Source organism: Salmo salar, chromosome ssa01, assembly GCF_905237065.1.
Source record: "Salmo salar chromosome ssa01, Ssal_v3.1, whole genome shotgun sequence".
Taxonomy (NCBI): Eukaryota; Metazoa; Chordata; class Actinopteri; order Salmoniformes; family Salmonidae; genus Salmo; species Salmo salar.
The window spans coordinates 59,502,333-59,646,511 of record NC_059442.1 but is presented as its reverse complement, the minus strand read 5'-3'; the positions used below and the strand labels follow the sequence as shown (position 1 = coordinate 59,646,511).

Genomic DNA, 144,179 nt, shown 5'->3' with positions numbered 1-144,179 from the left:
AGATCCTGGGGGTCTCCTTGCCCCCCAGCAGCCAAATCGAACGCTCTGCACCGTATTTTGATGTTTTATTGATGACGACCTATAATAACATTTCTAAATATGATTTGTACAGTATATAATGCATATAAATTATTATAAATAATGAAATACTTATAAACGTATTATTACAAATCATTTATAAATGCTTAAGGTTATTATACAATTATAAAATAGAACAAATAAAAAAATTGGCCTTGGGTATCAGGCATAGGTATACTTTTTTGCAGACTGCCTGGCCTATATGCATTTCCATGATAACATTATTTAAACATAGTGAGAAAGTGTGATTGAAGTAATATGTAGTTCACAATTCTTGCTAGGCAAGAAGAATGATTGATTTTCTACTTTTCTCACTCGATTACTGTGTTATATTGAGTAGGGCCTTGGTAGCTTTATGTTGAAGTAGTTGACTTAATAATTCAAATTCCATGAAGACAGGACCACTTGTCTTTTAAATCAAAAGCAGCATGTCAAACATAAAACTGTGCATTTTCATTGTGAAACTAGAGTATTGTTGTCTATTAACTGATGACTATCATAAGAATCTTAACACAAGCATTCCTTCACTTGGGCACAAAGCAAAATACCTCTGCTCTCCCAGATGCCTGGCGTGCTTGAGTCTCAGTTTACCCCACAGATTGCACAATGTACAATGAGTGACCTGACCTCCTGAAGACTGAGGATGGGTATGACAAGTGACACATTTATTTCCTGTTCAGCAACAAATATTCACAGTCCAACTAAGGGCCCTATTCAATCAAAACCGATAACCAGGTTTCTAGGGTAAGACGAAAACAACACTCTTGCACTTCAAGATGGCAGGTTTTCCATTCATGAATAAATGAAACACTGTTTATGTGATGACATTGTTGCATACCTGAACAACTACAGGTAAATACCAAAATATAGGAAACACCAACATAGAGTGTCTTGATAATGATTGATGGAAAACAATGATCTCTTATCGAGTCTCAAATCACAACCCTCTTTTAACAAAAACAGTTTTATCATTGTTCATATTACATGCACAACGCATAGTATGGGAACTTCGTATATGTAGTGGGTATACTTTCGATGTTACAGTATTTCCTTTATAACATTTTTAATGACATCACTAAATAACAACCAAAATGACTTTAGTATTCTATAGATCTCCTCTGATCATTCCCTACATTCTATGTTAGAAATATTGTTCAGGAATTCGCTTTTGAACGTGTTACAGTTTCAGCGGGAAAAGGTCTGTTGAAACAAAGAACATTCCTTTGGTGAATGTTGAGAGCACAAGCCTGGATCTTCTCCCTTGATTTACAACAGGACGTGAGTTGATAACCCCCGCTAGTTCTCCCCCCTCCCTTCTCTAGGGTGAGAGGGGGTCTGACTGAAGTTATTCATTGCAAACACGATCTGACCTATTTGGATTCTCGTGGACAGTCATGACAATTGATTGTATAAGTAGAAGTCATGTCCACTTACCCATCAGGCAGGAAGTAGCAGTGCCAACACTGCAAAGTGGTTGGGATTTCCTCCACTGAGTACACCATCCTCTTCCCCCGAACCACTTCCACCGTCCGCTGTCTACACCACAGCTCCCTCTGACCACAGTTTGATTCATTGATGCAGTTTGATGCAACCAGACTCTTTGTACATTTGGGAGGAAATTAGATTAAATCAAACAACTGAGAACACGCATCAACTTCATAGAATAATGAACACACATCTCTCACAAAAAACACAGACTTTTATGAGTATTATGAGTAGGGCAGACTAAACTGACACACACACACACACACACACACAAATAAACATAAATAAATCTCATAAGATTCTCAGTGCAGACTTGAAGCCTTTCTATGTGGAAATGATGACCATGTGTCTGTCTGTGTGTGCTCATCCATTCCTTTGTGTGCGTGTTACCTGTAGGACGTGGTCTAGTGGCTGCATCAGCTCCATGTCTATGGATGTTCTTCTCTACCGAATGTGAGGGATGGTAAGGAACTGTATTTCTGCATCTAGCGTCTCTATGGAGAATGAAGATTGTACACACAGAGTCAAATACAAAGTACATTTAGTTAATCACATATTACACACTGTCCCTGACCCTCTCTAGAAAAACAGAGGGAAGTGTGTCATTGTACTCTAGTACAGGGGTATTCAACTCTTACCCTACGAGGTTCACAGCCTGCTGGTTTTCTGTTCTACCTGACAATGAATTGCACCCACCTGGTGTCCCAGGTCTAAATCAGTCCCTGATTAGAGGGGAACAATGAAAAAAGGCAGTGGAACTGGCTTTGAGGTCCAGAGTGTAGTTTGAGGGTTCTAGAATATACAAAGCCATAGCATTCAAGCAGGGAATGGCAGAAGTGTTGTGACAGTCTATATGTGTAGTGTCACTGTCAACACTACCAGGTTCAATATCACCCATACTGTAGATGCAGAGGTGGCCATACACAGGAATACGCAGTATGCCCACCCATTTCTCTACAGCTATACTCACCTATACTCACTAATTACCATTGAGAATAATTTAATGATTGAACAATCTATCTTAATTCCTTTCATCTCTGCCATTATTAGGTGGCGGGAACAACCACCTGTAGCTAGCTACCTACACCATATAGACAATTGTTTAGAATTAATTCATACCCACCTGATGGTAGAGAGAGAGGGTGATGGTCAAAACTTGGTATGTCAAGCCATGTTAGCTGGGGCTGGATAGTCTTGAATGATCCTTGTACAGTGTACAGACAAACAGACACACACACACCTGTTTGGTGTGATAGCGAGCTAGCTTTAGTTGGTCTGTCAGTAAAGCCACCAAGCATTGAAGTAACTAACGTTACTTGTTGGTGTCCCTTATTTATAACTAACCTGGTGAAAGCTAGCTAGCTGGAGCGATGATCAGGTAACGTCAGATCGTCACACAGCTTTTACTTTGAAAAGAGCTAGCACATGTATCCTGTTGCAGCACTTCCTCTATGCCCACACCGTCTCTGTTCATTAATTCAATCTTGTGGATGACGTAAGAAAAATAAATTCATGTAGTTGAAATGATTAATTAAACTAAGTTGGATATGGATTAAATGAACCGTATACAGATCCTGGGGGTCTCCTTGCCCCCCAGCAGCCAAATCGAACGCTCTGCACCGTATTTTGATGTTTTATTGATGACGACCTATAATAACATTTCTAAATATGATTTGTACAGTATATAATGCATATAAATTATTATAAATAATGAAATGCTTAAACTTATTATTACAAATCATTTATAAATGCTTAAGGTTATTATACAATTATAAAATAGAACAAATAAAAAAATTGGCCTTGGGTATCAGGCATAGGTATACTTTTTTGCAGACTGCCTGGCCTATATGCATTTCCATGATAACATTATTTAAACATAGTGAGAAAGTGTGATTGAAGTAATATGTAGTTCACAATTCTTGCTAGGCAAGAAGAATGATTGATTTTCTACTTTTCTCACTCGATTACTGTGTTATATTGAGTAGGGCCTTGGTAGCTTTATGTTGAAGTAGTTGACTTAATAATTCAAATTCCATGAAGACAGGACCACTTGTCTTTTAAATCAAAAGCAGCATGTCGAACATAAAACTGGGCATTTTCATTGTGAAACTAGAGTATTGTTGTCTATTAACTGATGAATATCATAAGAATCTTAACACAAGCATTCCTTCACTTGGGCACAAAGCAAAATACCTCTGCTCTCCCAGATGCCTGGCGTGCTTGAGTCTCAGTTTACCCCACAGATTGCACAATGAACAGTGAGTGACCTGACCTCCTGAAGACTGAGGATGGGTAAGACAAGTGACAAATGTATTTCCTGTTCTGCAACAGATATTCACAGTCCAACTAAGGGCACTATTCAATCAAAACCGATAACCAGGTTTCTAGGATAAGACAAAAACAACACTCTTGCATTGCAAGATGGCAGGTTTTCCATTCATGAATAAATGAAACACTGTTTATATGATGACATTGTTGCATACCTGAACAACTCAATCAAATGTATTTATAAAGCCCTTTTTACATAAGCCGATGTCAGAAAGTGCTATAAAGAAACCCAGCCTAAAACCCCAAACAGCAAGCAATACAGATGTAAAAGCATGGTGGCTAGGAAAAACTCCATAGAAAGGCAGGAACCTAGGAAGAAACCTAGAGAGGAACCAGGCTCTGAGGGGTGGCCAGTCCTCTTCTGGCTGTGCCGGGCTGAGATTAGAACAGTACATGGCCAAGACGTTCAAACGTTCCTAGATGACCAACAGGGTCAAATAATAATAATAATAATCACAGTGGTTGTAGAGGGTGCAACAGGTTAGCACCTCGGGAGTAAATGTCAGTTGGCTTTTCATAGCCAAGCATTCAGAGTTAGAGACAGCAGGTGCTGTAGAGAGAGAGAGTCGAAAACAGCAGGTCCAGGACAAGGTAGCACGTCCGGTGAATAGGTCAGGGTTCCATAGCCGCAGGCAGAACAGTTAAAACTGGAGCAGCAGCACGACCAGGTGGACTGGGGACAGCAAGGAGTCATCAGGCCAGGTAGTCCCAGGGCTCAGGTCTTCCGGGAGGGGAGGGAGAGAGAGAGAATTAGAGGGAGCATACTTAAATTCATACAGGACACCGGATAAGACAGGAGAAATACTCCAGATATAACAGACTGGTCCTAGCCCCCCGACACATAAACTATTGCAGCATAAATACTGGAGGCTGAGACAGGAAGGGTCGGGAGACACTGTACCCCCGGACAGGGCCGACCAGGCAGGATATAACCCCACCCACTTTGCCAAAGCACAGCTCCCACACCACTAGAGGGATATCTTCAAACCACCAACTTACTACCCTGGGACATTGCTGAGTAAAGCCCACGAAGAGCTCCCCCACGGCACGAACAAGAGGGGGGGGGGGCAACAACCTGGACAGGAAGATCACGTCAGTGACTCAACAACTACAGGTACTACCAAAATAAAGGAAACACCAACATAAAGTGTCTAAATAAGGCGTTGGGTCACCACGACCCAGAACTTCTATGCACCTTGGCATAGATTCTACAAGTGTCTGAAACTCTATTGGAGGGATGCGACACCATTCTTTCACGATAAATTCCATAAGTTGGTGTTTTGTTGATGGTAATGGAAAGCTCTGTCTCAGGCGCCGCTCCAGAATCTCCCATAAGTGTTCAATTGGGTTGAGATCTGCTGAATGAGATGGCCATAGCATATGGTTTACATCATTTTCATGTTCATCAAACCATCCAGTCATCACTTGTTCCCTGTGGATGGGTGCATGGTCATCATATGGCGGCATAGCCGTGGTAGCCAAAATTATGTCCTGCCCAGAATGTTTATACATGACCCAAAGCACGATGGGATGTTAACTGCTTAATTAACTCAGGAACCACACCTGTGTGGAAACAACTGCTTTCAATATACTTTGTATCCCTCATTTACTCAAGCGTTTACATTATTTTGGCAGTTACGTGTATATCTTTAAATACCCTGGAACTCTTGTTATCAGGTTTGATTGAAGTGTAACACGCTGAAGCACAACATACATTTTTTAAATGGTTTGTTATTCGTAGTGATGGTGTTGCTACAATTTCTTCACACCTTACCAAGCTTTATTTCATGCCATAAACAGAGCAGATGAAATGTAACCATACTTTAAAAGTCAAATCAAATTGACTTATTCTTTAACTGCTTCAAATGTTGATATTTGTGTTGACAACCAAACACAATTCAGTATCTGTAATGTCGTGTGTGTGTGTGTAGGTGGCAGGGAAGTCAGGCGCAGGAGAATCGAACTTGGTATAAATGGAGTAGTTTAATAACGTTTAACAAAACTCCAAAACCAAAGTACATAATAAATAAAAGTGGGTACAAGAACCCGTTGCGCACCAATCCATAATACATGAGCATACAAACAAAACAATCTCTGACAAGGACACGGGGGGGAAACAGAGGGTTAAATACACAACATGTAATGAATGGGATTGGAACCAGGTGTGTAGGAAGAGAAGACAAACCAATGGAAAATGAAAAATGGATCAATGATGGCTAGAAGACCGGTGACGTCGACCGCCGAGCACCGCCCGAACAAGGAGAGGCATCGACTTCGGTAGAAGTCTTGACAGTATCACTTTTGCAATACAGTAAATAGCCTATTAACTTGTTGACAAGTTCAGAAATTATATGTTGGATTCACATCTCCAACTAAACCCCCCCAAAAAAGTTAAAGAATAGGATTAAGCCAGTAGCGCAGATGAAACTATCCAATCATTAGATATCCTTTAAATGTTGATATTTGGTTGTATTGTCAACCAAAGACAATTTAATATTACCTTTACATAGCCTAAAGTAAAGGCACATTTTTTTTTGTACGATTGTATGTATCTTATGTATCTTACGAACTAATGTAGCAGTATTCATTCATCCTTAAAATCAGTGACACATCCATGGCCAAATGTTGAGGTTAGCCTACAGTAATTATACATGTCTTCTTATGTAATCTTAGAAAGCTTGCATGTTCAAGATAGCAAAGTCGCAGGTCTATGAAGATCTTCAAAATTGCTATATTAATCTGTGCAGAATCTCGAACAGCATTGATTACTTGCACAATGTACTTTTAATGTAATCTCAACTGCAATCCAGGCCATTTGGTTGTGCTATTAGATTAAGTTTTTGTATAAACACAAAATATGTCATTATATTCCCATTTCAACATTGTTGTGCTTTTAAATGGTTGAAAGCACGGTGATGACACATTTAGATGACAACTAAACAAAAAAATATGAAATTTTATTCCATTGGAATTTGGTTGTGCTTTTAGATGGTTGAAAGCAAAGTGATACATTGGAAATTCAACAGACTTTTGGATGAATTTTTGAATGGGTGAATAAAGGTTGAAATCTCTTAGATTCACTGGGCACACCACATAATTTCAACATGGGAATAAGGGTAATATTTGGTTGAGACGTTATTCTCAACCATGTTGAAATTACGTGGTGTGCCCAGTGGGATGAATCTAAGTGTGACTGAAAGGATCGTTCACCAAATTTGGCCTAGCTGTCAAGTAGAGTTTTGTAGTTGAGCATTGCAAAAGTTTTAATGCAAAATAGTCAGGAAAACAAGTACACCACAGACTTTTCATTGTGCTAAACTCATTACAGATGATTGCCTTTGATTCCTAACTGAAGGTGTGTAACCTTTCGATACAATGTTGCGTTGATTGGACATCACTGTTAATACAAATGGAGTAGGCAGGCTAGAAAAAGCTGACTGTCGAATACTCAGAATTCCTTCCTTTACTATGGGTACCACTTACCAGATTATGTGGAGTTGCAATAACCGGATTGACAGCGTCTTACTATTCACCTGTCATCAGAGCCATTCACATCTGAATGAAAAAAATACCCCCTCCTCTTGACATTCCACAATGACGAGCTGCTGCATACGAGGACTTACAAATGCAAGAGGTGGTTTGATCAGCATTACACAAATTGTTAAATAAAGAATCTCGCTTTGAAGCATGTGAGGAATGTTGTTGTGTCGAAGAATGTTAGTGGTATGACACAAACCCTTCTTGTAACATTTTCAACATGGTTTATTTTTCTGATTTAGTGTTTGAAGCACATACTGTATGATTGAATGATGTGCACAGTGTGGTGTTTGGGCCTGTGCGAACAGAGGGGGAGACTTTCATTGTTTTACAGAGCTCCTCATCTGACATTTTAGAGACTTTCATTAAAGAGAAGTCTAGCTATGAGAGTACATCATGTTCAGACCTGAAGCTGAGACAGTAAGTGAAACATGAATCAAGAAGCCATCCTTATTTCTCTTCTGATTCCAGAATCCTCCCTTCAGGCGAAACCATTTGACTTGGTTGCAGACATGTAGGAACAAATTCACAACAAATTCATTATAATGAGAACATCTGGTATTTTCCTTGCAGTGCATGTCTTTGTCCATTCTACAAGTGTAAAACCTGCTTTTTTCACTGTTCATTCCCCTGCCTACATGGTCATTTCACCCCCACCACCTCCTTTGGAAGGCCAAAGACAGATATTGACTGTGTTTTCAGAGTTTAAGTCACTTTATTAGTCCTTTGTACACAAGGTCCAACAGGGGTGGGGGGGTTTGCCACATTAGGCGCCCGTGGAGCAGTTGGGTTAAGTGTCTTGCTCAAGGGCACAATGGCAGGCAAAAATAAAAAATGTGATACCATATGTTTCCTATCAGACCTGGGATTCAAACTGCTTCTAACCGCTAGGCTACCTGCCACCCTCCAAATACCTTACAACTCAGTTACTGTGCATGTTTTCTGAAGAGAACAAGTGATTATTGTGTTCCAGTATCTTAAACTTGGGGAATTCAACATAAAATGTCATCATTGCCTGATACCTCTCTGCTCTGAGGACAGTGCATGAATGCATGATAAGTATGATATTTTGCAACTTCATTACAACAACTGTAAATCAGTAAAGAAATTCTCAATGGTGGTGGTACTGAGATGGATTCCAGACACCTAGTGAGAGCTATCTGTCTGTTGGACTGTGAGGACAGAAACTAGACATTTAATATATCTGCTGAATCAATTTGCTTATCAAAAGATATCTGGCCATAGACATGCGGTGACAGTCTTTCAAAGCCCCTGGCCCACAACCTAAAGGCGTCCGCATACTAGGTTCGGTTTGCTCCTAGCAGAACTAAGCTAGGCGAAGCAAAAGTCTGTGCCTCTCTTAAAAGACCTTCATTTGAAAAACGAGAAAAAAGCAGCAATATTACTGTTTGTCCCTCTTGAGACGCCGTAGCAGCAAGAGTCAATATATTAATCCCAAAATAATCAGATTAAAATTATATATATTTAACCTTTATTGAACTAGGCAAGTCAGTTAAGAACAAATTCTTATTTACAATGACAGGCTACCGGGGAACCATGGGTAAACTGCCTTGTTCAGGGGCAGAACAACAGATTTTTACCTTGTCAGCTCAGGATTCGATCCAGCAATCTTTCGGTTACTGACCCAACGCTCTGACCACTAAGTTAAGATAAATCAAGAAACCTGTAATCAATTATCAGCAAACATCACTCCTGTGTTCCAATGGCACGTTGTGTTAGCTAATCCAAGTTTATAATTTTAAAAGGCTAATTGATCATTAGAAAACCCTTTTGCAACTATGTTAGCACAGCTGAACACTGTTGTTCTGTTTAAAGAAGCAATAAAACTACTTTTTAACACTAGTTCAGTATCTGGAGCATCAGCATTTGTGGGTTCAATTACAGGCTCAAAATGGCCAGAAACAAATAACTTTCTTCTGAAACTCGTCAGTCTATTCTTGTTCTGAGAAATGAAGGCTGTTCCATATGAGAAATTGCCAAGAAACTGAAGATCTCGTATAACGCTGTGTACTACTCCCTTCACAGAACAGTGCAAACTGGCTTTAACCAGAATAGAAAGAGGAGTGGGAGGCCCCGGTTCACAACTGAGCAAGAGGACAAGTACATTAGAGTGTCTAGTTTGAAAAACAGACGCCTCACAAGTCCTCAACTGGCAGCTTCATTAAATAGTACCCGCAAAACACCAGTCTCAAAGTCAACAGTGAAGAGGCGACTCCGGGATGCTGGCCTTCTAGGCAGAGTTCCTCTGTCCAGTGTCAGTGTTCTTTTGCCCATCTTAATATTTAATTTTTATTGACCAGTCTGAAATATGGCTTTTTCTTCTCAACTCTGCCTAGAAGACCAGCATCCCGGAGTCGCCTCACTGTTGGCGTTGATACGTTGTTGTTACTGAGTCTTTCTCCCCTGACCCATCTGTCTATCTCCTCATTTGAATTCCATGCTGTCACAGTTACCAGCCCTTTCAAGCTTAACATCCTTATCATTTATCGCCCTCCAGGTTCCCTTGGAGAGTTCATCAATGAGCTTGACGCCTTGATAAGTTCCTTTCCTGAGGATGGCTCACCTCTCACAGTTCTGGGTGACTTTAACCTCCCCACGTCTACCTTTGACTCATTCCTCTCTGCCTCCTTCTTTCCACTCCTCTCCTCTTTTGACCTCACCCTCTCACCTTCCCCCCCTACTCACAAGGCAGGCAATACGCTTGACCTCATCTTTACTAGATGCTATTCTTCCACTAATCTAATTGCAACTCCCCTCCAAATCTCCGACCACTACCTTGTATCCTTTTCCCTCTTGCTCTCATCCAACACTTCTCACTCTGCCCCTACTCGGATGGTATTGCGCCGTCCCAACCTTCGCTCTCTCTCTCCCGCTACTCTCTCCTCTTCCATCCTATCATCTCTTCCCTCTGCTCAAACCTTCTCCAACCTATCTCCTGATTCTGCCTCCTCAACCCTCCTCTCCTCCCTTTCTGCATCCTTTGATTTTCTCTGTCCCCTATCCTCCAGGCCGGCTCGGTCCTCCCCTCCTGCTCCGTGGCTCGACGACTCACTACGAGCTCACAGAACAGGGCTCCGGGCAGCCGAGCGGAAATGGAGGAAAACTCGCCTCCCCTGCGGACCTGGCATCCTTTCACTCACTCCTCTCTACATTCTCCTCTTCTGTCTCTGCTGCTAAAGCCACTTTCTACCACTCTAAATTCCAAGCATCTGCCTCTAACCCTAGGAAGCTCTTTGCTACCTTCTCCTCCCTCCTGAATCCTCCTCCCCCCCCCCCTCCTCCCTCTCTGCGGATGACTTCGTCAACCATTTTGAAAAGAAGGTTGACGATATCCGATCCTCGTTTGCTAAGTCAAACGACACCGCTGGTCCTGCTCACACTGCCCTACCCTGTGCTTTGACCTCTTTCTCCCCTCTCTCTCCAGATGAAATCTCGCGTCTTGTGACGGCCGGCCGCCCAACAACCTGCCCACTTGACCCTATCCCCTCCTCTCTTCTCCAGACCATTTCCGGAGACCTTCTCCCCTTCCTCACCTCGCTCATCAACTCATCCTTGACCGCTGGCTACGTCCCTTCCGTCTTCAAGAGAGCGAGAGTTGCACCCCTTCTGAAAAAACCTACACTCGATCCCTCCGATGTCAACAACTACAGACCAGTATCCCTTCTTTCTTTTCTCTCCAAAACTCTTGAACGTGCCGTCCTTGGCCAGCTCTCCTGCTATCTCTCTCAGAATGACCTTCTTGATCCTAATCAGTCAGGTTTCAAGACTGGGCATTCAACTGAGACTGCTCTTCTCTGTGTCACGGAGGCTCTCCGCACTGCTAAAGCTAACTCTCTCTCCTCTGCTCTCATCCTTCTAGACCTATCTGCTGCCTTTGATACTGTGAACCATCAGATCCTCCTCTCCACCCTCTCCGAGTTGGGCATCTCCGGCGCGGCCCAGGCTTGGATTGCGTCCTACCTGACAGGTCGCTCCTACCAGGTGGCGTGGCGAGAATCTGTCTCCGCACCATGCGCTCTCACCACTGGTGTCCCCCAGGGCTCTGTTCTAGGCCCTCTCCTATTCTCGCTATACACCAAGTCACTTGGCTCTGTCATATCCTCACATGGTCTCTCCTATCATTGCTATGCAGACGACACACAATTAATCTTCTCCTTTCCCCCTTCTGATAACCAGGCGGCGAATCGCATCTCTGCATGTCTGTCAGACATATCAGTGTGGATGACGGATCACCAGCTCAAGCTGAACCTCGGCAAGACGGAGCTGCTCTTCCTCCCGGGGAAGGACTGCCCGTTCCATGATCTCGCCATCACGGTTGACAACTCCCTTGTGTCCTCCTCCCAGAGTGCTAAGAACCTTGGCGTGATCCTGGACAACACCCTGTCGTTCTCCACTAACATCAAGGCGGTGACCCGATCCTGTAGGTTCATGCTCTACAACATTCGCAGAGTACGACCCTGCCTCACACAGGAAGCGGCGCAGGTCCTAATCCAGGCACTTGTCATCTCCCGTCTGGATTACTGCAACTCGCTGTTGGCTGGGCTCCCTGCCTGTGCCATTAAACCCCTACAACTCATCCAGAACGCCGCAGCCCGTCTGGTGTTCAACCTTCCCAAGTTCTCTCACGTCACCCCGCTCCTCCGCTCTCTCCACTGGCTTCCAGTTGAAGCTCGCATCCGCTACAAGACCATGGTGATTGCCTACGGAGCTGTGAAGGGAACGGCACCTCCATACCTTCAGGCTCTGATCAGGCCCTACACCCAAACAAGGGCACTGCGTTCATCCACCACTGGCCTGCTGGCCCCCTACCTCTGAGGAAGCACAGTTCCCGCTCAGCCCAGTCAAAACTGTTCGCTGCTCTGGCACCCCAATGGTGGAACAAGCTCCCTCACGACGCCAGGACAGCGGAGTCAATCACCACCTTCCGGAGACACCTGAAACCCCACCTCTTTAAGGAATACCTAGGATAGGATAAAGTAATCCTTCTAACCCCCCCCTTAAAATATTTAGATGCACTATTGTAAAGTGGTTGTTCCACTGGATATCATAAGGTGAATGCACCATTTTGTAAGTCGCTCTGGATAAGAGCGTCTGCTAAATGACTTAAATGTAAATGTAAATGAGTGGGGATGCCCAGCTCGGACACCAGGGTAGCGTCCAAAAAACTCTCATCGGTCCCATAGTCTTTTTTGACAGGAAGGTTTGTAAAGGGGTGTGAGTAATGGGAGAGGAAAAGTACCAGTACCAGAGTACTCACCCCTTCTTGATGAGCCTGGTTTCTTAATGGGCAGGTAGCTACGAAATGTCCCGTAGCTCCACAATATAGACAGCTCAGTGTGTATTTGATTAGGATCCCCATTAGCTGTCGCAAAAGCAGCAGCTACTCTTCCTGGGGTTCACACAAAACATAATACAGAATGACATAATACAGAACATCAATAGACAAGGACAGCTCAAGAACAGAACTACATACATTTTTTAAAAAGGCACATGTAACCTACATATCAATGCATACACACAAACTATCTAGGTCAAATAGGGGAGAGGCGTTGTGCCACGAGGTGTTGCTTTATCTGTTTTTTTAAACCAGGTTTGCTGTTTATTTGAGCAATATGAGATGGAAGGAAGTTCCATGCAATAAGGGCTCTATATAATACTGTACACTTTCTTGAACTTATTCTGGATTTGGGGACTGTGAAAAGACCCCTGGTGGCATGTCTGGTGGGATAAGTATGTGTGTCAGAGCTGTGTGTAAGTTGACTATGCAAACAATTTGGGATTTTCAACACGTTTCTTATAAAAAGAAGACGTGATGCAGTCAGTCTCTCAACTCTTAGCCAAGAGAGACTGGCATGCATAGTATTTATATCAGTCCTCTGATTACAATGAAGAGCAAAACGTGCCGCTCTGTTCTGGGCCAGCTGCAGCTTAACTAGGTCTTTCCTTGCAGCACTGGACTGGACAATAATCAAGATTAGACAAAACTAAAACCTGCAGAACTTGCTTTTTGGAGTGTGGTGTCAAAAAAGCATAGCATCTCTTTATTATGGCTAGACCTCTCCCCATCTTTACTACCATTGAATCTATATGTTTGACCATGACAGTTTACAATCTGAGGTAACGCCAAGTAAATTAGTCTCCTCAACTTGTTCAACAGCCACACCATTCATTATCAGATTCAACTGAGGTCTAGCAATTATTAAGGAATGATTTGTACCAAATACAATGCTCTTAGTTTTAGAGATGTTCAGGACCAGTTTATTACTGGCCACCCATTTCAAAACAAACTGCAACTCTTTGTTAAGGTTTTCAGTGACTTCATTAGCTGTGATTGCTGAATCATCAGCATACATGGACACACATGCTTTGTTTAATGCCAGTGACAGGTCATTGGTAAAAATAGAAAAGAGTACAGGGCCTAGATAGCTGCCCTGCGATACACCAAACTTTACATGTTTAACATCAGAGACGCTTCCATTAAAGAAAACCCTTTGAGTTCTATTAGATAGATAGCTCTGAATCCACATTATGGCAGAGGTTGAAAAGACATAGCACGTACGTTTTTTCAACAACATGTTGTGGTCAATAATATCAAAGGCTGCACTGAAATCTAACAGTACAGCTCCCACAATCTTCTTATTATCAATTTCTTTCAACCATTCATCAGTCATTTGTGTCAGTGCAGTACATGTTGAGTGCCCTTCTCTATAATCATGCTGAAAGTCTGTTGTTAATTTATTTACAGAGAAATAGCATTGTATTTGGTCGAACATAATTTTTTCCAACAGTTTGCTAAGAGCTGGCAGGAAGCTTTTAGGTCTGCTGTTAGAACCAGTAAAAGCCGCTTTACCACTCTTGGGTAGCGGAATACTTTGGCTTCCCTCCAGGCCTGTGGACAAAGACTTTCCTCTAGGCTCAGATTAAAGATATGACAGATAGGAGTGGCTATAGAGTCAGCTACCATCCTCAGGAGCTTTCCATCTAACTTATCAATTCCAGGAGGTTTGTAATTATTGATCGATAATAATAATTTCTTCCACCTCTCCCACACTAACTTTACAAAATTCAAACTTGCAATGCTTTTCTTTCATTATTAGTTTTTTTAATGTGTGTGTGAATACAATTGCTCACTGTTCGTTGTTGGTATTTCCTGCCTAAGTTTGGCCACTTTGCCATTAAAATAATTGGCAGCATCAAATGGTTTTGTGATGAATAAGCCATCTGATTCGAAGAAAGATGGAGTTGAATTTGTCTTTCTGCCCATAATTTCATTTAAAGTACTCCAACGTTTTTTATATCATTGATCTTGGCTTCATAATAAAGTTTATTCTTCTTTTTGCTGAGTTTAGTCACATAATTTCTCAATTTGCAGTAAGTAAGCCAGTCAGATGTGCAGCCAGACTTATTAGCCACTCATTTTGCCCCATCTCTTTCAACCATACCGTTTTTCAATTCCTCATCAATCCATGGAGCCTTAACAGTTCTAACAGTCAGTTTCTTAACAGGTGCTTGTTTATCAATAATTGGAAGAAGCAATTTCATAAATTCATCAAGTGCAGCGTCTGGATGCTCCTCATTAATCACATCAGACAAACAAATATTTTTAACATCATCCACAAAAGAGTCACAGCAAAATGTTTTGTATGATCTCTTATACATTATTTTAGGCCCATCTGTTGTAACTTGGCTTTCCTGGATATAGCCACTATATTGTGATCATTGCATCCAATGGGTACTTATACAGCTTTAGAACAAAGTCCTACAGCATTAGTAAAAATGTGATCGATACATGTGGATGATCTTGTTCCTGTAGTGTTTGTAAACACCCTGGTAGGTTGATTAATAGCCTGAACCAGATTACAGACACTGGTTACAGTGAGAAGCTTCCTCTTGAGCGGACAGCTTGATGGAAACCAGTCAATATTCAGGTCCACAAGAAAGTAGACCTCTCTGTTTACATCACATACACTATCAAGCATTTCACACATATTATTTAGATACTGACTGTTAGCACTTGGTGGCCTATAGCAACACCCCCCCAAAAAAAGGCTTTAGATGTGCCAAGTGAACCTGCAACCACAACACTTCAATATCACTTGACATAAGATCTTCTCTAAGCATTACAGAGATATGGCTCTGAATATATACAGCAACACCTCCCCCATAAGCATTCCTGTCTCTTCTATAGATGTTATATCCTTGTACTGCTACTGATGTATCATCAAATTAATTATCTAAGTGAGTCCTAGAAATGGCTAATATATGAAGGATATCTGATGTTAGCAAGTTACTGATTTCATGAACCTTATTTCTAAGGCTACATATATTAATATGGATTATTTTCAGCCCTTTCCATGGTAGCTTATCAGAGATAGACATATTATTGAAAAGAGCAGACAAAGCAAGAGAAAACTATATGCATTCAGCAGTCCATTAATCAATTGGTGTGTGTGTGTGTGTGTGTGTGTGTGTGTGTGTGTGTGTGTGTGTGTGTGTGTGTGTGTTGCAGTGGGGTTGAAGCTACGAACCCATAGGCTTGGCTCTCTCATCCCTTCCAGGCTTCTGGGAGGGAGGGTGGACAATGAGCCTGTCATAGTGGATGTAAGCAATGTCCCCACGCGCTCTGGCAGCTTTCATGGCTGGGATCAGTTCTTTCCTCTTCTGGCGCACAGCTTCAGGATAGTCCTCGTTGAGGAAGATATACATTCCTCTCAAGTTCTTGGCTCTTTCCAGAACAGCTACCTTGTCCTTGAACGTCAGGAACTTGACCACTATCGGGCCTATCACCAGGGATGGTGGTGGGTTTTCCAGTCCTGTGGGTGTGCTCCACCTCAATCTTCCTGTGGTCCATCTTCAATTTCTCAGAGATTATTTCCCTCACTTTGTCCTCAGACTCAGTCCAGGTCTCATGGTGAGATTCTGCAATTCCATCCACAACCATGTTGTTCCTCCTTGATTGTCCCTCAAGATAGTCTAATTTATCTGTCATTGTTATCATGGATTCACACACAGAATTGATGTCCTCTCTCAATGACTTACAGATTGCTGTCATCTTGCCGTTCACCTGTTTCAACTCATCGAGCTGACCCTGGGAGAACTGCAAACTGTTCTTCAAGTCCTGGACCTCTCTGGTCTGTTTGTCCAATCTTTTATTAGTGGAATCCACGAGTATTTGGACAAAACACTTGAAGCTATTTTCTTGTTGTAACTACTTCTTGTAGGTCTCTTTTTGTTTGTTTAAAAGATCCTTCACGTGTGATGGTGAGGCACCACTGACCTCAACGGTACTCCCGCCGGCTTTGGTTTTTGTCATAATAGCTAGCAATGTAGGTTACGCAGTTACTCCTCGCAGTTCCAGACAGGGCAGGTCATGGGAAAAATTGAAAACAAACAGCAGGGAACTAGACAGCCATAAACCAGGGACAATACGCGGTCCCAGCCATAATTGCTAACCGCGTCGTGGGCTGTGTTCAAGAAAACCCCGCTAGCTTGATATGCAGCTAGCTAGTAGCTACGCTAGCTGCAACACCAAATAGCTGCATCGCGGGATCCAAACTAAGAAGTTAGCTAGCTACCAAGAACTTTCCAATGGAGTCGGCGTAAGTGCCCAGCCGGAGTCAATCTAGCCCTGCCCAGGTGCCTGGGCAGGGCGTCGGGTTCACTCGGACATGTAGACTTCAGCGGTCTCGGGGATTCTACGGAGGCAATGTGGCAATCGAGGGTGAACGAGGGCGACAGGGCACAGATTCCCTCTCCCTCCTACATTCTCGATGCCGTCCATCGATCTGGATGGTCAATGAGGGAGTCAAGGTCCACGGGCAGCTCCCGGGCTGCAATCTCATCTTTGACCACCTCCGATAATCCGTGAAGGAACATGTCGAACAATGCATCTGGGTTCAAGGCACTCTCAACCGCCAACGAGGTTGAGAGTGCTCAACTTTGACCACCGCGTAGTCTGCCACACTTTGGGAGTCTTGACGTAGCTGGAACAGCTTATGAGCAGCCTCTCTCCCGGACAACAGAGAATCAAACACCTTCCGAACTTCCCCCACAAACTCCTCTAGACTGAGGCAGACGGCAGACTGTTGCTCTCACACCTTGCCAAAGTCCAGGCGAGTGCCCTGCTCCCAGTGTTTCCTAATTTTCAAGCTGTAGCCTTCTTCATTCCCCTCAGACCGCTCGAGGATAGCGTACATCATAACTCTGATGTCCGGGAGTGCACTCGCCTGGGCTTTGGCAAGGTGTGAGAGCAACCTTGCCAGGTTGGGGCAATAACTCACTATATTATGCCTGGTTTTGGTTTGGTACATAGTAAGCATAATACTGAATAAACCCAGTTATTGTTACCACTTTGACACACTGATTGTCAGCACTGTGACCTCATCTCTACGGCCTTATGTCCTACTGTACCTGGGACGAAGTGAAATCAGTAAGTAAAGTACGAGTCTACAGTATAATGATGCTGTAGTGTAGGGGCTGCCATGTATCTGTGTGTATACATATTAACCTCCAAAAGAAGTTGAAATTACAAAAATACAATACTTTATCAGGATATTGAAGATAATGAGCAGTTTTTTGAGAGATCACAATCAAGTTCAACTCACTCAAAATAACATCAGCCTCCCTTCACTATACAGGTCAGTCAGATACAGTAGAAGATGGCAAAAACACTGATAAATGGCTTATGACAGAATCTTTGGATTCCGTTCATCTCTCCAGAGCTGTGGGCAGTGTGTGCGTATGAGAGACAGAGAATTCATATGCATATGCATATGCATTCATATGTTGATGGATGTAGATGCATGTTTTGCAATTATTGCAGGGCTCTGTTTCTTAAACCTTGGTTAAGGACGGGTGGTGTGTACCTCTTTCTCTCTCTTTCTAAATCTCAATTTCTCTCTCTCACTCTCTTGGCAGGTTTCGGCTGTCACCAGCCCTGTAAATGTGCATGACATCCCTCTCCCTGTGAAAAAGTTCATAGTGGGGGTTGGGGTGGCATTGGGGAGGCGGTCTAGGTGCTGCCTAACCTGTTATACAGCTCAGGTTGCGGTCAGAGAAAGCATTTAACACAATGTATTTAACACAGATCCTCTTAGGTTGACAGAACAGCTAAGGTACAGAGGAGACAACATTGCCTGGGCTTTCAGAGGACGCATCTACGAGCATCACAAGGTGAGTCCTTCCCATCCTATACCCAAATCTGAGCCCAGTACAGGCCCAGCATATATGTATATGAGCTACGCGGCCACATTATAAGGTTTTTGGTGCCATTAGAATAAGATATTTAACAAATTGATGTCATTCGTGCTGATGGTACAATGGAAATTTTAATCATAATTTAGTGCTCTTGTTTCTGCTGTGTCAACTGGTAATAGAATGAACCTTATAAGTCCTGAGACCCCAGCCCTAAACAGTTACATTCATGAGTTTTATTGACAAAGGTGAATATCCAACTAGTCAGTGACAACTGTGTGGAGTTTGGCATTTGTGACAGCAAACATGTGAGCTTATTACAGTATTATAGACACAATGTCCTTGGATTTCCTATTATCTTCTATGTAGAAGAACCCCTTACCTTCTAATGACTCTTGTGTAGCATGTGAGCATTATATAGTTTGTGAGAGTCTCAGCTTTTCATAGAAAGCTTTTAATAGTTTGTAGCTCAAACCATACAGACGTTTTTATAAAAAGAACCGGGCCCCTCGTCTCACTAACATCACTCTACTCAGCCCCCGTTAAACACAGACTAATGGTTGGTACCAATGAATGCAGAATAAATAGAAAAATCTAATGGTACAACCCAAAAGTCTGTAGCTCATTGGGTTAACAATTCATTCTTTGTAACGCTAATACTAAAAATCCTCTTCTCCTGATAAATTATGTCCGATTCACTTCAGATTTTGTATTTCAACTCATAATTGCACATAAAAGAATATGCATACATTATAGAGTGCTTGCTTTGTTTTCCAACTGATCTTGTGTCCTTTCTGTCATCCTGTGAACCCCGTTCATTGCTGTTCGCAGCAATACTATTCCATTTTAAATGTCTTGCTATTCAGATTAAATAGTCCCTCATTTCATTTCCTTGAAATAAATATACATGAGAAAACATGTAGATATCTGAAAAGTAAATATCGACCTGTGTAACCTTACAGCTTCATTTGAAGATGTGGCAAGAAAGGATGGTTGTTTTATTTGTTGTGCTTTTAGTGTAGTTGTTTCGATCCATTTAGTTTCCTGAAGATACACCCATAATTGCTGTCTGGTTGTGGGTTTGTGAGTCATCGTCTGAGCAAATTTGTTGTGTTATCTGAACATTGTGAAATTATGGGGATTATATCGATGTGTAGGTGTAGGTAGTGGTAGTGGCATATTTCAGTAATGTATTTCAGCACATGGGTTATTGCTGTTGGATGGTTTCTAATGAACTTGGCATCACCCTTGCAAGGCATTTTGAAAAATAAACTTTAATGCCCAGAACTGTAAATAAATCAATGAAGTGGATTTTGCTTGTGGGTTACTATTCATCAAACATATAAGGCTGGTTTCCCAGATCCAGATTAAGCCTAGTCCTGGAATGAAATTCTCCATTGAGCAAGCTTTTTAGTCCATGACTATACTTAATCTGTCCGGGAAACCGGCCCATAGTGTCTTTTATAGTACCATTGTTACTTGATATCTGTTTGAGGTGTTGCTGTTGTATTACATTCTCCATAGTGGTCAGATGAGAATGAAGCCACCATACAATTATTATCAAATATGCAATATTATTTCCATCATTGTCTCATAGACCTCCCTTACATATGGAATGTGTTGCTTGTTGTGATATAAATCTACAATATGAATTACATACCAAGCCATTCATGTAGGATTCTTTCTGGCCTTTAAACGAAGCCACAATAATAAAGCCACAACTACCTACTTTCTTCAACTGTCTTACTTCTTCTTTTACCTCTAGTATTAGTCAGAGATTGAAAACCTTTTTCCTTTTCATGAAACAAAAAGAGACCAGTAAAAAGTTATAACTGAATTTTTGTGTCCTCAGGTTTTACATTTTCACAGAATGCATTTGTGCTGGTGGACAGGGGCAGATTAGTTATTTGGCAATTCTGGCAAATGCCCGAAGGGCTGGTACATTTTTTGGTTGGGTGAGCAGGTCGAAACTGACACACACAAAAATATTTGTTTTATATAAAAATAAAAACTGAAAAAGGTGAATGGCTGGCAGCTTGCGGACCTGTTAAGATTTTGTATTTTGCATTTATTTTTGTGCAATTTCTTGGTTATACTAGACTTGCTTCGACTCTGTCATCAGTTAGACAGCCAAGATCATGCATCATAAAAAAAGTAAAGGGTGCCTATAAAATAAAAAGAGCACATTCTACATTGAACAAAAATATAAACGTAACTTGGAAACTGTTGGTTTCATGTTTCATGAGATGAAATAAAAGAATCCCAGAAATGTTCCATATGCACATACATTTTGTGCATACATACATTTGTTTACATCCCTGTCAGTGAGCATTTCTCCTTTGCCAAGATAATCCATCGACCGGACAGGTGTGGCATATCAAGAGCTGATTAACTTCTATGGGCTACGTGGGACGCTAGCGTCCCACCTGCGGGACACAGCCAGTGAAATATCAGGGTGGCAAATTCAAAACAACAAAATGTCATAATTCAACTTTCTCAAACATACAACTATTTTATACCATTTTAAAGATACACTTCTCCTTGATGTAAGCACATTGTCTGATTTCAAAAAGGCTTTACAGCGAAAGCAAAACATTAGATTATGTTAGGAGAGTACATAGACAAAAATTATCACACAGCCATTTTCCAAGCAAGGACATGTGTCAATAAAACCCAGAACACAGCTAAATGAAGCACTAACCTTTGACGATCTTCATCAGATGACACTCCTAGGACATTATGTTACACAATACATGTATGTTTTGTTTGATAAAGTTCATATTTATATCCAAAAACAGCATTTTACATTGGCGCGTGATGTTCAGAAAATGTATTCCCACCAAAACTTCCGGTGAATGTGCACATCAATTTACAAAAATACTCATCATAAACGTTGACAAAATATATAACAATTATTTAAAGAATTATAGATAGACTACTCCTAGATGCAACCGCTGTGTCAGATTTTAAAATAGCTTTACGGAGAAAGCACATTTTCAATATTCTGAGTACATAGCTCGCCATCACAGCAAGCTATACAGACACCCGCCAAGTTTGGGGTCCCCTAAACTCAGAATTAGTATTATAAATATGCTCTTACCTTTGCTGATCTTCGTCAGGACTGCTACTTCCACAAGAAATGTTGTTTTTGTTCGAAGTAATCCATATTTATGTCCAAATACCTCCGTTTTGTTCATGCGTACAGATCACTTATCCAAAGGCATAACGCGCGAGCGCGGTACCAGAGACAAAAAGTCAACATGTTCCATTACCGTACTTAGAAGCATGTCAAATGCTGTTTAAAATCAATCTTTATGGTATTTTTAATGTAAAATTGCGATAATATTCCAACCGGACAATAGCATATTCATTCAAGAAGAAAAAGAAGGAACGGCGCACTCACGGGACCGCGCATATCCAATCCCTTTGTCCCCAGGCAGTCCACTGATTGACTGAGCTCCTATTATCTGCCCAGTGACAGGAGAATGCTGAAAGAACTTTCTGAAGACTGTTGACAGCCAATGGAAGCCTTAGGAAGTGCAACGTGACCCCACAGAAACTGTAGTTTCGATAGAGAATCAAAAGAAGAACTACAATTCTGACTTTCCACTTCCTGGTTGGATTTTTCTCAGGTTTTTGCCTGCCATATGAGTTCTGTTATACTCACAGACACCATTCAAACAGTTTTAGAAACTTCAGAGTGTTTTCTATCCAAATCTACTAATAATATGAATATTCTAGTTTCTGGGCAAGAGTAGTAACCAGTTTAATTTGGGTACGTTTTTTCATCCGGCCGTGAAAATACTGCCCCCTACACCCCAACAGGTTAAACAGCACAATCATTACACAGGTGCACCTTGTGCTGTGGACAATAACAGGCCACTCTAAAATGTGCAGTTGTATCACACAACACAATGCCACAGATGTCACAAATTTTGACAGAGCATGCAATTGGCATGCTGACTGCAGGAATGTCCACTAGAGCTTTTGCCAGAGAATTGAATGTTAATTTTTGTACCATAAGCTGCCTCCAATGTCATTTTAGCGAATTTGGCAGTACGTCCAACCAGTCTCACAACCGCAGACCATGTGAATGACCATCATGTGGGCGAGTGGGTTGTTGATGTCAAAGTTGTGAACAGAATGCCCCATGGTGGCTGTGGGGTTATGGTATGGACAGGGATAAGCTACAGACAAAGAACACAATTGCATTTTATCGATGGCAATTCGAATGCACAGAGATAGCGTGAACAGATCCTGAGGCCCATTTTCGTGCCATTCATCCGCTGCCATCACCTCATTTTTCAGCATGATAATGCATGGCCCCATGTCACAAGGATCTGTACACAATTCCTGGAAGCTGAAAATGTCCCAGTTCTTCCATGGCCTGCATACTCACCAGACATATCACCCATTGAGGATGTTTGGATGCTCTGGATCGACGTGTATGACAGCGTGTTCCAGTTCCCGCCAATATCCAGCAACTTCACACAGCCATTGAAGAGGAGTGGAACAACATTCCACAGGCCACAATCAACAGCCTGATCAACGCTATGTGGAGGAGATGTGCTGTGCTGCATGAGGCAAATGGTGGTCACACCAGATACTGACTGGTTTTCTGATCCACGCCTCTACCTTTTTTTAAAGGTATCTGTGACCAACAGATGCATAATCTGTATTCCCAGTCATGTGAAATCCATAGACTACGGCCTAATGAATTTATTTAAATTGACTGATTTCCTCATATGAACATTTTGCATTTTCATTTTGTTCAGTATACATTGTCACCTCACTCAAAACAAGGGGTTGGAACCGATTCATGGAACAGAACCAAAAACCAGAAAAGAAAGGAATTTTTCAAGGAACAGAATCAGAACCGCAAACGAAAGTAATTTATACTGTTCTGGACCAGAACCATTATTTTAAAAGTGTGGGAACCGGTTAATAACGTTCTTTTACATTCCGGGCATTTGTTTCCAGTCCCACAAAAAACACAACAAAGCTCCTATGCGAAGCCCTCACTCTGAAACTTATTCCAGTGACTGCCTGCCAGCCAGCTGAAAATCTTTGCCAGTGTGTGCGCGTGTAGGCAACCTGCCCCTCCCCCTCCAAAGCATAGTTTAGTAACCTGCTGATGTTGCAAGCGTGATTCAGAAATTTAGGGAGAGAGATTTTTCATTAGAGAATGGATTAACCTTTTCAAAGCTGGTTAAGGATACTATAGTTATCACGTTTCACATTGGATTTATTAACAACAAAAAGGTAAGACATGTTTTTATTTAAATTCAGGTGCCACTCTGCACGCAGAACCTTGTTAGCTAGCTACATTTTTTTTTACATTTTTTGTCATTTAGCAGACGCTCTTATCCAGAGCGACTTACAGTAGTGAATGCATATTTCATACATTTATTTGTATTTTTTATTTTTTTATTTTCCCGTACTAGCTAGCTAGCCAGCGGGTCCAATATCAAGCCAACTCTCTGAAGTTCAAAGACATTCAAAGATCCTTCATAGAAGCAGCTCTTCCGTAGGTATAATTCTGTGGGCCGAATTCAGATAATACATGTCATAACAACAAGATGCCCAGCACTTCAAGCCAAGCCTCTTCCTCCACCCTCTCTCGCTCTCTCCCCACCTGCAAAATTTCAGTCGCATCTCGCACCCTACACTCGTCTGTCCAATGCATGTAAATAGCTTGCGTGCTCCATAGCAAGCTGCTCTATCTGCACTTATTGGTGCAATAATTTACTGTTGAGCTAAATGTATGAGCTAAATCTCTGCATTCCTGCTTGGACGTGTTAGATGAAACAACTTATTCCTTGAATACCACAGTAGTTTATTCATTACACTTTAGAATAATTATGAAAGACTATGAAAGACTTTAAAAGATGATTACCCAAATCATGGACTAGTGCCACCAACTGTAAAAGATATTGACCATTGACACCAGGGGAAATGTTAGTCTGGACTGTAATTAACACTCAGGGTAGGTGTTGATTCAAGGGAACACATACACTATATGAAAAAAGTATGTGGACACCGGCTCGTCGAACATCTTATTCCAAAATCATGGGCATTAATAGCTCTTCTAGGAAGGCTTTCCACTAGATGTTGGAACATTGCTATGAGGATTTGCTTACAATTTTAAGGGGTGTCCACATACTTGTGTATATATAGTGTATAACAGGTACTAATTTCCAATATAGCCTAAGTCGTTAGCTTGGCTTTTATAACGTCTGTTTGATAAGCCTTATAAGGCTTAAGCAGTTTTTACATATTGTGTTTTTACATATTGTTTCTTTTGAACATGAGCTGCTTAAAAAAGTTGAGGAGGGCCTCCCAAGTGGCTCAGTGGTCTAAGGCATTGAATCACAGTGCTAGCTGTGCCACTAGAGATTCTGGGTTCGAGTGCAGGCTCTGTCGCAGCCGGCCGCGATGGGGAGGCGCACAATTGGCCCAGCGTCGTCCGGGTTAGGGGAGGGTTTGGCCAGCAGGGATGTCCTTGTCCCATTGTGCACTAGCGATTCCTGTGGCGGGCCGGGCGCAGTGCCCGCTGACACGGTTGATAGGTGCACGGTGTTTCCTCCGACACATTGGTGTGGCTGGCTTCTGGGTTAAGTGGGCATTGTGTCAAGAAGCAGTGTGGCTTGTTTGGGTTGTGTTTCGGGGACGTATGGTTCTTGACCATCGCCTCTCCTGAGTCTGTACGTCTGTACGCCTCTCCCGAGTTGCAGTGATGAGATGAGACAAGACTGTAACTACCAATTGGATACCATGAAATTGGGGGGTAAAAGTAAAAAATATATTGTTTTGTACAAAGAAAAGTTGAGGAGGAAGTCAGTCACTGGTACTGTCAATTGTTGAGAAACGCCATACTGTACTGCCAATGTTATGTGTCAGCACTACTGCCTGTGTCCAAGTAGGGTATGGGGATGGGATGTGTGTGTATGGCTGTGGATGAGTTGGCAGCGTGCACAGTGATGTTGGCTGGTATGGATAAAATGCCTGGGCTGGATTCTTGTCCCAGTCCGCCCCTTCTGGTACAATAATGTAATGTTTTGAAGCCAATATCATGGCACTCATAATTCAGTTTACACCATTCCCTCTTTCTGACATGCTGCCCAAACCCTCAGTATCACAATGCAGGTGAACACGTTGACATTCATGAGAGTAGTGGGTGTGGCAGTATGTGGCTGTGGTAGTAAGTATGGCATGTAAGCTATCGTGCATCTAAACCAACTTGTTTGGGAAACATTCCCCTGAGCATCCTGGCAGTGGCCATTCCTGGGGTTGCTAAGGCGTGCGGCTGTCTGTGTGTGGGTGTCGCTGTCACTCTCTCTGTCAATCAGCCAGCAGTAAATTAAAGGCAGAGAGCTTTGTCAAAAGCTTTCGAGTGGTTATCAAGATAATTATTGTCATTATAACAATATTGATGATACCTTTCAACAGACATAGTCCAATGACTATTTTGGTTGGTTTTTACATGTTAAGTTATGCAACCTGGTCTCAGAGCATTTCATATTATTCTGTACGTAAATCACACTCCATTTGTGAAATGCTCAAGCATTCATCCCACCTCCTGCCTTATCTTGTGACATAGCAAAAGTCTAGCAAAGACTGTTTAGGTGTAAGTCTGATCAGAGATGCATTAACTGTGTGCAACTGTGTGCAACTGTGTTTGTGTGTGGATGTTTCACCCACCGAGCTGGAAGAGGATGTGGTTTTTCTCTGTTAGCTACACCTCACAAAAGTTTTCATTAACAGCTATATCACCACATACGGATATTATAATAATGTGAGGCAGTTTTGTAACTAGTAAATGCAATAATTCCAAAGCTACCCTTCAATAAAAATAGTTAAAATATAAAGTTGAAATACATTTTTAATTTGGCCCCTACAAAATGATAGGGGAAAATCCTCCTTAAGGATTTTTCAATGTACATTTTATTGTTGAGCAACATCAAACCCTGTAAGATTAAATGTCTTATTTTAGAGGGAGTTTTGCTTATACATTCACATTAAAAACTGATAGTAAAGACAAACTGTACCTCACTTCTTTTTTGTTGTTGTTTTTACAGGTTATAGTGAGGACCTTTTTCTTGATATGCCGCTGTAAATAAACTTCAGAAATCATGGTGAGTCAAATCATTTATAACATTCCCTGACATTTTATAACCTTTCATGCTTCCCATTAAAAAGACAATTTGAGATTGGTATATCCATTTTTGTACTTAAATAAATTATATATTCCATTGATTCATGAAGAATATAACTTATGTGCCTTGTGTGCTTAGGTCAACTGTCATAATCCATCAGAACCAAAAATATAAGCACATTTTACTTCATTGTTAGTAAACAATATCATTGTAAACAAACCCTGTATAGTCTCAAAATATATTTTAAACTATAATGTTTATATCATGGCTGGTCAGTCCTTGTAACCATAGCTCTATCTATGAATTTGAGAGTGATAACATTTCTCCAGCCCCATCCCTCAGGTTTTTACAATAATAATGGCAGGTGAACTCTTTGTTAATGCTTGAAAAGCAGATTGCCCCTTTAAAGAGCAGGAGCCAAGAGGGAGTCAGCTTGTTTTTACGAGAACAATCTATCCTGGGGTGTATTCACAGTGTAAAAAATCAGAGCCTCAAACCATACAGATAATTTGTTTTACCAGATTCTTAGGCCACTTTGGATGAATACTGCACACATGCTAATGTAACTGTTACAAACGGGTGCTGCTTCATGACAGTGACTACAATTGTTATTTCATTTTATTTGACATCTTACTAGAATGGGGAAAGTCAGCAAAGACGTTACTCCAAAAGCTTGGTCCTGGAAGATTCACAAAGAGGAGGAGTTGTCATCACTGGAATCACAGACCCTAGTGACACTGATAAGATTGGCTTAAAAGAAGGTAAAATGTCACATACAAGTTAATTTATGATCAAAAACATTCATAATTATAACATGCAAATCATAATAGATAATTATTAGTACAACTTTTTTCTTCTCTCTACTCTTTTAGACAATGAGATTGTCGCTGTCACCATCAATCTGAACCACCTCAGTAAAGATGACAGGATGAAATTACTCAAGATCATGGAGCCTTACAATGACAACATGAGAGTTATGACAAAGCAGGATCTGAAAGCCAGCGTCAGTCTCGGCTCATTGGATGGTGGCCTCAAAGATCCTGGGGATGTAAGTGTCAGAATCAAATGTACTTCATGATTTATGCCAGCAGTCATTGCACTATGCTGACATAATAGTTCCAAGGTTCTTTTCAGTTTTGAAGAATTACAGTGCCTTCAGAAAGTATTCAGACCCGTTGACTTTTTCCACATTTTGTTACGTCACAGCCTTATTCTAAAATTGATTAGACATTTTTTTCCGCTCATTGGTTTTTAGAAATGTTAGCTAATTTATGAAAAATAAAAAACTGGAAAATGACATTTACATAATTATTCAGACCCTTTACTCAGTACTTTGTTGAAGCACCTTTGGCAGCAATTACAGCCTTGAGTCTTCTTGGGTATAACGCTTGGCACACATGTATTTGGGGAGTTTCTCCCATTCTTCTCTGCAGATTTTCTCAAGCTCGGTCAGGTTGAATGGGTAGCATCACCGCACAGCTATTTTCAGGTCTCTCCAGAGATGCTCAATCAGGTTCAAGTCCGTGCTCTGGCTTGACCACTCAAGCACATTCGGAGACTTGTCCTGAAGCCACTCCTGCGTTGTCTTGGCTGTGTGCTTAGGGTTGTTGTCCTGTTGGAAGGTGAACCTTCACCCCAGTCTGAGGTCTTAAGTGCTCTGGAGCAGGTTTTCATCAAGGATCTCTCTGTACTTTGCTCCATTCATCTTTACCTCGATCCTGACTAGTCTCCCAGGCCCTGCCGCTGAAAAAGATCCCACAGCATGATGCTGCCGCCACCATACTTCACCATAGGGATGGTGCCAGGTTTCCTCCAGATGTTACGCGTGGCATTCAGGCCAAATAGTTCAATCCTGGCTTCATCAGACCAGAGAATCTTGTTTCTTATGGTCTGAAAGTCTTTAGGTGCCTTTTGGCAAACTCCAAGCGGGATTTCATGTGTCTTTTATTGAGGAGTGGCTTCCGTCTGGCCACCCTACCATAAAGGCCTGATTGGTGGAGTGCTGCAGAGATGGTTGTCCTTCTGGAAGTTCCCATCTCCACAGAGTAACTCTGGAGCTCTGTCAGAGTGACCATCGGGTTCTTAGTCACTTCCCTGACCAAGGCCCTTCTCCCCCGATTGCTCAGTTTGGCTGGGCGGCCAGCTCTAGGAAGAGTCTTGGTGGTTCCAAACCTCTTCCACTTAAGAATGATGGAGGCCACTGTGTTCTTGGGGACCTTCAATGCTGCAGAAATCTGTTGGTACCCTTCTCCAGATCTGTGCCTCGACACAATCTTGTCTCGGCACTCTACGGACAATTCGACCTCATGTCTTGTTTTTTTCTCTGACATGCATTGTCAACTGTGGGACCTTATATAGACAGGTGTGTGCCTTTCCAAATAATGTCCAATCAATTGAATTTACCACAGGTGGACTCCAATCAAGTTCTAGAAGCATCTCAAGGATGATCAATGGTAACAGGATGCATCTGAGCTACATTGAGTCTCATTGCAAAGGGTCTGAATACTTATGTAAATAAGATATTTCTGTTTATTTTTTTAAAGCTGTTTTTGCTTTGTTGTTATCAGGTATTGTGTGTAGTTTGCTGAGGAATTTGTTTTATTTGATCCATTTTAGAATAAGGCTGTAACGTAACAAAATGTGGAAAAAGTCAAGGTCTGAATACTTTCTGAAGGTAATAAAAGAATGTATTGTGGATCAATACCTTAATATTTGCCCACTGAGTACCACATAGCATTATGCTTTATTTACTATTTATTTGTCTACAGATGCTCAAGGATACCTACAGCAGAATGCAGCAATCAGTTGAGGCACCAACTATCGAGGTCGATGGCCTCAGTGGACAATTAAATGCTGAAGGGGGGTTGAAGAGTGAAATCAATGGTCCCACTTTGAATGGGGAATTGCCCAATGTGACATTGGACACACCTGGAACTGATGGTGCTGCACAATTCACAATGCCCACCATTGGAATGTCTAGGCCTTTAATAAAAGGAGCAGATCTCGATGGCACCCTCAGATGCCTTGAAGACAGTCTATTAATACCAAAGCTCCGCACTCCAGATCCATCACTTGACTTGGAGAAACCAGAGGTTAAGACAAATGGATTTAAGTACAAGGATCAGAAATTAAAAATGCCTCACTTCAATCTACCACACATAAAAGCCAAAGCACCAAAGGGAGACGTGAACATATCAGGAGATTTAGAAGGCCCTGGTCCAGACCTGAAGATTTCAGCCCCTGGTGTGGAAATTAAATCCCCAAATGTAGATTTCAATAATCCAAATGCTGACTTGAAAGCTCCAGATGTTGACATAAAGGCTCCTTCAGGCAAATTCAAATGGCTAACTCAAACAAAGCCCAAGTTTGGATTATCTGGAACAAAAGTGAAGGAACCTGATGTCGACATAGATGCTGGCCTGTCTGCAGCTGACGTGAATCTCTCCACTCTCAACATTGATGGAGAGATAAGTGCATCAGATGTAGATTTGAGTTCACCAAAAGCTGAGGTAGATCTGCATGCTCCAGATATCAACATTGAGGCTCCCTCGAGTAAATTCAAATGGCCTCATTTAAAGAAACACAAATTTGGTCTTTATGGGCCTAAAGTCAAAGCCCCTGGTGTTAAGACAGACCTGGAGAAACCAACCGTTGATCTTTCTACCTCAAAGATTGAGGGTGAGATGAGCACCCCAAATTTAGAATTGAATTTACCCAAAGCAGAGCTGAGTGGCCCTGATGTTGACATTCATCCTCCCATTGGCAAATTTAAGTTCCCGACACTCAAAAAGCCCAAGTTCAGGCTCTCTAGACCAAAGATAAAAGCTCCAGATGTTGATGCAGATCTGAAGGTACCTGACCTCAGTCTCTCTGTCCCTGATGTTGTTACAGGTCTTGACACACCTGATTTGGACACCAATTTGTCAAATACAGATATCAAAGGCCCTGAAGTAGACCTTAACGCACCAGAAGTGGACATTGAGCCCTCTTCAGGGAAATTCAAATGGCTTACTCTAAAAAAGCCAAAGTTTGGACACTCTGGACCCAAGGTTAAGGGACTCGAAGTAGACATAGATGCTGACCTGTCTGCACCTGACTTGAATCACTCCACTCCAAACACGGATGGAGAAATACACGCACCAGATGTAGATTTTAATTTACACAAAGCTGACCACGATGCTCCAGATGTTGACATTGATGTTCCCTCTGGAAAATTCCAGTTGTTCAACCTAAAGAAGCCTCAATTTGGACTCCATGGTCCAAAGGTGAAGGAGACAGAAATGGATCTGGATGCTAATCTGACTGTACCTGACATGAGTCTCTCTACCCCTAACATTTACGGGGATATAAGTGCACCAGATGTCGATGTCAATTTACCCACAGCTGACTTGAAAGGTCCAGATGTAGATCTTCAGGCACCAGAGGTCAACGTTGAGGCACCCTCTGGAAAACATAGATTTCCAACTTTTAAAATGCCCAAAGTTAACTGGTCTGGACATAAGGTGAAGGGACCAGACCTTGATGTTGATGCTGGTCTGAAGACACCAGATTTGGACCTATCAGCAATTGAAGGTGACATCGCTGTTCCAGATCTCAATGTCAGTTTGCCTGAAGCTGACCTCAAAGGACCAGATGTAGATGTAGACCTTGATGCGCCCTCTGGAAAATTCAAGTTGCCGAAAATAAAATGGCCAAAAATGAGAAAAGTAAAAGGACCGGAACTTGATGTAGATGCTGATTTTAACACCCCAGAATTAGATGTTGATTTACCTGAAGCATATCTGAAAGGGCCTGACATTGACTTGAAAACAGCAGACCTCAACCTCTTAGCACCAGCAATTGAGGGAGACATTGCTGTTCCAGATCACAATGTGAGTTTGCCTGAAATTGACCTCAAAGTACAGGTTGTGGATATTCAAGCCTCAGATGTTGACCTTGATTCTCCGTCTGGAAAATTAAAGTTGCCTAAAATCAAACTGCCGAATTTGGGTTTAACAGAGCCAAGAGTTAAAGGATTAAACCAGGATGCTAATCTAAAGGCCCCAGAGTTGGATGTTTCTGTTCCTGATCTGGATGTCAATTTGCCAACAGCTTACCTCCAAGCTCCTGTAGTAGAGCTGAAAACACCAGACCGGGACCTTTCTGCCCCCCAAATTGAGGGAGACATCGCTGCTCCAGATTTGAGTATCAGTTTCCCTGAAGCTGACATCAAAGGTCCAGAGGTAGATCTTCAAGCCCTAGATGTTGACCGTAATGCTCCCTCTGGAAAATTCAATTTGCCTAAAATCAAACTGCCAAATTTTGGTTTAACAGGGCCAAGAGTTAAAGGACCAAACCTGGATGCTAATCTAAAGGCCCCAGAGTTGGATGTCTCTGTTCCTGATGTGTATGTCAATTTGTCAACAGCTGACCGCCAAGCCTGTGTTATAGAGCTGAAAACACCTGATCTTTCTACCCACAAAATTGAGGGAGCCATCGCTGCTCCATGTCTTGATATTCATTTGTCTGAAGTAGACCTTAAAGCCCCTAATCTCAACATTGAGGTTCCAATAATTGAGCTTAAGACACAAGATTCAGACATATCAGTTCCAGAGGTCGATGTGAATTTACCAAAAGCAGATATTCAAGGGTTTGATCTAGACCTGAATGCACCGGACCTCAACCTCTCAGCTCCAAAAATTGAGGGAGACATTGCTGCTCCAGGTATCAATGTCAGTTTGCCTGAAGCTGACCAAAAAGCCACCAACAACCAGCTGCAAATATCAGAGCTGAACCTTTCTACCCCAAAGGTTGAAGGAGATATCTCTGCTCCAGATTTAGATATCAGTTTTCCCATAATGGACCTTGAAGGACTAGATGTAGATCTTCAAGCCCCAAATGTTTACCTTAATGTTGATGCTGATCCGAAGACAGCAGATTTAGACATCTCAGCTCTTGAGGTTGATGTGAATTTACCAAAAGTAGACCTTAAAGTTCATGATCTAGACCTGAAAACACCAGAGCTCAATCGTTCAGCCTACAAACTTGAGGGTGAAGTGAATGTACCACAGATAGATATCAACACACCTAAAGCTGACCTCAAAGGATATGAAGTAGATCTAAAAGCTCCAGATATAGATACGGATGCCACTTCAGGCAAATTCAAATTCTCTTATTTTAAGCACCCCACATTTGGTCTTTCAAATCATAAACTGGAGGAACCCAACCTTGACGTTGATGCACCTGACATAAATATTTTAGTTCCCACACTTGAGACTGGGCTTGTAGCCCCAAAGGTAGATGTACCTCAAGCAGACCAAAATCTATCTGCTCCTAATGTTGAAAGTGATATCAGTGCTCCAGATGTAAATCTAAGTTTACCAAAAGCTGACCTCTCCGGCCCTGAGGTGGAATTGAATGCTTCTGATCTTAATCTCTCTACCCCAGAGATTGGAGTAAGTGTCCCAGACATTGATCTGAGTGTGCAGGGAGACATTAAAAGCCCTGAGGTCGAGCTGAAAGCTCCAGATGTTGACATTGAGGCTCCCTCTGGAAAACTGCCTAATTTTAAGATGCCAAAGTTTGGTCTCTCAAGACCTAGAATAAAGGAACCAGAACTTGATGCCAGTGCAGATGTGAATGCGCCTGATGTGGAAGTTTCTGTCCCCAAAATTGAGGGAGAGATTAGTACAACTGGACGGAGTCTCTTTGCTCCTGACGTTGAGGCCAGTGTTGACATACCAGATTTGGATGTCAATTTACCTGACATCAAAATAGATGACACTCACAAAAGTAAGTTAAAATGGCACTTAAAGTGGCCAAGGTTAAGATTCTCTGGCTCAAAAGATAAAGATTCTGACATGGACAATGAGGAAGAGCAGAGTGGGGATGAAACAGAGAGTGGTCAGGTAGAAGTACCCATGTTTACCTTTCACAGACTTCCACAGAACAACAAGATTGAGAGTGCGCTCCAAGATGCTGCCATTTTTGAGGCCATTGACACACCAAAGCTTGAAGGAGGCCTTGATACAGCTAGTACAGAGGTCAGTTTGTCTAAAGTGAATGTATCTTTGACTGAAGGAGGGAAAGAGACATCACCTTCAGGACCTATTAACATCATGGAGCGGTTGAAGTTGTTCAAAGCAAAAATCACCTCAGATGCATTAGACTCATCGGATGAAAACAACAGGATATCAATAAGCCTCTCCAATATGCTTGGTCTGAACATCACAGATCCCGATGCAGATTATTCCTGGTTTCCAGCCATGTGAACCTTAGACTTGGGATAAACCAACATGAATGCAACTATTTTGTAAATAAGCACCATTCCATTTGTGCATGAGTTTACAGTTGACTCCATGTTGAGGATGTGATTTGTTTCTATGTAGAAAACATAAACGTGTCATTCTTTTTTATGTAGATTTGTCTCAGATATGTTTGTATTCATCCATATGCTACATCTATATTTAAACAGTTGACATCAAAATGAAGGAAAATGTGCTCATTAGAACTATGTGTACTCAAACCTATTTAAATGATGGTACTATTTCCCAAATTCTGTTCACTTGGAAGTATACTCATTTTTACAAATGCCTCAGTATTGTATCTGTCACAATTCAGACCTATTTCACCCACAAAGGGGACACAATCTGTATGGAAGATGTCATCTTTACATTTTAAGCAAAAACAATAGTTGAAAAGTGAAATGTAATTAAACTATTCATGAGATATTTTTTCCAATAAACTATTATATTAATATATCCATTATGTTTCTTTGTCATTTATTGATGATCGACTACTAATTTATAATTGACTACAACCATACGATACTGTAGAATTAAATGACAGGCTTGAATTCCTCTGATTGGATATTCATCACTGAAATCTAGATAAATAAACATTTACCAAGTTATATAATCATATACACAGAAAGCTCAAACTCTCATGGGTAACTTCCAACAGAAATCCATTTTTTTCCATCGCTGTATTTTTAATGATGACTTTTGAAACATGTTGATGAAGAAAAGTTCATAAGATTAGCAAGAAGCAGGAAAAAAATCTATATTTTATTTGCTTCAAGTTGGGGTGGGGGGGAGAGGTATTGTAACCACAAAAATGATCAAACGTAAGGGAAAATTGCTAATTAGGATTCAGACCGTAGTGAGATATCTCATTTGACAACATGACCTCAGCTTCATCAAACTATCCCAAAATAATCAAGACTCATTAACTATTAATACAAACAATACAATATTTGGAGATGATTCATGTTTTTACGAGACTATAAAGACCAATACGCAACACTGTCTCCTATGCCATATATACTACATTGATTATTATTGTCTGTCATCACTATGGTCACTGTTCTAATAAGTAAAAATGTATTAACAGTTCACCATTTAAATCTTCTTCTCTCTTTTCCACTTTACCTTCTTGATATGCCATGTTGGTTAGCACAGTTCCACTTACTATGTTCTAGCCCATTGGTCATTTTTGTGGGACACTTGGACACTATTGATGGCCATTCTGAGTCTTTTCGGTGAGCCAGCTCATTTGGCTTCGTTCACTTAAAAGAGCCGGCTCATTTGGCTCCCAAACAGCTCTTCATTCAAAATTATTAAAAAAAGATTGACCTAGAACCATGATTTCCAATCTCCAATGTAAAGCCCAAAAGGTAGGCTACCATTATGTCAGATCGTGAAATGCCTGTTCCAAAAAATATTTACGTGGTGAAATTATTAGATCGGCCAATTTTTTGTTGTTGTTATTTTTAACGCACTGCAAAAATGAATGTGGACCAGAATGTACACGTTATATTTGTGTAGTAGCAGTATGCAAATCAGGGAGCCAAATGAACGGCTCTTTCAACGATGTGATTCGTTTCCCGACGTTCACCAAAAAGGATCTGTTCATAAAGAGCCGTTTGTTCATCACTATTGGACACACAGCAATTCTGAGGTTGCCGGACCTTTGAAAAATAAAATAATGAGCTGGTTCAGATGCTCAGAACTACAGTATTGGTAAAGAGTACACAATGGCAATCAGTCCTATTAAGTCCTCAACTCCGTAGGAGTCATAAAATGTGATCCACCAGTCTTTTGCACACCAACTCAACCAAAATCCTGGAACCACTGGATGTTAAATAAATGGGCTTCTGATTAAAAAAAATGGTCCAAGTCCCTGTTGCTAACTCAATAAAGTGTATAGCAAAATGTAAAAAGTAATATGCATAATCTCTGCAGGATTTTCAGGGGTTGGGGCAAGTGGTTAATGAGCATTTTGCCAGCGTGAGGGCCAGTCGTTATCCATCCAGCTTTGCAGAAGCCGCAGCACATCAATGCGCTGGTAAACCCGGCAAAGTTCGGTGAGCTCAGTGACGGTCTTGTGGTTGTTGCGCAGCAGGAACTCTTGTGTGGGGCTGTGGCACATTGAGCCCTGGGTCCGGTGCTCCAGCAGAGTCAGCTCATCATAGCTCATACCCCAACGGCTCGCAAAGTTCTTCCAGTTCTTAACAGTGCAATGATTTGGGTCCAGTTTAAGACGCAGTAAGTCCAGCAAGTCCTTGTCGTCCATCAGGTCACTGATCTTTGGAGGTGGAGCTGAGCAACAGCACTTCTCACAGGGGTTGTTCAAGAACTGCAGCTCCTTGGGGAAGTCTAAGGGGTAGGAATTGGGGCAAGGAACATGGCATTACCAACAGCCGTGGAAATATATACAGGGTACATGGAAATGATTAGGCAACCATTTTAGGTACACATATGTAAGTGTAATGCATCTGTGTAGAAAATATGTACAACATGTGCTTGGTAATGTTGTTCAGAGATACAGTATATATCATGATAGAAATGCTAATTTCATTTACCTTGTAAGATGGAGCCTGTGCAGATGCACTCCACACCATCTTCTACTGGCTGTATGAGGTTGGGTAAAACAAAACATTACATTCAGTTGTTGTAATTCTAGAGTGGAATTAACTACAAATATGATTCAGAATACCTCACAATATTCTAATTGATACCATTAAAATAATCACAACCTTTTAAACCAACTCACAACACCTTTCCTATGGAAAAAAAGTGATCACGCTCACCCATCAAAATGGTCTTGTGGTTTTAACACCGACAGCTAGTTTCCGTTACAAAGGCTCAGACATTACAGATAGCCAGGGTATGACATTTTCTCATGCTGGGTAAGAGGTTTGGAGTTATATTTAAAAAGCTACAGTGTACAGGAGCATCCTGTCAAGACTCATCACCACATTTTCACATTAATATCATAAGACAAAGAAACAATACACTTTAGCTCGTTGCAAGTGACCCCATTACACACCTGTCTTATTCTGCCCGAGGGAGGTGTGAGGTAGCCAGGTGGCATGGACCTCAGCTGCAGTGTCACTGTATCTGGAAATGACAGATCGACGGTGTAAGTAAATGTTGTACTTTCTCATCAGAGTGCACAGAAAGGCACATCCGTTGTGGGAACATATGTACTGAGCTTAGAGCACCTACCTTGAGGTTCTGTGACTTGGACTGGATAGTTGGACTTCAAGGACTAAGAGACACAAAACACACATATTCAGCTTTGCTGGGAAGTGGCACACTGATGGATTGTGATCTTAATACTATATATCAATGCAGATATTTATGCTGATATACATCTTTTAAGACCAAGAGATGGCAATGAAAACGTCTGTAAATTGTGGGAGAAAATTATACTCTGTGTTGGATAGCGAAAAGTGGCTTGTTGCAACTTGCTTCTATATCAGTCCCTGGGCGTAAGAAATTCCAGCATAATGTGCTCAACTATGCTTCAATTACTTTACATGGCTATTTTCTTCTCAATCTAAACAGGCCGAAGAGTTAGCTCAATAGATTATACAAAATTATTGGCTAAGAAAAACAATGTATCTATTCAATTAAAGGGATAATCCACCCCAAACCACCAATTCCAATTATTAACAGTGTAAAAGAGTGTTATATAACACTAATATGTGAAAACAATATTTTTTGTGAACAAATGTTTCATTTTGTAATTATAACAAGCTTGGTAGCAACATGAAAATAATTGTGGAAAAATGTTGCAGTTCAAGTTGACTACAAAACCCACCATGCAATGCTCTCTCTGGGCTGGCTGACAAGTTAGCTAGGTAGCTAGCTAGCAAATATAGCTACACACAATAATACCAAAGTCAATATCAGCATGTGAAGTAGCTAGCTAGCTTTAAAATCACCTAAACAAACTGCACTATCAATTTAGGAGTGTATCTCAGCGAGTTAAATTTGCAGTTCGTCACTACCCAGAGTGAGTGCAGAGTACGTTGCTATGGCAACAACAGCCATTTCCCACACGACACATTGGGAGATGGTACTTAAAGGAGAAACTGAGTTGAATAATTTTGTACACTGTTTAGATTGAGCACATCTAAGCGAAATATATACTTTGTCATGACGATATAAAACGGATGAATGTGTTCTATTGGCCGATTTGGAGGGCAGGTAATTGTTTTAAAAGCGTTATGAAACGTGATAGTGTGTTATCCCCCATCTCCAGTGACGAGAAACTGGTAGCTATGACGAGTTTCCACATGATTTTCAGATTTCCCAGACGGACCACTTAGAAGTTAAATGATTGGGTACATTTTTACTTTAACCACTGATAGAACATAGGCCTTCACCAAATTGACAGGTGTTTCATGATTTTTATTTCTGGGGGTGGATTATCCCTTTAAATTCAGATAGCACATTTGTTTACACTAGTTTGTTTCCGATGATATTAGAGGGTCGTACCATTTCTGCCATGAAGCTACTAGTATCTGTGTCCTCCACTGGTTCAGAGATTATTCTATCTGTCGAGACAAGACAGGTGTAACAGGGAGATTACATGAAGAGAACAATGCACAAAGGACAATATTGCAGATTTTATAGAAAATGATGGCTGATGGAAATGGAATGCAGTTTTTCAACAAAGCAAATATCAGCATGAAGAGGACACATTAAATCTGAACTTATTGAGTGTCCTGGGTCCTGATAGTTGCAGACGTACAAAGCCCTCTTTTCAGCTCTAAAACATACCTCTACAAGGATATGCAGGCCTCTATCAGTCTGCGTCACTGTGAGGCTATTGTATGAGACCTCAGAGCTCCAAATAAAGAGCTGCTCTGACCTTTCTTAGGTTACACTCCATGAAGCTGACACTCACTTCAGCTTATATGGGAACCTTGGGTTTGTAAACACATTCAAGTTAACCAAAGACCATTTCACATGGGTTATATTAATGAAGTTGTTGACACAGTTGAAACTACAGTGTAAGTCAGACATAGATCTCAAATGACAATACGTGGGTGGGTTCACTTCCTCAAACAAGAGAAAAAAAAATAGCAAGGTTTCGCACATTGGTGACATGAGTAAACATACACACACTTTACTATAATGGAGTTGTAAGGTGTTTCACACCAGGGGCCTGTGTCATTGATTGAACATATCACCAACAAGAAGGGAAATTTTGTCAAGATGTCATTTTTTTTTTGTGGGGAGGCAAACTGTGTCAGAGTTTTACATTGCAGTCATTCCAGACTAAAATATATACTAAAACACCCACACCAGCATTGATTGAACAATATTATTTTAAACATATGCTAGTCATAAATCATAGTCCAGAAACTGTGATAATTTCTGTGGAGGGTACAAACAAAATCCAACATATTGCAGTATTTTCTGCATATTGACATATTGCAGTATTTTCTCAATTGTTTTTGTTGTTACCTACATGATGATGACAGTGAGACAAGAGAGGACATGCCAGTTAAGTCACCATATGCCATACTCTCAGTAAGATCAATAACAGCAGAGCAGTGATGATCACTGTAATAACCGTGTAATTGCTGATGGACACAGAAATAGAATCTCCTTCTAGGTCTGAGGTTGCATAGATGTGTACAGATGCTTTGGTAATGCATACTCAATCTCATCCTACCTTGCTCCCTATTAGTGCAATGCTGAGACCCATCGGCCCCACGTCCCCTACTCATCAACTGTAAGCAGAAACCCATCTCAGCTCAGCATTGTTTCTGCTCCACAGGGAATGCAGAGACATGTACCTACTCGCTCTGCAAGAAGTTCAATAGATGAAATATAAACCACATCATAATAGATCCCTCCAGGCCATGATTCCATAGAGATTAACCTAGATTTTCTCCTTTTTGACCACCCATGCCTTTGCTACTAAGATAAGTCGAGTTTCTAAAAGTTTAATTAGACCGTGCAATGTTGCATTTGCTCTGCAGCGACCAAGGCATGCTTTTTTCCACACATGGCTTGAGATGAATGGCGTGCTAATACCTAACTCAATCCATGCAGTTTCTATACCTAAAGCAAAGATGGACAAATGCTTTGAAAGTTGCCTTGTCTATGTACAGTGAATGATTGAGGGTTGTGTGTGTGTGTGTGTGTGTGTTGTAAAACTCAAGTTCCAGCAGGACAAATAAGTTCAGTGATTTTGTTGTGTGAGAGGAGGCTTACTTTGCTGGCCTAAAGCCCTCAGCTTCTGCACAGGCCTTGGCTGCTATATGAAGATTGACAATGCAATAGTAATAAAGAATAAAGAGCTTGTTCTTCAAGGCATGCTGATGAGGACAATGTTTCAGCATTAAAAAAAGCACAGACATTTTTATGAAAGAATCAGAGCATTGTGCAAAATTGGGGTATTATTGTTCTGCTCATTCAACTGAGCAGGCATCCTCAAGAGCCAACAGGTATCTGTCCAAACAGATCACTGAGTAAATGTAATTTATATGTATGAGCTCAAGGGGACAGCTCACATTTTCATACATTTTCCACAGCCCGCGGGAAGTAGGGGTGCTGAGGGTGCTGCAGCACCTCCTAAAAATACATTAAAAAAAATATATATAATTTATATATATATAAAAAATACTAGTTAAAAGTTTGAACACACCTACTCATTCCGGTGTTTTTCTTTATTGTTACTATTCTCTACATTGTAGAATAACAGTGAAGACATCAAAACTATGAAATAGCACATATGGAATCATGTAGTAACCAACAAAAAAAAGTGTTAAACAAATCAAAATATATTTTATATTTGAGATTCTTCAAAATAGCCACCCTTGGCCTTGATGACAGCTTTGCACACTCTTGGCCTTCTCTCAAACAGTTTCATGAGCTAGTCACCTGGAATGCATTTCAATTAACATGTGTGCCTTGTTAAATGTTAATTGGTGGAATTTCTTTCCTTCTTAATGCGTTTGAGCCAATCAGTTGTGTTGTGACAAGGTAGTCCCTATAATGGCAAGAACAGTTCAAATAAGCAAAGAACAGTCCATCATTACTTTAAGACATGGTCAGTCAATCCAGCAAAAGTCAAGAACTTTGAAAGTTTCTTCAAGTGCAGTCGCAAAAACCCTCAAGCGCCATGATGAAACTAGGACTGCCACAGGAAAGGAAGACCCAGAGTTACCTCTGCTGCAGAGGATACGTTCATTAGAGTTACCAGCCTCAGAAATTGCAGCCCAAATAAATGCTTCACAGAGTTCAAGTAACAGACACATATCAACATCAACTGTTCAGAAAAGACCACTACTAAAAGACAGCAACAAGAAGAGATTTGCTTGGGCCAAGAAACACGAGCAATGGACTTTAGACCGGTGGAAATCTGTCCTTTGGTCTGATGAGTCCAAATTTGAGATTTTAGCTTCCAAGCGCCCTGTCTTTGTGAGACGCGGAGTAGGTGAAAGGTTGATATCCGCATGTCTGTTTCCCACCGTGAAGCATGGACACTGTCGTAATTTCTTTAGAATTCAAGGCACACTTAACCAGCATGGCTACTACAGCATTCTGCAGTGATAAGCCATCCCATCTGGTTTGCGCTTAGTGGAACTATCATTTGTTTTTCAACAGGAAAATTATCCAACACACCTCCAGGCTATGTAAGGGCTATTCGACCAAGGAGAGTGATGGAGTGCCGCATTAGATGACCTGGCCTCCACAATCACCGGACCTCAACCTAATTGAGATGGTTTGGGATGAGTTGGACCGCAGAGTGAAGGAAAAGCAGCCAAGAATCTCAGCATATGTGGTAACTCCTTCAAGACTGTTGGAAAAGCATTCCAGGTGAAGCTGGTTGAAAGAATGCCAAGAGTGTGCAAAGCTGTCATCAAGGCAAAGGGTGGCTACTTTGAAGAATCTCAAATATAACATATATTTTAATTTGTTTAACACTTTTTTGGTTACCTCATGATTCCATATGTTTTATTTCGTAGTTTTGATGTCAACGCTATTATTCTACAATGTAGAAAATAGTCAAAATAAAGAAAAACCCTTGAATGAGTAGATGTATCCAAACTTTTGACTGGTATTGTATATATAATTATTTTTTCAATGTTTTTCCACAAAAGTAGTGCACTGGGCCTTTACTAGTATTAGCGGATTATATAAAAAGTCTGTAGGGCGGCCAAATATTTTTTTCTGCATCTCTGCTTTGGCAAAAAAGGTAGTTGTACAATTAAGAACAGTATCTTTCAGGATTCAATAGTTAGAATTTTAAGAGTTGTTGCCCTGTCCTTTTCTCTGTGATTCTATATACCATTAGAATGACAAAGAACAAAACCCTGTCCTCAAACATTTACAAAGGTGTAAAGTTATGGGCAAAGTCACAAAACATCCACATCAAAGTAAATATTTTCTTGATCATTTTTTTTTTTATAACATGGAAAACAACCACTTTTGTTCAGTATTAATTTACCATCCTTAGAAACCACTTAATGTAAATGTACAGTACTATGTTGTACAAAGGCTGGTCATCATGGTTTGTACCTGTAGACTTTCCATCACCATGAAGAAAAACAATGCACTATAAAGTTATTGAGTACATTGAGACATCAAGTGGTTTGTGACGATGTGATGTGGCTCATTCGGTGGAGCATGGCACTTGTGATGCTAGGGTTGTGGGTTTGATTCCCATAGATGACCAGTATGGAAATGTATGCACTCACTACTGTAAGTTGCTCTGGATAAGAGTGTCTACTAAATTAGAAAAGGAATGTATAGACCATTTCAGTGAACATATAAGTTGCATTTGCAAAGTATTTAAAGAAACTGGAAAACATATATCAAGCAAGTATTTGTATATTCCATAAGTATTATCAGATTAACTGTTTTGTACAGATAACTATCAGCCTTAAGTTCACTTAAATGCTGGTAAACACTAAAATACATTGTTTACATTTTCCCCAAAAGTAGTGCACTGGGCCTTTACTAGTCCTGTATTAGGGGACCCTGTCAGCCAAAAATCACAGTGAAAACCAACCATATAAAACGTGGGGTTCTATTCTTTACAACATTGACAAACACAGTAGCCTAGCTTGCCATTGAGTTTGATTCCTCAGGTTGTCCAATGTCTCAAATTGGAGATAACAGTTTTATGCTATGTCTAAGTCAGCGCTTACATTGGACAGTTCGGAAAAGCCTTGGCCAAGCCTACTCACTTTTGTCACTGAAAAAATGCTATATTTTCCAGTTCCCACACATCTCATACATTCACGAAGAGTAAGGCGCAAGTCCCTTACTATCATTGATACAGGGGGGATTTTTATGTTTGGGGAAATGCCACTTGTGAGAAGAGCACATTAAAATGGAATCAATGAAATGCAAGTTCTATTATGTAAATTGTGTCAATGTGATATGAATTATAAAACTTTTTTTTTAACGAATTATTTAAAAAGTTCAGATAGCCTACATTTAACAAACAAAAGGACTTTTACATTTCAATATTACAGTGGGCCTATCTATTTGTAAATTAGAAGGTTGTTCAAAAAGAACAAGATGAAGACAAAAACATGCAACAAGGGATGACCTTCATCCACAACCACTAGCAAAAAGGTAGCATCATAATCGACATAGCCTATCTATACGATTTAACGTTTGAAATAACAGTGCCGACTTACCGAATGGCTCCTTAAACGCCTTCAAGCTCGTCATCTTTACACAAATGGATGTGAACATAAGAGAAAAGTCCGTTGCACATATGAGTAAAATTACAACGGATGATAACGAAATTGAGTCGAAAATTGGCGAAACCACCTCTGCAACGGAGTTCCCGAAAGTGCGCTAAGGGGGCGGGAGGTGTAGTTGGTAAAATGACTCTCAATGGGAGAAAAAAAGTTCTGACCTCAATGCTATTGGTGCTTTCAAGACAACTGGGAACTCGGAACAAAACGGTTTGAATGGTCATCAAACTCGGAATTCCAAATCGGAAACTCAGGCATCTTTCTCGAGCTCTGCCTTTCCGACCTGAAGATCACCGACGTCATAACCTGTTCTCGGTTATTCCCCAGTCTTGAAAGCACCATACAACCTCTCCCCCGTCCACAAGTGTCACGTAACTTCCCATACACATAAACAAATGGTAGACATGGAGGCTGACAGACTCCTTCTGCGGATTTACCATTCACTTTCCGCCATGTCTGATGACCCGACAATAGGGACTTTTCTTAGTCTATACTATAGGATGCTATTTTACGCTATATAGCCAAGGAAACAGACCTATGCTATGCCCCATACGGGTGTGGAAAATAGCCTAAAAACAGTTATCAGGCTGTGCAATGGCTCCAGTTAAACAGTGGTCCCAATTAAAGCATAGGCCTACTTTTTTTTTAACGCAGCCGCACTTTTTGGGCTGCATTTACACAGGCAGCCAAATTCAGATCTTTTCTCCACTGATTGTGAACATTGAACAGTAGGAAACATGAGGATTCAAATGTAAAGTTGCTGCCATCTGCTGTACTGTATGGGTATGTCCTGCACAATCTGGACAAAACACAGCTTCTCTTAGAAATTCAATACAACACATACTTTTATGCCTAGGCATTTATTAAGATTTAGAGTGTTCTGTTGGGGAGAAACTGATTACATGCAAGCATGTACATGTAAATTGATTACTAAAAACTGTAATCAGGTACATTACCAGCTGTAATATTGTCATCAGATTACAGATATTTTTGAAAAAATAGTTAGTTACTTATTTGATTACTTTTAAAAATCAGAAATAAGGTTTGCGAAAAAAGACATTATGACACCTTTCTGTTTTCTCAATCACATTCAATTCAGCATTGAAAAAAGGCGCAAGTGTAAATTTGCTCCACCTGAGCGAGTCTGACCACAAGGCATACCACAATAAATGACACACCAAATGTGCTTGATGGATCCTTCTCGTCTTCTGCTAATGCCGTTCAAAGGGAAAGTAATCCAATAAAATAAATCAGATTACATTACTGAGTTTGAGTAATCCAAAAGTTACATTACTGATTGCAATTTGACAGGTAACTGTAAATTATTACATTTGGAAAGTAACTTATCAAATTAACGTGGATTGTTTTTAATAATGTCAATAAAAATAAAATAAAAATGGCATAGAAACCGTAAATTACTTGATAACAGAAAATGCATTTATTTCAATGACAGAGTTAAAAAGTAATTTTTGACTGACCAATGTAGATAGTTTCAAATACATGCAATTTAAAATTCACGAACTTCGATTTGAAATATTTTAGACATCTGCGCAACCTTGAGGGAATCTTTCTTGAGTCAGAAAATGATGTTCATATGATAGGTAAGATGTACAACACCTTGCAGTGAGCATATTCAATTGACAATCTATTAGAAAAAATATATAAACTATTGGAACCAAGACTTGAAAAGAACTGATGTTGGCACAAAATGGAGGGAAAGTTGGAGCATAGCGAACGAAATTACAGTTAACGAATTTGTACGATTAATCCAGTATAAAGATAATGTACAGAATGTACTATACAAGAGACAAAAATCACAAATTCTACATCATAACGGCAGAGTTATGTCCAGGTCCTGCCGCAGAACAAATCAGTTGGACCGGCGTTTGATTTCCATAGGCAGGAAATACTTCACATTTTTCCTGGGTGTAATGGTAAAGACCATAGACAGCTCATCAGCTTCAATGAATTGAAGTATTTTTTATTATTTTATTTAGATGAGTAATTATATAATTGTGGCAAAACATACACTTACTTTAGGGGAAGCCAGCATCCGAACAGTGCACTGTGCAATCGCGAGCTTTCCTTTCCAATTTGCATGATGCTGAAACCAGAGATCTGTATAGTACTATTTTTGTCAAAACAGCATCAAATACATGGTTTACACATGCTGAGACAGAGGGGCGCTGTTTCGCTCGATCAGATGCTTTATCTGAGATTGGTGCGTCTTTCTGTCGATGCGTGTCTCAGTCAAATAAATCTATATTTCTATATTTTATTTGGACGGGAAAGGAGGTACGGTAGGGCGGGCCAGGCCTCCTAAGGCACTCCAATTATAACGCCGGCCCAAGTCATGTCTTAAGTGTAAAATAATAATGACTCAATAATCAAAAATCCAACCATGCTTTCTGGGAACGCTATAAAGTCCGGAAGTTGTGAGTGGAGCTAGAAAGTTGGCTGTCAGAAGTATTACAATGAACATTTACCTTTAATCCGTCTGCCTGCTTATTACAAGACATAGCATATGGGGTGTAGTGAGATACCCGACGGGTTGGACGATTCTCTTTTCATCACTCATCTTGAGAAATGTATACAAAAAACGTGTAAATTAATCACTCCGCCATCATTAACACAATGGAAAAATCAAATGATTTATTATTTAAATAATGAAAGTGCTGGGCTACGGAGTTATTTTTTTTGCAGTTTCAGGCCATGTGGGGGAAAGTGATGTGTGCTAGTGGGCCTGGGCAGGTGTGATCAGTTGATGCAGTCATGTCAAGACTATAGAACCTGACAAAAAGTGTGAGGTGTGGCACAAGAAGCTGCCCCACATACATCGTCCAATGTAACAACCCAAAGTAGTGTCCAGATGTTGCCACATCTCTAGTAGAATGCGCTTTAAGTCCCTTTGGGGGGAGCTTTCCTTGCAGAGGAGTATGCCAAAGAGATAGCTTCAACTATCAAAGCCTTACCCTGTGCTTGTGTACCAAAGCACACAAACAACTGGTCAGAGTGGCGCAGGCTGCTTGTCCGAGAGCGCACGGACAGGGTGTAAAGACACACCTCTTCCTCAGAGCGGAAAGGAGGAGGGAGAACGTAGGCAGATCAATAACCATATATTTAAAACCAGATGTAATGATCTTAGGCAAATAAGCAGGGTTAGTTGTCAATGTAGCCCTCCACTTGTCCTCCGAGAACACCATGCATGACTGGTGCACGGAGAAGGACCGCCAGGTCACCTACCCGTTTCGCGGAGGCAAGGGCTAATAGTAGTGCCATTTTAAACAAGAGGAATTTTTATTCTATTGTGTCTCTATGCAGAAAGGAGAGTTAGTTAACGCATCCAGAACTGTGACCAAATCCCATCTGGGGAATAGACAACGTGTAGGCGGGCGCAGACGACAGGTGCCCTTCATAAACCGAGAGGCCAAAATGTGGCTTCCCATCTATACTATCTATATCAGAGTGGTAAGCCAATATAGCAGCCAAATAGACCTTCAATGTAGAAGGAGAAAGGCCTTTATCAAATAGACTCTGAAGGAAGCTCAGTATGATACCGATACTGCAGTGCAGTGGGTCTTCACTATGCGCTTGCAAACGCATGCCACCTGTATGTGTAGAGACCTTGTTGAACTAGCCCTAGCACTCTATAGTCTTTATAACCGCCAGAGCTAACCCGTCACTTAAGATGTTCCCGTTCAGGTACACTACATCTCCAAAAGTATGGGGACACCCCTTCAAATTAGTGGATTTGACTATTTCAGCGACACCTGTTGCTGACAGGTGTATAAAATTGAGCACACAGCCATGCAATCTCCATAGAGAAACGTTGGCAGTAAAATGGCCCGTACTGAAGAGCTCAGTGACTTTCAACGTGGCACCGTTATAGGATTCCAACATTTACAACAAGTCAGTTTTTCAAATTTCTGCCCTGCTTGGAGTGGCCCGGTCAACTGTAAGTGCTGTTATTGTGAAGTGGAAACATCTAGAAGCAACAACGGCTCAGCCGATAAGTGCTACGGCACACAAGCTCGCAGGGATCGCCGAGTGCTGAAGCGCATAAAAATTGTCTGTCCTCAGTTGCAACACTCACTACCGAGTTCCAACCTGCAATGTCAGCACAAGAGCTGTTCATCGGGAGCTTCATGAAATGGCTTTCCATGGTCGAGCAGCCACACACAAGCCTGAGATCACCATACACAATGCCAAGCATCAGCTGGAGTGATGTAAAGCTCACCGCCATTGGACATTGGAAATGTGTTCTCCGGAGTGATGAATCACATTTCACCATCTGGTAGTCCAGCGGACTGATCTGGTTTTGGCAGATGCCAGGAGATCACTACCTGCCCAAATGCATAGTGCCAACTGTACATTTTGGTGGAGGAGGAATAATGGTCTGGGGCTGTTTTTCATGGTTCAGGCTAGGCCCCTTTGTTTTAACCTTTATTTAACTAGGCAAGTCAGTTAAGAACAAAGTCTTATTTTTAATGACGGCATAGGAACAGTGGGTTAACTGCCTTGTTCAGGACCAGAACAACAGATTTTTACCTTGTCAGCTCAGGGATTCGATCTTGCGGTTACAAGTCCAACGCTTTAACCACTAGGCTACCTGCCGCCCCCTTAGTTCCAGTGAATTGAAATCTCAATGCTACAGCATACAAAAAATGTTCTTCCCACTAACTTGTCGTTATGCATCCTTTATTTGATTATTTGACCCCCTTTTTTTCTCCCCAATTTTGTGGTATCCAACTGGTAGTTACAGTCCTGTCCCATCGCTGCAACTCCTGTATGGACTCGGGAGAGGCGAAGGTCAAGAGCCGTGCGTCCTCCGAAACACAACCCAACCAAGCCGCACTGCTTCCTGACACAACGCCCGCTTAACCCGGAAGCCAGCCGCACCAAGGCCCGGAGGCATCATCTGTATGACAACCCGCAAGGCTACTGGACCCAGCTGGATACCAGCTGAGAGCATGCTCGGGTTTTGCCAGTAGGATAGACTGTGGCGACATTGCTGTGTAATGGTTATCAGCCATGGTGAAATAATCTGCCTGTCACTGCTTTAAATAGATGGCGGTGTGTTAACATGCGAAAAGGTAGGTTTTGTAATGATTTGTTCAACACCCTCAAATCTTAGATTGGTCTCATGCCACCAGAAAATATTTCTGATAATGACCCATATTTTTGTATGCTTCCCTCACTGGGGGAATAGCTCCTTTTCCTCGGAGGTAGATTATTTCCTGTTCTAGAATAAGGGCCGCTTGAGCTGAAGTTGTCGTGGGAGTGACTCCAGCGAACCCCTGTGGACTTTGAGCAAACTGAAACCCTTCTGAATTGTATTCAGTACCCAAGGGGGAGCTGCGCATGCGTGTTTCCACACTCAGTCTGCTGAACAGGTCAGCTCTTTCTATTAGAGAGGGCAGGGCTGTTGTTTGAATGGGAATATCTAACTGGGCTACAGGCAAAGGCTGCTGTGCAGTTTAACGATTTTGATTTAGACGGTTTAGGTGAGTCACAGGCAGAGGCTACTGCATAACTGGAATTAAACTGTGTGTCTCTGTGAAACCTAACTGTCCCACCCTTATGTTTGGCCTTGGGCTCATGGAATCTTTCTCTAAGGCCATGAAGCTTGTAAAAACTAGTGGCGGATGCTTATCGTGTGTTGGAGGGATGTGTGTGTCTTGTGTGCACATATACCGGGCAACTTTTGCTGGATGTAGCTTGTCGGCTATTTCGTGTTGCTACCAGACGTGGAGCCGATTTCTCTGACAGTAGGATAGAACACGAAGTCCTTCCCAAGAAGGCTCTCAGGCCCGCCGTGGTTTCTTCCCTCAATGCCTGGGCAGCATGCTGCTGCTGAGGGCAGAAAGGATTGCGTTTCAGCCTCTCACACCAGCTGCTGGAGCGACGCGGGACACATCAGATGACTGAGTGGGTCTGTTCTGGGCCTGGGAAGCACTCGCAGAGCTATGGCGAGGTTGGGATGAGGTCGTGGGGCAGGGAAAGGGGCCCGGGGACTGTGGGGAATGACAGCTTTGAAGGCTGCAGAGCCCTTCTGTTGCTGCTCAAACTTGTGTGTGATGATCTCCACAATAGGCTCGAAGAGCCTAGATACCGTGACAGGAGCATTCAGCAGCACATTCTTCTGTAGAGTGAAGTCTGGGGGGGTGGGGGACCCTTACAACTCCTTGTGGTAAGGGTCCTGTCAGAGATCGGAGGGGCAACCGGCATCTCTTCGTCCTCCTCTGTCACCCTCACTCTGAGCCCCTTCATCTTAGCTAGGATCTCCATAGGCATCCTACTGGCTGGCATGGAAGTTGCTCAGCTCCCGGTGTTCTGCATCCTCGAAAGAACCAGCAGGTTGGGGAAGGGCAGAGGTGGAGGCAGAGGCTCTGTCCAGTATTGGAGAGCTGCACCTTGCCCGCTCTTCCGTAAGTTCCCGCTGAGCTATACGGGAGGAGCTGGGTGGTAGAGAGATAGAGACCAGGTCCACTCGATGGCGGAGGGAAGGCAGAGGAAGCCCAGAGCAGTGGATACAGAAGAAGGGGTCCATAACATCTACCTCTACGTGGTCCGAGGCATTGGGCACACTCTCCGCGACAGTCCCTCCCCGACATGAACTCGACGCACTGTTTTATCCCGGCAGGTGACGACACCTCGGCCTGAGGAGAAATAAACAGTTAAAAAAACAGAAATCTGAAGGAATCCATCTGGTACCCTCACTCAAAGCTTAAGAACACTGTTTGAGTGTGATTGGGAAGGCATTTATAAAATAATTACCTCAGAATCTTGTCTCTTGCAAGCGTGACGCGTTAGCTAGCTAGCTAGAAGGACCGTTATCAGTGGCTAGAAAGGTAGCTGACTCAGGCTTCTAAACAGACAGATGTCAAAGGAATCTAAAATGTTAAAAAATATGTCTTTGTCGCTCGGTTGAAGGCGTAGGGTATCTGAAATTGAGCAATTTGGATGAAAAAAGTAAAGATGAATTTTCAGATGATAAGAATGGTGGCTTCGATAAACAGCGGTGGCTGAATAAAGCAAGAGTGAGACTCTCTGGCAAGGCAGTGCGTATTATAGCCTCTGGGGTGGGGCAATATTGGCCCAGATTGGCTAATCACTGCCTGCCATGGCCAAGACTGGACTTCGGTGTATTCAAAGTAGAAAATTATTCAGTGGTGCTGTCTGGAGACAGTTTATAGCATAGTACAAACTTGAGTTTGAAATGAAGTAAAACCTGCTAGGTAGGCAGGCAGACAGTAGCTATCTACCTACAGCCATGTCAATCAGGCATGCTTTGGCAAATATTATTTTATAGTAAAACCGGCTTCAGTTTTAGATTTACAATAGTAAATAGTTGTATTATTGTTTCTCCTCAATGTTTGCTAGTAAACTTAGCTTGCTAGCTTGGTGGATATACAATAGTTTGGAATCTTATCTTGCGTCATACCTATAAGTTTGTGAGATTGAAATTGTTACATAGGTAACGTAAACTCACCCCATTCCATACAAACGTGCGCAACCGCGACATTCAAATGAGGCTACAAAGAACTAATGGGACTGTAGTGACGGTGTTGACTTCAAAATTTGGGGTGTAAACTACGTTTCTATTCAAGTGTTGATCGACATGGTAATGGCTCTGTAGCATTATAGCGACCCGCACAGACAGCTGTGGGTTATGTGTTAGGCTATTAGTGGGTTGTGTCGTACTCACCAGTGTTTGCGGGGTCATGACAATCAACCTGCTATCTGCCAATCACGGGAATGCCTGGAATGTTCTGATACCAGGTAGCCTGGTGGTTGGCGGAGTGGCGTGGAGGGGGGGTTGGGCAGGGGGATGGAGCATTGGAAGTTAAGACCAGGTTTAGCCATTGTTCTCTCTCTTATGTCTGGGCTTCACAAGAGAAGGTCACGGTTGGTTTGTAGGGTACCTTTCATTCATTTGGCGTGGGCTACGGCCAAACAGTAGCCTGTGTTAAGTTGGGTTAATAAACCGTCCATTCGTTAACTCCATCCTCTGTCAGGACAATTGTTCCTTTATGATCTAGTCAGGTCATTACATTGGTGTCAAGTAAAAACGTGAATAAAAGTTAGCCAGCTAGCTGACTTCGGTGGCTAGCTAACGTAGGTGAGAACGAGGTTGAAAATGCTTCGAGGGAATCCAAAAGTGAAGGTGGAGGTAGGGGACGATTATGGCCAAGGAGGTGCGTGTGCATGGACGTCGGAGGATCTGGCTGAGGAGATCGCCAGGGCGTCAGATCCCAGAGGCCGCTTGAGGGAGGACGTTAGAGTGATGGCGGCTGAAGCTGTAACGGCCGTCGGAAGAGAGAGTAGACCAAGGTGCAGCGGAGTTAGTGTTCATCTTCAGGAATTTATTAAGGCTGGGGAGACATGAAGGAGGCCTGGCCCTGGGCGCAGGCACAGGACTCACCAGGCTGGCGGGCGGTTCTGACGGCTCCGGACTGGCGGGCGGCTCTGGCGGCTCCGGACTGGCGGGCGGCTCTGGCGGCTCTGGCCCAGGACTCACCAGGCTGGGGAGACATGAAGGAGGCCAGGCTCTGGGCGCAGGCACTGGACTCACCAGGCTGGGAGACCCACAGGAGGCCTGGTCCTGGGAGGAGGCACAGGATAGACCAGGCTGGAGAGACCCACAGGAGGCCTGGTCCTGGGAGGAGGCACAGGATAAACCAGGCTGGAGCGACCCACTGGAGGCCTGGTCCGGGGAGGAGGCACAGGATAAACTGGGCTGTGGGGGAGCACTGGAGTTCTGGTGCGTAGGCTTGCCACCCAAACTCCAGGCTGAATGCCCACTTTTGCCCGGCACGGGCGGAGCGCAGGCATTGGGCGAACTGAGCCCTCCCAGCGCCCTGGAGACACAGTGCGCAGAGCCGGCGCAGGATAGCCTGGACCGAAACGGCGCACTGGAGACCAGACACGCTGAGCTGGCACAATCCGTCCTGGCTCGATGCCTGCACTCGCATGGCACTTGCGAGGGCTGGCCTAAATCGCACAGGGCTATGCACGCGCACTGGAGACACTGTGCGCTTCACAGCATAACACGGTGCCTTACCAGTACCACGCTGCCTGCCGTAAGCACGGGGAGTTGGCCCAGAATTCCTTCCTGGTTCCGCCACGCTCCCCGTGTGCCCCCCATTTTTTGGGGGGGCTGCCTCTTGTGCCTGTCATGCTCCCTTGCCTCATACCAGCGCCTCTCCGCTCTCGCAGCCTCGATCTCCCACTGCGGGCGGCGATACTCCCCAGCTAGAGCCCATGGTCCTTTACCGTCCAATATCTCCTCCCATGTCCACGAGTCCATATTTCCCCTCTCCTGGTGCTTCTCCTTCCTCCGCTGCTTGGTCCGTTTTTGGTGGGGGATTCTGTAACGGCCGTCGGAAGAGAGAGTAGACCAAGGTACAGCGGAGTTAGTGTTCATCTTCAGGAATTTATTAAACAACGTGAACACTATACAAAAACAAGAAAACCGACAGCCACACAGAACTGTCAGGTGCAAACACGAAACAGAAACAATCCCCCACAAAACCCAAAGGAAAAACAGGCTCCTTATGTGTTACTCCCAATCAGCAACAACGAACTACAGCTGTGCCTGATTGGGAGCCACACACGGCCCAAAACAAAGAAATAGAAAAATTAACATAGAACACCCATCCAATGTAACACCCTGGCCTAACCAAAATAAAGAACAAAAACCAGGGCGTTACAGAAGCGGGCATGAGTGCCTCGTCTGCTGTGTTTCGCGTGGATTCTGGTGGGCGGACCGAAGGGGTGACGTCGACGCGGCGGGACGAGGAATCTGGGGCTCAGGATGTAAACAAACATGGCGGCGCCCAGCCCCCGGCTGCGTCTGTATCCGTTAAGATCCCAAAGTATTGCGGTAAGGCGGATTGGGAAGCTTTTCATGCTCAGTTTGAACTGTTAGCTCATTTTAGGGGGTGATCGAATGAAGATAGGGCACTGCAGTTGGCTTTATGCCTCACGGATGATGCTCTGGCCTGTCTAGTATTGATTAGCCCCGAGGACAGACGCGATTATGGTGCCTTAGTGGGAGCACTGAGGAGACGCTATGGACAGTGTGTACAGCCCGGGCTGCTGCGCTCCGAACTGAGTAATAGACGCAGGCAGCCTGGAGAGCCTCTACGGGTGCTAGCTAATGACATTGAGAGCCTCTCTCAGCGGGCATATGCTCACATGCCCCCCTACGTGCAGAGCGAGCTAGCACGGGACCAGTTCATACAGGCGCTTTCTCCTACGGAGCTGCGCATACAGACCCAGCTGGCTCATCCTGAGTCATTGCAGATAGCCTTGGAGATGGCTTTGGAGAGGGAGCTGGTGTGGGCTGGGGCTTCAGCTGGGTCTTTGGTGGGGTGCAGGGAGGCAGACCCTCTGTGCGAGCTGGGGGGCAGAGCAGCCCAGAGCCGGAAAAGCCTGCATGCGTGGCTGATATGACAGAACTCATTCATGCTGTGTCGCTACAGGTGGAACGAAACACACGCCGTGGTCCCCGGGTCTGCTGGGGTTGTGGCCTGCCAGGCCATCTGCGTCGGGATTGCCCCAAGTCCCCTGAACCGCCTGCTGCCGAAGGACAAGGCTTTCACTTGGACAGTGGAGTGTGAGGAGGCCTTCAAAACCCTCAAACGTGCACTGATCGGGGCCCCTGTGCTCGCCCCCCCCTGACCTCACCTTGCCCTTTATTCTGGACACAGACGCGAGCAATGTGGGCATGGGTGGGGTGCTGGCCCAGGTGGGGCCAGAGGGGGAGAGAGTGGTGGCGTACTTCAGCAAAACTTTTGACAAACATGAGCGCCGCTACTGTGTCACCCGGCGGGAGCTCCTGGCTGTTGTGGCTTCCATCAAACACTTCAAGTACTACCTGGGTGGCCTGCCCTTTACTGTAAGGACTGACCACTCTGCTCTCCAGTGGCTCATGTCTTTCAGAGAGCCAGAGGGGCAGGTGGCACGCTGGTTGGAGGAGCTTCAGCCGTATGACTTCGCAGTGGTGCACAGGGCAGGGGCACGCCACTCCAACGCCGACGCCATGTCCCGTCGGCCCTGTACTGCAGATGGCTGCCGCCACTGTGAGCGGAGAGAGGAACGGGAGAGAGCGCTGAGTGCAGAGGAGGGGGTCTGTGCCACAATGTGTCGGGTGAGCGGGCCTGTCTGCTGTGAGCTGTAGACTGTCGACTTGGCTGAATGGGGGCAGCAGCAGGGACGGGACACAGATCTACAGCCAGTGCTACAGTGGGTAGAGGTGCAGGTGAGGCCACCATGGGAAGAGGTGACAGCGCTCTCACTCGCGAGCAAAGGGTTGTGGTCAAAGTTTGAGAGACTGCGGCTGGCTGATGGCGTGCTACAGCAGGCATGGAAGGAGTCAGCTACGGGAGAGGAGAGGTGGCAGGTGGTGGTCCCGAAAGCATTGCGGGAGGCGGTGCTCCAGAGTACTCATGGGGGGGTGGGGACTGGACACTTTGGGGTCACAAAAACACTCCGCCACCTCCGTCAGGGCTTTTACTGGGGGCAGCACAAGAGGGATGTGGAGGACTTTTGCCGCCGCTGTGACAACTGCACAGCGAGAAAGGGCCCCCCAGGTCGCTCTCATGCTCAGCTCCAACAGTTCCCAGTGGGGGCTCCCATGGAGAGGGTGGGAGTGGATGTAGTTGGGCCGTTCCCCACCACAGACAGTGGAAACCGCTGGGTTCTCACGGCCATGGACTATTTCACAAAATGGCCTGAGGCCTATGCTCTGCCTGACCAGGAGGCAGAGACCATCGTTGACGCCCTGACAGCGGGGATGTTCAGCAGGTTTGGAGCTGCAGAGTCCATCCACAGCGACCAAGGCAGGAACTTTGAGTCCTGTGTGTTCGCCACCATGTGTGAGAGGCTGGGTATGCACAAGACCCGCACTACTCTCCATCCTCAAAGTGATGGCCTTGTGGAGCGTTTCAACAAAACGCTCGGACAGCAGCTGGCCATCGTCTCTGCCAAACACCAGCGTGACTGGGACAAGCACCTGCCTATGGTCCTCATGGCATGCCGCTCCGCTGTCCAAGACTCCACCACCTGCACGCCTGCCCTCCTCATGCTGGGGAGAGAGATCCGCACCCCTGTGGAGATAGCGTTTGGTCGGCCCCTGGATAGCCCTCCTGTTCCCCCGGGGCCAGAGTATGCCCGGAGACTCCAGGACCCGCCTGGAGACAGCCCACAACTTCGCCAGAGAGCAGCTGGGGAATGCGGGTGTGAGGCAGAAAAGGAACTATGACGTGCACACCCGGGGAAGGCATTTTGTGGCTGGCGAGCTGGTCTGGGTCTACAGCCCCCTAAGGAAAAAAGGCAGATGCCCCAAGTTGGACAGTCACTGGGTGGGACCCTGCAGCGTCCTGGAGAGGGTAGGGGAGGTTGTGTACCGGGTGCAGCTTCCTTCCAGGGGGAGAAAGGTGGCACTGCACCGGGACAGGTTAGCCCCATACAGAGGGGACCCCCACAATTCCCCTCTCTGGCAATGACATTCTCCAGGCACCCACCCCCAGATGCTGTCGACAAGGCTCCAGACAGCCCACTCCCCCTGTCTCCCTCCCTGTGTCACCGCGTGGTTCCCCGGAGCCACGGACTGTATTCCCCATTCCCACTTCCTTGTCCCCCATATCCCTTCCTTCATCCCCTGGGTCCCAGAGGGGCAGCCCCCTGCCACGGATGGAGCCCCGTTTCACATCTGGACACTCTGCGACCATCACGGCCACGCAGGCAAAGGAGACCTCCGGGTCGCTTCAGAGACTTTGTTTGTTCCCTCGGGGACGAGGGACTTTGTGGTGGGGGGGCTGTGTAGCGACCCGCACAGACAGCTGTGGGTTATGTGTTAGGCTATTAGTGGGTTGTGTCGTACTTACCAGTGTTCGCGGGGTCATGCCAATCAACCTGCTATCTGCCAATCACGGGAATGCCTGGAATGTTCTGATACCGGGTAGCCTGGTGGTTGGCGGAGTGGCGTGGAGGGGGGTTGGGCAGGGGGATGGAGCATTGGAAGTTAAGACCGGGTTTAGCCATTGTTCTCTCTCTTACATCTGGGCCTCACAAGAGAAGGTCACGGTTGGTTTGTAGGGTACCTTTCATTCATTTGGCGTGGGCTACGGCCAAACAGTAGCCTGTGTTAAGTTGGGTTAATAAACCGTCCATTCGTTAACTCCATCCTCTGTCAGGACAATTGTTCCTTTATGATCTAGTCAGGTCATTACAGTATTGAAGAAAAGTAGAAAAAAATGGACCCTCCGTTACATCGTGACGTGTCATGCCGTAACGTACAGCACGCATAAAGCAACTATTTCTGTCTTACAATCTCTCTCTCCACCAGGTGTAGCACTTCTCTCATCGTTTAAAAACAAGAAATGAACAGTGACGGGGGTAAGGGGGGATACCTAGTCATTTTTTGCGTCATCACTGTAAGCGATCATGACTTTCAAAGCCGCTGTTTACTTCTGAAGATCACTTTAGCACCGCCCTAAAAACCGATTCAAATTCGACACAAACCTTCAAATAGGTATGTAATGACACATTTATATAAACTCTTTATAGTGTTTTATTTACATTTTAGAGGCAATAAGGTGAGAAGTTGGACAGATCGAGTGGAAAAAAAGCTAGTTTTCCCACACATCTCCTCTCCTTCTCACTATCACGCATTAGTTTCACTTCCCCACCCTCCATTTTTAAAAAGACCCGAAGGAGCTCATTGCCTTCTTGAATTATGCAGAAACGGGCAGCGTGGAGGTCATGTCATTAATTTTGGTGGAAAGGGGAGAAATTGTGCTTTACAATGGTATTGACATTACAGTTGATCTGGAAGTATTACGTTTTTGGGGCGCTAAAATAAAGTCAATTGTATGGACCATGGCGATGTACAAAAGTGAGTGAGTTTACGTTAGCTAGTAAAATAATTTACAGTTGTTGATGTTACACATTTGCTAACAAGTTACATATGCGAGGCTTGGTGCATAAGTTAGCAAGTGCCAGGCTAACTAGCTAACCAACTCCAGTCATGTGCTAACGTTTGCTGGTAAACCTAGCTTTAGGTGTCTGGTTGTAACGTCCTAGCCTGCTGTTTAGTAGCCACATCTATGACTAAAAAGAGGTTTTACAATCAGGATACAAAATCTCTCTGATTGTAAAACCTCTTCTATTTTTAGTCATAGATATGGCTACCGGTAGTTGTTTCGCCAACTTAACTAGCTCGTTACCTCTCATTGACTTATCAAACGCCACACCCAGGCCAGGTCTGCTCCACAAGCGTCTCCGAAAGTCTTGCGATGTTGTATCTCTGGGTTTAGACATTTCTGTGGTTGTAGTCTTTCAGAGACTGGAAAAAAGGTGTATGCTTGTATATTTAAGCAATAATGCGCGAAGGGGTGTGGTATATGGCCAATATACCACGGCTAAGTGCTGTTCTTATGCAAGACGCAATGCAGAGTGCCTGGATACAGCCCTTAGCCGTGGTATATTGGCCACATACGGCAAACCCCTAGGTGTCTTATTGCTACTATAAACTGGTTACCAAAGTAATTAGAGTAAAAATACATGTTTTGTCATACCCATGGTATATGGTCTGATCTACCACGGCTGTCAGCCAATGAGCATTCAGGGCTCAAACCACCCAGTTTATAATTAGCAATTCATCCAGATAGGCACATCGCAGAAATTTGTCCAATGGCTCTATCGAACAAGGACAACCATATCCACACGCACAAAAACGTATAGTGCATCAGTATAAAATAAAGCATTCACAAAATGCCACAAAGCAGGACTACATTCTTAAAAAAAAAAAAAAGTGATCAGTGATCTTCAGGTCGGAAAGTCAGAGCTCTAGAAAGTTGCTTGAGTTCCCGAGTTGGAATTCCTCGTTGGATGACCATTCAAATCAATTGTTCCCGGTCGGACCTCGTTTTTTTCCCCAGAGGTCCCAGTTGTTTTAAATGTGTTAAAAATCTGAAGTCGGAGAATTCCAAGATACGAGTTCCCAGTTGTTTTGAACATGGCATTGAATGCACCAACAGTTTCCCTGGTCTCGGTTGTTGCTTATGGTCAGAGCGGAAAAGGCGAAGCGAGAGGCAGAACTTTGCCAGAAATCTGTCTTCTCCAGCAGGTGACGTTGTTTAGTTTCTTTTATTTATGAGGTTTATTTGATCGAATATAAGTTTTGTCATGCTTAGATTGTTACGAGTGTACTGATAAGTAGGACACGTGATATCCCGGCAACTTTGAAAACCCCCATTTATATCGGAGTTGTCTCTAGATGGCTATACATATTCATGACATACATATCTGCTACATAGCGTAGCAGATATTTAATACAGGTGGTTGACGTTAACAACTCAAATAATGAGATGTATCCACCAAACCAAAGAGAGGAATAGGGGGAGCTCCGTGCCGCTTTGTGTTAGGGCGGAGAGACAAGTATTGCCGCGTTCAAAAGTGCTAGTCAAACTGACATTTCAGATTTGCTAACTAGTTGTAATCATACTAGTGCCACGTTCAACCAGTTAGCGAGTCGGAAATGTGAGTTTAGTTCCGACTAGCACACGAAGACGGCATCATATCCAGAATCTTTGGTATGGTAGTGTACATTTTTGTAAATCCGTCATTACGCACAACCACGTAATACGTTCATCCAATCAGCTGAAGAGCTTGAACCCCAAGAAAAGGCAGCTAATATGGCAGGTTTGTGAGCAACCAGGTGGAACTTGCTTTGTTATTACGGTTAAACGGCGGAATATGATTGTTTTATAACGCGGAAACGGGAAGAGGCAACTGCTCGAAATGATTTACTTGATAGTAATTTCCGCATTATCTGGTGCACTCATTACGTTGGTATTACAGTTCTTACTGCTTTACCGGAGAAGCCCCGAGGCAAAAACCGGGACAGTGCAATATGTCAAAGCAGTGCCTGATCTCGCCTTGAAGGATTACTTCAATAACCAACATGCCGAATCAGGTCAACAACAAGACATCGCAGCATCTGCTGCATCCAAACAGCAAGAGGCCATCTCTCCCAGGCAACAGGAAGCAGCTGTCACAAGCAGTAGCCCTAAACAACAACCGCCACCGCATTGTCAAAGCGAGCCACTCCACACCTCCAAACCGGAGACGTGCAATTTTCTAAACGCTATCTTTTTGTTCCTATTCAGAGAACTCCGCGACACTCCTGTCGTTAGGCACTGGCTGACCAAAAAGATCAAGGTGGAGTTCGAGGAGCTATTACAAACCAAGACAGCTGGTCGGCTGTTGGAGGGACTCAGTCTCAGGGATATCTCCCTGGGTAATTCTTTGCCCGTTTTTAAAACGGCCAAACTTATTAATCCAGTGCGTTTAAATGAAGACGGCATGCCCGAGGAACTCAATTTCGAGGTGGACCTTGAATATAATGGGGGATTCCATCTAGCAATTGATGTAGACCTTGTTTTTGGGAAGTCAGCCTACCTGTTCGTAAAGATGACGCGTGTGGTTGGAAGACTGAAGCTGCAGTTCACTCGCGTGCCTTTTACGCACTGGTCCTTCACGTTCCTTGAGGACCCATTGATAGACTTTGAGGTGAAGTCACAGTTCGAGGGAAGGCCCTTGCCTCAGCTTACCTCAGTCATTGTCAACCAGTTGAAAAGAGTCATCAAGAAGAAACACACCTTGCCAAATTACAAAATCAGGTAAAACTTTCTCAGAAACTACAATTTTATATTTGTTTAGGTCTATGCAAGTCAGTAGGCCTGCCGAGAGATGGTCAAAAATGTGTATCAATATTTATTTCAAGCTAACCTAATGACTATGGAAAATGGCCCTCAACTGCCTCACTTCTATTTCTATAGTTACCAAAATCTGTAAGATGCATATTTGGACTCCAAGTTGGTGATAATACATAGGCGCAGAGCCTTCTATTTAGCTCAATTTAAGGCTCTGCTTAGGCCTTTTAGCCTCCTGCAACCTTTTAGGAAAATGTTTAGGTTAAAAATGGGCCACCATGTTATTGAAAGGTTTAATGACAACAAAACATGCTGTCTTGATGTTTTTTCAACTGTCAGACAGGGCATACCCACTGTCAGTATGCACACAGTGTGTTAGTTTAAGGTCTTGAGACATGGGATGACACCTGTTGCAAAGGAAGCCATTGAGGGACATCATGGTTGCAGACCTATGAAAGGATAGGGTTCATCCTTTTTAGACAGAGGAGTGCCCTCCTGTCACGACATTCAGAATGTTTTTAAATAATCACAACCTGGTGTGAAATAGTGACAGTTAAACATTTAGCCAACACTTGTGTAATATTGAAAGACTAAACCTTTCTAGTATTTCCCTGTTAGAAACATGAATGCATGTGCAGTGTCTTTTCACCTATTTATTTATTCTCTGTCACTTTTTTTTCTGGCACCCTTTTGTAGATATTATTTACTGGAAGTGTTCACCTTCACTCTTATATTTGGTTGCACTCTCATAAGTAAACAAAAAAACCCAATGTAGACTAAGCTAGGCCTGGAAGTTTACTGATTTTCTATAAACGTATGTCACATAGCCTAAAGGTAAGTTTAACTGATGATATACTGCCTTACTAAATTAGGCTATTATGTTACCGTAATGTTGTTACTCTGTACTACTGCTGTAACTTCTCAGGTATAAGAGCAATTTCATGTGAAGTGTTACCTTTTCAACGTGACTAGGCCTTAATGTAGAATAAATCGAGGCCTTTTCAAGTTGCGGAAAACTAATCGATTGAATTTTGCTGAAAAGGTAGGCCTTAGCCTATCACCTATACGTTGCTATGGTTGAGCTTCTTCTAAATGCTTCTTGTTGCTCTGTCAGCTTATCATAAGTGCTGTGACAGCACTCTCTGGGCTCAGAATTGGTGGCCCCAATTACATGGCACACTGACCCATGCAGCTGGCTCATCTGTGTTATGTTTGGAAGGGTCACACTGGTGTGCTGGACCTGCAGCGATAGCCGCATTGGAATGTAAAACCTCTACACATTGTCTCCTGTACAGCGTGATTAACATTATTCCTGTCTCATTCCTTTGCTTGGATTGTTAGAATAGCAGTATTCCAGCAAAATGTTACCTTGTTGCCTGTTCTATCCTGTGAAGTAAAATGCACTTCACATCCTGGTTAGGTTGTTTGCAGGTGCGTTGGAGATACACTAGAATGTAGCATGCCAAAATCACTTTTTTAGTTTGCTATTAGCCTACTATGATTTATTCCAAGATGTGGTCTTTGCGTGTGAGTTTTCTTTTGCCAAATCCACGCTAACAGAGGGATGCACAGTTCGGTAACAGAATGACGGTACCAACAGCATAAACCATCATTCTGTTACCAATCTTTGCATCTGCACTGTTCTTCAAGCAGTGCTGAGCGATTACCTGAAATGTCTTTTTTCTTCTTTTTTTTTTACAATTAGTTGACCAACATTGTTTATTATTTGAATTCCGCTTTGTTTTTTTTCTGTGAGCTCAATGCGCACATTGCACAGTTTCTCTAGAGATAAATCAGGTCCTGTCTGAACTGTTTGATATAGTAGGGAGTTGTAGTTAACGACAGGACAATATTCTAGGTACCGTAATTTCCAGACTATTAAGCGCACCTGAATATAAGCCGCACCCACTGAATAAAAAATATATATATATTATTTTGAACATAAATAAGCCGCACATGTCTATAAGCCGCAGGTGCCTACCGGTACATTGAAACAAATGAACTTTACACAGGCTTTAACGAAACACGGCTTGTAAGAAAAATAAATAGGCTTTAACGAAACACTGCTTGTAACAAAAAATTAAAAATTAGCAGTAAGCTTTAGTTGTCTTTTTGCACTGAGTCAATTCCTCACGCTGCTGTTTCCAACGTCTTATCATCGACTCATTAAGACCAAGCTCCCGTGCAGCAGCTCAATTTCCTTTTCCATCAGCCAGATCAATCGCCTTCAACTTGAAAGCTGCATCATATGCATTTCTCCGTGTCTTTGCCATGATGAGGGTGACAAAATGACTACCGTAATCAGAATGATGGGAAGTTAGAGAGCGCTCGATTTAATCTAAACAGTAAACAAAAAAGTTGTTTGACCTTAACCCGTTCGGCAATTCATTGGTCTAATGAAAGCTTCATGCCGCCAAAAAACTGAGCACGTCACAGAATGTGTTTTAAAAAACAAAAAAAAACAAATTGAAAGCGGGAAAAATCCATATATTAGCCGCGTCATTGTTTAAGCCGCGAGGTTCAAAGCTGGGAAGAAAGTAGCGGCTTATAGTCCGGAATTTACGGTAGTTCAGCGCATAAAACATGGTAATTAACTGCAATGACTAGGGCTGGGCGATATGACGATATATATATATCGTGTGACGAAAGAAAAACGTGTATCGTTTCATATTATGCTCTATCGTGTATTCCGTTGTCGTAAATCACACTCTTTACGGCAATATTTTTCGTCAATTGGACGACGCTTTGTGTTCTTGAAATTTGCAACACAAACAAACATGGAGGAGAGTGAACGTGTGACACAGAGCACGGAAGAGACACGGAGCTCGTACCGAAAAGAGGGGCTACTTCGGTCGCATGGACATGGTTTGGGTAGGGCTGAGCGATATGGCAAATAAATTCTCACGGTATCTATATATTTTTTCATTTGATAAAGATAATTATCACGATATTAATATAATAATGTTTAAAAGGTGCATATCTGCTTCAGACTCAAGAATGCCTAATGCCTGAACAAACCACTAGGCAGAGAGTTGGGCCAGTAACCGAAAGGTTGCTAGATCGAATCCCCGAGGTGACAAGGTAAAAATCTGTCGTTCTACCCCTGAACAAATCAAAATCAAATCAAATGTATTTATATAGCCCTTCGTACATCAGCTGATATCTCAATGTGCTGTACAGAAACCCAGCCTAAAACCCCAAACAGCAAGCAATGCATGTGAAAGAAGCACGGTGGCTAGGAAAAACTCCCTAGGAAAAACTCCCTAGAAAGGCCAAAAACCTAGGAAGAAACCTAGAGAGGAACCAGGCTATGAGGGGTGGCCAGTCCTCTTCTGGCTGTGCCAGGTGGATATTATAACAGAACATGGTCAAGATGTTAAAATGTTCATAAATGACCAGCATGGTCTAATAATAATAATAATAATAATAATAATAATAATAATAATAATAATAATAATAATAATAATCATAGTAGTTGTCGAGGGTGCAACAAGCACGTCCGGTGAACAGGTCAGGGTTCCATAGCCGCAGGCAGAACAGTTGAAACTGGAGCAGCAGCATGGCCAGGTGGACTGGGGACAGCAAGGAGTCATCATGCCAGGTAGTCCTGAGGCATGGTCCTAGTGCTCAAGACCTCCGAGAGAAAGAAAGAAAGAGAGAAAGAGAGAATTAGAGAGAGCATATTTAAATTCACACAGGACACCGGATAAGACAAGAGAAATACTCCAGATGTAACAGACTGACCCTAGCCCCCCGACACATAAACTACTGCAGCATAAATACTGGAGGCTGAGACAGGAGGGATCAGAAGACACTGTGGCCCCATCCGATGATACCCCCGGACAGGGCCAAACAGGCAGGATATAACCCCACCCACTTTGCCAAAGCACAGCCCCCACACCACTAGAGGGATGTCTCCAACCACCAACTTACCGTCCTAAGACAAGGCCGAGTATAGCCCACAGAGATCTCCGCCACGGCACAACCCAAGGGGGGGGGGGCGCCAACCCAGACAGGAAGACCATGTCAGTGACTCAACTCACTTAAGTGACGCACCCCTTCCATGGACGGCATGGAAGAACACCAGTAAGCCAGTGACTCAGCCCCTGTAATAGGGTTAGAGGCAGAGAATCCCAGTGGAGATAGGGGAACCGGCAAGGCAGAGACAGCAAGGGCGGTTCGTTGCTCCAGCCTTTCCGTTCACCTTCACACTCCTGGGCCAGACTATACTTAACAAGGCAGTTAACCCACTGTTCCCCGATCGGCCGCCATTGTAAATAAGAAGTTGTTCTTACCTGACTTGCCTAGTGAAATAAAGGTTGCATTTTTATTAAATTATGTGAGCTACACATAAAATTATACTTTAAGGAAAATTGTTCCATGTTTGCGGCCAGGGAGCACGTACCTGGGGTCAATTAAATTGATAAGCCTCTTGAAACCTTACTTTTCGACTGTGCTAATTGGTAGCATGTCCTTAGCAATGCATAATAGCATTAGTGATGTCTGTCTTTTCAATGTTTGCTTGTAGGGTATAAACGCTGTCAGTGTTGACTGCTTCGGGAAAACATCCCTAGATTGGCTGGTGCTTGAGGGGCGTTTATCAATACCGTGGCGCAAACTCAAAATTCCTGCATGTTCCAAAGAGTGATTTTTGCTTCAGATGTTGAAAAAGGTTTGTCGTATTATCAGACTTCGTAGCCACCTGTCAACGGCACAATTTGCACCAAGCATCGCTCTGCTCTTTGTCGGACTTCAAAAAGCCAAACCACTTCCAAATTACTGAAACAGTTTAACCCTTTTTTATCAATAATTTCTTCGTTGGAAGCTGCTCCTTCTCCATGGCTATCACTGCCACTGTTTTCGCCTACATCACACATTTTTTGTGGTTAATAGTGGCTACTCCATCAGTCGAGGTGCTAAGTGGTTTTTAGTGGGCGTATACCTCTCCACGTGCATATTGTCACTTCTCCGCATGTTCTTGCTGCGTCAGAGATGAAATGGACTGCTGTACCTAATTCTTCGATATCGATATTATCGAAACATTTTTTATTTATTTTTTTATTTCACCTTTATTTAACCAGGTAGGTTAAGTTGAGAACAAGTTCTCATTTACAATTGCGACCTGGCCAAGATGAAGCAAAGCAGTTCGACAACATACAACAACACAGAGTTACACATGGAGTAAAACAAACATACAGTAGAAAAATACGTCTATATACAATGTGAGCAAATGAGGTGAGATAAGGGAGGTAAAGGCAAAAAAAGGCCATGGTGGCAAAGTAAATACAATATAGCAAGTAAAACACTGGAATGGTAGATTTGTAGTAGAAGAAAGTGCAAAGTAGAAATAATGGGGTGCAAAGGAGCAAAATAAATAAATACAGTAGGGGAAGAGGTGGTTGTTTGGGCTAAATTATAGATGGGCTATGTGCAGTGATCTGTGAGCTGCTCTGACAGCTGGTGCTTAAAGCTAGTGAGGGAGATAAGGGTTTCCAGTTTTAGAGATTTTTGTAGTTCGTTCCAGTCATTGGCAGCAGAGAACTGGAAGGAGAGGCGGCCAAAGGAGGAATTGGCTTTGGGGGTGACCAGAGAGATATACCTGCTGGAGCGCGTGCTACAGGTGGGTGCTGCTATGGTGACCAGTGAGCAAAGATAAGGGGGAACTTTACCTAGCAGGATCTTGTAGATGACCTGGAGCCAGTGGGTTTGGCGACGATTATGAAGCGAAGGCCAGCCAACGAGAGCGTACAGGTCGCAAAACAGATGGCACTGTGATAGACTGCATCCAGTTTGTTGAGTAGGGTATTGGAGGCTATTTTGTAAATGACATCGCCGAAGTCAAGGATCGGTAGGATGGTCAGTTTTACGATGGTATGTTTGGCAGCATGAGTGAAGGATGCTTTGTTGCGAAATAGGAAGCCAATTCTAGATGTAACTTTGGATTGGAGATGTTTGATGTTAGTCTGGAAGGAGAGTTTACAGTCTAACCAGACACCTAGGTATTTGTAGGTGTCCACATATTCTAAGTCAGAACCGTCCAGAGTAGTGATGCTGGACAGGCGGGCAGGTGTAGGCAGCGATCGGTTGAAGAGCATGCATTTAGTTTTACTTGTATTTAGGAGCAGTTGGAGGCCACGGAAGGAGAGTTGTATGGCATTGAAGCTCGTCTGGAGGGTTGTTAACTTCTCTAGGGCCGGCGGGATGAAATCGTCCCACCTCGTAACAGCCAGTGGAATCCTGTGGCGCATTATTCAAATACCTTAGAAATGCTATTACTTCAATTTCTCAAACATATGACTATTTTACACCATTTTAAAGACAAGACTCTCGTTAATCTAACCACACTGTCCGATTTCAAAAAGGCTTTACAACGAAAGCAAAACATTAGATTATGTCAGCAGAGTACCCAGCCAGAAATAATCAGACACCCATTTTTCAAGCTAGCATATAATGTCACAAAAACCCAGAAGACAGCTAAATGCAGCACTAACCTTTGATGATCTTAATCAGATGACACACCTAGGACATTATGTTATACAATACATGCATGTTTTGTTCAATCAAGTTCATATTTATATCAAAAACCAGCTTTTTACATTAGCATGTGACGTTCAGAACTAGCAAACTTCCGGTGAATTTACTAAATTACTCACGATAAACATTCACAGAAAGCATAATTATTTTAAGAATTATAGATACAGAACTCCTCTATGCACTCGCTATGTCCGATTTTAAAATAGCTTTTCGGTGAAAGCACATTTTGCAATATTCTAAGTAGATAGCCCGGCATCACAGGGCTAGCTATTTAGACACCCAGCAAGTTTAGCACTCACCAAAGTCAGATTTACTATAAGAAAAATGTTATTACCTTTGGTGTTCTTCGTCAGAATGCACTCCCAGGACTTCTACTTCAATAACAAATGTTGGTTTGGTCCCAAATAATCCATAGTTATATCCAAATAGTGGCGTTTTGTTCGTGTGTTCAAGACACTATCCGAAAGGGTAAATAAGGGTTACGAGCATGGCGCATTTCGTGACAAAAAAATTCTAAATATTCCATTACCGTACTTCGAAGCATGTCAACCGCTGTTTAAAATCAATTTTTATGCCATTTTTCTCGTAAAAAAGCGATAATATTCCGACCGGGAATCTGCATTTAGGTAAACAGACGAAAGAAAATAAAGCATGGGGTCGACTCGGGCACGCGCCTAAGCCCATAGTACTCTGATCGGCCACTTGCCAAAAGCGATAATGTTTTTCAGCCAGAGGCTGCCTCGATATCGTTCAGCTTTTTCCCGGGCTCTGAGAACCTATGGGAGCCGTAGGAAGTGTCACGTTAGAGCAAAGATCCTCAGTCTTCAATAAAAAGAGCCAAGATGAAGAACAACATGTCAGACAGGCCACTTCCCATATAGAATCCTCTCAGGTTTTTGCCTGCCATATGAGTTCTGTTATACTCAGACACCATTCAAACAGTTTTAGAAACTTTAGGGTGTTTTCTATCCAAAGCCAATAATTATATGCATATTCTAGTTACTGGGCAGGAGTAGTAACCAGATTAAATCGGGTACGTTTTTTATCCGGCCGTGTCAATATTGCCCCCTACCCCCAACAGGTTAACACAGTGTCCAAAGAAGGGCCAGAAGTATACAGAATGGTGTCGTCTGCGTAGAGGTGGATCAGAGAATCACCAGCAGCGAGAGCAACATCATTGATGTATACAGAGAAAAGAGTCGGCCCGAGAATTGAACCCTGTGGCACCCCCATAGACTGCCAGAGGTCCGGACAACAGGCCCTCGAATTTGACACACTGAACTCTATCAGATAAGTAGTTGGTGAACCAGGCGATGCAATCGTTTGAGAAACCAAGGCTATTGAGTCTGCCGATGAGGATGTGGTGATTGACAGAGTCGAAAGCTTTGGCCAGGTCAATGAATACGGCAGCACAGTATTGTTTCTTATCGATGGCGGTTACGATATCGTTTAGGACTTTGAGCGTGGCTGAGGTGCACCCATGACCAGCTCTGAAACCAGATTGCATAGCGGAGAAGGTGCGGTGGGATTCGAAATGGTCGGTAATCTGTTTGTTGACTTGGCATTCGAAGACCTTAGAAAGGCAGGGTAGGATGGATATAGGTCTGTAGCAATTTGGGTCAAGAGTGTCCCCTCCTTTGAAGAGGGGGATGACAGCAGCTGCTTTCCAATCTATGGGAATCTCAGACGACACAAAAGAGTGGTTGAACAGGCTTGTAATAGGGGTTTTGCAGCTCTTTCAGAACATCAGCTGAATGGATTTGGGAGAAGGAGAAATGGGGAAAGCTTGGGCGAGTAGCTGTGGGGGGTGCAGTGCTGTTGACTGCAGTAGGGGTAGCCAGGCGGAAAGCATGGCCAGCCGTAGAAAAATGCTTATTGAAATTCTCAACTATAGTGGATTTATCGGTGGTGACAGAGTTTCCTATCTTCAGTGCAGTGGGCAGCTGGGAGGAGGTGTTCTTATTCTCCATGGACTTTACAGTTACCCAGAACTTTTTTGAATTTGTGTTGCAGGAAGCAAATTTCTGCTTGAAAAAGCTAGACTTGGCTTTTCTAACTGCCTGTGTATATTGGTTTCTAACTTCCCTGAAAAGTTGCATATCACGGGGGCTGTTTGACGCTAATGCAGAACACCACAGGATGTTTTTGTGTTGGTTAAGGGCAGTCAGGTCTGGGGAGAACCAAGGGCTATATATATACTGCTCAAAAAATAAAGGGAACACTTAAACAACACAATGTAACTCCAAGTCAATCACACTTCTGTGAAATCAAACTGTCCACTTAGGAAGCAACACTGATTGACAATAAATTTCACATGCTGTTGTGCAACTGGAATAGACAACAGGTGGAAATTATAGGCAATTAGCAAGACACCCCCAATAAAGGAGTGGTTCTGCAGGTGGGGACCACAGACCACTTTTCAGTTCCTATGCTTCCTGGCTGATGTTTTGGTCACTTTTGAATGCTGGCGGTGCGTTCACTCTAGTGGTAGCATGAGACGGAGTCTACAACCCACACAAGTGGCTCAGGTAGTGCAGCTCATCCAGGATGGCACATCAATGCGAGCTGTGGCAAGAAGGTTTGCTGTGTCTGTCAGCGTAGTGTCCAGAGCATGGAGGCGCTACCAGGAGACAGGCCAGTACATCAGGAGACGTGGAGGAGGCCGTAGGAGGGCAACAACCCAGCAGCAGGACCGCTACCTCCGCCTTTGTGCAAGGAGGAGCAGGAGGAGCACTGCCAGAGCCCTGCAAAATTACCTCCAGCAGGCCACAAATGTGCATGTGTCTGCTCAAACGGTCAGAAACAGACTCCATGAGGGTGGTATGAGGGCCCGACGTCCACAGGTGGGGGTTGTACTTACAGCCCGTGCAGGACGTTTGGCATTTGCCAGAGAACACCAAGATTGGCAAATTCGCCACTGGCGCCCTGTGCTCTTCACAGATGAAAGCAGGTTCACACTGAGCACATGTGACAGGCGTGACAGAGTCTGGAGACGCCGTGGAGAACGTTCTGCTGCCTGCAACATCCTCCAGCATGACCGGTTTGGCGGTGGGTCAGTCATGGTGTGGGGTGGCATTTCTTTGGGGGGCCGCACAGCCCTCCATGTGCTCGCCAGAGGTAGCCTGACTGCCATTAGGTACCGAGATGAGATCCTCAGACCCCTTGTGAGACCATATGCTGGTGCGGTTGGCCCTGGGTTCCTCCTAATGCAAGACAATGCTAGACCTCATCTGGCTGGAGTGTGTCAGCAGTTCCTGCAAGAGGAAGGCATTGATGCTATGGACTGGCCAGCCCGTTCCCCAGACCTGAATCCAATTGAGCACATCTGGGACATCATGTCTCGCTCCATCCACAGACTTGTGCACCACAGTCTGTCCAGGAGTTGGCGGATGCTTTAGTCCAGGTCTGGGAGGAGATCCCTCAGGAGACCATCCGCCACCTCATCAGGAGCATGCCCAGTCATTTTGACTTGTTTTAAGGACATTACATCAAAGTTGGATCAGCCTGTAGTGTGGTTTTCCACTTTAATTTTGAGTGTGACTCCAAATCCAGACCTCCATGGATTGATAAATTGGATTTCCATTGATTATTTTTGTGTGATTTTGTTGTCAGCACATTCAACTATGTAAAGAAAAAAGTATTTAATAAGATTATTTCATTCATTCAGATCTAGGATGTGTTATTTTAGTGTTCCATTTTTTTTTTTTGCGTTGTATAATCTAAACGTTTGTATATCGTGATTGAGGGAAGTAATTTCCTCGATTAGTTATTGAATTATTACCCAGCCCTAGGTTTGGGTATGAAAAGTCTGACACAGACCAGAAAACCGTCTTCTGCAAAATATGCCGCAGACCAGTCCCGACAACAGGCTCAAACACAACTAACCTCTTTTTACCACCTATGCAAGAATGATGTGAAACAGTATGGAGAGAGTCTACGGATGAGATCCAAAAAAGTACAGTCGAGTGCTCAAAAGAAACCCCCGACTCAGACGTTGCAAGAGATTTTTGCCCGCGGCACACCATATGGCAAAGAATCACAAAGATGGAAGGAGAGAACAGCTGCCGTTACAACTTACATCTGCAAAGACATGGCAGCAATTTACACAGTCGAGACACTGGAGTTTCGTGAGTTGGTGCTGACACTCGACCCAAGGTACCAAATGCAAATTGATATGTGACACGTATTAATGCCAAAATAACAGGCAAGCCCTCCAAAATATATATTTATATTTTAGGCCTATATTTTTTTTGTTTGCAACTATAGTTGAAGTATTTTCTATTTACCTTTTTAGATTTTATACATTAATATTTTGTTACATGCTTAATTGAAAATTTGCACAAAGGTTCTAAATAAAAAGAGAAATAATCAAATATGAGTAAGTACCTTTTATTTGTTGAGTATAATTCAAAATATAATAAGAAATAGGCCTTTACATGTGGTCATTTTATAAAAACTTTATTTATTGAATATACAGAAAATGTGCTATATCGTGATATGTATCGTTGTCGGGATATGAAATTACCTATATCGGGATATGAGATTTTGGCCATATCGCCCAGCCCTAACAATGACCATGATCCATTCCACTTCTACTTGTCAGGTCTGTGCTTATTTTATGCCTGCTACAAAAGAGGCAGAAGAATGCACGATCGTGAGGGGATATAGGGCGGCGCACAATTGGCCCGGCGTCATCCGGGTTAGGGTTTGGCCGGGGTAGGCCATCATTGTAAATAAGAATTTGTTCTTAACCGACTTGCCTAGTTAAATAAAATGAAATGAATCTAGAGAGCAGCTGTTTTCGCGAGATATCTCTACCTGAAAATACATGATTTAAGTGATTCATCATTGGTATTCAGTAGTCATAAAAGTATGCTTTATTTACTTTGAAGAACTACAAAATATATTTTTTTGTCAGAAAGCATAGGCAGCAGCTCTATAGAGATGAGATGTTGACTTGGAATTAAATAATAGTCATCAAATAAAACGCATGTAATATGCACAACTGAAATATTTTAAAGTAATGTGAATAAATGGCTAATAAGTGATAAGCAGTAATGGGCAGTCACTACCATCATGGGAATTATATTAATGGTTTTATTCTATGTTACAGCATTCAACCCAAATGATTGAAGTCGAAAAGTCTGACAATTAAATTAAAAAAAAAAAAAAAACAGTAATCGAACCAAAACTGAACCGACCTCAAAAATCACTAATCGCTCAGCACTATCTTCAAGGAAATGTGTTTTTTAGTAAAATTCTGTGGAAATTGTTAAAAGTCGTCCTTGTGCATGGAGTTGTATGGTTTGCTTAATTTTGCAATCATTGGTTTTTGTTTGGCATACATTTTTAAAGTTGTGGAGTCTCTGCGTTACTGTGGAATTGCCCTTTTCAGAATGCGTAGTTGTGAATATAGGTTTGTTTAATAAACTACTGTAATATGTTTTGGTCCATTATAAATAATGTTTATCATTGTTCTACCTGGCTGTTGCTTAAAATAAAGAAATATTTTTTTCTTTTTTTTTTAGCCCTTTTTCTCCCCAATTTTGTGATATCACATTCTTGTCCCATCACTGCAATTACATTCTTGTAATTGGTAATTGCATTCTTGTCCCATCACTGCAACTCCCCTACGGACTCGGGAGGCGAAGGTTGAGGCGAAGGTTGAGAGTCATGCGTCCCCCGAAACACAACTCTGCCAAGCCGCACTGCTTCTTGATACACTGCTCGCTTAACCTGGAAGCCAGCCGCACCAATGTGTTGGAGGAAACACCGTCCAGCTGGTGACCAAAGTCAGCTTGCAGGCGCCCGGCCCGCAATGAGTCGCTAGAGTGCGATGGGACAAGGAAATCCTAGCCGGTCAAACCCTCCCTTAACCCGGATGACGCTGGGTCAAATGTGACACAGCCTGGGATCAAACCCGGGTCTATACTGACGCCTCAAGCACGGCGATGCAGTACCTTAGACTGCTGTGCCACTTGGGAGACCCCTGGCTGTTGCTTTTTACATGTTTTATTTGATATCAACATTGTTAACACCGTAATGCAGCAAATGGTCCCTACAAAACCAGCTTTTCTCATTGATTTAGATTACACTTAAGTAATTAGGTGAGATTAATCAGGTAATTATTGCTGTTTAAATGCCAGAGAATGTGAGTAGGCACATTGTTTCACTTAAAAATCAATGAAACGCTGTCTTGTGTCAGTTCATTTTGTCTTGCTTTCCTTTTATCCACTATGTACTGTGTGGGCTGCAGAGCAGGCAAATAATGGTTTGGTTGTTTTCTGAGAAGAACAACTAAATGTAACTATTTTAATGTTCCTCTGTGTGGCCACAGACATCTATTGGCATGGCATAGCCACTTGTTGTGAAAGATCTGGTTCGGCTCATGTGTTGGAGCTAACTGTTAATTGTAGGCTAAATGCACCTATCTGGAGGAGTTGCCTAAAAGGGTGCATGTGTTTGAGGTGCCCATGATAAGGACTCTGACTGAGCAAGCAAGGGTTCTGAGGTGATGTAAAATAAAACAGCCTTTGATGACCGAGCAGTGGACATTTAGGATTTTCTGAATGTCACAGATGGCAGAACTCTGGGCCAGACGATTTACCAGGATGTGTACTCAAAGCATGCGCAGAACAACTGGCAAGTGTTTTCACTGAAATTTTCAAACGCTCCCTGACCGAGTCTGTAATGCCTACATCTTTCAAACAGACAATCATAGTCCCTGTGCCCAAGAAAGCGAAGGTAACCTGCCTAAGTGATTACCGCCCATAGCACTCACGTCGCTAGTCATGAAGTGCTTTGAAAGGCTGGTCATTGCTCACATCAGCACCATCAAGCCGGAAACCCTAGACCCACTCCAATTCGCATACCGCCCCAACTGATCCACAGATGATGCAATCTCACTCCACACTGCCTTTTCCCATCTGGACAAAAGGAACACCTTTCTGAGAATGCTGTTCATTGACTACAGTTCAGCGTTCAACACCATAGTACTCACAAAGCTCATCCCCTAAGCTAAGGACCCTGGGACTAAACACCTCCCTCTGCAACTGTATCCTGGATTTCCTGATGGGCTGTCCCCAGGTGGTAAGGGTAGGCAACAACACATCTGCCACACTGATCCTCAACACTGGGGCCTCTCAGGGGACTAAGCATGCACCCCTACTGTACTCCCTGTTCACCCGTTGACTGCGTGGCCAAGCACGACTTCAACACCATCAAGTTTTCTGACGACACACAGTGGTAGGCCTGATCACCGACAACGATGAGCCAGCCTATAGGAAGGAGGTCAGAGACAAGAACTTCTCCCTCAATGTGAGCAACACAAAGGAGTTGATCGTGGACTAAAGGAAAAGGAGGGCCGAACAGGCGCCCATTAACATCGACGGGGCTGAATTGGAGCGGGTTGAGAGTTTTAAGTTCCTTGGTGTCCATCGCCAACAAACGATCATGGTCCAAACGCACCAAGATAGTTGTAAAATCTCTACAACTGTACCATCGAGAGCATCCTGACCGGTCTAGGACCAAAAGGCTCCTTAACAGCTTCTACCCCCAAGACATAAGACTGCTGAACAATTAATCAAATGGCCACCCGGACTATTTACGTTGACCTGATCTGCCAGGTAAGGGGCCAATCACTTGGTGGATCAGATCAGAGTAAAATGCACTAAGCTATTCACCCTGTTCCCATCCTTATCTGAGAGTGGACAGGACAGACCAGATTGGCATCATTGTTTTGTAAGCTTGGGCTTACTGTGCGTCATTCCTTTTTAATTGTCATGACTTTGGGTGGTTGTTGGATTGGCTCTACAATATGACTCTTATGTCCTGTGTGAAATTCAGAAATGATTTTAGTTTGAGATGTCCTGGGCCATCAGTAATTGGTGGAGCCTCATGGCGTTGCGGCCATTACGGCATCAAACAACCCTCATCTCTCACTTATCCACTGTCAGCTGGGTTGTTTGTTACATCATTTCTCTCCAGACATCTGTTATTCCTTCACTTTAGCGTCTAACCTCTATCGCTCTCTCTTTGAGCTCTTTGACGTTACATGCTGGGGGAAGGACACAGCTGGACACAGCACAGTTTTACATGTAGGTAGCTACTTTTAATGGACCCCCTTCTCCACTCTGGATAACCTGGGACTTCAGACACTTCATTGATTGAGCTGTCATTGTTATTTAGCTGTTTTATTGCATCTCAGAGAGGGAGAAAAGAGGTTTATAAAACAATGAAGCTAGAAGTACTACTACAGCCTCTAAACAGAGAGCCACCATTTTGTACTTCAGACAGGAAAAATGGCCATGCTTTGCCCACCAATCTCCCCCTATGTCCAACCTCTGTCAATAGAACAACATATTGCATACTCTTGCATAAGTGCGTGTTAGTGACTGGTGCTCAGCGTGGGGTCACCACATTTAAAATACCCAAATGAGGGAGAACAGGATTTTGCGGGACAGTGTAGCCTACATTAATACTTTTTTGGGGCCAGCACCCCCAAACACACACACATCCCATTTAACTAAAGCGCACCTAGCCTACTCTTGCCTCATGCCAAATTTGGTGATGCAGAAAACGAGAGACCACGTGTGTAGCTGTTTTCTGAAAATTGGGACTATGTGGCCAAAGGACATTTTCTGGTTGGTTTCAGGGAATGTAAAACCGTTAGGAAGTGAGACTTAAAACAGGATTGAGTGAAGTAGAAGCAAATATGTTGAATGAGCAAACCGCACTAGTTTGATATTTACCTTATGTTTCAGTCTAATACGGCGATTTACATACTTTGGTAGCTCTTTGTTAAAAGCACGCTTTTTGTAAGTACTTAACTGTCCAATTTTCTCCAAATTTAGATGGAATTCAGCCCGAAAGGATTTGACAAATGTGATAGGCCAATGTCATATCTCAACCAATGTCTCATCTTGCGCTGTGCATAATATCAGATCTCAACAACGATTGGAGAAGTGTTTAACATCACCAGTATATCCTTATGATCTATCTCGTCATAAGCGTAACGGGACTGCAAAAGGTACAGGTTGGCATGTCTATTTTCCTCGAATGAAGAGGAAGTCTGAGTGAAATGTGTGATAAATTGACCTTTTTTGTAAATGAGTGCTGTTCATTTTTTTTGATAAAATGTTTGGTTGTGGGACAAAGGGCCAAAATGCAGGACTTTCTTGCACAATCCGGGACATGTGGTCACCCTATGTAAGGGTAGGGCTGTGACTGTCATGGGATTTTGGATGACACTAATTGGCCAGCCCAAAAAAATGTATGTATGTTTTCTCCTCTCCTCCGCTCCTGACTGTATGTGCAATGTGTGTTTCAGCTGCAATGTGGGGGGTGTTGCCTAGGCAACCGACGAATCCTTTGCTCCAACCCACGCTGGTCATCATTAGCTTCCACAGCCACAAAGTCCAAAATTATGGCTGAACCCTGCCCATTTCTACAATTTTTTTGTTGTTGTTAAAATGTGATTTAAAACCTAACCCTAAACCATAACCACACTGCTAACCTTATGCCTAACCTTAAGTCAACACCTTGCTTGTTGTAGCAAGGACCAACAAAGTTTCATCACGTTGTTAAGAGTCCATGTTACCGCAGAAACTGACAACTGCACGAATGCCCGGCCGTCCCGTCTTCAGTCAGCTGTTCATTGCACAAAAAAAATCAAAAACCAAAATTGTAAATGGTTATGGCGGTTATTTTATTTTCATTACGGTCTTCATCCATAACCATGGGTTATACGGTAATTGTGCTAGCCCTAGGTTAGGGTTCTAATCAATAATGCTTTTGAATGCGTTGTTTGCTAATGTGTTGAAAAGGAGCGCTGCAGTTATACACACAAAGCCCACTGCAATGGATGTTATTCATGACATCCTGATAATGATTCCTTTTGCTCGAAATGTGGATCTTTTTTTTTTTACAAGACGCCTGACCAGTTTTCTTTACTTTCTAAAGTGATAGGATAATTCACTGTCTGTTAAATATGGATCTGCACAATCTGTTTCAGCTCAATGTTTTCAAGATTTCTATTTAACATCTTCTAATTTCACTGTTGCTAGGGCACCGGGCATAACAATGGGTACTATAATTTCCTAGTAGCTGAGGGAAAGCGACAACAGGAAAAAGTACATTTGTCTCAGAGTACAGTAATAATTTAAGGATAATGCATGTGATTTCAGTTCTATTTTGAGTGAAGTAGTAGAAAATGCTATGCTACCGTCTTTAGCACACACACACTACAAGTTTATGTTGACACACATGTGCTCCCTGATCCTGTTAGGGCATTGAGCAGTGGGGGTGTTACACAGGTGGTGTTGAGTCCATTTTCATAACATAAATAATTGCTGTTATTTTCCCCACATGGGCCGTCGGCATGTTTTCCAGACAAATGCTTCTTCTCATTTTGAGACTGATACCTTTACAAAAATGTAGCCTAGGTAGAGTAAGGATTTTCAGTCTGCTTTGCTCAGTAATGTAGTTTTCATACATTATTTAAGAGCATCACAATGTGTTTGGCTATTCCATCAGATTGTTGCATTTTACTGGTCACCTCTGCTTATCATTCCCTCTCACCTAGCATCCCTCATACAGTCATTGTAGGATTATTGCCTGTAACATCTGTCTGGCTGCATTTTATCCAGTCCTCCCAAAAATAGACTTTAATCCTCACCCATCACCCCAGGACGATTAAACTGAGTTTTGCAGATCTTTATTGGGCAACCAAGGCAGTTCAAATCAAATTTGATTAATCATGTGCTTCGTAAACAACAACAGGTGTAGACTAACGGTGAAATGCTTACTTATGGGTCCTTTTCCAACAATGCAGAGTTAAAGATAAGATAAATACTTTTTTTAATATAGGCTCACACTTTATTTTGATAGTCCAGATTTTCTATCTGTTGATAAGCAACTGCTTGCTAAGAGTAGGATAAGGTTTTGGGTAAGGGTTAAGTTTAGGGTTAGGATAAGTGTTAGTAGATCCAAATAAGGTGTTACCAAAAGTAGAAATAGTGACACAAGGAATAAATACACAATGAATAACAAATAGCAATAACGAGTCAAAATAACCTGGCTATATACAGGAAGTACCAGTACTGAGTTGATGTGCAGGGGTACGAGGTCATTGAGGTAGCTATGTACATATAGGTGGGTTAAAGTGACTAGGCAACAGGATAGATAAGACCGTAGCAGCAGCGTATGTGTGTGAATGTTGTGTGTGGGTGTATGTAGTGCGTGTAGAGTCCAGTGTGTGTGCATAGTCAGTGCAAAAATGGATCAATGCACGTAGTCCGGGTAGCTATTTGATTAGCTATTTAGCAGTCTTGTTTAGAAGTCATATGGCTTGGGGGTAGAAGCTGTTTAGGGTCCAGGTTTTGCCCACTGGGGAACGTTTAGCTTAAAATGTTGATAAACACTGAACACAAAAAAACACACCATGTAAAATGTTGGTCCCATGTTTCATGGGCTGAAATCAAAGATCCCAGAAATTTGTCATACGCACAAAAAGCATATTTCTCTTAATTTGGGGAACAAATTTGTTTACATCCCTGTTAGTGAATATTTCGCCATTGCCAAGATAATCCATCCACCTGACGTGTGGCATATCAAGAAGCTGATTAAACACCATGATCATTACACAGATGCACCTTCTGCTGGGGACAGTAAAGGGCCACTCTAAAATGTGTAGTTGTCACTCAACACAATGCCACACATGTTTTGATGGAGCGTTCAATTGGCATGTTGACTGCAGGAATGTCCATCAGAGCTGTTGCCAGATAATTTAATGTTAATTTCTCTACCATAAGCCGCCTCCAACATCATTTTATAGAATTTGGCAGTACGTCCAACCGCCCTCACAACCGCAGACCAAGTGTAACCACGCCAGCCTAGGTTCTCCACATCCGGCTTCTTCACCTGCGTGATCGTCTGAGACCAGGTGCAGCTGATGAAACTGTGGGTTTGCACAACCGAAGAATTTCTGCACAAACTGTCAGAAACCTTCTCAGGGAAGCTCATCTGTGTGCTTGTCATCCTCACCAGGGTCTTGACCTGACTTCAGTTTGCTGTCGTAACCGACTACAGTGGGCAAATTCTCACCTTTGGACACCGGCACGCTGGAGAGGTGTGCGCTTCATGGAGGAATTCCGGTTTCAACTAAACTGGGTAGGATGTATGGCATTGTTTGGGTGAGCGACTTGCCGATGTCCATGTTAACAGAGTGCCCCGTGGTGGTGGGGTTATAGTATGGAGAGGCATAAGCTACGGACATCAAAAACCATTGCATTTTATCGATGGCAATTTGAATGCACAGAGATACCGTGACGAGATCATCCGCCGCCATCACCTGATGTTTCAGCATGATAATGCACATCCCCATGTCTGAAGGATCTGCACACAATTCCTGGAAGCTGAAAATGTCCCAGTTCTTCCATGGCCTACATGTCACTCATTGAGCATGTTTGGGATGCTCTGGATTGACGTGTATGACATCGTTTTCCAGTTCCCGCCAATATCCATCAACTTCGCACAACCATTTAAAGAGGAGTGGGACAACATTCCACAGGCCACAATCAACAACCTGATCAACTCTATGCGAAGGAGATGTTGCTCTGTATGAGGCAAATGGTGGTCACACCAGATACTGACTGGCTTAATGAGCCACGTCCCACCTTACTTTTTAAAATAATCTGTGACAAACAGATGCATATCTGTATTCCCAGTCATGTGAAATCCATTGATTTAGGGCCTTATTTATTTAAATTGACTAATTTCCTTATTAACTGTAACTTTTGTTCAGTGTAGTTAGTTTTTTACTGCTGTATGTACGGGAAACGCATGGTATAGATCATCCAACAAATGCTTACCTGCAGGTTCCTTCTCGACAATGCAACAACAAAATAAATAATACAAGATAAGGATACGACCATAAAGTTTAGCATTAGTGTTTTAGCATTAGTATAATACAGGAAGGTACAATTTATAGTCTAGTCTCATGTTTACATGTGTATTGGGGAAGGGGGGATGGGGGCAAGTGTATAAATTGAGCAGTATATTAAGATTCTGGTAGCAGCAGTTGTGGTGTATCTGTCTGTGTGGGTGTGTGCGTGTGTGCTAAGGTGTGCAGAATCAGCAGGTGCTCAGTTCAAGTGTTCAGCACTCTAATGGATTGTAGATAGAAACTGTATCTGAACCTATTGGTATCAGACCTCATGCTCTGATAGCATCTGCCTGACAGTAAGGGAGATAACAGCTCGTGGCTGGCGTATGTGGGGTCCTTGATGAGGCTGCATGCCTTCCTCAGGCACTGTTTCGAGTAGATGTCCTGGATGGGTGGGAGCACGGTATGTCAACTGGCTGTATCCGAGTAATTTTTTTTTTTTAAATACCAAGAGTCGTCTGTTCTTGTGACGAATCGATTGGTTGAAATTTTAAAACTTGTATTTTTTCATATTATAGGCAAGCCCTCTGTTTGATTAAATACACTATATGTAGGCTACTGAGCTTGTCTCATGCTTTAAGCACTGCGCTTAAAATGAAGAGACAATTCAATATAGCCTAACTAGAAGGAAAGAACCTGTTCCCGGCCCTTCTCCTCCCACTGCCCTCTGCTGCTGGCCTTCGCAGATTCTGCCATTATGCTCCTGAAGTTGCCGGTAATAAGCTACACCAGTGTTCGGCAACCTTTTCCAGTTGGAGTGCCAAGTTATCGTACCATTTCTACTGATCTGAATGCCAGATAATTTATTCCTTTTATAATAATGTCTTCATATCTCAAAATCAATGTCATGTAGTTAATCAAAATTATATCTAAATGAAAATGATTCAAATCTAAAAGTAACATCTAATGCCTATAAAGCCAACAAATACAAACGTTGAAGGTAGAAAATATCCAGATTTAAAAAAAATTAATATCCTGTAAATCACATTGGCTACAGATGGAACTTTTAAATATTGTGTCAACTATTGTATTAACTTGGTCCGGCCTGAAGCTCATGCTAGCAAACTTGCAACATTGTATAAAATATTCTGGACCCTCAGAGTTTCCGGGGCCGGTGAGTTCGAGACAGACACACAGCTGTAGGCTATTTTGCGCAAGGGAAAATAAGTAATCTGGTAGACCTACACTATATATACAAAAGTATGTGGACATCCCTTCAAATTAGTGGATTCGGCTATTTCAGCCACACCTGTTGCTAACAGGTGTATAAAATCGAGCACACAGCCATGCAATCTCCATAGACAAACGTAGGCAGTAGAAGGGCCTTACTGAAGAGCTCAGTGACTTTCAATGTGGCACCAGTATAGGATGCCACTTTTCCAACAAGTCAGTCAAATTTCTGCCCTGCTATAGCTGCCTCTGTCAACTGTAAATGCTGTTTTTGAAGTGGAAACGTCTGGGAGGAACAAAGGCTCAGCCGTGAAGTGGTAGGCCACACAAATTCACAGAACGACACCGCCGTGTGCTGTCGTGCGTAACAATCGTCTGTCCTCGGTTGAAACACTCTCTACCGAGTTCCAAATTGCCTCTGGAGTTTCATGAAATGGGTTTCCATGGCCGAGCAGCCACACACAAGCCTAAGATCAACATGCGCAATGCCAAGCGTAGGCTGGACTGGTGCAAAGCTCAACGCCATTGGAGCAGGGGAAACACGTTCTCTGGAGTGATGAATCACGCTTCACCATCTGGCAGTCTGACGGACCAATTTGGGTTTGGTGGATGCCAGGAAAACGCTACCTGCCCAAATGCATACGGCCAACTGTAAAGTTTGGTGGAGGAGAAATAAGGGTCTGGGGCTGTATTTCATGTTTCGGGTTAGGCCCCTTAGTTCCAGTGAAGGAAAATCTTAACGCTACAGCATACAATGACATTCTAGACTATTTTGTGCTTCAACTTTGTTTAACAGAAGTGGCGCTCCTAGTGGACTTTAATGCAGGCAAACTTAAATCAGTTTTACCAAATGTTTAGCAGAATGTCACATTTGCAACCAGGGGGAAAAAATCCTAGACCACATTTACTCCACACATAGAGATGCATTCAAAGCTCTCCCCCAACCTCCATTTGGCAAATCTGACCATAATTCTATCCTCCTGATTCCTGCTTACAAGAAAAAACTAAAGCAGGAAGTACCAGTGACTCGCTCAATACGGAAGTGGTCAGATGACGCGGCTGCTACACCACAGGACTGTTTTCCTAGCACAGACGATGGCATTGAGGAATACACCACCTCAGTCATCGGCTTCTCAATAAGTGCATCGATGACGTCGTCCCCACAGTGATTGTACGTACATATCCCAACCAGAAGCCATGGATTACAGGCAACGTCCGCATCGAGCTGCCGCTTTCAAGGAGCGGGAGACTAATCCGGACGCTAATAAGAAATCCTGCTATGCCCTCAGACGAACCATCAAACAGGCAAAGCGTCAATACAGGATTAAGATTCAATCCTACAACACCAGCTCTGATGCTTGTCAATGTGGCAGGGCTTGAAAACTATTACGGACTACAAAGGGAAACCCAGACGAGAGCTGCCCAGTGACGCGAGCCTACCAGACAAGCTAAATGCCTTTTATGCTCGCTTCGAGGCAAGCAACACTGAAGCATGTACGAGAGCACTAGCTGTTCTGGATGACTGTGTGATAACGCTCTTGGTTGCCGACGTGAACAAAACCTTTAAACAGGTCAACATTCACGAAGCCGCTGGGCCAGACGGATTACCAGGACGTGTACTCCGAGCATGCTCTGACCAACTGGCAAGTGGCTTCACTGACATTTTCAAACTCTCCCTGACCGAGTCTGTAATATCTACATGTTTCAAGCAGACCACCATAGTCCCTGTGCCCAATGTAGCGAAGGTAACCTGCCTAAATGATTACCGCCCCGTGGCACTCACGTCGGTAGCCATGAACTGTTTTGAAAGGCTGGTCATGGCACATGTCAACAGCATCCTCCCAGACACCCTAGACCCACTCCAATTCGCATACCGCCCCAACAGATCCACAGATGACGCAATCTCAATCGCACTCCACACTGCCCTTTCTCACCTGGACAAAAGGAACACCTATGTAAGAATGCTTTTCATTGACTACAGCTCAGCGTTCAACACCATAGTGCCCACGAAGCTCATCACGGAGCTAAGGACTCTGGAACTAAACACCTCCCTCTACAACTGAATCCTGGACTTCCTGACGGGCCACCCCCATGTGGTAAGAGTAGGCAACAACACGTCTGCCATGCTGATCCTAAACACTGGGGCCCCACAGGGATGTGTACTTTAAGTTTGCTGACGACACAGCAGTGGTAGGCCTGATCACCAACAACGAGACAGCCTATAGGGAGGAGGTCAGAGACCTGGCAGTGTGGTGCCAGGACAACAACCTCTCCCTCAGTGTGAGCAAGACTAAGGAGCTGATCGTGGACTACAGGAAAAGGCAGGCCAAACAGGCCCCCATTTAACATTGACGGGGCTGTAGTGGAGCGGGTCGAGAGTTTCAAGTTCCTTGGTTTCCACATCACCAACGAACTATCATGGTCCAAACATACCGAGACAGTTGTGAAGAGGGCACGACAACGCCTTTTCCCCTTCAGGAGACTGAAAAGATTTGGCGTGGGTCTCCAGATCCTCAAAAAGTTCTACAGCTGCACCATCAAGAGCATCTTGACTGGTTGCATCATCGCTTGGTATGGCAACTGCTCGGCATCAAATTGTCAGAGACTCCAGTCACCCAAGTCATAGACTGTTTTCTCTGCTACCGCACAGCAAGCGGTACCGGAACGCTAAGTCTAGGACCAAAAGGCTCCTCAACAGCTTCTACCCCCAAGCCATTAGACTGCTGAACAATTCATTAAATTTACATTGATTCCCCCCCCCGCCTCCTTTTGTACACTGCTGCTACTCGCTGTTGTTTGTTACCTGTGCGTAGTCACTTCGCCCCTACCTAAATGTACAGATTACCTCAACTGGCCTGTACTCCCGCAAACTGACTCGCTACCGGTGCCCCCTGTATATAGCCTCGTTATTCTTATTGTACTTTTTATTATTACTTTTTATTTTAGTCTACTTGATAAATATTTCTTCTTGAACTGCACTTTTGGTTAAGGGTTTTTAAGTAAGCATTTCACGGTAAAGTCTACACGTTGTATTCGGTACATGTGACAAATAAAGTTAGATTTTTAATTTGAACAGTTTGGGGAAGGCCCTTTCCTGTTTCAGCATGAAACAAAGCGAGGTCCGTATAGAAATGCTTTGTCGATCGGAGTGGATGAACTTAACTGACCTGAACAGAGCCCTAACCTCAACCCCATCGAACACCTTTGGGATGAATCGGAACGCCGACTGCGAGCCAGGCCTAATAGCCCAACATCAGTGGCCGACCTCACTAATGCTCTTGTGGCTGAATGGAAGCAATCCCAGCAATGTTCCAACATCTAATGGAATTCCTTCCCAGAAGAGTGGAGGCTGTTATAGCAGAAACTCCATATTAATGCCCATGATTTTAGAATACAATGTTTGACGAGCAAGTGTCCACATACTTATTTGGTCATGAGGTGTTTTTTTTTTTAATGACGTTTCCACTGGATAAGAGCATTACATTTCTCTCCCCCCCCCTTTCATGCTGAGTGGTTATCGAAGGGAGAGGGCTGGAAAGATTTTTCAAATATTCTAAATTGAGGAACTGTTGTAATTCTCAATGGATGTAAAAACAGACTTTGTCGGTGAGTTAAGACAATCAGAAAATAGTATTAGATCATCAAATGGGCACACTAATAGGCCTAAACTTGCGCGTGGGCCTGGTAGCCTCGTCCTACTTCTATATGCGTAATCAGGTGTGTGTCCTTAGTCAAGATTGACAGGAGTTCTCCAAACAAAAACTCAGAAATGGAATGAACCAAAACCTTTTTCTCACAAGTGTAGCCTAGGGTGTGTTCTCTGTAAACAACGTGTCCACTCCTACAATGACAACGGTAAGACTGTAATAATAATTATAATAATATATTAAATGCATTAACAGAAATTACCGTAACCAACAAACATTGTAAATGAGAAATAATGGGAATTAACAGTAAATGTACCGTAATTTCCGGACTATTGAGCACACCTGAATATAAGCCGCACCCACTGAAAAAAAAATAAAAAAAGATTTTGAACATAAATAAGCGTGCACATGTCTATAAGCCGCAGGTGCCTACCGTACATTGAAACAAATGAACTTTACACAGGCTTTAACGAAACACGGCTTGTAACAAAAATAAATAGGCTTTAACGAAACACGGCTTGTAACAAAAATAAATAGGCTTTAACGAAACACGACTTGTAACAAAAAAATACAAAATTAGCAGTAAACAGTAGCCTACCAAGAAAGTCATTGCTCCAGACCAAGCTCCCGTGCAGCAGCTCTATTTCCTTTTCCAACAGCCAGATCAATCACCTTCAACTTGAAAGCTGCATAATATGCATTTCTCCGTGTCTTTGCCATGATCAGGGTGACAAAATGACTACCGTAATCAGAATGATGGGAAGTTTGAGCGCGCTCGATTTAATCTAAACAGTAAACAAAAAAGTTGTTTGACCTTAACCCGTTCGGCAATTTCATTGGTCTAATGAAAACTTCATGCCGCCAAAAAACTGAGCACGTCACAGAATGTGTTTTATTTTTTATATTTTTTGTAATTATTTTTTTTAATTTGAAAGCGGGAAAAATCCATATATTAGCCGCGTCATTGTTTAAGCCGCGAGGTTCAAAGCGTGGGAAAAAAGTAGCGGCTTATAGTCCGGAAATTACGGTACTACTGGTGATACTGGTGTGCCATCCCCGCGGCCTCCGCAATGGATTAGTCCACTCAGACAGGTGTGAATCAGATGGGTGTCTCATCTACCAGAATTATTTTATATTCAGTGCCTAGGTTATAGCCTTATTCTAAAATTGATTAAATTGTTCTTTTTTTCTCTCATCAATCTCCACACAATACCCCATAATGACAAAGTAAAAACTGGTTCCTATACATTTAAAAAAAGGCAATATAACATTTATGTAAGTATTCAGACCCTTTACTCAGTACTTTGTTGAAGCACCCTCGGCAGTGATTACAGCCTCGAGTCTTCTTGGGTATGACGCAACAAGCTTGGCACACCTGTATTTGGGGAGTTTTGCCCATTCTTCCCAGCGGATCCTCTCAAGCTCTGTCAGGTTGGATGGGGAGCGTCACTGCACAGCTGTTTTCAGGTCTCCGGAGATGTTCGATGGGGTTCAAGTCCGGGCTCTGGCTGGGCCACTCAAACATATACAGAGACTTGTCCCGAAGCCACTCCTGCGTTGTCTTGGCTGTGTGCTTAGGATCATTGTCCTGTTGGAAGGTGAACCGTCACTCCATTCTGAGAACCTGCTCCAAAGATGCTTCGTTCATCTTTGCCTTGATCCTGACTAGTGTCCCTGCCGTTGAAAAACATCCCCACAGCATGATGCTGCCACCAACGTTCTTCACCGTAGGGATGTTACCAGGTTTGGGCTCCCGAGTGGCGCTGCGGTCGAAGGCACTGCATCTCAGTGCTAAAGGCGTCATTACAGACAGCCTGGTTCAAATCCAGGCTGTATCACAACCGGCCGTGATTGGGAGTCCCATAGGCCCAGCGTTGTCATGGTTTGGCTGGTGTAGGCCGTCATTGTAAATAAGAATTAGTTATTAACTGACTTGCCTAGTTAAATAAAGGTTAAAAAAAAATCCTCCAGACGTGACGCTTGGCATTCAGGCCAAAGAGTTCAATCTTAGCTTCATCTGACCAGAGAATCTTGTTTCTCATAGTCTGAGAGTCTTTACGTGCCTTTTGGCAAACTCCACACAGGCTGTCGTGCCTTTTCCTGAGGAGTGGCTTCTTCTGGCTGAGTGCTGCAGAGATAGTTGTCCTTCTGGAAGGTTCTCCCATCTCCACACAGGAATTCTAGAGCTCTTTCAGTGACCAGTGGGTTATTGGTCACCTCCCTGACCAAGGCCCTTCTCCCCCAATTGCGCAGTAAGGCTGGGCGGCCAGCTCTAGGAAGAGTCTTGGTGGTTCCTAACTTGGAGGCCAGTGTGTTCTTGGGGACCTTCAGTGCTGCAGATGTTTTGGTACCCTTCCCCAGATCTGTGCCTCGACACAATCCTGTCTCGGAGCTCTACGGACAATTCCTTTGACCTTATGGCTTGGTTTTTGCTCTGACATGTACTGTCAACTTTGGGACCTTATATCGACAAGTGTGTGCCTTACCATATCATGTCCAATCAATTGAATTTACCACAGGTGTACTCCAATCAAGTTGTAGAGACATCTCAACGATGATCAATGGAAACAGGATGCACCTGAGCTCAATTTCGAGTCATAGCAAATACTTAGGTAAATAAGGTATTTTACATTTTTAATACATTTCAAAAAAACAGTTTTTGCTTTGTCATTGTGGGATATTGTGTGTAGATTACTATGGAATTGTTTTTATTGAATCCATTTTAGAATAAGGCTGTAACGTTACAAAACAGTCAAAGGGTCTAATTACTTTCCCGAAGGCACTTTTATTTGCCACTGCTCAACTAAAAAAACATTTATCGACCAAACAATCGACCAGTCAGCCATAATGTCAACATAGAGGGTAAATGGGATTTTAATATATTGAATTTGGAAAATGATAGATAAGAAACGATCACAGTGTTAGCTGTCAATTTCAAAACAAATCAAATGTTATTTGTCACATGCGCCGAATACAACAGGTGTAGATCTTACAGTGAAATGCTTACTTACAAGCCCTTAACCAACAATGCAGTTTTAAGAAAATATCCCCCCCCCCCCTCTCCCGCCAAAAAGACTGTTCAGCAGTCAGTCTTATGGCTTGGGGGTAGAAGCTGTTTAGAAGTCTCTTGGACCTAGAATTGGCACTCCGGTACTGCTTGCCGTGTGGTAGCAGAGAGAACAGTCTATGACTAGGGTGGCTGGAGTCTTTGACAATTTTTAGGGTCTTCCTCTGACACCGCCTGGTATAGAGGTCCTGGATGGCAGGAATCTTGGCCCCGGTGATGTAATGGGCCATACGCACTACCCTCTGTAGCGCCTTATGGTTGCATCACCGCCTGCCATATCAGGTGGTGATGCAACCGGTCAAGATGCTCTCAATGGTGCAGCTGTAGAACCTTTTGAGGATCTGGGGACCCATGTCAAATCTTTTCAGGCTCCTGAGGGGGAAAAGGTTTTGTCGTGCCATCTTCACTATCTGGTGTGCTTGGACCATGTTAGTTTGGTGATGTGGACGCCAAGGAACTTGAAGCTCTCAACCTGCTTCACTACAGCCCCGTCAATGTTAATGGGGGCGTGCTCAGAACTTCCTTTTCCTGTAGTCCACAATCAATCAAATTCAATCAAATGTATTTATAAAGCCTTTTTACATCAGCTGATCTCACAAAGTGCTGTACAGAAACCCAGCCTAAAACCCCAAACAGCAAGCAATGCAGGTGTAGAAGCACAGTGGTTAGGAAAAACTCTCTAGAAAGGCAGGAACCTAGGAAGAAACCTAGAGAGGAACCAGGCTATGAGGGGTGGCCAGTCCTCTTCTGGCTGTGCCGGGTGGAGATTATAGCAGAACATGGCCAAGATGTTCAAATGTTCATAGATGACCAGCAGGGTCAAATAATAATAATCACAGTGGTTGTAGAGGGTGCAACAGGTCAGCACCTCAGGAGTAAATGTCAGTTGGCTTTTCATAGCCGATCATTCAGAGAATCTCTACCGCACCTGCTGTCTCTAGAGAGTTGAAAATAGCAGGTCTGGGACAAGGTAGCACGTCCAGTGAACAGGTCAGGGTTCCATAGCCGCAGGCAGAACAGTTGAAACTTGAGCAGCGTCACGACTAGGTGTACTGGCGACACCAAGGAGTCATCAGGCCAGGTCGTCCTGAGGCGTAGTCCTGAGGCATGGTCCTAGGGCTCTGGTCCTCCAAGAGGGAGGGAGACAGTGAGAGAGAGAATTAGAGAGGGCATACTTAAATTCACACAGGACAGTGGCTAAGACAATATAAACACTCCAGATATAACAGACTGACCCTAGCCCCCGACACACAAACTATTGCAGCATAAATACTGGAGGCTGAGACAGAAGGTATCGGGAGACACTGTGGCCCCATCCGACGATACCCCCGGACAGGGCCAAACACATTGAGGGAGAGGTTGTTGTTCTTGCACCACACGGTCAGGTCTCATTGTTGTCGGTGATCAGGCCAACCACTGTTGTGTCAAATGTAAATGTAAATCAGCAAACTTAATGATTGTGTTGCAGTTGTGCCTGGCCGTGCAGTCATTTTTTTATTTTTTCTTTATTTAACTAGGCAAGTCAGTTAAAAACACATTCTTATTTTCAATGACGGCCTAGTGGGGTAACTGCCTTGTTTAGGGGCAGAACGACAGATTTGTACCTTGTCAGCTCGGGGATTCGATCTTGCAACCTTTCGGTTACTATTCCAACGCTCTAACCACTAGGCTACGCTGCCGCCCCAATGAGTGAGTGAACAGGGAGTACAGGAGGGGACTGAGCACGCACCCCTGAGGGGCCCCTGTGTTGAGGATCAGCGTGGCAGATATTGTTACCTGCCCTTACCACCTGGGGGTGGCCTTTCAGGAAGTCCAGGATTCTGTTGCAGAGGGAGGTGTTTAGTCCCAGGGTCCTTAGCTTCGTGATGAGCTTTGAGGGCACTATGGTGTTGAATGCTGAGCTGTAGTCAATGAACAGCATTCTCACAAGTGTTCCTTTTGTCCAGGTGTGAAAGGGCAGTGTGGAGTGCAATAGAGATTGCATCATCTGTGGATCTGTTGGTGCGGTTTGCAAATTGGAGTGGGTCTAGGGTGTCTGAGCTAATGGTGGTGGTGTGAGCCATGACCAGTCTTTCAAAGCACTTCATGGCTACTGACGTGAGTGCTACGGGTCGGTAGTCATTTAGGCAGGTTACCTTAGTGTTCTTGGGTACAGGGACTATGGTGGCCTGTTTGAAACATGTTGATATTACAGACTCGGCCAGGGAGAGTTTGAAAATGTCAGTGAAGACATTTGCCAGTTGGTCAGCGCATGCTCGGAGTACACGTCCTGGTAATCCGTCTGGCCCTGTGGCCTTGTGAATGTTGACCTGTTTAAAGGTCTTACTCGCATCGGCTGCGGAGAGCGTGATCACACAGTCGTCCGGAACAGCTGATGCTCTCATGCAAGTTTCAGCGTCATTTGCCTCGATGCGAGCATAGAAGTTATTTAGCTCGTCTGGTAGGCTCGCGTCACTGGGCAGCTCTCGGCTGTGCTTCCCTTTGTAGTCTGTAATAGTTTGCGAGCCCTGCCACATCCGATGAGCGTCGGAGCCAGTATAGTATGAGTCGATCTTAGTCCTGTATTGACACTTTGCCTGCTTGGTGGTTCGTCGGAGGGCATAGCAGGATTTCTTATAAGCTTCTGGGTTAGAATCCCGCTCCTCTACTTTTTAGCTTAGTGTGAATGTTGCCTATAATCCATGGCTTCTGTTTGGGGTATGTACGTACAGTCACTGTGGGGACGATGTCCTCGATGCACTTATTGATAAAGCCAGTGACTGATATGGTGTACTCGTCAATGCCATCGGAAGAATCCCAAAACATATATTCCAGTCTGTGCTAGCAAAACAGTCCTGTAGCTTAGCATCTGCTTCATCTGACCACAATATTTTATAGACTGAGTCACTGGTGCTTCCTGCTTTAATTTTTGCTTGTAAGCAGGAATCAGGAGGATACAATTATGGTCAGATTTGCCAAATGGAAGGTGAGTGAGAGCTTTGTTCTCATCTCTGTGTGTGGATTAAAGGTGGTCTAGAATTTTCTTTCCCTCTAGTTGCACATTTAACATGCTTATAGAGATTTAAGTTTCCTTGGTTTGATTTTTGGAGATGAGTTAGGCTCACAGAACTAGAATGAGTTTAACTTTTTTTCTATTCAATATGTCTATTGTTTGGCTATCTCACATCTTCCATGTTAGATTATTATGAACAGTTACACAAATTCTTATCTGGTTTAGAATGCAAGGGGCTTCAGGCTAGACATAGCATCAGAGGCCAAAAATAAAGGCATACTTGTGGCCCCAAACAACATGATGTTCTTAGTTACAATGAGTAAAGAGAGTCGCACACTCTATATACAAGCTCCCAGTAATTTATTTGGTTTCTGCGTCACTGTTGTGCACAGTTGGTGCTGTATCCAATAAATTACTGGAAGCTTGTATATGGAGTGTGAGACTCTTATTTTAATAGCATACAGTTTACTCACTGTTAGTCAGCACCTCAAATAACTATTTGGGTGGGCGCCAGCTCATGCTTTTTATTACCTAATTACAATGAACCCATTCTTTGTGAGGGTGTCTGTGTGTATGGTCAGGGAGAGAGGGTGAGCGAGCAACAGCGGCAGGAGAACATCATGTTCGGAGAGTGGGTCAGTGTGTGAGTAGAAGAGTGTGAGCTAGGGCGAGCCTGAGAGCCAAGCTGTGAGTCTTTCTCAGCTCCGCATTGGTTGAGGTCAGCCTTCCTGCTGTGGAGCGAGAGCACGAAACAACCAGGATTTGTTAGATAATCTGATCCCAGCAGGACATGGATTTCCTCCTGCCTTTCCTGCCTGCCTGCCAGCCAACTGGAACCGTGGGGCTCCTGTAGACGCTCCTATAGCATCTCCAACATTTCTTATCTATCTGTTCTCCATCTTTCCCCTACTTTTCCTCTCATCTCACCATCGTCCTCCTCATCTCTACATCAACCCTCCTTCATTTTTCAACTCCAAATCCTCTCAATCTCTCCTTTTATTTCCTGAAATGTTTATTTTCTCCTTATTTCTCTTTCTACTTCATCTCTTCTTCTCATTGTCTTCTTCATTCCCTTTTCCAACCCATTGATTCTCTGAGCAAGGAAGTGCCCTTATTACTGTGTAATTATTCTTGTAATTACAATGTAACATATTACACTAATTTATTACACACATTGATTCAGTGCATTTTTTAGTTTTGTGCCTTTTATATCTGTAGTCCTATACTGTGTGGCTTTGTTTGTGTGTAGGTGTCGTGAAGAAGCCGTCAATAGCAGCTTTAGCATGTGTTTTAGACTGTTGGTTGTCTCTAGTTGTATCACTGAGCCTGTATTTCTGTCAATTAAGAGAGACAATCCTGAGGATGATGACAAAGCAGAAATGCTTAACGATTGTGTCTGTTAATCTGTTGCTCTGGGCTAACAGCAGATCATCATCTGAAACGTAGATGTTACCCCCAATGGAAAAGCCAGAGGCCTGTGCTTCGATTGTCAAACACTGCTAAAATCTGACTTTTGTTTTCAGTTAGGCCCCAAGTTTTTTTCAAGTGTAGAATCCCTCAGCAGTTATAGTCGCACTGAAATCACTAACAGTATACAACAAATGTATAATAATTTACTCATTGTCTACCCTTTTGTGTTTTTCCAGATACAAACCCTTCTTCCCGTTCCAAGTGCAACCTTCCATTGGCTCCTCTGCTTGTGACTTGGACCTCTCTGTTCAGGACTCAGGATTGGTTGAGGGTCGGCTTAGGGTCACCCTCGTTGAATGTAGCAGGTAGGATGACGCATTCTTGGTAATATGGGAGAGGGGGGTGATATTTCCCTATGCATTACAGCAATCCCCCTTTTTATCAGAGAATATATAAAATAATAGAATTCTACACATCAAGTCAACCCTTCCCATGTTGTATGTGGTTAGCGTTATGGTCCAAACAGGCCTATGAGACCATAATAATAAAATGCTATTGATTATTATTAGTAGTTCAGCAGTACTCACAGTTTGTGTCTGCGGTCTCCACAGCTTTCCTGCACAGGGGATGCTATATACTTTATGTAACATACAGTATGTTCAGCACTTTTTATGCAGAATCATTAGGTAGGCCACCCACTGTGTGTATTCTAGCCTGGTTTGAGCTACTTGACAGGTTAGGATATATCTTATGGTGAAAACCACTTTTATTACATCAGTATTAAAAGGACCTAAGATGTCTGGACTAGATCTTAACATTGCATTTGTCACTAGTATCTAAGCTAGGTGTCCAAGCCTGCTCTTCATAAATGATCAAGGCCTTTTATTCTCTAGCCACAGAAAGGAAATGCGCTCCAACGAGCGTATGCGTTGCCAAGGGCTAAAATAGAAGTCAGTTCTATTTCTCACGCAGATCGCACTGCAAGTCCTGCCTCACCCATCTCCTCATTGGTTTATAGAAGCAGCTACCAACATGCCATCTCCTCATTGGTTACACCCATGTGGGTGACTGAAAGACGAACGAGGTCCGTGCCGGTAATGCACCTAATTTATGAAAGTTGCCAATCGCAATATAAGAAGAGAGAAGACTTTTTTCAAGACAAGAAAAAGTGGAGGAGGAGAGATGACTAGAAACGATTTGGTTGACAATTTTATGTTTGGATTAATTGGCGGAGTAGAGGACCTTGTGCATTTCAGGTAAAATATCAACTCAATGTTTATATCCCAAGACAAATTAGCTAGCAACTGCAAGCTAGCTAAATAGGACAAATTAGCTAGCAAGTGCAAGCTAGCTAGCTAAATTGCCATAAATGTTTAATGCTTTTCGACCTGTCCCCAAATTAATATAATTGGTTCAGAGTTTGTTTTAATATTTTAACCTGCGTGTCGTGATCGCATTTGGTGTGGGGGGGACAAAATACATTTATGCACGAGCATAAATGCAGCTGAGAGCGCATTTACAGAGCGTAGCTGGTTTGGGTTCCGTGTTAGATGGCGCCTTAAAAAGCAGCCCTTTGTCTCGGGTAGGTGATGTATCCCTTCACTAGTCTCCTCTCCCTTCCTAAAACGCACCCACTTCTACACTGGGCAAGGGCTGTTGCGGTGACTGTGTTACCACCTCACCGACAGTCATGACCGCAGTAAAATTCCATGTGACTGTTGAGTCATGGTAATCTCCTCTTATGCACTCTAGGCATGCTTTAGTAGTACCGAACTTGCTAATGGCCTAATGGCCTGGTACTCAGGGCTCTATTGTCCCTCTAACCACTCTGACATCAATGCAAATGGTATCGAAACACAATGAAATGGAACAGTGCTTTCTAAGGTGATGATTAATTCAAAACACACATAGGCATATTAGTGCTTTATGCATCCGCAGAGGCTTATGAGCCCAAGCACGAAATAAAAACCCGAATTATGACTCTGCCGTTATACAATATATAACCTACAGTATATTACGCATGGCAGAAAAACAAAAAACTAAACTGATTTTAAGATGCCTTTCAGTACATAATTGGTCTAGCCTAAACTCCAAAATGTTTAACAAATTAGAGTAATCGCTTTTGAGTGTGGACTGTTATTTATTTTTTATTATTATTCATACCAGATGGAGTGGTTACCTTATGCTCTGTTCCAAAATGTCTATCCAAATCAAATTCTATTGGTCACATACACATGGTTAGCAGATGTTAATGCGAGTATAGCGAAATGCTTGTGCTTCTAGTTCCGACCGTGCAGTAATATCTAACAATTTGACAACAACTACCTTATACACACAAGTGTGTAAAGGAATGAATGAATAAGAATATGTACATATACATATATGGATGAGCGATGGCCGAACGGCATAGGCAAGATGCAGTAGATGGTATAGAGTACAGTATATACATATGAGATGAGTAATGTAGGGTGGTATTGTTTAAAGTGACTAGTGATACATTCATTACATCCAATTTTTTATTATTAAAGTGGCTAGAGATTTGAGTCGGTATGTTGGCAGCAGCCAATCAATGTTAGTGATGGCTGTTTAACAGTCTGATGGCCTTGAGATAGAAGCTGTTTTTCAGTCTCCCGGTCCCCGCTTTGATGCACCTGTACTGACCTCGCCTTCTGGATGATAGCGGGGTGAACAGGCAGTGGCTCGGGCAGTGGCTCGGGTGGTTGTTGTCCTTGATGATCTTTTTGGCCTTTCTGTGACATCGGGTGGTGTAGGTGTCCTGGAGGGCAGGTAGTTTGCCCCCGGTGATGCATTGTGCAGACGTCACTACCCTCTGGAGAGCCTTACGGTTGTGGGCGGAGCAGTTGCCGTACCAGGCGGTGATAAAGCCCAAAAGGATGCTCTCGATTGTGCATCTGTAAAAGTTTTTGGTGACAAGACAAATTTCTTCAGCCTCCTGAGTAGAGGTCGACTGATTAATCGGAATGGCCGATTAATTAGGGCCGATTTCAAGTTTTCATAACAATCGGCAATTGGTATTTTTGGACACCGATTGTGGCCTATTTTATTTATTTTTTACACCTTTATTTAACTAGGCAAGTCAGTTAAAAACACATTCTTATTTTCAATGATGGCCTAGGAACGGTGGGTTAACTGCCTTGTTCAGGGGCAGAACGACAGATTTTTACCTTATCAGCTCGGGGATTCGTTTTTGCAACCTTCCGGTTACTAGTCCAACGCTCTAACCACCTGCCTTACATTGCACTCCACGAGGAGCCTGTGTGGCAGGCTGACTACCTGTTACGCGAGGACAGCAAGAAGCCAAGGTAAGTTGCTAGCTAGCATTAAACTTATCTTATAAAAAACAATCAATCTTAACACTAGGTAACTACACATGGTTGATGATATTACTAGTTTATCTAGCGTGTCCTGCATTGCATATAATCGATGAGGTGCCTGTTAATTTCTCATCGAATCACAGCCTACTTCGCCAAACGGGTGATGATTTAGCACTGTCGTTGCACCAATGTGTACCCAACCATAAACATTAATGCCTTTCTTAAAATCAATACACAAGTATATACACTGCTCCAAAAAATAAAAGGAACACTAAAATAACACATCCTAGATCTGAATGAATGAAATAATCTTATAAAATAATTTTTTCTTTACATAGTTGAATGTGCTGACAACAAAATCACACAAAAATAATCAATGGAAATCCAATTTATCAACCCATGGAGGTCTGGATTTGGAGTCACACTCAAAATTAAAGTGGAAAACCACACTACAGGCTGATCCAACTTTGTAATGTCCTTCAAAATGAGGCTCAGTAGTGTGTGTGGCCTCCACGCGCCTGTATGACCTCCCTACAACGCCTGGGCATGCTCCTGATGAGGTGGCGGATGGTCTCCTGAGGGATCTCCTCCCAGACCTGGACTAAAGCATCCGCCAACTCCTGGACAGTCTGTGGTGCAACGTGGCATTGGTGGATGGAGCGAGACATGATGTCCCAGATGTGCTCAATTGGATTCAGGTCTGGGGAACGGGCGGGCCAGTCCATAGCATCAATGCCTTCCTCTTGCAGGAACTGCTGACACACTCCAGCCACATGAGGTCTAGCATTGTCTTGCATTAGGAGGAACCCAGGGCCAACCGCACCAGCATATGGTCTCACAAGGGGTCTGAGGATCTCATCTCGGTACCTAATGGCAGTCAGGCTACCTCTGGCGAGCACATGGAGGGCTGTGCGGCCCCCCAAAGAAATGCCACCCCACACCATGACTGACCCACCGCCAAACCGGACATGCTGGAGGATGTTGCAGGCGGCAGAACGTTCTCCACGGCGTCTCCAGACTCTGTCACGTCTGTCACATGTGCTCAGTGTGAACCTGCTTTCACCTGTGAAGAGCACAGGGCGCCAGTGGCGAATTTGCCAATCTTGGTGTTCTCTGGCAAATGCCAAACGTCCTGCACGGTGTTGGGCTGTAAGCACAACCCCCACCTGTGGACGTCGGGCCCTCATACCACCCTCATGGAGTCTGTTTCTGACCGTTTGAGCAGACACATGCACATTTGTGGCCTGCTGGGGGTCATTTTGCAGGGCTCTGGCAGTGCTCCTCCTTGCACAAAGGCGGAGGTAGCGGTCCTGCTGCTGGGTTGTTGCCCTCCTACGGCCTCCTCCACGTCTCCTGATGTACTGGCCTGTCTCCTGGTAGCGCCTCCATGCTCTGGACACTACGCTGACAGACACAGCAAACCTTCTTGCCACAGCTCGCATTGATGTGCCATCCTGGATGAGCTGCACTACCTGAGCCACTTGTGTGGGTTGTAGACTCCGTCTCATGCTACCACTAGAGTGAAAGCACCGCCAGCATTCAAAGGTGACCAAAACATCAGCCAGGAAGCATAGGAACTGAGAAGTGGTCTGTGGTCACCACCTGCAGAACCACTCCTTTATTGGGGGTGTCTTGCTAATTGCCTATAATTTCCACCTGTTGTCTATTCCATTTGCACAACAGCATGTGAAATTTATTGTCAATCAGTGTTGCTTCCTAAGTGGACAGTTTGGTTTCACAGAAGTGTGATTGACTTGGAGTTACATTGTGTTGTTTAAGTGTTCCCTTTTATTTTTTTGAGTAGTGTATTTTTAAACCTGCATATTTAGTTAATATTGCCTGCTAACATGAATTTCTTATAACTATGGAAATTGTGTCACTTCTCTTGCATTCCGTGCAAGCAGTCAGGGTATATGCAGCAGTTTGGGCCGCTTGGCTCGTTGCGAACTGTGTGAAGTCCATTTATTCCTAACAAAGACCGTAATTCATTTGCCTGAAATGTACATAATTATGACATAACATTGAAGGTTGTACAATGTAACAGGAATATTTAGACTTAGGGATGCCACCCGTTAGATAAAATACGGAATGGTCCCGTATTTCACTGAAAGAATAAACGTTTTGTTTTCGAAATGATAGTTTCCGGATTCGACCATATTAATGACCAAAGGCTCGTATTTCTGTGTGTTATTATGTTATAATTAAGTGTATGATTTGATGGAGCAGTCTGACTGGTAGGCAGCAGCAGGCTCGTAAGAATTCATTCAAACAGCACTTTCGTGCGTTTGCCAGCAGCTCTTCGCTGTGCTTCAAGCATTGAGCTGTTTATGACTTCAAGCCTATCAACTCCCGAGATTAGGCTGGTGTAACCGATGTGAAATGGCTAGCTAGTTAGCTGGGTGTGCGCTAATAGCGTTTCAATCGGTGACGTCACTTGCTCTGAGACTTGGAGTAGTTGTTCCCCTTGCTCTGTAAGGGCCGCAGCTTTTGTAGAGCGATGGGTAGGTGGCTGTTGTCGATGTGTTCCTGGTTCAAGCCCAGGTAGGTGCAAGGAGAGGGCGGAAGCTATACTGTTACACTGGCAATGCTAAAGTGCCTATAAGAACATCCAATAGTCAAAGGTATATGAAATACAAATCGTATAGAGAGAAATAGTCCTATAATTCCTATAATAACTACAACCTAAAACTTCTTACCTGGGAATATTGAAGACTCATGTTAAATGGAACCACCAGCTTTCATATGTTCTCATGTTCTGAGCAAGGAACTTAAACGTTAGCTTTTTCACATGGCACATATTGCACTTTTACTTTCTTCCCCAACACTTTTGTTTTTGCATTATTTGAACCAAATTGAACATGTTTCATTATTTATTTGAGGCTAAATTGATTTTATTTATGTATTATATTAAGTTAAAATAAGTGTTCATTCAGTATTATTGTAATTGTCATTATTATTAAAAAAAAAGAAAGAAATTGGCCAATAGGCTGTCTTGTCATTGTTGGTAATCAAGCCTACCACACTAGTGTCGTCTGCAAACTTGATGATTGAGTTGGAGGCATGCATGACCACGCAGTCATGCGTGAACAGGGAGTACAGGAGAGGGCTGAGAACGCACCCTTGTGGGGCCCCAGGTTTGAGGATCAGCGGGGTGGAGATGTTGTTTCCTACCCTCACCACCTGGGGGTGGCCCATCAAAGTCCAGGACCCAGTTGCACAGGGTGGGGTCGAGACCCAGCTTAATGACTAGTTTGGAGGGTACTATGGTGTTAAATGCTGAGCTGTAGTCGATGAACAGCATTCTTACATAGTTATTCCTCTTATCCAGATGGGTTAGGGTAGTGCGATTTCGTCGTCTGTGGACCTATTGGGTCGGTAAGCAAATTGGAGTGGGTCTAGGGTGTCGGGTAGGGTGGAGGTGATATGATCCTTGACTAGTCTCTCAAGCACTTCATGATGACGGAAGTGAGTGCTACGGGGCGATAGTCATTTAACTCAGTTACCTTAGCTTTCTTGGGAACAGGAATAATGGTATTCCTCTTGAAGCATGTGGGAACCGCAGACTGGGATAGGGATTTAACTTTTTTTTAATTTAAACTTTATTTAACCAGGAAGGGTTCATTGAGATTTAAAATCTCTTTTTCAAGAGCGTCCTGGCCAAGATAGGCAGCACCAAGTCATTACAAAAATGACAAATAACATGAAAAACTACAAGTAATCTAGTAAAAACCATAGAATTCACAAGAATATAACAAAATCAAAAACAGCAAATTAAAAACATTGACAGGTCAGGGAATCAGTCTCAATTTTTCATCAGTGATTTAAAAATACCAATCGGGACAAGTTCTTCCAGTTTAAAAGTATTTTGTAAGGCGTTCCAAGACGATGGTGCAGAGTACATAAAAGCCGTTTTACCAAATTCAGTTCGGACATTTGGAACAGTTAGTAAAATAAAGTCCAGCGAACGAAGAGAGTACCCACCACATTTCTGAACAATAAAATGCCCAAATAAAAGGTAGTAAACCCCAAATGGCTTTGTAAATAAAAGTATACCAGTGACTGAGCCAACGAGTGACTAGAGAAGGCCAGCCAATCCTGGTATACAAAGTGCGTGGTGCGTAAGGGTTTTGCAGTTTAAAATAAATCTCAAAGTGCCATGGTAAAGGGTGTCAATTGATCTCAAACACTGAGCAGAAGCATTCATATATAAAATATCCCCATAGTCTAGTAAAGGCATAAATCTACCTGATTGATTGAATATGTCCGTAAACACACCAGCCAGCTGGTCTGGGCATGCTCTGAGAACGCGGCTAGGGATGTCGTCTGGGCCGGCAGCCTAACGAGGGTTAACACTTTTAAATGTTTTACCCACATTGGCTGCGGTGAAGGAGAGCCCGCAGGTTTTGGTAGCGGGCCGTGTCAGTGGCACTATATTGTTCTCAAAGCGAGCAAAGAAGTTGTTTAGTTTGTCTGGGAGCAAGACATCGGTGTCCTCAATGGGGCTGGTTTTCTTTTTGTAATCCGTGATTGACTGTAGACCATGCCACATACGTCTCATGTCTGAGCCGTTGAATTGCGACTCTACTTTGTCTCTATACTGACGCTTAGCTTGTTTGATTGCCTTGCGGAGGGAATTGCTACACTGTTTGTATTCAGTCATGTTTCCGGTCGCCTTGCCGTGATTAAAAGCAGTGGTTCGCGCTTTCAGTTTTGCGCGAATGCTGCCATCAGTCCACGGTTTCTGGTTGGGGAAGGTTTTAATAGTCACTGTGGGTACAACAACACCGATGTATACGCAGAGTTTTTTTAGCAAGTGCATCAATGTTGTTGTCCAATGCTATCCGGAACATATCCCAGTCCATGTGATCGAAGCAATCTTGAAGTGTGGAATCAGATTGGTTGGACCAGCGTTGAACAGACCTGAGCATGGGCGTTTCTTGTTTTAGTTTCTGTCTATAGGCTGGGAGCAACAAAATGGAGTCATGGTCAAATTTGCCGAAAAGAGGGCAAGGGAGGGCTTTGTATGCGTCGCGGAAGTTAGAGTAACAATGATCCAGAATTTTGCCAGCCCGGGTTGCACATTCGATATGCTGATAAAATTTAGGGAGCCTTGTTTTCATATTAGCCTTGTTAAAATCCCCAGCTACAATAAATGCAGCCTCAGGATATGTGGTTTCCAGTTTACATAGAGTCCAATGAAGTTCTTTCAGGGCCGTCAATGTGTCTGCTTGGGGGGATATATACGGCTGTGATTATAATCGAAGAGAATTCTCTTGGTAGATAATGCGGTCACATTTGATTGTAAGGAATTCTAGGTTAGGTGAACAACAGGACTTGAGTTCCTGTATGTTGTTATGATCACACCACGACTCGTTAATCACAAGGCATACACCCCCGCCCTTCTTCTTACCAGAGAGATGTTTGTTTCTGTCGGCGCAATGCGTGAAGAAACCAGGTGGCTGTACCGACTCTGATAACATATACCGAGTGAGCCATGTTTCTGTGAAACAGAGAATGTTACAATCTGATGTCTGTCTGGAAGGCAAACCTTGCTCGAGTTTCGTCTACCTTGTTGTCAAGAGACAGGACATTGGCAAGTAGTATACTTGGAGGTGGTGAGCGATGTGCCTGTCTACGGAGCCTGACCAGAAGACCGCTTCATCTGCCCTTTCTGCGATGCCGTTGTTTTGGGTCACCTACTGAGATCCGATCCATTGTCCTGGGTGGTGATCCAAACAGAGGATCCGCTTCGGGAAAGTCGTATTCCTGGTCGTAATGTTGGTAAGTTGACGTTGCTCTTATATCCAATAGTTCCTCCCGGCTGTATGTAATAAGACTTAAGGTTTCCTGGGGTAACAGTGTAAGAAATAATACATAAAAAAACAAAATACTGCATAGTTTCCTAAGAATGCGAAGCGAGGTGACCATCTCTGTCGGCGCCATCTCTCTAACATATACCCATCCACGAGTCTGGGAGAGAACATATACCCCTAGGCGATGATGTTGGTTTATTGAATGTGCAGGGTGGCTTGCAGAGGTAGCCTTTAATTTTTTTGGGAATTTGTATTTGATTTTGAGTAGCCTAGTAATAGGGATTTAAAGTTTTTATAATGCCTTTATCTCCTCTTTCCTTTATTCATTTCTAGAGCGAGCAGAGGGGATGTCAACAGTTTAATGAAATATGTTTAGTTGCGAAAACGTTTATTGAAATTCCCAAACATATCACATGGTTTCCCAAAGTAAGTACTGGGTAGCTGCAGGAACAGGGTTGGAGAGCCCATGGCATACAGAGATTGGGATGAATATCACCTATCGTGCAGCGAGAGCATGTTCTTCAAACAGTGGTTGATGTGTGGAGTGAAATAAGTGTTTCTTATATTTATTTCTCAGCTGCTCTTATTAAGCACATGCTCCACTATAAATCCTAAGTAGCCAACCCGGCATCATTGAAAAAGGGACGGTTAGGAAAGGGTGCGGCCTGCATTCGCTATTCGAGTGCATACGGATGACATGTCTTTTTTTCCCATGCCCATCCTTCTGCCCATATGATAATGGGCCATTCTAAATTGAAAATATTTTTACATATTATTAAAGACAAGATTAAATTGAGAATAGTCTGATGGGTGAAAATATGATAACTTGAGAGAACAGCTGTGCAGCCTGAGGCAAGGAAGAGGGCAAGCTTTTTTTGTGACTTTCTCAAATCATCAATAGCCTTTAGTTGCATCTTTCAGCCCATATAAGTTTTGATTTCTAAGGTTTATCATTGACAACTAAAGTTACCAAATGACTAAATCTAGCATATAGGACCTGTTTCAGATCATCACTTTTATTCTCAACATAGCCACTTCATATGCGCACTCGCTCCGGAATGGGAAAAATATCCTTTCTATTTTATTCAGCTAAGTTCAATTAAATTCCTTTTGCTATAATATAAAATAATGGCACTGGACTTAAAAGCATATCTTGTCAGGTAAATGAACAAGCCTACAGACTATGGCATGGAGCATAGCCAGATAACATAATTTAAGCCAACTCATATTTTGTTCTTTTGAAATACATTTTCATAAAATATTCCTTTAGATCTGACTAAAATAAATAATGGATTTATTGTGATGGTGTATATCACATTGATTTATTTGACTTTTTAAAATGTAGAGGTTGGAAAGGCATGCGTGGAGGCCTTGAGATGCTAAACATGTTTATGTTAATTAGCTGCCAATTACCGTGAGACCGGCAGACTTTTGCATGACAACCAGAGGACACAATTTCATGACCTCCACAGCCCTATTCTGGGCCAATAAAAATGTGTAAACATGCCAGCTCTGGGCCTGAGCTCTGTCTCCTCCACCCTCTCCTGATGGTGGTGTAAGCCTTTGTTATGTTGCTTGGGTCTGGTATAGTAGTGGAGTGGCTGCAGACGGTAGGACATCCAGAAACAGCTCCTCATTAATAATGCACAGTCCCTGCCCATTATGAGGCCAGGCCAACGCTATGGCTGGCTGGCTGGCACTCCTATCCTCACAGCTGCTGCAAATGGATACCCTATTACCTCACTGGGCCAGCCAGACGTGTCTGACAATGACAACCATCCACTTCAACTTACCGTGCCCAATATTGGGTTTGTCTCTGTGGGATGGAGCCAAATGCAACCAAACTGCGAGGTCTTAGTATTTGGGGAATAGGCAATGCATTTTTAAGGAATGAAAGGTTGTTGATATTCAGAGGGATATCAGAATATTCTACATAGGCCTGAAATTAACAACGAACTGGTTCAGATTCATATTTGATCGATTGCAAATTGCAACAGGATCTCTTTAAACTAGCTATCATGTTCTTTATGTTCTCCTCTTAGTTTTGATTGGCTACTTTCTGTCTGGTTACTACCAACAGATGGTGAGAAACCTCTTAAAATGTAATGATAGCATGCTTGCTTTTTCTTGACTACCGTGCATCCAAAATACATTGCTAGTGAAAGTGGTGAAAAATTGATTTTGAAGTGAATAATATTTTTCTCCAAATTAATTCTAAATAAACATTGCATATATGATTGCATATATTGATTGCATATATTTTCACACGTTAATACTTAGTGGAAGAAGCTTTGGCAGTAATTCAACTGTGACTCATTTTGAATTAAGATTTTGCCAACTTTGCACAACTCTTACAGCAGCTATAGTTTTTGTCAATATTGCTCAAGCTCAGTCAATTTGGTTGGGAATCATTGATGGACAGCAATATTCAAACATTATCTTTGGTGTTAAAATGTGTGTAATTCTCCTGCTGAAAAATAAAACTCAGACTGCTATGGGTTTTCCTCCAACTTTTTACTTGGGCTCCTTTTAATATTTATTTAAATCCGTACCAACTCCCAGTCCCTGCCGGTGACGAGCATATCCATAACCTGATGCTGCCACCACAATACTTATAAACACAGAGGGTCAACAACTTTGCTTTCACTCCACATTACTGGCCTGTATGACAAAGTGAAAAGAAGAAAGCCGGTGTTAAAAAATCCACTCCAAATCATCCATTCTGTTTGCAACAAGGCCCTTAAAGGTAAACTTAACGAAATTACATTGCCACGAGCAGTAGGTTGTGTTGATCTGTAGGAATAAAATCCAAATGAATCCCTTTAGATGTAATTGTAAGGCATCAAAATGTGAAGACTGCAAGGTGTGTGCAGACTTTCGCTAGGCTCTGTATGAATACAGAGTACCAGTCAAATGTTTGGAGATGCCTACTCATTCACTTTTTTTTCTTAAAAAAAAAAAAAACTCTCCTTGGTCAAATAGCCCTTACACAGCCTGGAGGTGTGTTGGGTCATTGTCCTGTTGGAAAACAAATGATAGTCCCACTAAGCACAAAGGTGGCGTATCGCTGCAGAATGCTGTGTGCCTTGCATTCTAAATAAATCACTGACAGTGTCAGCAGCAAAGCACCATCACACCACCTCCTCCATGCTTCACGGTGTAAACCACATATGCGGAGATCATCCGTTCACCTACTCGGCATCTCACAAAGTCACGGCAGTTGGAAGCAAAAATCTCCAATTTGGACTCCTCAGACCAAAAGACAGATTTCCACCGGTCTAATGTCTATTGCTCGTGTTTCTTGACCCAAGCAAGTCTCCTCTTATTGGTGGCCTGATTCATGCAGTTTTCTCACGCAGTTGATGTTGAGATGTGTCTGTTACTTGAGCTATGGGAAGCATTTATTTGGGCTGCAATCTGAGGTGTAGTTGACAAGTTACATCATAGCACTTGATGGTTTTTGCGACTGTGCTTGAAGACACTATCAAGGTTCTTAATGTTCTGTATTGACTGACCATGTCTTAAAGTAATGATGGACTGTCGTTTCTCTTTGCTTATTTGAGCTGTTCTTGACATAATATGGACTTGGTCTTTTACCAAATAGGGCTATCTTCTGTACACCACCCCTACCTTGTCACAACACAAATGATTGGCTCAAATGCATTAAGAAGGAAACAAATTCCACAAATTAACTTTTAACAAGGCACACCTGTTAATTGAAATACATTCCAGGTGACTACCTCATGATGCTGGTTTAGAGAATGTCAAGAGTTTGTAAAGCTGTCATCAAGGCAAAGGGTGGCTACTTTGAACAATCTCACATTTAAAATATATATTTGTTTAACACTTTTTTTGGTTATTACTGTGTTATTTTATTGTTTTGATGTCTTCACTATTCAACAATGTAGAAAATAGCAAAAATAAAGAAAAACCCTTGAATGAGTAGTTGTGTCCAAACCTTTGACTGGTACTGTTTAAACTGTATTACATTCATTTAAAATATTCAAGAGCTTTTTTTTAAAAACTGATTTAAAGCCAGGCCCTTGGTCGTGAACTAGTTAAGACACTGGTCAAGCCAGAAGAAGGGTGTCCAAAGTTTTAGTGGTCGGCTTTTACCCAAATTCAGAAAGGAGCTCGAAGATTTATAATCAGTGGCAGTATTAAGTTATGAAGTCTGTGTAAAATGCACTGTCTACAACCACCAGATGGAGACATAGTCAGTATATTGTTAATCCAGAATCCAGTATCCACACATCCTGTATAAATACAGAGCTTGTTGTATACAGTAATTGGGGACTCAAAGTAATGGGTTTATCCAGTGGTCTAATTTAGGAAAATAAAAAAAGGTTACTACCGTTTTCTTTTATTTGCTTTTTTAAACACTTGTCAGTTGTATTTTTATGACCTTAAAATTGACAAAAAAAAAATATTTTGAAACCATCAATTTCAAATAGGTCTACGTACTGTATATTGTAGAAATGAATCCCACAATATACAAGAAGACTCTCCTATGTATTAATTTGGACAGTGAAGCAAAAACTTTTAATTTGGCTCTATACTCCAGCATTTTGGATTTGAGATCAAATGTTTCATATGAGGCGACACTACAGAATGTCACCTTTTATTTGAGGGTGTTTTATATAAGCGTTTTACCGTTTAGAAATGAAAGAACTTTATGTATCTAGTACCCCCTATTTGAAGGTGTCATATGTAGTCAAGTGTAGTATTTGGTCCCATATTCCTAGCATACAATGACTACATCAAGCTTGTGACTCAACAAAATTGTTGGATGCATTTACAGTTTATTTTAGTTGTGTTTCGGATTATGTTGTGCCTAATGGAAAATAATGTATTGTCTTTTTGAAGTCACTTTTATTGTAAGTAAGAATATAATGTATCTGAACACAATGTGGATATTACAATGATTACGGATAATCATGAATCAATCTTAAATAATGATGAGCGAGAAAATTACAGGGATAAATATTATACCCCCCCCCCTCCCGAACAAAATGTTAGTCCCCTGTTATTGGTAATGGTGAGAGGTTCGCATGTCTTGGGAGTATGATCTTTGTGCGTCTAACTTTCTCATCAGTATTCAGGATTATCCATAGTCATGGTAGCATGACATTAATGTTGAAGTGTTCAGAAACATTTTCTATTCTTATTTACAATAAAAGTGACACCATACATTATTTACCATTCATTTATATTGGGCACATCATAATCTGAAACACAACCAAAACAAACTGCAAATGCATCCAACAAGTTTGTAGTCACAAGCTTGATGTAGTCATTTTGTGCTAGGAATATGGGACCAAATACTACACATTTGACTACTTTCATACACAAGTATATTTGTAAAAATACTTATGACACCTTCAAATTGGGGTACTGGATACATATAAAGTGCTGTAAAACATATGTATAAAAATACCCTCAAATAAAAGGTGACATTCTGTACTGTCTCATATGAAACATTTTATCTAAAATGTTGGAGTATAGAGACAAATTAAACGTTTTATATTCACCGTCCAAAAGAAATATGTACGGGAGTGTAAATAGCTCAACACTTCAAATGCGCAGATACTACTGCTATACTACAGTAGTTTATGCTTTTCTTGTGTATTTTCATCACTACACCAGGGGGCAGCAATAGCCTTGACAGTGTTTGTTTGCTTTAGTATCATTGTAACCATTGGCCAGGGGTCTCTCTGATACATCTTAGTAGCACCAGAAAACACAGTGGCATCAACAGGTTTACATACAGTAGGCTATGCACTATACATAGGGAGACCAGGAGAATCCGCAATGATGTACTGTCTAAATGAGCTTTTTCTTCTGTCATTTCTCCTTCAGGCTGTTTATCCTGGGCTCGTATGACCGAGAGACCTACGTGCACTGCACCTTTGAGCTGAGCAGCCATGAGTGGAAAGAGAAGACGCGCAGCTCCATCAAAACGGTGGGCTTCTCTTCAGATACTGTTCCCCCTCCCCCATGTAAAACAGCAGTCATCTTTCTTAAAGACCACCCAAGTGGAATGCCTATTTGTTCCGACAAAAAGCCAGAAGGCTACTGACACGTTTGATCCCCCATGTTCAACAAGGGGAACCTTTTTCCTTAAGAAGAATGACAAACAAAGTATCGTATCTGTGATCCATGTTATTTTTGTGGTCCAAATAATCAATTGTCACGTTTTGACAATAGTGTTTAACTCCAATAGATGAGGTACGTTTGTGAAACGTTAATTTGCTAAGTACAAAACACCTAATGGTGACATTTATCGGTTTTACAGATTTTTTTTTAATACGTTTTTATTCACAGATATTAACATGATAGAGACCATAGCCATTAGAGAAGAATCATGAAAGACTTGATCTATTGATACAAATGTTTTAAGTTCCCCCATCTGAGAAGTCAATTTCCCCCAGTAACATTTTGAAAGAAAACAAATAATCAGGCCTTAGAGCAAACCTTTTCTAATTGCAGCAATTCAGAGATATTAGCATTTTCACATGGGGGTTGTTCGGAAGTAACGACTAACGACCATTTGAGACTGAAATGTCAAGTCTAGGCTAATTGCTGACTCCACCGCTCACACATCCCAACGCTGCTTCTTTCTGTGTGTATAACTGCCATTCGTATTGGCTCAAAGTTAATTTTAGTTTCATTCAAGAGGTAATTTCTCTGAACAATTATTGAATATTTATTGTAATTTAAGGAGCAGCTTCCATCCTGTCCAGCAGGGGGCAATGCCACTAACATTTGTTTTTCGCTACATCTCTTCCAATAAATGTCTCAGTAATCCTTATTTACTGAGTATCCTCTCAGTAAGCCATGCTTTCTATTATGACATGATCTGTAAATTACAGTTGTGTGCGTGCGTGTGTGATGTTTGTTTTGAAGAGGGAGCCAATGAACATCTCAATTTGTTTTTTACCCACATTAATTTGAGAGTGAGACCTAATTTTATCTCTACCATTACATTTTCCCATATTAAGCTTGTTTGAGTTTCACGCTTTGCTTCAGTACTTTGTTGAAGCACCTTGGCAGTGATTATAGCCTCGAGTCTTCTTGGGTATGACGCTACAAGCTTGGCACACCTGTATTTGGTGAATTTCTCCCATTCTTCTCTGCAGATCTTCTCAAGCTCTGTCAGGTTGGATGGGGAGCATCGCTGCACAGCTATTTTCAGGTCTCTCCAGAGATGTTTGATTGGGTTCAAGTCAGGGCTCTGGCTGGGGCACTCAAGCACATACAGAGACTTGTCCCGAAGTCACACCTGCATTCTCTTGGCTGTGTGCTTAGGGTCGTTGTCCTGTTGGAAGGTGAACCTTCACCCCAGTCTGTGGTCCTGATGACTCCGGAGCAAATTTTCATCAATGATCTCTCTGTACTTAACTCCGTTCATCTTTCCCTTGATCCTGACTCCTCTCCCAGTCCCCACAGCATGATGCCAACACTATGCTTCACCGTGGGGATGGTGCCAGGTTTCCTCCAGACGTGATGCTTGGCATTCAGGCCAAAGAGTTCAATCTTGGTTTCATCAGACCAGCGACTCTTGTTTCTCATGGTCTGCGAGTCCATTAGGTGCCTTTTTGGCAAAGTCCAAGCGGGCTGTCGTGTGCCTTTTACTGAGGAGTGGCTTCCGTCTGGCCACTCTACCATAAAGGCCTGACTCCACAGAAGAACTCTGGAGCTCTGTCAGAGTGACCATTGGGTTCTTGGTCACCTCCCTGACCAAGGCCCTTCTCCCCCGATTGCTCAGTTTGGCCAGGCGGCCAGCTCTAGGAAGAGTCTTGGTGGTTCTAAACTTATTCTATTTAAGAATGATGGAGTCCACTGTGTTCTTGGGGACCTTCAATGCTGCAGACATTTTTTTGGTACCGTTCCCCAGATCTACGGACATATCCTTCGACCTCATGGCTTGGTTTTTGCTCTGACATGCACTGTCAACTGTGGGACCTTATATAGACAGGTGTGTGCCTTTCCCAATAATTTCCAATCAATTGAATTTACCACAGGTGGACTCCAATCAAGTTGTAGAAACATTTCATGGATGATCAATGGAAACAGTATGCACCTGAGCTCAATTTCTAGTCTCATAGCAAAGGGTCTGAATTAGAGGTCGACCGATTAATCAGAATGGCCGATTTAATTAGGGCCGATTTTCAAGTTTTCATAACAATCGGTATTTTTGGCCACCGACTATCCGATTTTTTTTTTTTTTTAATTTTGTAATTTTTTTTTATATATTTTTTTAAATTGAAAATATTTTTTACAATTTAATATCTTTATTTATTAAAAAAATATATATTTTTAACTAGGCAAGTCAAATTAAGAACACATTCTTATTTTTCAATGACGGCCTAGGAACGGGGGTTAACTGCCTTGTTCAAGGTGGATTCATTTTTGCAACCTTCTGGTTACTAGTCCAACGCTCTAACCACCTGCCTTACATTGCACTCCACGAGGAGCCTGCATGGCAGACTGAAAACCTGTTACGCGAGGGCAGCAAGAAGCCAAGGTAAGTTGCTAGCTAGCATTAAACTTATCTTATAAAAAAACTATCAATCTTAACATAATCACTAGTTAACTACACATGGTTGATGATATTACTAGTTTATCTAACGTGTCCTGCGTTGCATATAATCGATGTGGTGCCTGTTCATTTCTCATCGAATCACAGCCTACTTCGACAAACGGGTGATGATTTAACAAGCGCATTTGCAAAAAAGCACTGTTGTTGCACCAATGTACCTAACCATAAACATCAATGCCTTTCTTTAAAATCAATACACAAGTATATATTTTTAAACCTGCATATTTAGTTAATATTGCCTGCTAACATGAAATTGTGTCACTGCTCTTGCGTTCATTGCCTGGCTCGTTGCGAACTAATTTGCCAGAATTTGACGTAATTATGACATACCGTGTAAGGTTGTGCAATGTAACAGGAATATTTAGACTTAGGGATGCCACCCGTTAGTTAAAAATACGGACCGGTTCCGTATTTCACTGAAAGAAAAAAAACGTTTTTTTTCGAGATGCTAGTTTCCGGATTCGACCATATTAATGACCTAAGGCTCGTATTTCTGTGTGTTTATTATAATTAAGTCTATGATTTGATAGCGCAGTCTGACTGAGTGGTGGTAGGCAGCAGCAGGCTCGTAAGCATTCATTCAAACAGCACTTTCGTGCGTTTTGCCAGCAGCTCTTCGCAATGCATTGCGCTGTTTATGACTTCAAGCCTGTCAACTCCCAAGATTAGGCTGGTGTAACCGATGTGAAATGGCTAGCTAGTTAGCGGGGTGCGCGCTAATAGCGTTTCAAACATCACTCGCTCTGAGACTTGGAGTAGTTGTTCCCCTTGCTCTACATGGGTAACGCTGCAAAGGGACGGAAGCTATACTGTTACACTGGCAATACTAAAGTGCCTATAAGAACATCCAATAGTCAAAGGTATATGAAATACAAATTGTATAGAGAGAAATAGTCCTATAATTCCTTTAATAACTACAACCTAAAACTTTTTACATGGGAATATTGAAGACTCATGTTAAAAGGAACCACCAGCTTTCATATGTTCCCATGTTCTGAGCAAGGAACTTAAACGTTAGCTTTCTTACATGGCACATATTGCACTTTTACTTTCTTCTCCAACACTTTTGTTTTTGCATTATTTAAACCAAATTGAACATGTTTCATTATTTATTTGAGGCTAAATTGATTTTATTTATGTATTATATTAGGTTAAAATAAGTGTTCATTCAGTATTGTTGTAATTGTCATTATTACAAATAAATAAAAAAATCGTCCGATTAATCGGTATCGGCTTTTTTTGGTCCGCCAATAATCGGTATCGGCGTTGAAAAATGATAATCGGTCGACCTCTAGTCTGAATACTTACACATGAGGTGTGTTAATTTTTTTTAATCTGTTTGCAAAAATGTCTAAACCTGTTTTCACTTTGCCATTATGGGTTATTGTGTGTACATTGATGAGGAAAAAAATCTATTTGAAATTAAGGCTGTAACAAAATGTGGCCTGGGGTCTGAATACTTTCTGAATGCACTGTATGTGTAATAGTGCAAGTGATAGCCGAAGGCAGTAGCCATTTATAAAAGCTATGAATCACAGACATGCTACAACACCTTTTCCTCAAACATTCCTTCCAATGTAAAACCTCAACTGCAGCCGCTGAGGTAAAAGTGTTCAAGTTGCCCGGTGCGTCCCTCTAATGGCTCCTCTACAGACAGATCTGCTGCCAGCTCTCTATTAATATGCAACCTAGAGATGCAGATGCAAAGTGGCATTTAGGCTGTTTTATCAGCCTCTTCCAGCTTGTGTCCCAACAGGACTCCATGCTAAGGATTAAAGGCGATACCATCTGAAAAAAGGTCACTCTCTCTCTCTTTGCATATCCCTTTGCATTTTTTTTCCAAGAATGATTGCCTGAGATGAGGCCCAACTTTCCTCTGAACTGGGCTCTTTGTGTGGCACGTATGTTCATGGTTTTCATGCTATTTAACTACTTTGTCGCTCTCTCTCTCGCTCGCTCGCTCGCTCTCTCTCTCGCTCTCTCTCTCTCGCTCGCTCGCTCTCTCTCCTTGAGCAGCTCGCTCTCTCTCCTTGAGCAGCTCGCTCTCTCTCCTTGAGCAGCTCGCTCTCTCTCCTTGAGCAGCTCGCTCTCTCTCCTTGAGCAGCTCGCTCTCTCTCCTTGAGCAGCTCGCTCTCTCTCCTTGAGCAGCTCGCTCTCTCTCCTTGAGCAGCTCTCTGTCCTCAGAGTAGCATTTTTTCCAGGAGAATTGGTTCAAGCTCTTAAATGATATTATTGACAGTGTTTTTCACAGCCATTTGCAGCTGTCTGTAGATATTTACTTAGTGGTTTCACACAAAAGACACGCACAACACTGGTTTCCATTGGAGAGTGCTGCAAAGCCTGCTCTTGAATAACCTGTTTGCAGAAAGAAAATAGTGTTATCATTCATACTAGTTGTGTGGTCACAGTTGTAGCTTAGAGTATAGTGTAATTTTACTGGTAAATTATTGTAAACCAGGATAAGGTTTGAAAACCTAAAGTCTAAAACGTACTGAGCTATCTGCTTCCGTTTTACTCTCACCTTGACCATACTTCACCGACAATCGAGTTATAGCACGGTTTGCTTTCCTAATATTGATTTTAGATGCGTTTCCCTTCCTATTGTAGACTAGAGGGGGGCTCGCTCCCTTCACACTCCTTCCTGCCATCACATAATACCCAGGCATACCCCTTTTGTGTCCTCCACCCGTCTCAATATGTGTAGGGGAGAGGAAACGTTGCGGACGCTTCGGTAAATTTAGCCTTTTTCCATTACCAAGCTGGGCTGGTTTTATTAGTGACAGAAGGCCTGTGGTGCAGACTGCTCCGCCTTACGTGTTTGCACATCTGCCCCATTGATTCCATCATCAGCCATCAACTGGCCCCGAGTGCTGATGCTTTCTGACAGCCTACCAGCCAATGTGTGTGTCTGTATGTGTTTGTACATATGTTTTCACATTTGTATGTCTATCAGTCCATCTCTTTAGTACCAAAATGTTAATGGTAAATAACCAATTGATTGATTTAAACTAGATTTTTTTTTTCTTTTTTACATGGTTCTTCTGTTGTCCAAATGTGCCTGAAGGTGTGTGCTTAGATTAGAAAGTGATTGGCTGAATGGCTATTTCTAAGAACTGATGTCTAGTTCTCCTCAATGACAAAGGATGTCCGGGTTCAGCACTGCACTTTCCCATGAACACACACACACACACACACACACACACACACACACACACACACACACACACACACACACACACACACACACACACACACACACACACACAAAGGGAAAGGCACTGCTCTGTGGATAGGATCACCTCACCCCAGTGGTTAGGAGGTCACGACACTGAAAAATAACACAGCGTTTCTCACCACAGAGCGGTCCATCTCTACATCTCTCTCACTCTCTCCGTCATCATTGCTGTTGGTCATGGGAATGACACAGGCAGACAATGTCTGTGGCTGGAGTTAGGAGCTGTCTCTGAGTTTCACTCTCCTTCAGCTGGCTGGAGACTGGTGAGTCTTTCTGTACACAGTTAGGCATAGTACTGTGCACACACAGCCCGTTCAGAGGAGTTCCCCACAGACTGTCAAAAGCAAGACAAGACATAAAGGTATTCACTGGGCATCCTTCATCCCTGTGACCTAGAGAGCTTGCTTGCTTTTATTTCCTTGAGATTTTGTGTTTCTTTTATTCTGCATGTTTCTATGTTTCTGTCCCTCCCCGTCTTTCATGAATAATCAATAAGACATTTCCTCACTTTTCACTGTAAAGGCGTCTGTCTGCATACTAGGTTCGGTTTGCTTCTAGCAGAACTCGGCTGAAGTGAATGTCTGTGCCTCACATACCCCTTAAAAGTCCTTTGCTTGAAAAATGAGGAAAAAATAGGCAATAGTACTGTTTGTCCCCCTTGAGATGCCGTAGCCAGTATACACTTTCTCAAAATAGTCTGAATTCATCTAAGACAGGGGTGCCCAGACTTCAGTTACATAGGATCTACTTTTCTGCTGCCTCTAAAAAGGCCTCAATTAGCTTTTCTCAATCCTGGAACTGTTTATTGTGCTTTGCTAGTATGCGACTCACCCGGAATGATGGAATCGTGGCTGCCTTTGATTTTGAGCTGGGCCTTGTAAAGATCGATTGTTGGGCAGCTAGTTGAGACTTCAACTCTGAAAAGTCACTTTCATATTTATTGTGAACAGTTTTGAAATGCCTCTTGACTTTTCCCATCTTAGCAAGAGCTATGTTTGAATAACAGATCAGACACACACATTTTCAATTTGTTGTGGCAAAAAAATCATCTTCCTCCCACTCACGGTGAAAGTGGTAGATTTTCGATTTCTTCCTGCTTGGTCCAGCACTCATATTAAAAATGGAACCGCAACTTCATAGAAAAAAACATAGTAAAATAACAACTACCACTGGAACAACAAAGAATATTCTGTTACAGGTCTCGCAAGCGTGGAAATGTAAACGTACTAACTTCAAACGGTTGCAATGGTAGCTACAGTTTGGAAAACAAATGTAGCAGCTATAGTGCTGCGGGTTGGTCCAATTTTATGTCAATCGTGCAGTTTCAAAAAATATTTTGTCTGTGTAGTAATATTCGAGAAAAGCTAACCTGTAAGCAAAGCATATGGTGCTTCAGAGTTGTGAACCTCATTATTTTTAAGCAGACTCGATGGTAACGCTGTGAATTGCCAAAATATCTATTGTTTTTGTGCATACATTTTGAAAACTTTTATGCGGTCTACTAGAAAGAAGTTTGCGATTGACGGGTCGACCGCGATCAACGTCCTAGACACTAATGATATAAGATATCTCAAGAAATCTGTCATTTTGTTGTTTTTTCAGAGTAGGTCTTAGTCACACAGTTTTACCTAACTAAGATGTTTGGTGCAGTATTTCTCAATTTAAGAAATGTGCATGAAAACGAGTCTTCACTCCTTGAATGACAACACACTTAATTGAAGAATCCCTACTGTTGACCAATCACTGACGAACGGGTGGAGACTTCGGCTACCGAACTGCGGCTAGCCTCAAGAAAAATGTGCCTGCCCAAACAGTCGAAAAAAAACCCTTGCCAAAGACCAAAGTGAACAAATAACATCACAAAATGCCATCATAATAGATGCACAAACTGTTTCGGATGGGAAGCATGCGGACACCTTAAGAACTGTAATTTTAGTGCATCCTGTTTTCACAAAGGATCCTCTCTCATTTTGCCAATTCACCTGGAACAACTCCATGTGTCCATCTCTGCAGTCTGGCCTTCAGCATCTCACCAGTGCTGGTTTTGAGCGATAGAAAGGGAGCACTTCCTGTGTCCATTGGTGTCATCAGAGATACTCTGACGCACCTCTTCACTCCCCACTGTTTGATGTTCCACTCCAGCGTGTGTGCGTTCCTGTGTCTTTTAATCCACCTTGTGCATGGCTCGCACTGACAGCTGATGAAAGGCAGTCAATAGACAGGTCTTTCTCCCTCTCCCTCCCTTTCACCTCGCCTGCCCCTGCTCATTCTGCCCTACAAAGATGAGGTTCATTCAGGCGATGGGCTGCACACAACCCCAAACTCCACCATACAGGTCAGGTATACACAGTGCACTTACTGGCTCCTTTGTTGTGTGGCAGAGCTATAAAGCTCTTCTTTTGAGGCAAATGTTTGATTTACATGGAGAGGATGTGAAAAAGTAGATGGTTTATCAGTTATTTTTCAGTTGCTTTCATCTTGTTGGTGTGGCTATTCAATTCCCTGAGGTACAGTGATAATATACAGTGGTTGCGCCACCGAAAGTTTTGTGATTATGCTGCAGGACTTAGAGGTAATTTGTGGTTTAGTACTGTACCCTGCGTCACCACTTCATTGCTCCAGACCAGCGCAAGGGGTAGTTAGAGCACTGATTATGCTTTTGGGTCCTACTGTGTCTCTAACTGACAATGAATGGGTGACATAAACCTAAATAGAAACTGATAATTGTGCACGACTTCAGTATTACTTACTAAAACTGTTGTTACACTAAGGTTTTTATTTTATTTTGTTAGGATTATTTTGTTCTTACTGTAGTAGTGTAGGCCACTCCCGACCGGTCACGTTATACAGTGCCTGAGTGGCACAACCACCTAAGACACTGCATAGCAGTGCAAGCTGTGTTGCTACAGATGCTGGTTCAATACCTGTGCCAGCCTCAACTGGGAGACCCATGATGACTGTAGGTTTTTGGTTTTTCTCCCTCTAAAAACAGAATTAAATCATTCTAAATAACAAACTGCCTTTATTTTACAAATTAGTAACGATGTCTCACCCCATGTTCAAGAATGCCCTTTTTTCTCGCTCATTTTATGTTATTTGAATACAAAATCATCTCCAAAATATTTTTTTAAACAAAGCTATTATTATTAATTTAGAATTATATAAAAGCCCGTTGGATATTCTCACAGATATATTATTAACCCTGTTATTAGCAGGACAATATATATTGGTCATGGCTCCCGAGTGGCGCACAATGGGACTGCCTTGCAGTTCTCCAGCTGTATCCACTGTAAGCGTGTGACGTTCAAGGCACGAGGGCAGGGGGCACGGGATGGGCCGCAGATTCGCGCACAGAAAACCGCCCTAGCGCATGGTGAAGGGAGGGGGAGGACCTCCACACTGGCAACACTTTTTAAAGGGCATTACACTAATAATGGCGCTGACTCGGGAAACGTTCTCGCTGTTTTGTTCTTAGTACTGCATGTTCAACCTAAAACAATGTAACTAATAATGGCATCTTTATGCTTTCGTTAATAATGATAAAAATACTTTCAAAATGTCGATGTTTATTTAGTCGATAACGACTTACTATGGGAATAAATAACACTGAATTACAGAAATGTCCTCCAATCCTCTATATGTAATTATTGGCGGAGAGTCACGTCATATTTTTCGATATACTGTAGGCCACATGAGTCTCACTAGTGTTGAGTAATGTGCTGTTAAAAGTGGTGTAGGTCTTATTTATTTAAAGAGCATATTGAAGTTAGAAGCAAAAGCCTACAACTATTTTAGCACTGTTTTGCGCTACTCTGAGACAAGCATGGGGACTGGTCTTGATAAATCAATGAGATTTTTTATTTTCACTGAATTTCCGTTTAGGTATTGGTTAGACTAGAATTAGAAAATGAGGGTATAAAAATGTTATGCTCTTAGTGTAACCTTTATTTAACAAGACAAGTCAGTTAAGAACAATTTCTTATTTACAAGGACAGCCTACTCCTTCCTCCCCGTCGGGGAATTGAACCCCGGTCTCCCACGTGCCCGCTTGACACGGGGATTCTTTAGCGAATTAGTACTGTACTCCCGACCATCATGTTGTACAGCGCCATATTTTCTGTTCCATCCTAACGGAAACCCCAAGGTTCTTTTGTTTTTCTTGGAATAGAAACATCATAATATGAATCAAATTAAATAAGCAACATTTCATAAAATCTGTTGCGTATACTATGTTCTTACAAAAAAGGTTATAAATTCTCTCGTACAGCCACTATTAAAGGCTATCAAATGCTTCTCAAAGATGCCCTCTGGTGGTCAAACTAGCACTAACTAGCATTAATGGTACCAGTGATTCACACTTAAATAACGTGCCATCGAATTCTGCGGCACCGCAGTATGCTGCAACTTTTTTAAAGGACGGACCACTGTAGGTAACCTGTCAGTGGACAAAAATGCCTTTGACACATTCACTTTTTTAGTGACGGGGCAGTATTCGGAAATTCAGATGAATGACGTGCCCAAATTAAACTGCCTGCTACTCGGGCCCAGATGGTAGGATATGCATATTATTAGTAGATTTGGATGGAAAACACTCTGAAGTTTCTAAAACTGTTTGAATGATGTCTGTGAGTATAACAGAACTCATATGGCAGGCACAAACCTGAGAAAAAATCCAACCAGGAAGTGGTTTGTAGTTTTTTCAACTGATTGCCTTTCCAAACTACAGTGTCTGTGGGGTCATTTTGCACTTCCTACAGCTTCCACTAGATGTCAACAGTCTTTAGAACCTTGTTTCATGCTTCTACTGTTACTGGGCAGAGAATAAGAGCTGTCTCAAGCCTGGGACCAGTGAGTTGTTTACTGCGCACTCACGCAGGTGCGCCGCTCCTTTTTTTTCCTCTCTAATGAATACGCTATTGTCCGGTTGGAATATTATCGAAGATTTTTGTTAAAAAGACCCTAAGGATTGATTGTAAACATTGTTTGACATGTTTCTAGGAACGGTAATGGAACTATTTGTTTTTTTGTCTCAGGTTTTGCGCTCGCGCATTATGCCTTTGGATTAGTGATCTGAACGCGCGAACAAAACGGAGGTGTTTGGACATAAATATGGAGTTTATCGAACAAAACAAACATTTCTTGTGGGAGTCCTGGGAGTGCATTCCGACGAAGATCAGCAAAGGTAAGTGAAGATTTATAATACTATTTCTGAGTTTAGTTGACTCCAGAACTTGGCGGGTAACTCTAAGCTTGCTTTGATCGCTGAGCTCTGTACTTAGAATATTGAAAAATGTGCTTTTGCCGTAAAGCTAGTTTAAAATCTGACACAGTGGTTGCATTAAGGAGAAGTGTATCTATAATTCTTTCAATAACTGTTGTAAATTTTATCAACGTTGATGAGTATTTTTGTAAATTGATGTGCTCATTCACTGGAAGTGTTGGGAGGCAAAACATTTCTGAACATCACGCGCCAATGTAAAATGGGGTTTATGGATATAAATATGAACTTTATTGAACAAAACATACAAAGGTTAGTGAATCATTTTAGCCCTATTTCTGTTTTTTTGTGACGCCTCTCCTTGCTTGGAAAATGGCTGTGTGGTTTTTCTTGTTTAGGCACTGTCCTAACATAATCTAATGTTATGCCTTCGCCGTAAAGCCTTTTTCCAATCGGACAATGTGGTTGGCTTAACGAGAAGATTATCTTTAAAATGGGATATAATAGTTGTATGTTTGAGAAATTTGAATTATGAGATTTTTGTTGTTTTGAATTTGCCGCCCTGCTATTTCACTGGCTGTTGGCAGTGTGTCCCGCGGGTGGGACGCTAGCGTCCCACATGTCCCAGAGAGGTTAATGGATCGAAAATGTATGTGGAAAATGTATTGACATGCATCAACTCTCTCAGAAGCCAGTAAAATACTTTTGTTTCTTAACCCAGTGGAGATAGTTGATGATCTAGCCATTGGAGACTGCTGTCACCTCAATATCTGTTACATGGCAAACAAATTGACTGCCAGATTGTGTGACACTTATCAGCGCCTTCCTCCTAGGTGTGGCCAATAAATGGCCCGCTATAATTCTGTTTACAGCTGTGTCTGCAAGGTGGGAACAGATTAAAGACACAGACACCAGGTCTCGTAGGCTGTTTGTTATCATCATTGAATTTACAATCGATTCACCTCGGAGGGTGAGCATGACAGACCTCGCCACAACCACATTACTGACTTCCTGTCATTTGGGCTCGGAATGCCTTCATCTGATGCCTTGGACAGCATCACTCATTCGAGCACGAATGACCTCACGTTATTTGCTGCTATATGTCAGAATTGTCCCAGGTTCTGAAAGAAACATCAGTACGGTGAGGAAATTAACCAAACGCAAATGCGATGCACTGTGGTTCATGCGCAGGCAGGTTTAGCTGCCACAGTGCCACAAAGAACTACATAACCTTTAGAAAGGTGTTGTTGTACCCAAACAGATCTATTTACTGAAGAAAAGCGATGTGCATAACACAACTTTATTAAAACTAAGTTTGGCAGAAATACTATGATCTTGGGAAAAAAATAAAGAAAAAAATATAGAGATTTTTGCTGTGGCACAGCAAATCAATGTTTGTTTTATTAGTACCGGTATAAACTCACAGCAGATGGATGTTAGGCTATAGCCTACAGTAGATCACACTAGTTGGCAAACTGCTCAGATGAGCTGAAGGAGAACTTTTTAGTGTTACGATCAGCTTATATTCCTCTGACAAGGGCTATGTTTTTTCTCCTCCGTTTAACTTCATTCAGTATGAAATAAATTGACGGTCATTTCTTTTTTTAGATTTTTTTTTTTTCTGCTGCAGTTTGCATTTCATCTGATCCAAAACTGTGATAGTACACAGGAAGGCTAAGAGACAAATGGAGAGACTGGTGCTGGAGGGGGTTCCTATGGGACTGGCTCCATGTCTGCACTGGTAGGGTTCAAAGGGTTGGTTGGCAGGGGATTTTCTAATACACTGTGGCTGGAGCAGACTAATACACTGTGGCTGGAGCAGACTAATACACTGTGGCTGGAGCAGACTAATACACTGTGGCTGGAGCAGACAAATACACTGTGGCTGGAGCAGACTAATACACTGTGGCTGGAGCAGACTAATACACTGTGGCTGGAGCAGACTAATACACTGTGGCTGGAGCAGACTAATACACTGTGGCTGGAGCAGACTAATACACTGTGGCTGGAGCAGACTAATACACTGTGGCTGGAGCAGACTAATACACTGTGGCTGGAGCAGACTAATACACTGTGGTTGGAGCAGACTAATACACTGTGGCTGGACCAGGCAGTACACTGTGTTGCTGTTTACCTGCGGGCTCCAATCAGCTCCTAAGGTAAGCTAAGTAAATGCCAGGGGTTAATCAGGTAAGTCAGCATTGAGAAGTCCCAGAGAGCTGAGTAGCACCTGTGATCCCACAGAGAGCCTTCACTTGAGAAGTTCAGACAGGGATATGACCAGGCTAACACTGCATTTGCCTGATTGACAAGCTGCACGTTGGAGCTCAAAGGACCAAGAATAAATAATGAAATGCCAAAGTGATAAGGAAAATAAAAGTGTGTCATTGCTGTTTGAAAGGAAATTGCTGATATGAGAGGAAGGGCATTTGTTTGTCTTTGTGGTGGTTTTATTTCCATTTGGGAGAACTGCTGCTGATGAGAGATTATTATCTGGGCGTGAAGGACAATGGGCATGCTATAAACAGACCTGTGGACTACGTGTGGGTGAAGAACCTACAGGGGAGGCTGTATATGCAAGTGCAAATTAGGAGGGGGAGGTGGACACGAGTACCTTTTTTGTGTTCGCCTCAGTCTCCATAACAACTCTTTTGTCCCCTTGCTTTTGAACCTGGCCTCCTATCATAAGCCACAGTGGCAACATTAACATTCAAATAACTTTTGATGACAAACACGATCATAAATTGGACCGCAAGCTTTGTCAACTCAATTTTTTCTAGATTTGTACTTCATTTAAATGTATTTGGGTACATCTTCCCATTCTAAAATAACTAATATGGACGATTAATGACTTTAAATATGTTTTACAATTATGATAACATTGTGCCACCAGTAGGAGTAGTAACAACAATGATGGTAACGCCAATTACATATTTTTGGTAAATTTAGGATTTTCTGAAATGGAGGCCACTAATGCTTCATTTAAATTGACTACCACCAAGTGGCACTTAGAATTTAGACACACCAAATTATCAATGGAATCCTCAAATGTATGACATACAATTATTAGTATTTAATATAGACGGACCCCTTCCCCAGTAGCAGTTTGCCAATGGAGAGAATGCTCAACGTCCTTGTATATCTTTGTACTGCAATCTGTGATTTTCATGGCGGTAACACCAATGGCATAAAACTGATGGACACACATTTTAGGTCAAATAAATAGGTATTTGAATAGTTGATTTAGAGCGTTATTGACTTTTCACAAAAGAGAAAAGAGCAACCATAATTATGTCAGTTACGTGTGAGGCCTGATTTAGCAGGCACATCTGCAACATGCCCAACAAGTAATGTAATTGGCTTTCTCCTTCAATTCAAAGTTTTGGGGTTAAACAGATTGCAATGCTTCACATTCAAAACAGAGATTATTGATGAAACATCCATTATGAGACCTTTTATTAAATCTGTTAAACCAGGCAGCCATATAAAAACAATCACACAGTCACATTCGTTCTTACGAATTCTATATATATATATATATATATAGCTATATTCTATATAGCAGGGGTTGTCAAACTTTTGGGGGCCGAGGATGCTTTTTGTGATGCCTAATTCATCGGGGACCCCCTCATAATCAGAACACAACTCGAGTGAGGTAAAAATAGCATACTTAGAGTTTTACTATGACTTTGACGGTGCATGGCCGGACAAACCAAGTCTCTGGCCCTGGGAAGGAACATTTTAAAGGCCCTCCTCTTGGTATCAGAGAGAATTTAGCAGTTTTCAAGCAAATTTCCTGCAATTCTACACATTTTGTCATGTGGCAGAGATCTTTTGTTGATGCAGCTTTAAAGCTAATATCCTGAAATTCGGCACATTTTCCCATGAGGCAGAAGGAGAACTTTGCCATTTTTAAAGCATGCATTTATGTGAAGAAAAAAATGAATAAAATATATTTATTTATTTATTTATTTATTTGCGACAATACAAGAAGTATTGCGACGAACACCAATTATCAATGTTGAGCACTGTGGAAAGAACAGAAATTGTAGATCCATAATACTGTATTACACCCTCAACTTATTCCACGGATCCCTTTGCCAAAATATGTTTAATCTGTTTTTAATAATATTCATAAACATTTTTATTTTAAAATATATTTTGAGATCTGGCCGCGGACCCCCTGCAGTAGCTGTCTGCATGCCTTGCAGGGACTTGTACCCTATAAGCATACACAAATCGATCTGACATGTGGTATTACATTAGATTACTGGGCAGCCCAGTGACAGGGAAAAGGATTTGTTCGCCCCGACCAGCATCCGGCAGACACTCTGCTCACGTGCAACCCCCTGGACCAGCCCGAGAGGAGCTTCAAGCTCAGCCATTCTGCAGAAGCCCCAGCCCTCTCAGGTCACTCTCACATGTTACAATCTCTAGTGTAACATGTGCTTTTAGAGGTACAAACTGAAATATAGATGAAGCTGGTTAAGCTATGACTGTGGCACTACCTGGCCTATACAGGGTATTATATAAAAAATTGGAGGCAGAAGGAAAATAAGGGGCTGGTATCGTTGACATGTTTTATCAGAATAGTGCAAAACCACTGAAACCATTTGTTTATGTTTTGGCTAACCTTTCGTTTTCTCCTCTTGCTGCCTAATGTCATGATATTGCTGCTTATATTTTGGCATCTAGCGTGGTGTCAGTCAACACATGGACGTTGATGTAGGGAGTGCTGAAGTTGATCTATTATCTAAAATTGCTCCGTCATAGAATTTCACATGATTTCATTAGGCTACATAATAACAAAGAAGACAAACATTATCAACAAACTATTGAATACATTTCACAGTACAGGCCAATTAAGTAAAAATCCAACATGCGATTTAAATAGATACTGTGATGAATCAAAGAAGATAATGGCCGACTGTATTCTTACTCAAGCGGAGGATGAGGCTACAAACGAATGTGCATTTTAATCAGTAATACCTGCTAAATAGTCATATTAACCTTTCATTTGTTCTTCATGGCAGCACAGATAAAAGATAGGTTTTCTAAAATAGACAGAAAATTGTTTTATTTACATCGAGGCCATTCACTGTTGCTACGCTTCCTGTTTGTTTTTCTCCTCAGTGAGAAGAAACCGAGGGCTGTCTGTTCTCTGTCAATGTTAACTAGATTAATCAGTCACTTCGGCTCGGGCTTGAGATTAAGCACCCACATAAAATAATAAAACTATGTAATTTGAGGGTAAAAGCCATTTAAAACAACTTTAAGCACGAAAAGTGCCATTAAAAAAGGACTGTTTGGCACACATGGTTTTTCATTAGTTGAATTTCAGGTCTGTTTTTGTCCAACACCATGGTTGATATTCAGTCTTTTTTTTGAATTTCTAAATACAAAAAATTTTTTACTGACGCATACTGTAGATATATATACTTTATATGAATATTTGGATACTAACATCAAGCTGAAAGGAATACTATAATTGTTATGTGTCAGCAGCAGCACTGGTAGATTATAAGAGGTTTTGCTGGTTTCTCTTATGTTAGTTGAATGAAGCATCGGTGTACATTAGACCGTAACGCTGAAGGAGACCGGGACAAACACTCTTTAATGAACATCTGGGAGAGAACAGCGGTCTTATTTCTAAATTCATTAGGGGTTTTCTTTCTTGTCAGTGTCTACCGTGTGTGTTGTGCACACAGCATGTGGAAGGGGAGAGAGCACTATTTGCACTTCACACAAAAAAAAAACAACCTCTGCCCTCATATGCAAATGACCCAGGGGGTGGATGAAGAGGTAGATTGAACAGCGGCGTCTCTCGGGCAACAGGTATATACGCAAGGCTACTGTGTTTATGAGCACAATGGCTTCAATGACTGTCCCTCAGCACACACGCACACACATCCATGTGCCTCAACTTGGCATATTTGCTCAATTACATTTTCATTTGACATTTTAGTAATTTCGCTGACGCTCTTATCCAGAGTGACTTACAGGAGCGATTAGGGTTAAGTGCCTTGCTCAAGGGCACATCGACAGATTTTTCACCGCTAAACCACTAGGCTACCTGCCGCCTCTCAATCTCTTGGCATCTGCTACATGGGTCATTTGTTTCTCACCAATGTACTCTGTCAGACGGCCTGTCATTACAATTGCAGCGCACAATTTGATGTCTTTGTGCATTCTGTTCAAAGGCAATGTTAGCTTAGCAGAGTATACAATTGTATTTGTGGGGACACTGTTTTTTTGTGTGAATCATCCTGTAGTTTTATGTTTACGATTTCACTACTTGTGACCCTGTGAACAGTAACTGAATGAAGGATGTAGTGGAGTTGTATTTAGTCATCAGTGGTGTTGACTCACCTCACTTCCTTTACTGAAAAATATATGATTTCCGCTCAGTGCAAGGCGATCATCTTTTCAGTATAAATACTTGAAGTGCTGTAACTTAGAGATGCAAGCATAGATGTATTCAACCCTGTATAATTTTGCTGCAGCCTACGACTTGGTCATCTAACTGTAAAGCTTTTTAGTGTTACGTCACCCCTATGAATGTAATTACATGTCACTCAAGACAATGGTACCATGTTGTACACAGCTCGAGGGGACATTAATGCCGGTCAATGAATATTACTCCTCAGAGAGGTGTGTGTTTGGTGTGGGGGGCCTCTTTTTAGTTCATGGCAGGTAACCCATCTGTGGGCCAGGCGTGCTGATCTATAGGGACCGTGTACATCATCAGTTTAAATTGACGTGGTGCGGAGCGCTGCACGCCACAGCCCTGGTGAGCGGCAGCATCTGTTTACCTGCTCCCTGACATTATTGGCCTGGCTGAATCCTACGCCGCTTCCCACTGCTCCTACCGTCTCCTCCGTAATTGCCCTTTAGTCGGCGTTCATCCTTGCAAATGACCCATAATTGCCACTCAATGACTCCTCTGAGTGGGTTAGGATTTTGGGGAAAACAGTGACATGGACACACACAGGATGTCTGTCTCAGGGTCTTGCTGCCAGGGCATGTAGAACAGTCATAGCAGAGGGTATTATCTCTGCTTTCTTCTTTTGTATAGTGTCTCATTTTTGAGAGCCTTCAAGAGGTGACATGCCTATCAGATTAACAGATTTCCTACAAATCCTTATTCAAGGCAAACTGACGAGCCTCAAGCCTAACCCTCCTTGACCCGGCGAGCATTATCATCACAAAATATTGATAAGCTGGAACATTAAAGACTCGTGCAGTACCATGAAAACACTTTTGTTTAATGCTTTTTAGAATTGTGAGGATTTAGACTGAATGTCTAATTCCGAGATCAGTGTTTCTTCAGGTTGGATGCTGAAACTCACGAGGGACCAGCTGATGGTTTGCCGTCAATTGAATTTGCTTCGTGACTATAGCAGTGTATAGCAGACCATTCCATCTGATGTTAAATTGTCTTTTGTCAGTCGCAGCCTTGTGTGTGATTTGCATCATAACCAGCGACTGAAGTGGATTGCAATGCTTTCAGAAGCAGACATTCTCAGATGAAAGCCTCCGGTTTAGATCACACAGTGTTTCCGCTCCTGGCACAAAGAAGATATTAGCCTCAGTAATAGCGGCAGCACCCTTGATATTCACTCTGCCCAGCTAAATGTTGAGCTTGAATTGCTTTATGTACACTCGGGTCCAAAATTATTGGCACCCTTGATAGATAAGCGAAAGACTGAATAAAAATAAATAATACAATTAACATTACTGAGCTATATTGCATGCTAAAAACAATTGTCTTTTATACTAATACAATTACTCAGAGAAAGAGATTTTGATTAACAAGTCCACATATTTTACAGTAGGTATGGTCTTTTCTTTTTATGCATCTTTCCACCACTGGTGTACGTGACCAAAGAACTATTTTCATGTAATCTGACCACAGCACAGGTTTTGCATACTGTTTTGCATACTCCAGGCGTTTACATGTGTTGGATGACATGAAAATATAGCTCTTGGGCTAGTGGTGGGTTTGGCTTCAACAGAAAGATAACCCCATACCTACTGTAAAATATGGTGGTGGATCTTTGATGTTATGGGGATATTTTGCTTCCACTGGTCCTGGGGCCCTTGTTAAGGTCAACGGCATCATGAACTTTACCCAGTACTAGGACATTTTAGCCAAAAACCTGGTTACCGCTGCCAGGAGGCTGAAACTTGGACGCAAGTGAATCTTCTAGCAAGCCAGTAACCCCAAGCACACATCAAAATCCATAAAGAAATGGTAAATTGACCACTAAATCAACATTTTGCAATGGCCATCTCAGTCTCTGGACTTGAACCCCATTGAAAGCCTGTGGTTTGAATTGAAGAGGGCAGTCCATAAGCACAGACAAAGGATATGAACAATCTGGAAAGATTACTTATGGAGGAATTGTCTAAATCCCTCCCAATGTGTTCTCCAATCTCCTAAAACATTTTATAAAAAGGCCCAGTGCCATTATGTTTGCAAGGTAAGGTATTGAAAGGTATTTCAAACAAGGGTGCCAATAATTTTGACCCCTATCTTTTTGAGAAAAGTAAATATGACTTGTTAAACTAGCTCTTTCTCTGAGCAATTGTATTAGTATAATTCTGTCTTCATCATTGACTTGTGCACAATTTTGATGATTTAAAGGCTCTTGTGCACAGTTTGTTGTCTTTACAGCTACTGTTAGCTTTGATGTTCTCCTAGTTTCCCCACAAACACCTTTTGCCTTTTAAATGTAGTTAGGGCATTCTAGGAAAGGGGAGCAACGTGGCCAGATCAGGTTAAGCCGTGAGGCAGAGACCTGCATTAAATGAATTAGGAAAGTCTCAAATGAAAAGGCAGGTTCCTGGGTCAACAGGATTTATAAACAGGTTATAGGACTAACTTAAAAACTGCTGTCCACACCATATAATGGCGGCAGGTAGCCTAGCGGTTAGATCGTTGGGCCAGTAACTGAAAGGTCACTAGTTTGAAAACCTGAGCCGACAATATTTTATTTTGTCTGTGCCCTTGAGCAAGGCACTTAACACTCATTTGGCTGACCCTGTCAAACAACACATTTCACTGTACCTATATGGTGTATGTGACAATAAAACATGGATTGTTTTTTGTTATTTTTATTTAAAAGAAATTAAAAAATCTGTCAGTTGCCTCCCAATGTGACAAGGCCTACAGGCTATTGTCATGGCTCACACCTCAACTGTTTTTTTTATTTTTCTGGTGTACTGTAAGTATTTTTAAACCATCTGCAACATGTGTGAACATTGTGCAATCATACAGAATTGCGGATTATCTTGACTATCATTTGATTTCCAACAATAAAATGGTCAAATAAATGTACATAAAAAGATAAGCACAAGTTACCATTTTACTTTTTATGATGATACCTGAAACGTTTATTAGAAATATAAACCATTATAATCTGTTCTTGCCTACAGTGTTACATTGTGATGTAACCACATGTAGCCTAGTTTCTGGCCTGATCTCTTTTTATCTCCAAAAGGTTCCCATCCCAGGTTTGAAATCATCCGTCAGCTTCAAGTGAATCAACCCCCTCGGCTTGCCAGCTCGTATAGATCATTTGCTTATTCATCCCCGCCCCTAACTCGATCAGTGCCCTCCTTGAGAATTATGACAAATGACAGCTGGGAAATTACAGTTCTTCGTCTCAGTCTCTCTGGCTTCTCTGAGTCCTCTCTGTCTCCTAGACCGGGAACCCCTCCTCCCTCTCCCCTCTTCTCCCTCAACCATCAATCTCTCATCACATTTGAACTCTCATTCAAGATCTGACCAACTTCATCAACTTCCTCCACAATTCTATAGTTGTGTTGGTGTGTGCACAATGTTGATAGTGGGAATTGTCCCATGATGACATGGTGTTATGAGGATCTGCATACAATAGGGGGGGACTCCTACGTTAGACGCACTGCACTTTAGCGACACATGCTGTCATGTTGCATTGGGCCAGGGGGACACAAAGCAGGTTGCCCCGACGTCACAACCGGTGAATGGTGGATACGTGACTTGTTCTCAGTGCGCTGTGACAGTGATTGAGGCAGCTGGTAAACTCCAGGAGCCTCATTTATCAATCATTCGTAGTCACAGATCTGTGCGTAAACGATACGGGGGATCATTTCCACGCGAAGTGTGAGATTTATCAATATGAACGTTTGCTTGAGAGTGTGCGTAAATTTACGCACATCCGTGACCATGTGTACGCAGTGTCAATTGGTGGAATACGGGAACTGCTGGTCAAGCGTAGCCTAGTGAATGGGTAAAATATATGTTGAAATTGTAATAGTGATAATTGTATAATTTTTCAATTTCTATTGTGAAGTCATGCAACATATCTTGACAGTGCATTTGTTACAATAATAATCCATATAAAGTACAGTTATTTGTTAAAGTAGAGGTACGTGTGAAAGGGAAGCCATTGTTGAAATACTATAAAAGGAAATGGGAAATCCAATGAGAGATGGCCGATCTTGCTCTGTTGGAAGATTTGGAAGATAAGCTGTATTTCGCAGAGAGCACGTTTTTAGAGACAGGTGGGACTTTTTAAAATTAAGTACAAATTGGCTCATCAGACATAGTTTCCCTAAACCAATGTTCTAGGATTTTTGTAAGGATTTAAGACCTACTTTAGAAAGGCAAGCACATGCCACACCGGTGCACATCCAAGTGCTCTCCACCCTAGGGTTTTTGGCAGGAGTTTACCGATCGGCATCTCAGAGCCCTTGACGGACTATGTTTTGGATGTGATCATTAGCAAAACGAACAGTTGCATACAATTTCCATGCACCATCTCACAACAGGTTAAAGTCGAGGGGTTTCTTTGCCATCAATGGGTTCCCAAATACGAATGGAGCGATAGACGGCACCCACATCGCCATAAAAGCACCCTCCCAAAACAAGTTCAACTATGTGAACAGAAAAGGCTTCCACTCACTTAATGTGCAGATGATAGGTTATATGTGATGAGCAAAATACGCTGCTGAATGTGGTGGCCAGGTGGAACGCACAACTCATCCATTCTGCAGAACAGCAATGTTGGCCTGAGCTGTTGAGGATAGATGGCTTATTGGTGAGAGTTGCCTACTCATTTGAAGTATATTTGCCATTGTTAAACCAACTTGAATTGTCCTAATGTCCTCTATTTGTAGCTATGCTTTTATTTTTACTTGTCAAGCCACAACCGGGCAAGCCAAGTAAAACCTTTTGGTTTTACGCAACCTCTGACACTAGCACCTCTATCTCGGTCAAAAAAAAAAAAAAAAGCTTATTTTGGTTGTGCCGTTGTATTTCATTTTCTTCCAGGCATGGAAACATTGCTCAATCCCCACACCACCGCCAGCAGTCTGTACCGTTGACACCAGGCAGGATGGGGCCATGGACTCATGCTGACTCAGCCATCAGCATGACTCAACAGGAACCGGGATTCGTCAGACCAGGCAATGTTTTTCCACTCCTCAATTGTCCAGTGTTGGTGATCACGTGCCCACTGGAGCCGCTTCTTCTTGTTTTTAGCAGATCAGAGTGGAACCTGGTATGGTCATCTGCTGCAATAACCCATCAGTGACAAGGAACGCACAACTCGTCAGTCCGAGATGCCGTTCTGCACACCACTGTTGTACTGCACCGTTATTTGACTGTTAGCTTGCACGATTCTTGCCATTGTCCTTCGACCTCTCATTCACAAGTTGTTTTCCCCCACAGGACTGACGCTGACTGGGTGTTTTTTGTTTGTCTAACCATTCTCGGTAAACCCTAGACCAGGGATCATCAACTTGATTCAGCCATGGGTAGATTTTTTTTCTTGAGCAGATAGACAGGGGGTCGGAACATAATTACAAATCATTTGTAGACTGCAAATTGTCCGCAAGAAACCCAAACCGATTTAATATTTGACTAATGTGGATATATTGAAGCAACATCTTAAGACATCAGTCAGGAAGTTAAAGCTTGGTCGCAAATGGGTCTTCCAAATGGACAATGACCCCAAGAATACTTCCAAAGTTGTGGCAAAATGGCTTAAGGACAACAAAGTCAAGGTATTGGAGTGGCCATCACAAAGCCCTGACCTCAATCCCATTGAAAATTAGTGGGCAGAACTGAAAAAGCATGTGTGAGCAAGGAGGCCTACAAACCTGACTGTTACACCAGTTCTGTCAGGAGGAATGGGCCAAAATTCACCCAACGTATTGTGGGAAGCTTGTGGAAGGCTACCTGAAACGTTTGACCCAAGTTAAACAATTTAAAGGCAATGCTACCAAATACTAATTAAGTGTATGTAAACTTCTGACCCACTGGGAATGTGATGAAAGAAATAAAATCTGAAATAAATCATTCTTCTCTATTATTATTCTGATATTCCACATTCTTAAAATAAAGTGGTGAGCCTAAGACAGAGAATTTTTACTAGGATTAATTATCAGGAATTGTGAAAAACTGAGTTTAAATGCATTTGGCTAAGGTGTATGTAAACTTCTGACTTCAACTGTATGTATTCGATCACATGGCTCTCTATTATGCGCCGGAATACTTGGGAATAGATTTCCAAAATTAAAATAACTTGGAGCTGATTTCCTGGTGTTTTTATTCAACGTCATTGGAGTCCACCTGTGGTCAATTCAATTGATTGGACATGATTTTGAAAGGCACACACCTGTCTATATAAGGTCCCACAGTTGACTGCATGTCAGAGCAAAAACCAAGCCATGAGGTCGAAGGAATTGTCTGTAGAGCTCTGAGACAGGATTGTGTCGAGGCCCAGATCTGGGGTACCCACCAAAAAACAGAGTTCCTCTATGGAGATGGGAGAACCTTCCAGAAGGACAACCATCTCTGCAGCACTCCACCAACCAGGCCTTTATGGTAGAGTGACCAGACGGAAGCCACTCGTCAGTAATAGGCATATGACAGCCCGCTTGGAGTTTGCCTAAAGGACTCTGACCATGAGAAACAAGATTCTCTGGTCTGATGAAACCAAGATTGAACTCTTTGGCCTGAACGCCAAGGAAACCTGGCACCATCACTACGGTGAAGCATGGTGGTGGTGGCAGCATTATGCTATGGGGATGTTTTTCAGCGGCAGGGACTTGGAGACTAGTCAGGATCGAGGGAAAGATGAACGGAGCAAAGTACAGAGAGATCCTTGATGAAAACCTGCTCCAGAGCGCTCAGGGCCTCCGACTGGAGCAAAGATTCGCCTTCCAACAGGACAACAACACCAAGCACACAGCCAAGATACAGAAGTGGCTTCGGGACAAGTCCCAATGTCCTTGAGTGGCCCAGCCAGAGCCCGGACTTGAACCCGATTGAACATCTCTGGAAAGACCTGAAAATAGCTGTGCAGCGACACTCCCCATCCAACTTGACAGAGCTTGAGAGGATCTGCAGAGAAGAATGGGAGAAATTCACCAAATACAGGTGTGCCAAGCTTGTAGCGTCATACCCAAGAAGACTCGAGGCTATAATCACTGCCAAGGTGCTTCAACAAAGTACTGATTTAAAGGGTCTGAATACTTATGTAAATTTGATATTTAAGTTTATTTTGAATACATTTGCAAAAATGTTTAAACCTGTTTTTGCTATGTCATTATGGGGTATTGTGTGTACTGTAGATTGAGGGATTTATTTTTTATTTTTTCATTTTAGAATAATTGTGGAAAAAATCAAGGGGTCTGAATACTTTTTGAATGCACTGTGTGTGAATCGTTAAAGCTAGTTAAACAGGCAAAAATGACCTAAAACTAATGTTATGCAATGTAAAGTAGATGTCAATTCTTCATGGGTAGCTAGCTAACAATTATTTGTGGCTAGCCAGGTAGCCCTATTGTCTTACTATGGACTTACCCATTCACTGAACCTTCCTTCTTCTAGCTAGGACAATGACAACAGAGACGAAGCAAGATGTACACAAAGCAAACATTTTACATCATAACTATCAGCTAGCTATATATGAATCGTAATAATGTAGCTAACCAGATAGTATAACAGGCAAAAATGACCTAAAACCAATGTTATCCAAGTTAGATAGCCACGGAGAATTGATATCTGGCTAGCTAACATTAGTAGCTAGCCAGTTAGCGCTATTGACTTACTATGGGTTTGAGATCTACGCACACTACAGTGGGTATTGTAGGCAGGTAACCCTGCCAAAATTAATACAGAATGTATTTATTAACGTATCAAAATAAAATATTGTAGTCAGGCAACATATGAGATGTTTATAGTCGACTGCTATAAATAGAGGACTTCACAAGAAGTCAAGTGTTTACTTACTGTCTAGAAATGAACTTCTTCATTTGTTGAATACTAATATTGTTGAATATTTGTATGCTGTAAGGGTGTTAACTGTTCTCTGATACTTTGGCTTACTGTATTTTCTTCAATGTTCTGATATCCATAGCAAGCTTAAAGCTAGAATCCTTAGTTGCTACCTCCAATTTTGGACTTACACATTATTCTATATCCCAATAATTCTTGAATATAACTTATAAATGCCTTATGAGCTTACTTACAAACACTGTATAGCCTCAAAACATGGTTAAAAGTATCATTTTTATATCATGGATGGTCAGTCCATGCATCCATATCTATACATTTGAGAGTGGTTACATTTCTTAGCTTTTTAGCAAAACGGGTGGGGAGAACACTTTGTTATTGTTTCACTTCAGGATTCTAGCTTTAAAGTGATGCTAAGTTGAAAGTGCTAAGTGTGTTTGTTTCTCTCTGTGTGTGTTTCAGGCAGAGGTGATCAAAGGGCCCTTTGGCAGTGTGGGTATGACATTCAGGCACATCCCTGACTGTGAGGGTGACGCGGTCCATGTCAGCATCGAGACGGTCACTCCCAACTCTCCTGCTGCCCTGGCAGACCTGCAGAGGGGCGATCGACTCATCGCCATCGGCGGTAAGACACTAAGGCCATGCAGCATAAGTAAACCTGAATGTGGCATGATCTGGCAACCCTGAGGATGTTTGAAGTGACTTCAGAACAGCAGCATACAGTAATACTGGATGTATGTTGTTTAGTTGTACTGTTTATCTCAATATGAGTCTAACATGTTCTTTATCTCTGGGCAGGTGTCAAAGTGACATCCTCTGTCCAAGTGCCCAAACTGCTGAAGCAGGCAGGGGACAGGGTGCTGGTCCTGTACGAGAGGCCTGTGCGTCACCAGAGCACCACCATTGGCCTGGGAGCCCTCCAGGAGGGGCTGGGCCAGCTGGAGGAGCCCGGGTTCATCCTCCCGCCGGGGGGCTATGAGCAGGACCCGGCCCCCATCACCGCCCTCGCCGACATATCCGACAGCAAAGACATGGACTCTGAGTTTGAAGAGTTGATTGCAGACCCCAAGTCTAGCCTGCTTAGCAGCAGCTCCGAGGCCAAGGAAGATTTCCTGTCAGTAAACCAAAGCCCCAAAAGGACTGTGGCTAATCTGGCCTCCAAACCCCTTGGCAGCATATCGCCCATCCTCAACCGCAAACTGAACTTGGCAGGGCTTCAGTCACCGGTCAGACCTCCACCCACACCAAAGCACTCGCCACACAAGAGTGGCGAGCCAGGAGAGGGGCCACAGCGCCCCACTGTCCCCCCTCCACCCCCACCCACTCGCCCGCTGGTGCCCCCTAGACCCCACATTAAATTAACGTCAGCCTCTTCTGAAACACAAAGTCTACTGGAGGGAAACGAAGCTACCACCGCGGCTGAGAAAACTCCAGAAAAGAGTCCTACACACTCCACTGGAAGCAATGGTGACAAAGGCAGTGCTGTGACGACTCCTGTGAAACAGCCCGAACCAAAGCCGGCAGTCAAACCACCCGAGCCCTGCGAAGAGCCACCAGGGGCCCCCTCTGCTCCCAGCAAGCAGGACCTGGCCAAAGACAAGGTGTCTGAGAGCTCCATCATCACCCGAGACATCACGGAGGACCACTCAATGTGGGAGTCCTCAGAGATCATGTTCCGCAACCGGACGGCCCATTGGGGCAATGGTTCTGTGGTGTTAGCGGTGGAGAGCAACCATAAGTACCTTAACACGGCCCTGTGGTGCAAAGACCCCTTCAAGCTGGGCAGCCTGCTGTGTCTGGGCCACGTCAGCTTGACACTGGAGCATGTGGCCCTGGAGTGTCTGTCCTCGTCTGAGTACCAGAGCACTTTCAGACTGGAAGCCCCAGAGCCCAGGGCCAGCGTCAGCCGCACCGCCCTGCGCAGCCTCAGCACCCACAAGGGCTTCAACGAGAAGCTCTGCTACGGAGACGTCACACTCAACTTCAGCTACCTGGCTGATGGAGAGTCAGAGACGTGTGGTGGGCTGGTGGAGGGTGAAAGGAAGGCCAGCATGCCGGATGAGGAGCAGAGAGAGAGGGAGCAGCTCTCCTTTGTTCCCCGTGACGACCTAGCCTACAGTGCCATACAGCTGGTGGAGGTGCGCCACAACTTTCAGGACACCCAGTTCCAGAACCCCACCTGGTGCGAGTACTGCAAGAAGAAGGTGTGGACCAAGGCTGCCTCCCAGTGCATGATCTGTTCCTATGTCTGCCACAAGAAGTGCCAAGAGAAGTGCCTGGCCGAGCACCCTTTCTGCGTGGCCGCCACCGACCGACGCAGTGCCGACCCGGAGGCCAAATCCACCATCAACCGCGCCACTACGGGCCTCAGCCGTCACATCATCAACACCGGCTCCCGTCTGCTCAATCTGCGCCAGGTGCCCAAGAGCCGGCTGGCAGAGCAAGCGGCTGATGTGCCAGATGTGGTGCACATCCCCGACATCTCTGACAACGAGAGCAGCGATACAGAAACCTATGCCGGGGCCAGCCCCTCCAAGCATGCAGCCGGCGGCAGCACCAAGCTGGTACGGCGGGAGGGAGGACTTGACGACAGTGTATTTATCGCAGTGAAGGAGATCGGCCGCGACCTTTACCGGGGCCTGCCCACTGACGAGCGCTCTCAGAAGCTGGAGCTGATGCTAGACAAGCTGCAGCAGGAGATCGACCAGGAGCTGGAGCACAACAACGCCCTGATGCTGGAGGAGAGGGAGACTGGGGACGCCCGGAGGAAGGCTCTGATCACGGCCGCCCTGGCCAAGTCTGGGGAGAGGCTCCAGGCTCTCACCCTGCTCGTTATTCACTACCGGGCAGGCATCGAGGACCTGGAGTCTGTGGATAGCACCGGCACCTCCCCCTCAGAGCCACATGGCTTCAAGGCCAAGGGGGTGGCATTGGAGGAGGCCTTACTGGGGACAGAGGTTTATGACAGTGACATATGCAGCCCAGTGGAGGCCCAGCTGCTGGATGACATCACAGAAGAGCAGATCTGTGTGGAGGCGCTCCACTAGAGAGGACAAGGACGAGGGATGGGCTTCAGACTCACAGCAAAATTATTTGAACCTTTTTCTGTGGGGGTGGTAGGGTAAAGGTTACCTTCTGAAGATTAGCTGAGGCGGTCTGGTGAGGGTGAAATTGTTGATTTGTAAAACAATTGGTCACGCAATTCATACTTGGTTTGGGGAGACCACTCTTGTTGTCCCAAAGAACAGCAGTTTAGTTTTCCTAAAATTATACTTTTAAAGGAAAGCTGGAAGGTGAAATTTGCATTGAGGATCAGTGTTTCATGGCAAGCTGTAAGTGCTTGGGTTCACAAACATTTTAAAACATACATATATAAAAATTGCCTTCTATAATTTAGCTTTTGTTGACATTACAGGGCACCTTAACTTTTTTCTATCACTTGAATATATATGTGAGTTTAAATGTTTGTTACAGTTCAGTATTTTATCACTAAAAGTTACAGCAAACGCTTTTCCGTTTTGCAGAAGATTGCAATCAAAATGTGGTTGCCATTGCAGGAGCTACGCAAATAGCAAATGGCTCTCTTTTATCCAAATTGTCTTTGGGGAAGGGAATAAATATTAGTTTGATTTGTTTTACTGTGAGTAACAAGCATATTTTGTTAGACTGGACGCCTTGTGCGTCTACAGGAAGACAACAGTGTGGAAATGCAGAACAAAAATGAAATCCTCCACCATATGGAAACCTATGTTTCAGATTATGTACTTTTCATGCCACTCATATCTTCACTTTGTGAGCACTTTTCATTTTAATGCATAATCTTATTTTAGAAATCACCTATGACTTTCCTCTTCTTTTGGACTTGTTGGAGTTTTTGCAAACTACAAGCTCATGTGATAATTGAATGAAATGGGCAATAATGTTGTGGGGGAAGATGATGGTCTGTCCCCTGTCATCCTTGGTTCAGTTTATTTATAGGCCAAACATGTATGACCCATTTGTTTAACCAGCATATTAACTGTACATGTTATTTCTCTCTCTGTTACAATGTTTTCTTAGCTTTTTTGGTGGAGGGATAGAGTTGTGTAATATCTTTCTCAAATGTATAATTTAAAAATGTTTTAAGTTATTTGATTAAGCACCTGCTTTTGTTTTCTCGCCCCCCTTCCAAATCATTTTTTTTTGTATGGATATAATATCCCTGAACTAAAGGATAATTATGGTGGTGGTGGTTTTATCCAATCATGTTACTTCAGACGAAATGCTTGCTTTTGAAATTCTTCTTGATAAATGCAAAGTATTTATGTAATCGTGGCAGAAAGGTTTTATTTATATGGTTCATCTCAGTATGAATGTTGTTACAGGAGCACATTGATCTCTGTTTTATTGTATGTACAGTACCAGTCAAAAGATTGGACACACCTACTCATTCCAGGATTTTGCTTTATTTTTTACAATTGTCTACATTGTAGAATAATAGTGAAGACATCAAAACTATGAAATAACACATATGGAATCATGTAGTAACCAAAAAAGTGTTAAACAAATCTAAATATATTTTATATTTGAGTTTCTTCAAAGTAGCCACCCTTTGCCTTGATGACAGCTTTGCACACTCTTGGCATTCTCTCAACCAGCTTCATGAAGTAGTCACCTGGAATGCATTTCGATTAACAGGTGTGCCTTGTTAAAAGTTAATTTGTGGAATTTCTTTCCTTCTTAATGCGTTTGAGCCAATCAGTTGTGTTGCGACAAGGTAGGGGTGGTATTCAGAAGATATTATTTTACCAAATAGGGCTAAGTCCATATTATGGCAAGAACAGCTCAAATAAGCAAAGAGAAACTACAGTCCGTCATTACTTTAAGACATGAAGGTCAGTCAATCTGGAAAATTTCAAGACCTTTGAAAGTTTCTTCAAGTGCATTCACAAAAACCATCAAGCGCTATGATGAAGCTGGCTCTCATGAGGACTGCCATAGGAAAGGAAGACCCAGAGTTACCTCTGCTGCAGAGGATAGATAAGTTCATTAGAGGTACCAGCCTCAGAAATTGCAGCCCAAATAAATGCTTCACAGAGTTCAAGTAACAGACACATCTCAACATCAGCTGTTCAGAGGAGACTGTGTGAATCAGGCCTTCATGGTTGAATTGCTGCAAAGAAACCACTGCTAAAGGACACCAATAAGAAGAGACTAGTTCGAGCCAAGAAACACGAGCAATGGACATTAGACCGGTGGAAATCTGTCCTTTGGTCTGATGAGTCCAAATTTGAGATTTTTGGTTCCAACCGCCGTGTCTTTGTGAGATGCAGAGTAGGTGAACGGATGATCTCCGCATGTGTGGTACCCACCGTGAAGTATGGAGGAGGTGGTGTGATGGTGCTTTGCTGGTGACACTGTCGGTGATTTATTTAGAATTCAAGGCTCATTTAACCAGCATGGCTACCACATCATTCTGCAGCGATATCCCATCTGGTTTGCGCTTAGTGGGACTATCATTTGTTTTTCAACAGGACAATGACCCAACACACCTCTAGGCTGTGTGCTGCCTATTTTACCAAGAAGGAGAGTGATGGAGTGCTTCATCAGATGACCTGGCCTCAATAATCCCCCAACCTCAACCCAATTTAGATGATTTGGGATGAGTTGAACCGCAGAGTGAAGGAAAAGCAGCCAACAAGTGCTCAGGATATGTGGGAACTCCAAGGCTGTTGGAAAAGCATTCCAGGTGAAGCTGGTTGAGAATTTCAAGAGTGCAAAGCTGTCATCAAGGCAAAGGGTGACTACTTTGAACAATCTTAAATATAAAATATATTTGTATTTGTTTAACACTTTTTTGGTTACGACATGATTCCATGTGTTATTTCATAGTTTTGATGTCTTCACTATTATTTTAGAATTTAGAAAATGGTAAAAATAAATAACAACCATGGAATGAGTAGGTGTGTCCAAATGTTTGACTGGTACTGCATCTTTATTTACTTGGTTTGGTGACTTGTGTGGGGTCTGATTGATAAATGCTTGGTGCAGTTAGGAAGTTATAAATGCTCTGTGCAGTTAGGATGTTATAAATGCTCTGTGCAGTTAGGATGTTATAAATGCTCTGTGCAGTTAGGAAGTTATAAATGCTCTGTGCAGTTAGGATGTTATAAATGCTCTGTGCAGTTAGGATGTTATAAATGCTCTGTGCAGTTAGGATGTTATAAATGCTCTGTGCAGTTAGGATGTTATAAATGCTCTGTGCAGTTAGGATGTTATAAATGCTCTGTGCAGTTAGGATGTTATAAATGCTCTGTGCAGTTAGGATGTTTATAAATGCTCTGAGCAGTTGGGCTGTGATTGTGTGAAGTTCTTGGCCTTTGAAAGTTGTTCTCAATTACTGACAAATGTATGTGCATTTATATTTATATGTATATACGATCCAGCACAAACCCTCTGCAGAAATGCAACCACTGTTGTACCCCAATACAGTGATGTCATCATTACCGGCCACAAGCAAACCTATTACAACTGTAGGCACAGGGGGAAAACACACATTTTAGGGTAAAGATCATAAATGGAGAGCATTATTCTCTTCTCAAGGGGCCCAAAGCCTCTGGATAGGATCAGTATGACTTGTATTCTATTCTCACCAAGCTAATTTAAATCGCAGTGTATTTCTGTGGCTGTGCTGCCATTGCTTCAGCACAGGACCAGAGCTGGTTAAAAGCAGGCCTTTTGGGATCGGAGTCAGACGGGAGGACAATATACAAGGGGTGAAGGGGAAAGGAAGCAAAGCAAAAAATGTCTGTGCAATAGACGTGATGCTCTTCTAGATACTGTCTTGGCTGTTACTTGTTGATCTCTCTTCAATTGTTGTATATTCATATTTTTGTAGGAAATGAAGACGAATGTGATAATCAGGAAGGGATTCTTCAGTTTGCAATCTTTCCTTTTCAGTTTGTTGTTGTTTCTCTCCGACGCAAACCGTATCTGTCGTAGTTTAATGGTCAGTTAGGTAACTTGGGGGACCCTGGGCTGGAATTGAGCTCATGAGGAGAGTAAACGACAAATATTTTTGGTCTGTGTCTTGCTACTTCCATTACTACTGCTGCAGCTGTTGTAAATCTGTGCTCTCTAATCCCATTCATACGCTGTTTATCTCTCTCCCCATGATTCACATCGTGTTCTGGCGTTCTGCAGTTGAGATTTGTTTTGTAAGAGGGATGTTGAACACAGTTCTAGAGGTGGATCATGTGATGAGGCGCTATTGTACATAGCCTCAATAAACAAGCTCATTTGAAGCCCCTTGACTTCCTGTGTGTTCCTACTCTAAATACTCTTGAATTCATAGTCTTACACCTTCAGAATATGGCATTTTCTCCTGTTAAACATTTTCTTAGTGTAACATTACATTGGTCTAATGGTTTTTCTCTCACACTGTCCTGTAGACACAGGGAAAGATAAGGCAGCCATCGGTCTTACGGTAACTGTAAAGTTCCTTGGTGGAATGGGAACTGAGCATCTGGTAAGTAATTGGAGCCCAGTGGGGAGACTGACATGATAATTACAGTGTGTCGTCTCAAACATGGGAAACTGGTGACACCCCCCCCATCATCATAGCCTGGTCCCCCACCATCCTTGTCTCCCACTACTGCTTCAAAGACATCAAGAATAGGAGGCATTTATCCTCAGTCAAAAACAATCATACCATCAAACATGTAGCGAACTTAGGTTTATTGAATCTACTGCTTAAAAAAAAAGATATCCAATGTTCACATACTCATATTCAATCCAAACAATTTTTCAGAGCAACATTTATTTTGGGGTTTTCCATCCCCACTGAGTATCAACATATTACACAAGCAGCACACTTTACAGGTAAACAACCAGTCCAGAATATAAAAGGTCAACATTTTTTTTGTGTGCCAGTTAGTAAGTACTTGATATACACACAAACCAATTACATACATGTCAGAAGGCACACACACCAACATGGGCACACACACACATATGTTTGTGCGCAATATATTTCTAATATAAACAAATGACAAATATTCATCTCTACACCCTAGGTAAATATGAACAAAAAAGGCTGGGGGAAAAAAAGTTGCTGTTTATCAGCTTAATCTTACACTCAAACTATCATATGAATCTAACCTTTTAAGTTAAAATTATTATTTTTTTAAATAGAAAAATGCATATCACAATTATTAGCACCCCTGCATTTAGTTCTTTGAGCACCCTCCCTTTGCCAAGATAAGAGCTCTGAGTTGTCTCAATGTTTGATGGGGTGGGAGAACACAGGAAGCGATTTGAGACCATTCCTCCAGATCCTCACTTGTGGACTCCCCTCTTCAGCTCACCCCACAGGTTTTCAATGTGGTTTAGGTCAGGGGGCTGGGATGGCCATTGCAAAAGCTTGATTCTATGGTCAGTGAACCATTTTCTTGTGTATTTGGAGATATGCTTTGGATTGTTGTCATGTTGGAAGATCCAACGACGACCAAGTTTTAGCCTCCTGGCAGAGGCAGACAGGTTTTTGCCTAAAATCTCCTGGTACTTGATGGAGTGAGCCCAGGATGCTATGTATCCTAACCAGTGGTGTTAAGTACTTAAATCGAAAGTTTAAAGTATTTTTTACTTAAGTCATTTTTTGGGGGTATCTGTACTTCATATGTTTTTGACAACTTTTACTTTAATACATTCCTAAAGAATGTATAAAAAAAAAAAAAAAATAAACTCTCGTTATCCAATTGGTAGTTAGTCTTGTCTCATCGCTGCAACTCCCGTACGGACTCGGGACAGGTGAAGGTCGAGAGCCGTGCATCCTCCAAAACACAACCCAACCAAGCCGCACTGCTTCTTGACACAATGCCCACTTAACCCGGAAGCCAGCCGCACCAATGTGTCGGAGGAAACACCAAACACCTGGCAACCGTGCCAGCATGCACTGCGCCCAGCCAGCCACAGGAGTTGCTAGTGTGCGATAGGACAAGGACATCCCTGCCGGCCAAACCCTCCCCTAACCCAGATGACGCTGAGCCAATTGTGCGCCGCCCCATGGGTCTCCCGGTCACACCCGGCTGCGACAGAGCCTGGACTCAAACCCAGTATCTCTCGTGGCACAGTGCCTTAGACCACTGCGCCACGCGGGAGGCCCTAATTTTGATCCTTAAGTATATTTAAAACCAAATACTTTTACTCAAGTAGTATTTTACTGGCTGACGTTCACTTTTACTTGAGTAACTTTCTATTAAGGTATCTATACTTTTACTCAAGTATGAAAATTGGATAATATTTCCACCACTGATCTTTACAAGGTTCCCAGGGTTTTTGGAAGTAAACAGCCCCACAACATCACAGATCCACCACCATAATTATTTTCTGCATGACCATGGCTCTATTTTTACACCAAACCCTTGTTGCCAAAAATCTCTATTGTAGTCTAATCAGACCATAGAACGTGGTTCCAATCAAAGTCCCAATGACATTTAGCAAACTCCAGGTGCTTACGTTTGTGGTTGGTGACAGCAGAGACTTTGTTCTAGCAACCCTTTCAAATAACTTTTTGGCATTGGTGGCGTCTAATTGTAGTTTGAGACTTGGTGACTCCAAGATGTTACCCTTCTGCAATTCTCCTCCAACTGTTATCCTTGGGGAAAAAAATGTGCCACTTGAACCATCCTTCTCAATACACTTGCATCCTCTTCGAGGCAGGTTCATCACAGCACCGGTTGTTTAAAATGTATTAGTTATTGCCCTAATAGTGGAGATTGGTATTTTCAGGCATGTAGCTATCTTTTTATAGCCATTGCCTGATTTGTGAAGGTCAACAACCTTTTGTCCATGTTGACGGATGACTAAGGGATTTTAGCCTGCGTGTCACCTCATATATATATATACCCCTGTCATGGATGACCTGTTAAGAGTTCCCAAAGACTCAGATCAGAATATACATACATTTGATTTTGTTCATAAGAATTTTTAGGGGTGGTAATAATTCTGACATGCATGTTTTAGAATAAAAAATAAAATCTAGATTTTTATTTTTATTTTACAATTTTAACTCAAAAGGTTACATTAATATTAAATTTGGAGTGTAAGATCAATTTGATAAACAACAATTACATTTTTTCACAGCCTTTTTTGTTCACCTGGGGTGCCAATAATTCAGGAGGGCACTGTATAATCCATTATGTAACCTACATGACCCAACAATTTATTGCAAAATAACAACAATCCCTCAGAATGGTAGCCATCTTGAGATGAGTATTTCAATTTAAAATGTTAATATACATTTAAGAGCAAATAATGAAACTCTCTCTGTCAACTCCATCAGACTATTTCGCTTGCATCATTTATTTACAATGAAACCCATTGGGGTGTCCATTCAACCAAACCTGCAATCCAGCAAACCCAGAGTTTTGCAAATAACAGTTCATATACCTAAAAATGCAGTCTTTGACATGTGCCATTGTGTTTTTCTGTGGTATTTTCACAGATTTCCAGATGTCAGGTTTGCTCGAACAACCAAAGAATGGTTTGTAATAAATGCACTTTGCCAAACAGCACAGAGATATTTGACAGTTATTAGCAGTGCTTTGTATGCCTGGCTGTTTCTGTTAGATCACAGTGGTCTTGACAAAGAGCAGTGGATGAGTCAATATTTTCATTTTCCGCTTCAGGACAAATAGGAGAGGAGAGGCGGTGGGGGAACGGGAGGGACACTTCATGGCTCTGTGTTGTGGATTAATACTGGTGACTGACTGCACACAAAAGTCTCTAATGACATGTGCAGGCCAGGGCCCAGTCAAATCCTCAGACTGAAGTTGCTGCTGTATGTATGTGCATGCACATTGCTGCTGGTCAATATAGGAAACTCTTATTTAATCTTGGAAACAATGCATATTGATCTGTATGTATTGTGTGTATACTTTTTGATGACCTACTCGAAGTGTTCACAAATAATGTTAATGCTCTTCACAGGTTAGTTTAAGATTCAAACTGGTCACGATTGAGACCCAAAATTCAACCTCAGTGTTTGAAAATACATTGCGGTTCTATTTTATTTATTTAAGTTAAGAACAAACTCTTATTTACAATGACGGCCTCCACCGGCCAAACCTGGGCCAATTGTGCGCCGCTCTATGGGACTCCCAATCACGGTCGGTTGTGATACAGCCTGGATTCGGACCAGGGTGTCTGTAGTGACACCTCTAACACAGATGCAGTGCCTTAAACCACTGCGCCACTTGGGAGTAGTGTTAGGGATTAACACTACTGGGATGTTCAGTGCAATGCACACACAATAATAAGTGAATTTATCTTTGATAAAACTTTGAGTGTTTTGTTGCTAACATTAGACAAAATTACAAAACATATCAAGCTCATCACCTCAATTCTCTCTCTGCTAAACCAACATT

The 144,179-nt window shown here is 42.7% G+C and overlaps 3 protein-coding genes across 3 annotated transcripts; 2 read left to right on the top strand and 1 right to left on the bottom strand.

The window, feature by feature from the left end:
* The first annotated feature begins 18,486 nt into the window (after positions 1-18,486).
* LOC106606541 (neuroblast differentiation-associated protein AHNAK) lies at positions 18,487-34,541 on the top strand. Its single transcript, XM_014202817.2, has 5 exons — positions 18,487-18,621; positions 26,721-26,777; positions 27,436-27,559; positions 27,671-27,846; positions 29,567-34,541. The coding sequence occupies exons 2-5, from the start codon at positions 26,775-26,777 to the stop codon at positions 34,046-34,048; spliced, it is 4,785 nt and encodes a 1,594-aa protein (XP_014058292.2). The 5' UTR covers positions 18,487-18,621; positions 26,721-26,774; the 3' UTR covers positions 34,049-34,541.
* Positions 34,542-34,824: 283 nt separating this feature from the next.
* Positions 34,825-44,086, bottom strand: LOC106606565 (ectodysplasin-A receptor-associated adapter protein). The gene is made up of 6 exons (XM_014202857.2): positions 43,735-44,086; positions 38,564-38,622; positions 37,286-37,328; positions 37,107-37,177; positions 36,640-36,688; positions 34,825-36,433 (listed from the first exon to the last, which is right to left on the bottom strand). Exons 1-6 carry the CDS (start codon positions 43,790-43,792, stop codon positions 36,045-36,047), a joined length of 669 nt encoding a protein of 222 aa, XP_014058332.1. The 5' UTR covers positions 43,793-44,086; the 3' UTR covers positions 34,825-36,044.
* Positions 44,087-59,343: 15,257 nt separating this feature from the next.
* On the top strand, positions 59,344-137,296 carry LOC106606546 (PDZ domain-containing protein 8). Its single transcript, XM_014202832.2, has 5 exons — positions 59,344-60,488; positions 92,521-92,649; positions 107,292-107,394; positions 133,237-133,399; positions 133,573-137,296. Exons 1-5 carry the CDS (start codon positions 59,608-59,610, stop codon positions 135,819-135,821), a joined length of 3,525 nt encoding a protein of 1,174 aa, XP_014058307.2. The 5' UTR covers positions 59,344-59,607; the 3' UTR covers positions 135,822-137,296.
* The last annotated feature ends 6,883 nt before the right edge of the window (positions 137,297-144,179 follow it).

Bases quoted from the DNA above. Each gene is read 5' to 3' on its own strand.
- LOC106606541 (XM_014202817.2), top strand. The intron at 27,560-27,670 runs GTAAAATGTCAC...CTACTCTTTTAG, and splicing joins TAAGATTGGCTTAAAAGAAG to ACAATGAGATTGTCGCTGTC. The intron at 27,847-29,566 runs GTAAGTGTCAGA...ATTTGTCTACAG, and splicing joins GCCTCAAAGATCCTGGGGAT to ATGCTCAAGGATACCTACAG.
- LOC106606565 (XM_014202857.2), bottom strand. From the start codon at position 43,792: ATGTTCACATCCATTTGTGTAAAGATGACGAGCTTGAAGGCGTTTAAG. The intron at 38,623-43,734 runs GTAAGTCGGCAC...TTGTCTCGACAG, and splicing joins GGCGTTTAAGGAGCCATTCG to ATAGAATAATCTCTGAACCA. The intron at 36,689-37,106 runs GTGTGTAATGGG...AACCTCATACAG, and splicing joins CCTCGGGCAGAATAAGACAG to CCAGTAGAAGATGGTGTGGA.
- LOC106606546 (XM_014202832.2), top strand. From the start codon at position 59,608: ATGATTTACTTGATAGTAATTTCCGCATTATCTGGTGCACTCATTACG. The intron at 60,489-92,520 runs GTAAAACTTTCT...GTGTTTTTCCAG, and splicing joins TTGCCAAATTACAAAATCAG to ATACAAACCCTTCTTCCCGT. The intron at 133,400-133,572 runs GTAAGACACTAA...ATCTCTGGGCAG, and splicing joins TCGACTCATCGCCATCGGCG to GTGTCAAAGTGACATCCTCT.